General features: G+C 40.6%; 1 protein-coding gene across 4 annotated transcripts; it reads right to left on the bottom strand.

The window, feature by feature from the left end:
• Nucleotides 1-36469: 36469 nt before the first annotated feature.
• On the bottom strand, nt 36470-129497 carry LOC124113941 (protein rolling stone-like). 4 transcript variants are annotated; one of them, XM_048397080.1, is made up of 5 exons: nt 129048-129485; nt 126616-126847; nt 125465-125575; nt 124640-124650; nt 36470-37258 (listed from the first exon to the last, which is right to left on the bottom strand). In XM_048397080.1, exons 1-5 carry the CDS (start codon nt 129147-129149, stop codon nt 36863-36865), a joined length of 852 nt encoding a protein of 283 aa, XP_048253037.1. In that variant the 5' UTR covers nt 129150-129485; the 3' UTR covers nt 36470-36862. The 4 variants fall into 4 exon arrangements, with proteins under 4 accessions (XP_048253037.1, XP_046330399.2, XP_046330401.2 ...); XM_046474443.2 differs by lacking the exons at nt 124640-124650; nt 125465-125575; nt 126616-126847 and adding exons at nt 37700-37810; nt 38803-39034 and having other exon boundaries at nt 36470-37269; nt 129048-129477; XM_046474445.2 differs by lacking the exons at nt 124640-124650; nt 125465-125575; nt 126616-126847; nt 129048-129485 and adding exons at nt 37700-37810; nt 38803-39034; nt 42076-42606 and having other exon boundaries at nt 36470-37269.
• Nucleotides 129498-139067: the final 9570 nt, after the last annotated feature.

Genomic DNA, 139067 nt, shown 5'->3' with positions numbered 1-139067 from the left:
CGTGACGAACGAACGCTTTAACCACAAGGCTACACAGAGGGGGACACCATGGATGGGCTTCAATCATCATAAATATGGGGGGGGGGGGGGGGGGGGGAATCGAGCCAGAGTAATCAGCGTGACGAGCAAACTCTTTATAACTCTGCTACCACACCTCCCTTTTACAAATCAAAAACTACGACTAAGAAGGGGTTGACACATCCGTAGACCAACTATGAACATAATGTAATGTTGATTCAAAATAGATGATTTCAATTTTCCACAGAAAACTGTCCATAAAGAACCCATGACCATAACAACGACACAAGGGTCTGTACCATATGTTTAATATTGATAGGAAGTGGGCCAGAGCGTTTATCTAGATATGCATAAATTATAGATACATATAACTGATGGTGACAAACAAACAACAGACATTGTATAATTCATCTCATAGAAGTCAGAATCTACATGTGAGTGTGCCGAATGGTTACACACATAGAGTTGAAACCGTGGCATCCTGACAATGGTTTGAAAACCAAAAGGCGATGCACATTGATGCAAAACAGCCGTCCACGTATCTTCAATAAGGCTCAGGGATACGTATATCTTTCTTTCTCTGACCGGAGCGTCCCGTATTTTCTTTATCAGATGCACATATTCGATTCCCCAAGTTGCATTTTAGAATCGCCAGTTATGTATACTGTTCTTATAAGCGGATCAAATGTCTGCCATTAATGAGGAGATTGTGTTACTTTTTTACGGTCATGGCATGTTTAAACAGACACCCTATCTCTTTTATTCGCTGTTTGAGTGAAGTGGGACAACTGCATGGATGGGTTGTTGTTTACAAACGCCATCTTCTGTTTCAGAACAAGACACAATGAAAGGAAAAAATAAGTTAATTGCAAAAAAGGTCTCAGCTGTAGGTATTGGGTGGGTCTGAAGTCTGGTTTGCTGACGAGGTGTAAATACTGTCAGGAATTATATATGTCAATGCATCTTGCATTGACAATCAATAATTATTTACTTGAACTGGGTCGATGTTCCTGCTGGTGGAGTGAAGTCCCCGAGTTTCATCATTAGCTCAGTAGTATTTATCTATGCTGTGTTAACTACAAAAGAAATGTTTGGGTAGAGACATTAAAACTGCCACACCGTGTTGCAAAACGAAAATATTTCTGAAACCATTTATCTTATATACATAATCTGTGCACTTATACAACGGAGTTAATTCAAAACTAACATCGTTATCGGAATCGAACCCGGGTCGTCGGCGTGACGAGCCAACGCTTTAACCATTAGGCTGTCCCATCGCCCCTTTCGCATAAGTACATTTCATTTAGTATTAGTTGTAACCCTAGCTGTGCCATTCATACACGTGTCTCACTAGTTGTAGCCCTAGCTGTGCCATTCATACACGTGTCTCACTAGTTGTAACCATAGCTGTGCCGGTCACATACGTGTCTCACTAGTTGTAACCCTAGCTGTGCCGGTCATACACGTGTCTCACTAGTTGTAACCCTAGCTGTGCCATTCATACACGTGTCTCACTAGTTGTAACCCTAGCTGTGCCGGTCATACACGTGTCTCACTAGTTGTAACCCTAGCTGTGCCATTCATACACGTGTCTCACTAGTTGTAACCCTAGCTGTGCCATTCATACACGTGTCTCACTAGTTGTAATCCTAGCTGTGCCGGTCATACACGTGTCTCACTAGTTGTAACCCTAGCTGTGCCGGTAATACACGCGTCTCACTAGTTGTAACCATAGCTGTGCCGGTCACATACGTGTCTCACTAGTTGTAACCCTAGCTGTGCCGGTCATACAGGCGTCTCACTTGTTGAAACCCTTGCTATGCCGGTAATACACGTGTCTCACAAGTTGTAACCCTTGCTGTGCCGGTCACATACGTGTCTCACAAGTTGTAACCCTAGCTGTGCCGGTCATACAGGCGTCTCACTTGTTGAAACCCTTGCTGTGCCGGTCATACACGCGTCTCACTAGTTGTAACCCTAGCTTTGCCATTCATACACGTGTCTCACTATCTCTATCAAAATATGAGTGGTTTTTATAATCATGCGTTCCCCAACGTTTGGCTGTAAGCACTCCCTCACAGGCAAGAACACACCCTGGTAGTAGTAGTAGTAGTAGTAGTAGTAGTAGTAGCAGTAGTAGTAGTAGTAGTAGTAGTAGTAGTAGTAATAGTAGTAGCTGTAGTAGTGATAGTAGTGGTAGTAGTAGTAGTAGTAGTGATAGTAGTAGTTGTAATAGTGATAGTAGTGGTAGTGATAGTAGTAGTAGTTGATGTTGTAGTAATAGTAATGGTAGTGGTGGTGGTAGGGATAGTAGTAGTTGTAGTAGTAGTAGTAGTAGTAGTAGTAGTAGTAGTAGTAGTGGTAGTAGTGGTAGTAGTAGTGGTAGTGATAGTAGAAGTTGCAATAGTGATAGTAGTGGTAGTGATAGTAGTAGTAGTTGATGTTGTAGTAATAGTAATGGTAGTGGTGGTGGTGGTGGTGGTGGTAGTGATAGTAGTAGTGGTAGTAGTGGTAGTAGTAGTAGTAGTGGTAGTAGTAGTAGTAGTAGTAGTAGTAGTAGTGGTAGTAGTGGTAGTAGTAGTGGTAGTGATAGTAGTAGTTGTAATACTTATAGTAGTAGTAGTTGATGTTGTAGTAATAGTAATGGTAGTGGTGGTGGTGGTGGTGGTAGTTATAGTAGTAGTGGTAGTAGTGGTAGTAGTAGTAGTAGTGGTAGTGGTTGTGGTAGTGGTTGTGGTAGTAGTGGTAGCAGTGGTAGTAGTAGTAGTAGTAGTAGTAGTAGTGGGAGTGGTGGTAGTGGTTGTGGTAGTGGTAGTGGTAGTAGTGGTAGCAGTGGTAGTAGTAGTAGTAGTAGTAGTAGTAGTAGTAGTAGTAGTAGTAGTAGTAGTAGAAGTAGTAGTGGTAATTGTTGTGGTGTGTAAATGCATAAAACCAGTACAATATTATGTACGTAACTCGACTAATTAATCAAGAAACCTGCTGGCAACTTACCGATCATGCTAGCGTAATGATCACGGTTTCCTAAACAAGGTGTATTGGTAATATTAATTTGTATCAGAAATGAACTTGTATGTTTAAGAAATAAAATGAACATCCGCACACAAAGCAAGGTACGTATGCGTCATGTATGCTAACCAATAACATGTATATTTGCTGATCAATTCATTTCCATCCCATTCCTAAAAAAAGGAACTTCACGGTGCTTGTTCCAAGATATTTAGCTACAAGGTACACTTGTCTGTGACAGGTTGTAAGGTAATTAAACCGGCAGTGTGATTCCACACAACATGTTTAAGTATTGGCGCTAGGACACAGACACAAGACAACGCAGTAGGGTGTCCTCAAAGGGACATTCACAGTAGACGTAATGGACTTTCAAGAGTGACTGCTCTCTGCAGTGCAACTTTTTCATGTGATTGTTCATGGCTAAATTCGAAAATCATATTTTACATGTGGACTTTGATGAGGATGAAAAAAACTATGAAGGGAAGAAACATGACATTGAGATAATTTGTCATCCATTATTTTGTCCTTTTGATGTTTAAGAGCCTGCAGAATGTCGTTTGTTTCAGCGACATAAACAGACTTCATGCTGTGGACGTATGAAATTGGATTACGGTGACAAGGCAATAGGCCTTGAAATGTAGTTTTGATAACCTATATGTATTTGCATTTGGAGAGGAATTTTGTAATGCGAGCGCCAGTAAGGTTTGACGGACACTCTTAGGCCACTGACGATTGGGACACAAGATGGAGAGGCTTTTAGGTTGCGAGAGGTTTTATTTCCGAACAACACGAGGCGAGTACAAAATAATAAGCGCGAGAAGAGCGAAGACAAGGGAGGTAACTCGGGAGTCTTCCGTACCGCTAATAACCAGCCAACACTATTGGCGTAACTTCTTCTTTCCTTCTCCAGAAGGCCAGTAACAGAAACTGAGTAAAGAATTGGGCTTTCTGCCTGGGAATTAAGATGGACATAATGGTGGCACCATACACTAACCGTGGTGTGAACTAAATGTAACACAAACATTGCCTATAATGTACGAGAAAAGGTAACATTATGGGAATAGTGACAAACAAAATGTATGAAGCATAGGATAGACCGTCATAGGGTAGACCGCCCTCAAGTCTATGGGATTATTCTGCCCAACACACTGTGCGAGTCCACAATGACTCGCTTGAGAATAAACTCACAGATTGTCTATATCAGTCAAGGACATAGTCACGTAAACGGCTGGGTAGATGACGTGAGCGTGTAGGGTACCTCTGTGTCTGTACCTGACTAGTCACGGGTTCAGAGGTGTAGACGTGGCCGGGAATATCGCTGACTGTATCTTCTTGGTTTGTTTGGATAGTAGGGGGACTGCAGGCTGGTGCAGGCATCTCATGAGTCTGATACTCAGGTATAGGGTCATTCTCCGGAGGACTAGAAAGGATTAGAGGAATATGAGGGGGGTCTGGTGGTTGATGGCAGCTTGCCATTGACTTGTCTCCTTCAGTTTCGTCATCCTCATCGGCCCCTGCATGAGTGCGTACTGACGTCAGCGGCATGAAATTAGGTACTGTGAAGCACTCAGACTGTTTCACTCTGTATGAAGCACTCCTCAACTGCTTCCCGGCAAACTTTTGAATGTTGCACCAAGAACCATCTGAGTGGACCACAAGGTAGCGGTCTCTAGCTCGAGTCTTGTTACGGTCTGTGTGGAGATAAACCAGGTCACCAACCTGTACCTGGGCACTAGAGGGTAGAACTCCCTTCGGGGCTTTTGACTTCTGGCTGTGGCGGTGATTACTGGAACGCTGGGAATGTTGGTCATTTATCAACTGCCTGTCGCTGATAGGTAACTGACTGTTAGTGAATTGGTCCCGTTGTGTCCACATTTCTCTGGCCGATAGGCCCCGTCCCCGTATACGAGCGTTCAACCCGGCTAGGGTCACACAAAGCGTCAGAACTGTGACAGAGCCACCCAAAGGATCTTGGCATAGAAGTTCTTCTTCTAGCTCTTGGACGGCTCTTTCGGCAACAGGGTTTTTATTGACATTCTTCACTCTCCCTATCTCAAGATTTATTCTGTGCTTGTGAAGGAGCTTATCATTGATGATAGAGGCAAATCCGGTGGCAGGGTCTGTTCTGATCACAGCTACTGGACCGTCTAACGGTCTGAGTTCAACGCAAAGGCGTATGAGACCATCGCGTAGTGTATCTCCCCTCTCATTTTCGATGAGACATGCGCTGGTGTACGAGGTTACAGTTTCTCGCAAGACAAGAATGAGTTGTCGTGACCGTTTCAAGACATCTGCAGCAAACGACGTACCTATTGATTCTGGGGGGTCAGAGGTCGACTGTTCTATGATGGTATGGGTCATCTTCTGTAATGATGAGCATTGATGGCAACTCTTCGTTGTTTGATCTATAGCTCTATCCATGTCGAGAGCATAGAAGAAACGGTGCACTACCTGTTTAAGTTGGTGGGAGGAGGGATGGTCTAACTGGATATGTATGGATGTGAGTAAACCATCTAGGACTTTGCGGGGTACTGCTATGAGTTCACGAGTTGGGCCTAGAGGTTCAACTCTTGGCACAACCAACAATCCATCCTTAGCTATGGTGACTGAATGGAGATACCTCTTGACATCCTTGATGTTGGTGAGCTTCTTAGATGGCCTGGTACCCTGAAGCAGGTGAGCATGGGTCCTTCTCATATCTTGACAGTCAGATTGTATGTCGTGCCACGCAGCTCTGCTGGTGAAGGGTAACTTAGCATCTCCGGCGATGATTTCTTGAACTGACATTGTACGGACAACCGAGTCTTCAGTTTTCCGGACAAAGGAGCAAATTTGACAAGTTGGCTCAGTACAATCAGGGGCGTTCCGACTTGAGAAGTCTGAGGGTACATTTGCTGATCCAGCCAGGTGACGAATAGTAGCCTGATATCGACTGACTGTGGAAAGGAAAGTTGATACGCGTGGGCTCGCTGAGAATTCACCCCTGCACAATTTCTCAAATGCCTGAACACAAGGCTTGCTGTCAGTAAGAATGCATGTGTTGTGGTGAGATTGGATGATGAAGGGGCTGAAGTGTTTCGTGGCCGCAGCAACAGAAAGCGCTTCAATTTCACAGGGAAGCCATGAAACCTGGCGTCCACGAAGTTTGGCACTAAAGAAACCTGCAAGAAGTTGCCTACTGTCGCGTGTGACGTAAAGTGTTGCTCCGACACCACGAGACTTGACAGCACCATCGGTCACGATCCATAACTGATCCTCCGGACGTGGGAGCACAATAGTACGGTTGGAACTCAATGCAGCCTGGGCCTTAGCAAAGGCTGTTGACAAGTCGTCTGACCATATGATTTTGTCTTTGCTTTGTGAACCTGCTAAGGCTTCATCCAACGGTGAAATGAGGGTGGCACATCCATGAATGACACGGGCTAGTACTTTATAAGCTCCAATGAACGAACGAAGTCCCCGTGTTGTCTCTGGAGGAGCGCATGTCGAGAGGGTCGCTATTCGGTGGGGGCTAGCGTGAATGGTGCCTCGGTTCCATATCCAACCCAGAATCGTGACCGTAGAAGGACAGATAACAGTCTTAGCGGCTGACAGATGGAGACCATTCCGGTGTAGGGCCTGTAAGACACGCTTCCATGTATGTAAGAGCTCTTCATGGGTATCCCCACCACAGTACAAGTCATCAGCAAGTTAAGCAACTACTCCCTCTTCAAGTAATTCTCCTAGCACTCGGCACATGAGCTCTTCAAGAGCAGTTTCTGACCCCGGCATGCCCATGGCTGACCTGGCATAGACTCTCACTCCTCTGAAGGGGGTCGCTACACCACAGTACTTCATAGACTCACGTGAGAGTGGAATCTGGTAAAAGGCATTTGTGAGGTCTGTGCTAATGATGTGTCTCCATTGGGCTATTTGGCGTAACGTTGAGTCCACATCAGGCATCAGGGATGGTTGTGGCTTACTGTAACGTCCAACGTCTGCAAAGGCAGTGACCAACCGGAAGCCTCCGCTAGACTTCCTGACTAGGAAGGATGGGTTTAAGTACTCTACGCAGATATTGGCATCCTCAGGTCTGACGAAGACACCCAAGTCTTCGAGTTCATTGAACTTTGTCTGTAGTTCTAAAAGTCTGTCCCTGGAATATTGGGGAACACGTCCTTTGCGCTGCGGCGGTAGGACAGGTCCCATGTTCACAACAGCTTGGAATGGACCGGACTTCCCGTTATAACCCTGGAACCGGGGGTCAAAAACAGTGTCATACTCTTCAAGAAGCGACTTGAAACTGGCCACTACCAATGGGGGAATAGTAGAATCAGGATCTAACTTGACATGGCTAGAGTAGTTTGCGCCCTGGTGATGAACAGTTGAGGTTTTAAGACACGAATTTGGAGGGTCATGGGCTGTCGCATTGTTGTCCGGTAGGATAGCAACTGGTCTGACTTGACAAAAGTGTTCATGTCGTCTCACGGCCTGTGGACTATCAGTCAAATTTGGGATGCGGATCCTGCCTGAGACACTTGTTAAGAGGCTAGGTGGAGGCCACATGTAGTCGTCTTTTGTAGTCACTTGTCTAGAGTCGATACGTGGCTCAACTGCCACGGTTCCATCTTGAGAGTACATGTCGTCGGGAAGGCTGACCTCCAGATATTCACCAGGCCATACTGTAGCAACACGGGGAGCTCGTATAAGGCTTGCACGCCGCACAGTGTGACGAGTGGTCGGTTCGTCGGTAGAGCCATAAGTATATGTAGCATTGTCACCGACGTGCACTTGTCGTTTAGCTGGTCGAGTGTACACATCATTGCACTCAAGGAAGGGGGTTCCTGCAATGACATCGACATCGAGGTCCTTAACCACCAAGCCTTCGAACAAAAACTGTCTGTCATCGCGCGCAAATGTCATGCAGGTCTCTCCAACGACTTCTAGGGGAGAGGATCCATCTGCTTGATGGGCTGACTGTGATGACTTGGTAATCTTAGCATCTAGACGTATTGCGGCTGACAGGCGAATCATGTTGCCGGTTGCTCCAGAGTCGAGTGTGAGACGGACACCATGATGATGGTGGAAAACATCAATATATGGAGATTGGCGGACCTGGATCCTAAGTGCTGAGAGGTTAGACTTAGATGATGTTGGGGGCTCGATGGTGAAAACATCCTCTGTCTCCTCATTGTCATTGTCGTTTATGTCTAAAATGTGCGATATCTGTCTAGCCTTCGTCATGTATTTCTTGTCCCGTTCTGGCAGGTGTGGGCACACACTGAGGAAGTGGCGTATGTCAGAACGACCAGCTTGGCTGCACAGAGGGCACATCTTGTTTGGGCGTTGGGGGGAGGTCTTTGGAGGTCTGTTGGTAAATGGAGATCTTCGGTTGCCATCTGAGGACGCTGCAGCCCTCATAATCTTCACGTCATCCCCTGTCCGTATTTCATCTAGGAGAGATGAAAGCGCCTGTGAGACTTCCGGTTTGATGGAAGCTAAGGTCCGTGAGCGTAGTTCGGTTCCATATCTTTGCTTGACCAGTCTTGGCAATTCAGGGTGAATCAATCGTAGCCATGTGAGTATAACAAAGTTCTCTAAAGTGGGAGAAAGTTCCTCGTCCTCGTTGATTATCACTCCATGGTGCGTAATAGCACCCTCCCGACGCAAGAGATTGTCCTCAATAAAGGCCATGAGGCGCTGATATAAATCTTCTGGGCGTTCCTCAGGGTCAAGCTTAATGTCAGAAAAGTCTATGAAGTGAGCTCCGGTAGACTGAAATCCATAATGGAGTCTGATAACTTGCCAGATCTGACCAATGGATGTAGAATTCTTCACCATAGTGTTCCTTGAGATAACGGGGCAATAATTGGCTACTTGTCCAAGCATAAGTTCCAGGGCACTGACCTTTTGTAGAGCTGTTCGTCGCAACGCGACGGGAACCTCCTCATTATCATCCGTAAATCCACGCAAGGGAGCATGGGCGGTTTTCTTGAGCCATGTAGCACCTGTCGCTAGGAATGAAGCAAAGTTCCGATCTAGTGACAATGTATACAAAAGATTTTGACGCCAGTTCTCAAATGAATTAACTGTCTCGTGTTTGGTTAAACACCACTGTTTAGGTGCTCTCGCAGTACTAGCCATGATGAGGGTGTAACTTGTGCTATCCAGTAAAAGCAATACTGACCGATCGTCTGCTGTGAAGCGATTGTGATACTTTGAGTGTTTTGCACGATCCAACCGAATAACAGGTGTGGGAACTTGTCCGTAGCGCTGCCACCACGCCAGTAAGGTTTGACGGACACTCTTAGGCCACTGACGATTGGGACACAAGATGGAGAGGCTTTTAGGTTGCGAGAGGTTTTATTTCCGAACAACACGAGGCGAGTACAAAATAATAAGCGCGAGAAGAGCGAAGACAAGGGAGGTAACTCGGGAGTCTTCCGTACCGCTAATAACCAGCCAACACTATTGGCGGAGGAAACTACATTCTCACATTGTGTAACGTGAGAGTCGAGGGATGGAGATGTGTTGGAACACAAGAATATGAAAAATACATTTTGGTTCAAGGACGGTGAAAGCTCCATCAAATGACACGGTTGACTTCTGGCAGTAGACACTTTGGAAAACACATGTGATTGACATTTACTGCCCTAAATATATTCTGTTGTGATAAACATAAATCATATCATGTTCATCGCCGCTCTTGAGAAGTCGACCCGTGAAGATCCGGGGAAGAATAGGTCTTCAGCAACCCATGCTTGCTGTGAAAGGCGACCATACTTGTCGTAAGAGGCAACTAACGGGATCAGGTGGTCAGGCTCGCTGTCTTGGTTGATGCATATCATCGATCCCAATTGCGTGGATTAATGCTCAGGATGTCAATCACTGGATTGTCTGGTCCAGACTCGTTTATTTACAGACCGCCGTCATATAGCTGGAATAGTGCGGCGTTAAACAACAACAACAAAAGAAAACAAAGATTAACACGTTTACATGCTCGTCAGAAGAATTATTCAACAATCATTTTGCAACGCAATCCTCAAGCGTTTTAACAATAAATTAAAACGAAAGCCAAAAATACATAAAAGAGGAAGAATAATTCACTGTACAATAGTGAGCTAGTGAGTATAGTTTTACGCCGCTTTTAGCAATATTCTCGCAATATCACGGCGGGCCACACCAGGCAGGGCTTCACACATTGTACCCATGTGGGGACTCGAACCCAGGTCTGCGTGTGACGAGCGAACGCTTTAACCAATAGGGTACCGCATCGCCCCTCACTGTACAATAGAAGGGCGAGGATCGCTCAAATGTACCCTTGTGCAGCTATATGTACCCTTGAACAAACATGCATTGTGCATCCCACATTTAGCTTCCATTCGGTGAACTAACTGATACATCCTTCACTCACTCGCATCGTTGATCAAACCAAAAGAACGCCTCTGCCTCTTTCTGTTAATCGAATTCGTATTTCCTACCAACACACGTGGAACACTTTGTAGCTGAAGAAGTGCGTGACTGATTGTCAATGCCAACAAGCAATAATTTGTTTCAAATAAACCTTCAATATCATGTACGTCGACTTCTTTGGCAAACCATTTCCTGGAGTAGATACTGAGCGTGTCTGTCAAATAAACAAAGAACGCGATACCCAACAATGTTGTTGCTGTGTAGTTCCGTTGATGGCATCTGGATGAGGTTGACTTGATGTCTCAGAGTCATAGCAAGAACTTACGGAACGCAGCTTCTACTCCATCTCGTCATTTCCACTAGTTTATGGCACATAATCAAAGAAAACATAATACTTGCTGACGACTAGCCACATGTCATAATAACACTTAACATCTTTAGCTGGAATTGCTGTTTACACGGTAAAGGTCACAAAGAACCGTTATCTGGTGGGCCACTCAAGACGAAGAGGGAGAAACCACCTGTACGTAATCAGTGTAGTCGATAGGTTGTTGTGTGCCGTTCTCTGTAGTCGATGTTGCCGTCAGCAGAGATTGGTTTTAAAGAAGCATCTCAAAAGAACGGAACACTCACCAGGCATCGTAAAAAGATTACGTTATAAAACTCGATGGTCTTGGAGATCTGAAGAAGGTAATTGTGTTTAGTCTGCTAGGCCTAGAGTGGGATCATGGTACTGTGAGTTAGTTGTGATGATGTCGGGGTTGTGTGTAGCAATGATGTTAATGTCAGACAGTTACATCCAGGGTATGTAGCCGGGTTCGTGAGAAAGTTGATGACCCTTCAACGGGAAATACATTTACCAAAAATGAAATTTTCTACAAAGGGTTTAGAACATACTTGATTCTAATTGGTCAATCAGATGTTTCAAATCACAGTAACTACATCTGGCTGAAACAGGATATTTGACAGCCAAATCACCACGGAAGCTTATATTTATAATAAAGTATTGTACAATGTGCGCCGTTCGTTCGACTCGAAATTGAATTCGGCGGGTAACTTTGGTAACATAGCTCTATATTCATAACACAGGATGGGAATCTACTTTGCGTTAGTCACGGGTGGCCAAGGCGTCTGAGGCGCCGCATTCCACTGTGCAGAGTTGCCTCCCTTAGGTACACCAGGAACCCATGATCGTGGGTTCGAATCCCGGTTCGCCCCATTTATGTTTCTTATTTATCAGCACAATACCCGTGCTCCTGGGTTTCACCGAAGTGGTAGACGTCTGAGACCTGCCTCACTTCGGGCTTTCCTATCACATTAAGCTGACACACCGTGATATAACTGGAATATTATCCCAAACGGCGTTAAATCCAACTCACTCACTTACCTTTGTTATTGTGTATTTTGAAGTAAATGAAAACAAATCACTACCATTCTGTAAAAGTCGTCTATTTAAAAATGTGATGTTTACCCTTATCTCGTGATCTTTAACAATACTAGCAACTGATGCAACTTTTCATCAACAGTTTGGCAGTTCTTGAACTGACTTGGATCCTCTATCAGCTATTAATTCAACAGTGACAGGAGTGTCAGGAGTCCATGTTTCTAATGACTAACATGATGAAGTAGTATTCTTAAAAAATAAAAGAAGCTAACTTTAAACAACATGGAAAGGTGAGTTGGGTTTAACGCCGATTTTACAAGTATTCTAGTTATATCGCGGCGTGTCAGCTTAATGTTGGAGGAAAGCCCGAAGTGATGCAGGTCTCAGACGTTTACCACTTCGGTGAAACCCACAAGCACGGGTATGGTGCTGACAAACTTAGAAACATAATCGGGGCGAGCCGGGATTCGAACCCACAATCATAGGTTTCTGGCCCAAGGGACGCAACACAGCAACGCGGCGCCTTAGACGAGTGGGCCACCCGTGCCCCCAACATTGAAAGGACTAGTGCCCTCCTATTATTGACCAGTCATACTTCCCCCACTCCCCTATTCCTGAAAGAGGTATCTACAACTACCTGTAACACCACGCACTCATTAACCTCATTCAGTGCATCTTCATAGTGAAGCTTGTTACATGCAATGTCTGGCCATTACGCTGTTTCCGCAGAGAATTATGAGTATAATTTTTGTAGTTTCAAGTAAATGACTTCACGTTGTCTTCACACGTGTGACGTCTCATTATACTGTAATGTAAATATGTAGTAACATGCTAAAATACAGAGTGACCCCAGTTTAACCGAATGTGGAAGTAGATTGGATTTGCTTGTACACCCGTCAAAGCATTTCATCTCAACCCCCGGGATGAAATACTGGTGAAAACGGCGATAAAAGTAACATACTTATTCACTTGGTAGATGAAAGGGAGAATGACATGGTTGAGTTATGTTTGCAAAAGTGTATCAGTTCGTTTACTTTATGACAGACCCGTGAAGATCCGGGGTAGAATAGGACTTCAGCAACCCATGCTTGCCGTAAAAGGCGACTATGCTTGTCGTAAGAGGCGACTAACGGGATCAGGTGGTCAGACTCGCTGACTTATTGATGCATGTCACCCTATCCCAATTGTGTGGATCCATGCTCATGATGTCAATCACTGGATTGTCTGGTCCAGACTCGATTATTTACAGACCACAAAAGTGGTCGCTACATTCATTCAATGTTGTTTGTTGTTTGACGCCGCCTTCAGCAGTGTTCCAGCTTTATGACGGCTGTGAATAATCGAGTCTGGACCAGGCAATCCAGTGATTGATATTGTGAGCAACTACCCATGCTGTAGGGGTACGATGACACGCAATGACCCATGTCACCGAGGCTGACCAGGCCACGCCGGGTCGCCGTTTACGACCAGTATAGGCTGGTGACTTATACTAACCCGAAATCCCTGCGGAACCCTGTAAAGAACGAAAAGTCCCAAAGTTTATCACGAGGGAAACAATGTCGTAGACAAACAGTATCCAGAAATTCCATATCTCACATGTAACTCTTTCACGCATATTATATTTAAAAACTCATTCCACCATTAAATACTTTAGATTTCAGCATACACACAAGTGACCGCCATTAAAAGACGACAATGCTTACCTCAGTAACACAATATCTAGCGAAACCACATACAGGGTGATGGTTTGTTTCCACAAAGTAACGACAACACGCCCCAGCTGTCTACACGTGAGCTCTAACTGTAGTTTCCAGCGCCAGAGTGTTCATTCATTCATGAGCAGCTGACGTAACAGTACCCTCCCGACTCACACCGGGAAATGTGGCGGCCAATAAAGACTCCCCTAGAGTCGCAAGGAGGAAAGGGATGGTGACTAGATTTGTTTTTTTGTCTGTTTGTTTAACGCCGCACTCAGCAATATTCCAGCTATATGACGGCGGTCTGTAAATAATCGAGTCTGGATCAGACAATCCCGTGATTGACATCATGATCATCGATCCACGCAATTGGGATACGATGACATGCACCAACCAAGTCAGCGAGCCTCACCACCTGATCCCGTTAGTCGCCTCTTACGACAAGCATAGTCGCCTTTTACGCCAAGCGTGGCTTGAATTTAAACAAGGCCGTGAAGAGGACGTCTTTATTAAACAGTTAGATTAATAAGTGTACACATTAATGAGGGTGACATTTACGTTCTTTATCATTTAATTCTTATAATACGCTGAAGAAATTTAATAAGAAATCAACGCGAGTGTATTCGGGATTTGCTAAACTAAACAATAATTAAGAGGCGCTTCAAGTATTTCAGCGCGAACATATTTACACTAAATAATGATTTGACGCTTTTATTCATGCTAATACGTCCGTGTTTACTGAATCAAAAGTAAACTTTGATTCCATTTGAAGGGCAAACGAGGTGAGCTTTCAAAATTTCGTCGCGATTATTTGATGATTGGCCGCGTGCTTTTCATAATCCCTGAGTCTTATTTTAAATATTCAGCCTTTCGAATTTCATGCGATTTATTCCAAACTACAGAGATTCAACTGACACAGTTTGTATTACGTCGCTGTCAGTTTACTTCCCGTGGGAAATTCGAGGTAGAATCCTCAAGCTCATCATTCAAACATTATTCATATCCAAAGCCATAAAGGACTAAACTTGGGCTCCTATTTAATTCCTCAGTTGTGCTATTTTTTATATTATAATTACAGTTTTCAACAATCAACTGGCCTTTTAAAGCATGCACAAAGTGAGTGAGTGAGTGCGTTTGGTTTTACGCCGCTCATAGCTATATTCCAGCAATATCACGGCGGGGAACACCAGAAATGGGCTTCACACATTGTACCCATGCCGGGAATCGAACCCGGGTCTTCGGCGTGACGAGCGAACGCTTTGACCACTAGGCTACCCGACCGCCCCCATGCTCAAAGTACCACTGAGAACATCCAATGCCGGTTACAGTAAACTACGGTTATCACGAACACGCTTATAACGAACGGACGGATATAACTAATCTATTTTTTGATTCCGGCCATTTGTTGTATATATGCTGTATATATGCTTGTAACGAACTACGGTTATAACGAACTAAAATTACCTTTGAGTTCGTTTTAACCGTAGTTTACTGTGTATGACTTGATTAATATTAATTCCTGTAAAAACTCACGGAAACGTTTATCAACAGGAATGGTTCTAATTATGTCAGCTGTCCTTGGTCAGGTTAAGAATTGACATCAATATTTGTTTACGGTTATGGCGGTATAAAGGTAAATTTTGGTGTGCACACTGATTAAATCTGCGTAATGTGGAGGATTGACGCAGGGTGCACACGGGTATTTACGGTAATACCGCCATAAACGCAATAGCATTTCTTGTCAATAAAAAGGTCACCAATAATAACATTTCGAGACAACTTTTTATTTTATCATTAACACAAAAAACCCGAGTGAGCAATACGAGGTGAGGTGAAATGGGGTTTAACGTCGCGTCCAAGATTATTGCACTTATATAGCGACGTGCATGTACGTGTGTGTGTGTGTGACTCTTGTACTTGTCCCGACTGATGCCGATTTATAGTGCTAGCCCACTGAGATACCATGCCGCAGTTTAACATGAATACCCAACTCTGACTCCGAGCCGACCAGTTCTTGTTTTAGCCCCTTAATGCCGAACGCCAGACAGGGTAACAACAAGTACCATCTTTTAACGTCTTTTGGTATGACGCGGCCGGGGATCGAACCCCGGACTTACCGCTCTCCGGGCGGACGCTCTACCACTGGACCACGGAGGCGGTGTTTGCAAAGAAATCAGTAACATCGTTCAGCAGTATGGCAACACAAGTCAAGCCGAAACTATTATCGCCCAAGCAAGAAACAGTGGAGCGCTTGTAGGCGTGAACTAATGTATTTTCGATTTATGGAAACGCAAAATAATCTCATTGGCTAGTAAATAAAATGCCATTTATGTAGAGACAGATGAGAATAAATATCAATTAAGGAAGTTCACTGCCCTTGATCCACAAAGTAGGATGTATCATCATGCCGACATAAAGACTACATTATATGGGGGCTAATTATGTTACAACAGTCAATTTTGTGAAAGGGGGACACGGGTGGCCCAGTCGTCTAAGGCGCCGCGATTCGTGTGCAGAGTTGCGTCCCTTGGGCACGCCAGAAACCTATGATTGTGGGTTCGAGTCCCGGTTCGCCCCGACTATGTTTCTAGGTTTGTCAGCACCATACCCGTGCTCGTGGGTTTCACTGAAATGGTAAACGTCTGAGACCTGCATCACTTCGGGCTTTCCTCCCACATTAAGCTGACTGCTGAGATAACTGGAATACTGTTAAAAGCGGCGGTAAACCCAACACACCCACTTGCTTTGTGTGAAAGATGTTCATGATTGGGTGTCGTACATATTGTTACGAGAATATTTCTCTTTTCAAGAAAGATACTTGTCAACAACTGATATATATCGCAACAAACCAAATTCGAAGTATATAAATATAAATCGTTAACGCCAGAGAATATCTCCATTATTATTACGAAACAAACTCTGTAGGGAGTAACAGGCAAAATAGCGGTGAAACTCAAATGAATGGACCACTGAAAATCAGTGATGAACCGGGTGTTCGCAAGGGTAAGAAAGTCCTGCTCTTTCGGAGGCACCCGTACGCTAGATTCTTTTGAACACAAATTTCGAAAGTAACTGTTTCGTTTTGTAGGCCTTTAGGATGTACTCATACATGTTATCAGTTTCATGTACAAGCAGCTCACAGATTCCTTTCTACTTGGTATTAAATTATATTTAATGCATCTTAGCTAATTTGAAAACTGGAAACGAAAATTCGTCCACCGTTCTGGTCCACCACTGCCGCCTACACCCCACTAATGTCACATCTAGGCCGCTGCTTTATCTAAGGCTGTACATGTACTCAACATTACTTAACGTGACATTTTGACGGGGAACCAATTCACAGAGACAATATTATTATAGACAGTATCGCCATTATCTTCGGAAAGCGGAAACAAATTATAAAAGGTAACAATACAATTAAGGTTTGAAATGTCATTGCCGAATTAAACGCATGATTTGGGTTTAGTATATTTCGCAAACAATAACGGGATATGATACTGAAATTATATGCCCGCAATTAACACAATTGTATTGTACATGGGAACTTATGGCACAAGTCAAAATAGGAAATTGCATTTGTCAACGTTTTGGCAACTGATCGTCAAAGTTGAATGTGTTAGATAAAATCTTTTGAAGCGCTTACTAAGGTCTTGCATGAAACCTTGATCAAACAACTTTAGAGTCGTATTCCGCATTTTGAATTCCTTTGACCTGAGAGACAGACATAACTCACAAGGCACCACCGCCGCCTTGGGCAATTTTGTGGCTGCTGTGTCGATGAGTCGATGAGTCGATGAGTGTTGATATATTTGATTTCAAAAGACACAAGGGTGAGATTCTATTAATCATTCAACATCATTCTTCCAACTTTTTCAGTTTGTTGACAGTGTCTTCAGCAGTGTCTTAAGTGTAAAAAGCACTGCTAACAGCTTCAGTAGCAGAGCCATTAGAGATGTCATTTGACTGTGACGTCACGTAAGCAATGACGTCACAATGGTCTGCAAAGTAGTGTGATGCAATTTCAGAGCAGTGATATCTACAATGTAGATATCGCTTGATCTCACCCAAGCGATATCTCCTGTGGGAGCCAGCTTTGGAAGGTTAACTACAGTCGCCGTCTTTGACCTTTAGCGAAGCATCTTAGAAATCACGGTATGGAGATGGGATTCAGGTTTATTATCGTTGGCGAAAAGAGTGTTCCGTGTACGTTATGGGGTTATCTGTTGTGGGAAAGAGTCCTAAATGAAAAGCACTGCACAGAAAGAACACTGTCTGTTTTTAGACCGCCTCCGTGGCCTAGTGGATAGAGCTTCTGCCTGCAGAGCGGAAGATCGGTGGTTCGATCCTGAAGCATAATATCAGTATATGAAGAATGTTAGAATATTGAACTGCTTTGTAACTAATTTATTACTTTAATAAGTATTATTGCCATTTCAATGTCGAATATGGGTCATGTAACAAATATATGGCCTTAACTCGGAAAACAGTCTCATGCTGTCAAGTTTGTCGTTGATCGTGAAAAGCCTCGATTGTTGTGATATCCCTTCATACAGAGACTAAAGCTGCTCACTAGGGGAATATTATATTCTCATTAGTGATGTTTCTTAGTGTGCCAGGGGCGGTGGGGTAGCCTAGTGGTTAAAGCGTTCGCTCGTCACGCCGAAGACCAGGGATCGATTCCCGACATGGGTACAATGTGTGAAGCCCATTTCTGGTGTCCCTCGCAGTGATATTGCTGGAATATTGCTAAAAGCGGCGTAAAACCATACTCACTCACTCACTCAATCACTCTTAGTGTGCCAAGTAACGCTCATCTTTTGGTCCCCAATGTTTTCCTCCCAAAGTAAGCTGTCGTGGCGTGATATAAACGAAATACTGTTAAACGGAGCGTTAACAGTTCCCCCAACCCACTCATTGATATGATTAGTGCAGCTCAGTGAGTGAGTGAGTATGGTTTAACGCCGTTTGTTCACAATATTCCCGCAATAACACCGCGGGGGCACCAGAAAATGGCTTCACACATTGTATACATGTCGGAAATCGAATCCGGGTCTTCGGCGTGACGAGCGAATCGTCAACGAATCTGTCACGAAACCCACGAATACACGCCGAAGCAGGTACGAAGCTTACGATCCAATCACGAATCAGCTACGATTTCCGGCCAATTGGGTATATAAGGAAATTAACATTGATTTCAGGTCATTAGCTGCTTCTAGCTATCAGCAGCTGGTGTTGATACTCCAGTTCCAGGGCCAATAATACAGCTGCTCTGCGGTGGACATCCATTTTGAAGCTGATGCCCAAGCATTGGTGGGGGCCTTTTTATATCTTGATGGAAAACCCCAAAAATTGTCAAGAATAGTCACGAATTCATTTTTATTCGAACCTGATTCGTACATGCATTCGGCGTATTCTTAACTGATTCGTAACTGATTCCTAACTTTCGTGCAGTATTCGTAATAGCTTCTTGTAAATCGTAGTGAATTCTTGACAATATTGATGCGAATCCAGCCGAACCCCACGAATATTCGTAACTCTATCGCACCTGTATCGTAACTAGATCGTAGAGCGTCACGAATTGAACCGGAATATTTGCTAAATTCCATGAAACCACACGAATCCTAAAATTTACAAATCGTGGCGATTCGTGGGATTCGTGCTCTGGGTGGAATAGTAGCTTTACATGATTCGTAGTTGACTCGGAACATTCGTGGCTGTTTCGGGATGTTTTGGGGTTGAGGACAAGAAATTTTGTGAGCAACGAATCGCTAAGAATAGCCAAAAGTGCAAAAGAATCGGTTACGAAGCTGTTACGGAACATAAGAATTAATAACCAATGGATTACGATACAGCCACGAAATTGCAATTCGGGGACCCTTCCACGAAAGTTTTTGACAAACAAAAACTTTCCCGCCGATTCGACGAACTCCCGCGAACTGTACGAATGTTTGGGAATCAAATAACATTCATTTAAAAACTTCAAGAAATGATTGAGATTTATCTACGAACATGAACAATTTCCTATTCGTGGTGATGGTCAGCAGCAATAAGGACCAGGCCATATGACATAGGCGCTCAGGAATGTCCAGAATCTGTCACAGTTGAATATCTTGAATGAGGGACGTGCTGTTCAAATGTTGCTACAAATAATATGTCATCCACGAGAAGTTTCAGGTCTTTTTGAAGTGAAGGTCCAGCTCACATCTGGCAGGTATATATTATATTTTTAGTTCATAACTGACACACGATTTCAATAAACATATCACTAGCTATCAGGTGGGATATATGTGTGTCAGTTTCATTGGCACGAAAACCATAGACATAGATTTCCTATTTGTCATTTACAGTGAGTGAGTTGGGTTTAACGCCGTTTTTAACAGTATTACAGTTATATCACGGCGTGTCAGCTTAATGTGGGAGGAAAGCCCGAAGTGATGCAGGTCTCAGACGGTTACCACTTCGGTAAAACCCACGAGCACGGGTATGGTGCTGACAAACTTCGAAACATAATCGGGTCGAACCGGGATTCGAACCCACAATCATAGGTTTCTGGCGTGCCCAAGGGACGCAACCCTGCACAGCGAATCGCGGTCCCTTAGACGACTGGGCCACCCGTGCCCCCTTGTCATTTACAGTCTCTCCCTTCAGCAGAATGTTTTTTTAATTATAGGGTGTATTTGTTATTTAGGTATCGGAAAAATAAATTATATCTTTTTCTAACCTTCTCTCTCTCAACGGGTGAACATAAAGAATTACATATTTTGAAGGTTTTCCCTAACTGATGTCTTTACAGCGTTCACGGAAACTCTCCCATAGTTTTGTGCGGAAATGGCTGAGTCACTTCATGACATGGGTTTCATTCGTTACGTTGTTTTTGTGTAATTGAAGAAGCACATTCAGAGTGACAAGGCTTTTGCTCATTAAAGGTTAATGGTATGTTAACAAAACCGACAAAACCATTTCCATATTTATAACAAATCTTATGATATTACTGCTGTTCTAAGATCAGATTGATTTCAAAGCACTTCTGAGGACACACTGGTGCACATGAAATGAATGCTCCGATTACGTGTCCAATCCATAAAAACCCGCTAAAACAATTTCCATATTTCAATGTTGGATCCTTGATCAAACAACTTCTGAGCAAGAGTTGTATTACGCTCTTTGAAATCTTGGTGGTGCGAACATGTTTCCATTATAAAAAGTTGTTAAATGTAGACACAAAGCGTTGAAGCTGCAGGGATATTGTTCGACATAAAAAGAAAGTTGACTATTGGAAAAAGTAAGACGAGTTCTATGGATGAACAACTTCTTTATTACAATTGGTGCGACGTTTCGGTGTAGATCCTAACACCTTTATCAAGCAAGTGATGGATAGGGCTAAACAACATAGGTATATATACACTTATTGACATCTAAGTTGTTACAGTGACTAGTTGATGGGCACAGAGAGGTGATTAAGCTAATTGGAAGCCAGTGGATGACTGATGAACACAGAGTATACTAGCAGAGTAAACAAGCTAACTGATGGAGATGATGGAAGCCACTGTATTAATTGGATGGACAAAGGGATTGAGCAATTAGGTGATGGTAAGCAGGCGGGATGTAATAGCCTTGGTCTCTGTTCAATGCTGGCTGGATCCTTTTGATGTGGATGGCTTCTAGGAGTTTCCTGATTTTGTAGTCTGATTGGTTGTTGGCCAGGACCTTGATGTTGTTCCACTGGATGTTGTGATCGGGGTGGGTTTGGGTGTGGTCGGAGATGGCTGATTTTGAGTCATTTTTTTGTACTGAGGTCTTGTGTTCTTTTATTCTAATGGGTAGGGGCCTGGATGTTTCTCCTACACAGGAGTCGCCACAGTCACATTGTATGTGGTTTTATTCTAATTCTAAATGCCACTCAAAGAAGACTATTGGAAAGTTGAAGTCATCCCCCTTGTCATACAGTCTTGCGGAGAGTGTTTTTTCACCCTGAATCTTAATTCCTGGATCTAAATATGAAAAAGATGAGGAGGTTTCACTGGTCTCCTTTCTTTCTAGTTCAGGTGGGTAAATCAGTGGAACGGAATTGGCTATTTGGCGTTTACTGGATGATATCAGATCATCGTCATACCTGAAGATTAGGTTAAACTTCTTGGCCAAACTGCCTTGTTTTGACTTTGCCAATTCGAGCAGAAATTCCGATTCATATGCATAAAAACAGATCCGCAAGAAGGGGAGCACAATTGGTGACCATGGGATTACCTACTTCTAGCCTAAATGTCTCAACCCCAAAGTTTACATAGATGTTATCAAATAAACAACTAAACCATTCTCAAAAAGCAAAATATCTCCAGAAGTGTACTTAGATCTAGACTTGGTTACGTGATCAAAAGCAATAACTTACAGTTTCTGTGGCATCCAAAACATATCGACTAGTTGAATCCAAGCTACGAATACGAACATTGGTAGATAACAGTTAACAGCACATGAGATAGCATGTAACCCTTTGCTGTACAGGAGATATTGTCAAGATCAGACCATCTGCTTGTGTGACCACAGTCTTGCGCGGTGGGCTCATTAATGCTTTAGAACGTATGCATCTTCACAGACCACTCGAAGCTAAACTTGTCTCTCAGGGCCACCAGAATCTGGCAATATCTAATACGCGGCGTATACATGTGTCTTGAGCCAAACCCCACGGCATCCTTGAACTGTTACATGAACAGATTTGCTAAGTACAACATGGAGAACTGATAGTATATGAAAGTGACAAACAGTTTCTTGTCAGATATAAAAGGCGTATAAAGAGCTTTGGATATAGTAAAAGGAGAAAAAAAACAGTTTAAGAGTTTAAACCCTTTGTCGCTTGTATAACGTGAACGGAAGAAAACAAAATATAAGTCGAACCGACTTTTACTTTATTTATCAAGTGTAACTTAATTGCCTCCTTATCAAAGAACGCATCATCAAGCACCTAACATGTCATGTATTGACAATGTAAACTCACTTGAAATCTCTGCATTGCGTCACTTGGTTTATACAACTCCCCTTTTAATCAGTGACGTCTATCTGACATATATGCAGAACCAGCGGACCCGACTGTGCATATTACATCCAACCCACATTTCTCACGAATACAGATTTTTATCAATTAATTGGTGTGTGCGTAACTAGGTTGCGCTAGGATAAGCACATTTTGAGGCACCGAAAAAAAATCCCAAAACATGCATTCATAAATCTTGGACTGTACCGCTTTATGTAGCTGACGTGAAATTATGTCCAGTGCCTTTTCAGCGTCCACCCAAATAGCACGGCACCTGAAAAATATTTTCAAAATTATGGCGTATATCGATTAAATAAAGGTGTATTGTTTCTGGTGTTGGTGTTTCAAATGACGTTAATTTTGGAAATTCAAAATGGCTGTCACGGCGGCCATATTGGAAGAGAAATCTATGGAGTTGATATCTCACTCAACGTTTCAGTTCCATATCTGTCCTTGTTTCTGAGAAGACTTAGCCAATACTATGTGCCAGCTGAGCTTACACAAACACTATAGACGTAAATGATGTATTAACAGTTACTTAGCCCAAACTATGAGCCAGGTGAGCTGACACAAAATACATAGGTAACTGATCTATCAGCAGTTACTAAGCCCAAACTATGCGCCAGGTGAGCTAACACAAACAGTATTGAATTAAGTGATCAATAAGGGGTTACTTAGCCCAAACTATGCGCCAGATGAGTTGATACAAAATACATAAGTAACTGATCTATCAGCGGTTACGTAGCTCAAGCTTTGTTCAAGGTGAGCTAACACAAACAGTAAAGAAGCAACAGATCTATCAGCAGTTACTTAGCCCAAACTCTCTGCCAGGTGCGCTAACACAAACAGTACAGAAGTAACTAATCTATCAGCAGTTACAAAGCCCTTACTATGTGCTAGGTGAGCTAACACAAACAGTATAGACGTAACTGATCTATCAGCAGTCATCAAGCCCAAACGTTGTGCCAGGTGAGCTAACACAAACAGTATAGAAGTAACTGATCTATCAGCAACTTCTTTGAGTGGCATTTAGAAGTTGGAGTGATGAAGTAAGACGAGTTCTATGGATGAACAACTTCTTTATTACAATTAGTGCGACGTTTCGGTGTAGATCCTAACACCTTTATCAAGCAAGTGATGGATAGGGCTAAACAGCATAGGTATATATACACTTATTGACATCTAAGTTTTAGGATCTACACCGAAACGTCGCACTAATTGTAATAAAGAAGTTGTTCATCCATAGAACTCGTCTTACTTGATCTATCAGCAGTTAATTAGCACACACTCTGTGCCAGGTGAGCTAACACAAACCGTATAGCAGTAACTGATCCATCAGCAGTTAATTAGCACACACTCTGTGAGCTAACATAAAATACATAAGTAACTGATCTATCAGCAGTTAACAAGCCCTTTTCTGAAGGCTGCTTACAAGATTCGACTTTCTGTGAGGGTTAACCATTTACGAAGGTGGATGAGATGGTGATTACTAAGTTGAGCCCTGCGCCTACACCTTATAGATCATATGGCTCGAGTTCCCTTTCCTCGAGCTAAACAGGTATTTGAGAACAAACACAAAATGCGCAGTCAAACACAAAATGGTGAAATACGCAAGGTAATACATTCAGGTGAACCATATGATATTACTGCTGTTCTAAGATCAGATTGATTTCAAAGGCTTCTGAAGACACACTGGTGCACATGGGATGAGTGCTCTGATTACGTGTCCAATCCAAAGAAAACCGACAAAACCTTTCTATATTCATAAAAAAAATATGAAAATGCAAGTGCTCCTTCCATGGATTCTAGATAACGAAAAGTTCCTTTTATATTGTAAATTTCATTAGAAATCTTTGCCATAAGCAGCGTCCATTGTACGATTCCGACTATATCACGAGCATGTGTTTATCTATCACTATCAAATATTGATGATGCCATGTGTTCGTCAAACGATGAGCGTATCCTGCCCAACCGGTGTACCCGTCACAAACACACGCAAAGGCACGTCAATTGTTCATCTAAAAGAAACACGGGAACATATGGTATAAGTCAAAATAGGGTATAGCATCGGACGTCATTTTGGCATTGATGTGTCCAATTTAGAAATGTCCTCCACATAAAACGTTTTCAAACAAACACATCCACATGCAATTGTTCATTTAAAAACATCGGGAACAAACGTTATCAGTCAAAAAAGGAAATTGCATCGGACAATGTCATCACCAAAGTCGATCGGAATAACTCCAGCAAACTGAACTCATGATAGCTTGTGTTTGTGATGTTTTTTTCATGGGTAACGTAATCAGTTCTATCTCCCGAACGGAATGTCCAGTACACTGTTTACTTCACAAGGGATTGAAAGGCAGTCAGATATTTACAATATTTAGTACATTCATTGAAATACAACCGCAACTTTTACACAAAATTAAAATATGCTACTCAAAAAGTACAGCACACCCGATTTTTTCACTTGACTACAGTAAATCTGTCATGACATGAGTAGTGAGTATGGTTTTACGCCGCTTTTAGCAATATTCCAGCAATATCACGGCGGGGGACACCAGAAATGGGCTTCACACATTGTACCCATGTGGGAGATCGAACCCGGGTGTATGGCATGACGAGCAAACGCTTTAATCGCTGGGCTACCCCGTCCAGTATATAACGACCGCCGTGGTCGTGTGGTAGAGCGTCCACCCGGAGAGCGGGCACTTGTTACCTTGTCCTAAAACAAGGACTGGTTCGCTCGGAGTCAGTATACGGTGTCTGAGTGGGATATTGATGTTAAACTGCGGCATGGTATCTCAGTGGGCTAGCACTATAAATCGGACTAGTACAAGCAGCCACACAAACACACACACACACGTGCATGCACGTCGCTATAAAAGTGCAATAATCTTTGACGCGACGTTAAACCCCATTTCACCTCACCTTACCTAGTAAATAACATGTCTGTGACATCCGAAACGCCTCTTTTTTGCTGAATCCCTACGAAGTCGTTTACATCTGTCAATTATATTCGGATGTTGATGGTATTTCTCCTCAATATAGTTACAGTTGTCATGACTTAATTTGTTCAGACAACGTGTGGGTGAAATTACAATAAAGTAAAACTTCAAATTGTGACTGTGTCCTAAACAATTGACACTTTTCCCATCCAAAAACAATTTACACATCCATATCTTTACGTGTTTGAAAAAGAAATAACCTTCAAATAATCCATGAAACGAATATGAGGCACCGCGTGTTTGAGGGAACAGTAGAATTTAACCTAAGACCTTTTCAAGTACTTCATCCACCTTGTCGGTACCAGGCACATGGAGGGAGATCTTTTACACACGTGTGGATACCTCATCACGTACTGATTGGCTACATCATCATCTTATAGGCTCTAAATCCTGACGTTATTTGACCCTACCACATGTTGGGAGAGAAGCTCAAAGGCATATATCTTCAAAGAAACACTGGTCCTGCATAGATTATACAAGGACCAGTATAGCACGACGCTTGGATCCCCATAAATGAGAGTAAATACTTCCTTAAACATACTGGTCCCTTGACGTGCTCAGTGCACCTGAAGCTACGGTATGTTCTTATGAAGGGAACATTGCAGGTTTTAATAGGTGTTTATGTGTGTTTACGATTTGAGATGTAACATGTTGGTGTCGTATTCTTCAAAGCCTGCATGGCACTGTGTTTCGACAGGCTACGACACTGCGAGTTAAACGACGGCTACATCATGTTTACCACCTTCAGGGGATTGCCACACATTTAGTATGTCGTCATTCTTGTTTGCCTTGATCAGACATTGACTGATGTAGATTTCTATGTCCGAAAGATAGACGATGATGGCCCATGTACCAACACTTGACGAGTGTATAAGTGTGATTATGATAATGAGAATGAGAACTTCACATGGCTGTTGTATTACATACAGTGAAACTGTCTTTCTTATCAACATGGAATAGGATCTGTAAGCATCCTAGGACTTGCATGTGATGAAGCTAATGACTTATCATCATTCCTCTTTGGGTAACATACATGAGTCTGGCAATGGCTGGCAATGGCATCATGTGATGGAGCTGTTTTACTTATCAAGATAATAATAGAAAGTTTTATCTCAATTCAGCTCCAACTTTCTCAATCATTGTGGGAAGGCATTTGGTAAATGTTACATACAAAGTTATAGGATACAAAATGTGGATTTGCAGTTATTAAATCTTCAAAGTATGTTTGGCAATACATTCCAGGTGGAAAATGTGATAATAGTCATCCAAGAGAGTGTAATTCCAGATTCAGAGACAACCCAGAGTCCGAAATGTGTCCCTTTTTCAATATCCGATTTCAACCTTTTATATTTCGCACCATTTTGTGACGTCATGATAGTTACATGAGATGTAAAACCAAACTTTAACTTGCTCTAAGTTACGTTTCGTTGGGGTAGGCCACTTGGCCACTTTAAGTTGGCTATCGGCGAAGCTGTGCTCAATGTTTGTCTTAAATGCGACAATAGTATGATCTGAAACATAGTAGGGACTCTATACATACCATATTTATTTTATCGGTGATTAGAAAAGATCGATAATCGACCGATGTAATGAAACAATAAATAGTTGTAGGGTTTGACGTTAAGTAGTTGCATACAATTAATCAGAAGAAGATGTATGCCACTTGATCATTTATCAGAAAAAGGTAAACAATCTTATAGCATGTTCGAGATATTCTCTCACTCGAGTGCAGACAATTTGTTCAATGCGAATGTAACGCACAGAAGTGTACATGTGTTTAATACAATAAAAACGAGATTCTATGAAACAGAAATATGAGTGAGTAAAAGCTGCCTGATATTACTTCACCGGCAGCCGTTCCCTTGCTTGATTCAAATCAGTTACAGACCTGTTGACAGCATATGTTCTATAAGAATTGTTTTCTCTATGTCTTTAATAAATAGATGTCCCGTTACACAGTCATTGTGAATTGCAGAGCGCATCTTACCGTCGGGAGAAGAAAACTAAGCTAATTGTGCAATCTCAGACTCTGAGGAAAAAACAACATCGCGATCAAATTCTATGAAGAATTTAGTTCCATAAAAATATGATAAAAGCACTTATGTACTTCATAACGCAGTTGGAGGTGATAAAGACTGTTTATACTTTGATAGCAATTTCTTTTACAAATATTCTTACACAAACACACGACTGGGGTGGCAACGTTCCTTTCTGTGTGATGACATGGCAGCTGTTCACGTCTAATGACCCCATCCCATCGTGGACAGAAACAGAAGATGTTGAAGGCATTTTTATGTCGAACTGCTTTACAGTATAAAGAGCAGTACCGAATGTATAGGGCAGTATCCTACAGCAATGTAAAGAAAAACATTGTACCAAAGGGTGTCATTCGATTCTTTATGATAGACATGTGGAGAATTTTCAAATGTGACGCATCAGTCACAGAATATTGCAATTCCATATTTTGCTTGTACCATATGGCCCCGTTATTTTTCAGGTGAACAATTGACTTGCCTTAGCATGTGTTTTGGACGGGTGCCACCGGTGTGGCAGAAGAGGCTCACCTTTTCGAGAACACCTGGGACCATTACTATTTGATAGTGATTTATAAAGTCGAAATCGTACAATCGACTCTGCTTTTTGACAAAGATTTCTTATGAATTTTACAATATAAAAGGAACTTTTCGTTATCTAGAATCCATGGAAGGAGCACTTGCATACGTGTTTACAGGTAACAAGGACGAAAACTGTTTGTTTTAGTTTCAATTAGGTGAGCTTCCTACCAGTTGAATAGGGAAGATGTACAAGAAGAGATTATCTCTAGTAATCAATGCGTAAAGCTAACTTCATGGCGTAAAGATAAATGTATTAGAATAAGTAGATTCACTGTTTATCAGTTGAAACAATATTTGTTATATACTTCAGTGTGATATTTCGCTGCAGTGAACATAACACTTGATATTTCGCTGCAGTGAACATAACACTTTGACGGAAATATTGTCATACAAGAGTTACCTACCCACAAATTGTCTCCCTTTATCTTCTCTGGGTCGTACACAAACTGTTGACTTCCCTTTACGTTAGTTCTTCAGTGACAAGGTAAAATAATGACAGATGGTCATTTATGGAGTTAATGTCGCTCTTGCCTTTATCATTCTCTTGAAAATGGTTTGTGAAAAAACTGTGAATTTCTCATTTAACTCGTCAATCGAGACTGTTCGTTTCGCAAAGCACCATGTTTGTTACCTGACCAGCGTGTACTGCTTCGCTTCCAACAGCGACCTCGTAGCTTTCAACAAAATGTTTAGTTGAAGTTGATTTTGTATATAATCATATCCAAATGTATAAAAAAGAATTTGAGTTCTCAAATATTTTGTTATTACTGTGGTTACATTTGTAAAGATTTTACAAACTCAAACTCACTTTTAACTCGTACTTACGAGAGGTGGTGAAACGTCACTGCGTGTTATGTGGGGAGAATTACGTTTCAAGGTTTTTCATTTGTACTGAAAACAATTCGGTCGACAACCACACAAAAAACATATAATAAATAGGATAAACCATGTGTCTCGTGAAATATCACGTTTCTCTCATCTCATGACGGGGGAAAGGAGATATTTTCACTCGTGGCCACTTGCCCCCCCCCCCCCCCCCCCCCCCCCCCCCCCCTCACAGGATGAGAGAAACATGATATGTCACGAGACGCATGAAAAAAATAATAAATAAATAAATAATAATAAAGAAAATGATAAAAAAAATAAACAAATATATGCATTTGTATAGCGCAGCATTCACTGTGCATAAGTGCTCTGTGCGCACTTAATTTCTGCTCATGGCCTAAACTATTGTTGTAACGAACTTCCAGCTTCAAGCATCAAGAGTATAATCTGATTAAAGATCAACAACTCGTTCCTTATCAGCCTAATGTTCACAACTTTTTATTTTGAAATGAGTTGTGGACATTATGAGGATGACCCAAGAGCACAAATATTGCAATCAAAATAAAAAGGCGGGGAGGTGTTTACTTTTCAATCTAGATCTCTGTAATTTTAGGAGTTTGGTTCCTTTGAAGATAATCTAAAAGAGATGATTATGACATCATTCCTCACCGGTTTATGTTTCTGAGGTATATACAAAACAAGCTTGGAAGTAATTAGCCGTGTTTCGTTACGGGTTATTTCCCTTATCAATGATTTTATTAATGTTAGTTAAGCAAATATAATTATGTCTGAATTTCGCATATCTTTTTGGATATTACTTCTGATTTCTGTCTGAGTGTTCTCAAGTGGTGCATGTGTTTGCATGATGGATAAACTCCTCAAATCAAATTGAAAATGGAAATGTATACTTAGATAAGAAGCCACCTTCCACCCTATGTCAGTTCCACATGTACAAAGACAGGATGTTATTATAAAAGCGACATGGCATCGTGTATCTTACGAGAACTTTAATTTCTATGAACACATAAAACTTTAGTTTCTAAGTCATATGTTCTGATAGTTCATCATCGTACCGTCGGCTTGGATCAGAAACTGGTTTGCCTGACCAGGACTCGATAACATACATATCTCCGTGATATAGCTGGAGAAGTGAGGTGAGGTGAAATGAGGTTTAACGTCGCGTCCAAGGTTATTGCACTTATATAGCGACGTGCATGCACGTGTGTGTGTGTGTGTGTGTGTGTGTGTGTGGCTGCTTGTACTAGTCTTGACTGATGCCCATTTATAGTGCTTGCACACTGAGATACCATGCCGCAGTTTAACATGGATACATACCCCACTCAGACACAGTATACTGACTCCAAGCCGACCAGTCCTTGCTTTAGCCCCTTAATGCCGAGCGCCAGACAGGGTGACAACAAGTACCATCTTTTAACGTCTTTTGGTATGACGCGGCCGGGGATCTAACCCCGGACCTTCCGCTCTCCGGGCGGACGCTCTACCACTAGACCACGGAGGCGGTCTTAGCTGGAGTGCTCAATGCAACATGGATATATCTTTCAAACTTGTATATGTGTTTGAGTTGAAACAAACCTCTAGAGTCATGTGTATATTTAAGTTCAACACACCAAGAGCAACTGCGTGTTGTCAGCTTCAGAAGATATGAACGTCTAAATCGGTGTGCCGGTTTTAGACAGTGTTGAAATGGTACAGCGTATTTGTTGGTAATGTCCTGCAGCTGTGCCGACCATGCTGAATCACCCGGTGTGTTCCGTCCTTGTCTGGCATCCCCTCGTCGTCTCCAGCCCACATACCACCATGGGGCTGGTGTGGGTACGTTTGTAAAAGCTGACAACAAGCATATTGCCCAATGTGACGTTTCATCGTTCACACATAGCCACGCCGAGTGTGACATATTTATAGAATTGGTCTGACTGGTGTCTCCGCTTTCAGCACCATACCCGTGCTCGTGGGTTTCACCGAAGTGGTAAACGTCTTAGACCTGGATCACTTCGGGCTTTCGTCCCACATTAAGCTGACACGCCGTGATATAAATAGAATATTGTTAAAAGCGGCGTTAAACCCAAATCACTCACTCCTTCGATATCTGTCTTGAATACGCTTTCAAGGGCACAACCACCATGACGTGATGTTAACTTCAGATGTCTTCAGTGTCAGGTAATACCTTGTTGACAGATTGGGCGAAGCATCCCCATCCAACAGCAGGTTGTCAGAACACAAGCAATATCCGCAGTGCAGTGTATTCTGGAATAATGACACGTTGGGGCTATTGACATATACATGTACATGACATGGTCAAGTCTTAAGTTTATATTGACGTTTGAATACTGCAGTACAGATAACAGCCGCGTCAGGTCCATGGCCTTATCAGGATATGTTGTCTCGTGGCCTTTTGAGTGAGTGAGTTGGGTTTAACAGTATTCCAGTCATATCACCGCGTGTCAGCTTAATGTGGGAGGAAAGCCCGAAGTGATGCAGGTCTTAGACGTTTACCACTTCGGTGAAACCCACGAGCACGGGTATGGTGCTGACAAACCTAGAAACATAATCGGTGCCAACCGGGATTCGAACCCACAATCATAGGTTTCTGGTTATTTTATACTGTTTTGTAATTGTGTACTGCCTCTTACATTGCTGTGCAGTAATTTGTATTAATTTGTAGCCTAGTTTATTTTAGAATAGAATTGTTGATTGTTGATACCATTTCTTTATTGTTTGTTGATTTCACACTGAATTCATTTACGTGCAGATTTCTGGATTAACACGTAACACTATGGATTAGGATATCAGTATCATCTGTAAAACGTTAGTGTTTCAAGCTTCGGAAGATACATGTCATCGTATCCACATTTCGTGGATCGTTTATCACGATGTCAATCACTGGATGGTCTGGTCCAGACTCGATTATTTACAGACCACCGTCATATAGCTGGAATATTGCTGAGTGCAGCGTTAAACAACAAACAAACAAACCGAGCTTCGGAAGGCGTAGGCCAGACTTCGCCGATAGTTCCAGTAATATGGTAGTGTTTACGGTACCATGGCGCTTTGTCAGGGTAGAGCGAAGATAGGATATCATACGTTGTCACGTATATCACCGTAGCCAATCTGATATAAATATAATTGCAGATAAAGCTGATGATGTCTTTGTCGACAGAGTCTGATGATGTTCGTAAACCGAAGTCAAAGCCGACCTTTCTGACCGATAATATGTTGCAAGTGCAGAATGGATGACGAAACACATAGTCCACATACAATCACCGGATTAGTTCCACATACCGCTTTTATCTCGCTCCAATCACTGGACGACCACCAGTCCTACACCAGCAGGTACAGCATATCACATGCATCCTTCTACGTGTATCTAAGGCGCCGCGATTCGCAGTGCAGAGTTGCGTCCCTTGGGCACGCCAGAAACCTATGATTGTGGGTTCGAATCCCGGTTCGCCCCGATTATGTTTCGAGTTTTGTCAGCACCATAACCGTGCTCGTGGGTTTCACCGAAGTGGTAAACGTCTGGGACCTGCATCACTTCGGGCTTTCCTTCCACATGAAGGTGACACGCCGTGATATGACTGGAATACTGTTAAAATCGGCGTTAAACCCAACTCACTCACTCTATTTGTATAGTTTTATTAACACTGAATACTCGTTTACCCTTTATAATGTCCTGTCTGTTGATCCTGACGAACACCACGATGACTGCGTCCAGGACAGCACTGGTGGTCAGCAGGAGGTAGGTCCAGTTGGTGAGGTAGATGAGCCACACAGCGCCACCTAGCGGTGGTGACGTCACTTTGGTCGAATACAATCACCGGACCACCCTAAACCTACACCATGCTCAAAATCACGATATTATCATAGCTGTTTTCTCCTTACTCCCTCTACTTTCGGCAATGCATTATGGCCGACATTTACGGAATGTAACAGAACATATTTGAAAATACCTGTGTCTGACGAGTTGCGGAATAGCGTCGTCAGTATTTGCGCCCATTCTGTACATCACAGCGTTCAGTGAATATGGCATTGCGTGGAGCCCAATGTCACTAAATACCTTACTGTCAAAGAAAGAAACAGTAGGACCCATTCTTCAATGTAGTTGTGCTGATTGCCGAGCATATGTCTGGGTGTAAGGTTACGTTTGTCTGTATGAAGATTGAGCATTAACTTTCTCTATGTGCTGTAACACTGACACACTGGAATCTCCCAACTCAACGTTTCATGGGAGCGGTAAGAATTGTAATAATGGGCTTATGAGTGATTTATGCGTTTGTGTGTGCGTTTGAGAGGGGGGGGGGGGAGGCGGGGAGAGAGAGAGAGAGAGAGAGAGAGAGAGAGAGAGAGAGAGAGAGAGAGAGAGAGAGGGAGAGAGAGAGAGAGAGAGAGCATATGGTGAACACGTGTTGAACGTGCGATGAACGTACATGATGAACGTGTGATGAGCGAATGTTGACCGTGTGATGAGCGTGAGATGCGCGTGTGATAAGCATATGGTGACCGTATGATGAGCGTATGATGAACGTGTGATGAACGTATGATGAACGTGTGATGAACGTGTGATAAATGTACGATGAGCGTATGATGAACGTGTGATGAACGTGTGATGAACGTATGATGAGCGTATGATGAACGTGTGATGAACGTGTGATGAACATGTGATAAATGTACGATGAGCGTATGATGAACGTATGATGAACGTGTGATGAACATGTGGTAAATGTACGATGAGCGTATGATGAACGTATGATGAACGTGTGATGAACATGTGGTAAATGTACGATGAGCGTATGATGAACGTGTGATAAACGTGTGATGAGCGTATGATGAGCGTATGATGAACGTGTGATGAACGTGTGATGAACATGTGATAAATGTACGATGAGCGTATGATGAACGTGTGATAAATGTACGATGAGCGTATGATGAACGTATGATGAGCGTATGATGAACATGTGATGAACGTGTGATGAGCGTGTGATGAACGTATGATGAACGTATGATGAACGTACGATGAGCGTATGATGAACGTATGTTGAACGTATGATGAACGTACGATGAACGTGTGATGAACGTGTGATAAACGTATGATGAACGTATGATGAACGTACGATGAACGTGTGATGAACGTGTGATGAACGTGTGATGAGGTGGCAGGTGAAATGGGGTTTAACGTCGCGTCCAAGACTATTGCACTTATATAGCGACGTGAATGTACGTGTGTGTGTTTGTGTGGCTGCTTGTACTAGTCCGGACTGATGCCGATTTATAGTGCTAGCTCTCCGAGATACCATGCCGCAGTTTTAACATGAATACCCCACTCAGACACAGTATACTGACCAGTCCTTCTTGAAGCCCCTTAATGCCAGACAGGGTAACAACAAGTACCATCTTTTAACTTCTTTTGGTATGACGCGGCCGGGGATCGAACCCTGGACCTTCCGCTCTCCGGGCGGACGCTCTACCACTAGACCACTTATAAGTGTGTGATGAGCGCCATTGCACGATACACGTTTAAGTATTGCACAGCATGGCCATGTCGACATTGTTCTTCTCTGTCAATGTTTAAAGCATCCGAGATTCTGGCTGTTGTTTGTGCTTGAGATTAAATGGATACTTGTATGTCATAGGTGTTTGTTGTGGACTAAATGTGAGCGAGTGTTGACTTTGTAGCCTTGAAGTATTGGGGTATATGAAATACAATGAATAAGCACGGTAGATTCTGACAAGGAATTTTTCTACATTTCACGACGCGGACAGAAACCCGATATATCTGATGCTCTTCTTAGTTTGCTATCACAACGTGGATCGTGGAATACCGCTGTCAGTATACATTTGGGGCGATATCGCCCGGACGGATTATCTTAATCATCGCCCCTAAACTTGAGTGGCAGTCATGTGTTTCTTTTTACTAACCAGTGCATTTTACCTCGTATTGTGGAATATACGTCAAGTTGAAGAAAACCGACAGTTGAAAAGTGTTTTTTGTTCAAGGATGCGCTGACAACTAAAAGGTCAAAGGCGCCTAACATTTTGAGGTATGTCATAATGGGATGACGTAATGACGCTGTTCAAATTACCTCCTCCGTGATCTAACGTAGCCTTGGTAACATCGTTCTTTTTAATTATTGTCGAAATAGATGACACATCCACATCACTTATCGGTGAAACTGTTTCTTTAAACTTGTCGAATATTAGAATATTACATGGAAAGAAATACGGCAAGATGATGTCAACCATCTCGCATACCGCGGGGTTTTCCCCAACAAATTCAAACTGTGTCAGTGCCACAACACTCACAAAATTGCCCGAGCGGGCGTTGGTTCCCTACGTATAATGTATGTCTCTCGAGTCAAAGGAATGAGCAATCCTTGAACAGTTTCATAACCACATACATGTACACCTGTTGCTCAGCGTACGGCATTTCACAAAATACAGCAGTCAAACAAACCGGACCCTGTTGCTCTTTATCCGCCATGTTTGTTTGTTTGTTTGTTCTTTAACGCCGCACTCAGCAATATTTCAGCTATATGACAACCTTCTGTAAATAATCAACTCAGGACCAAACAATCCAGTGATTGACATCCTGAGCATCGATCTACGCAATTGGGATTGATGACATAGATCAACCAAGTCAACCACCCGATCCCGTTAGTCACCCCATACGACCAGCATGGGTTGCTGAAGACCTATTCCAACCCTGATCTTCACGGGTCTAATGCGCCATGTTCGTCCCATGGCGACGCCAAACGCATCACGCCCGAGGCCGTCGGTTCACGTCGGTTACAGTATCATGTAGCGCAACCATCTCGGTAAGTGAGGTGAGGTGAGGTGAGGTGAGGTGAGGTGAGGTGAAATGGGGTTTAACGTCGCGTCCAAGATTATTGCACTTATATAGAGACGTGCATGCACATGTGTGTGTATGTCTGCTTGTACTAGCCCGGACTGATGCCGATCTATAGTGCTAGCCCACTGAGATACCATGCGCAGTTTAACATGAATACCCCACTCAGACACAGTATACTGACACCGAGCCGACCAGTCCTTGTTTTAGCCCCTTAGTGCCGAGCGCCAGACAGGGTAACAACAAGTACCATCTTTTAACATCTTTTGGTATGACGCAGCCAGGGATCGAACCCCGGACCTTCCGCTCTCCGGGCAGACGCTCTACCACTAGACCACGGAGGCGGTCCTATCTCAGTAAGTACAGAAAACATCCTAACTCATAATAACCAGCGACACCGAACTTCGGCTCTGTTTCCATGTTAGTTCGGCCAAACAATGCACTTGGAATATTTCGTGTCACGTGATTACACTATACATGGGGGGTAGAGCAAACTTTATTTCTTAACGTAAAAACAGGACCGTATGTTTGTACAGTGGCAGTCTATTATCTGTAGAAGCAAACATTACGGCTTGAATAACTTTAACCCATCATATAATCCTCTTTTAACGAACAGGTGAAAAAAGTGACGACGATCTGTAGCACAACTTTTATTTGTAAAATTGAGAAGATTTCTTAAATTTACAAACTAAAATCTTAGAACAATCGAAATGTACCCGTCAGCCGAAGCTGTTTCTAAGAATAAAAGACGATTTGTTAGTTTGTTGTTTTAGGCCGCATTCGACAATAATTCAGCTATACTATGACAGTCCGTAAATACTGTGGTCCTGTGGACGATTACATGATTAATGTTCCATACTGTCTGTGTACGACGAACTCAACCTTAGAAAAAACGTCTTCGCGTGACAATGATGCGTTTTGATGTGAAGGTGAATTGTTTAAATAGTCACTGTTTAACTATCAAAGTATATAAGTGATTCTTGGAGGTATCACGGCTGCATACCTCACACATACATGTAGAGATGCTTGGTCAAACACGTGCACATTCACTGTCACTTCTTTCTGTCGATGAATCAAGAATTCTGGTATCCTCGTTATTTTTTAGACATTTTGAACGTACGTATATTCTCAGTATGTGAGTAAAATAAACGACCAAATACAAACACGGTAGAGCCACAAAGGTACTCAGAAACACAAGAGGTAGAGTCCGCTTCAATTTGGACCAATCAAGAATCTTGTAGATATACGGTTCTCCCTTTTCATTGGCTCCACCAAGTATGTGATAAACGACACTGAAAACTGTGTAGATGACGCCATAGATAACTGGGTAGATCACGTGATACACACGAACTGGCATGGCGGTGATGAGGAGGTTGGACAAGACGTAGATGGAGTTCATACCGTGGAGGATGAATCGCAGCAGTGTCAAACGTTGATCTGAAAGGCGACCAAAATAATGCTAAATGTTCAGAACAGAACAGTACTTTATTTCTCTCAGGCCCAATGTATCGACATATGAGGTACAAACAGTATTTTACATGGCGGTGGAAAGAGGTTACCCGGAAGTGTTTACAATTTTCATTATAAAATTAACAAATTTACATAGATTCTTTCGGACAGAGATCGTATGGCAGCTAAATACAAGTACAAGGTAAATCCTACGTTAAGACATTTTTTTCAATAACCATAAACTTCGTTTTATATACATAGAAACTAAAAAATGTCTAACGAATTTGATAGACCAGCATCACTTGTCCTTGTGGTCTACGGATGCCTGTTATACATGTACAGTTTAATGATGCGCTCTTTTATGTATAATTGCATCACGCGCGTGTATGTATTGTAAAGACAGCAATACTGTACACACCCTTGAAAATGAAGATCCAGTAGAGGGCGCTGATGTGTAAACTCCCTTCAGTGACGACACTGTTGAGGAGCCAGGATAGCTTCAGGTACCAAGGTAGACGTGACGTGAAACCTATAGCGGAAAATATTTTGACAGTGTAAATGTCGATTTTACCATAGCAGAGAAGTCAACTTGGGCCTTACGTACCATTGCATTGTTCATGTCCCCACTCCACTTCCGACCCTGATCATAATCATAATGCAATATGCTTTCTATAACGAAACGGAGCGGTCGGGTAGCCTAGTGGTAAAAGCGTTCGCTCGTCACGCCGAAGATCCGGGTTCGATTCCAGACATGGGTACATGTGTGAAGCCCATTTCTGGTGTCCTCCGCCGCGATATTGCTCTAAAAGCGGCGTAAAACCATACTCACTTACTCACTCTATAACGAAACGATCGTGAGGCGATCTTGTAGAAATATACAAGGGTCATATTATCGGACAGTTTGCTTATGCTATTTGCTATAGGGAAAACGGGTGGCCGAGTAGGCTAAGTCGCCGAAATGAGTGCAGCGTTATGTCCCTTAGTCGCTGCTTCGAATCCAATATTAAACCTGATTATCGTACTCGCCTAGTCCTATCTCCCACGTTTCTTGGTCACATATATCATTCTGTTTAGAATGTTTGTTGGTAGGTTATACAGATTCGTGGTATTGCTGCTACTATGGAAGGTTAGTCTAATTTCTCGATATAAATGGTCACTCAGCCGTGAAGATCCGGGGTAGAATAGGTCTTCAGCAACCCATACTTGCCGTAAAAGGCGACTATGCTTGTTATAAGAGGCGACTAACGGGATCGGGTGGTCAGGCTCGCTGATTTGGTTGATGCATGTCATTGATCCCAATTGAGTGGATCGATGTTCATGATGTCAACCACTGTCTGGTCCAGATTCGATTATTTACAGACCGCCGTCATTTAGACGGAATATTGCTGAGTGCGGCAGACAACAGACAAACAAATATCTCAGAGCGCAGTTTGCAATGACAAGGTCCATTCGGAATTGATCCAGTGAGTTCTACTTCTATTTGTATATCTTCAGTATTATTAACACTGAATACTCGTTTACCCTTTATAATGTCCTGTCTGTTGATCCTGACGAACACCACGATGACTGCGTCCAGGACAGCACTGGTGGTCAGCAGGAGGTAGGTCCAGTTGGTGAGGTAGATGAACCACACAGCGCCACCTAGTGGCGATGACGTCACTTTGGTCGCATACACCATGCTACTGACAAGCCAGGAAGTATGAAACAGAGCCCAGAATATCCTCCATGACAGGTAGAGACGAGGGTGGCCCCACTGAAACAGACGTTGTTTAATAATTCAAATGCAGTAGGTGTACTCGACCATCACCCACACGGACTGATGCAGGCCACTCGAACATCACGGACTGATACAGGTCACTCGACCATCACCCACACGGACTGATGCAGGCCACTCGACCATCACTGACTGATACAGGCCGCTCGACCATCACCCACACGGACTGATGCAGGCCACTCGACCATCACGGACTAATACAGGCCGCTCGACCATCACCCACACGGACTGATACAGGCCACTCGACCATCACGGACTGATACAGGCCGCTCGACCATCACCCACACGGACTGATGCAGGCCACTCGACCATCACGGACTGATACAGGCCGCTCGACCATCACCCACACGGACTGATACAGGCCACTCGACCATCACGGACTGATACAGGCCGCTCGATCATCACCCACACGGACTGATACAGGCCGCTTGGACATCACGCACACGGACTGATACAGGCCACTCGACCATCACGCACACGGACTGATACAGGCCACTTGACCATCACGCACAAGGACTGATACAGGCGACTCGATCATCACCCACGACTGATACAGGCTACTCGACCATCACGCACACGGACTGATACAGGCCACGCGACCATCACGCACACGGACTGTTACAGGCCACTTGACCAGCACGCACACGGACTGATACAGACGACTCGACCATCACCCACACGGACTGATACAGGTCACTCGACCATCACCCAAACGGACTGATACAGGCCACTCGACCATCACCCACACGGACTGTTACAGGCCACTTGACCATCACCCACACGGACTGATACAGGCCGCTTGAACATCACCCACACGGACTGATACAGGCCACTTGACCATCACCCACACGGACTGATACAGGCCACTTGACCATCACCCACACGGACTGATACAGGCCGCTTGAACATCACGCACACGGACTGATACAGGCCACTCTACCATCACCCACACGGACTGATACAGGCCACTTGACCATCACCCACACGGACTGATACAGGCCGCTTGAACATCACGCACACGGACTGATACAGGCCACTCGACCATCACGCACACCGACTGATACAGGCCACTCTACCATCACCCACACGGACTGATACAGGCGACTCGACCATCACCCACACGGACTGATACAGGTCATTCAGTGCTGGTTATTCATAGTACATATTACAATGAACATTCAAATATTCTTCACTTAAATAATCGTTCATGTTGGGACCAAACAGATCTAATCAATTTACTTCAAAATATAATCTTCAAGTTTGAATGAGAATAGTCAATGCATATCCGTTTATTATGTGGCTATAATCGACACTGATTGTTCCCTGGCGTTGATGTGTTGAATTTACAAAAAGTTGACACATTCCTGGACAATATCTAAGAATAGATTTACTGTTTAGGGATTGGTCGTCGGGAACAGCTGCAAGATTGCTGCTGCGGCATAAACAATAATCATACATTCATGTTACCATAATGGGGCGGTCGGGTAGCCTAGTGGTTAAAGCGTTAGTTCGTCACGCTGAAAACCCGGGTTCGATTCCCGACATGGGTACAATGTGTGAAGCCTATTTCTGGTGTCCCCCGCCGTGATATTGCTGGAATATTGCTAAAAGCGGCGTTAAACCAAACTCACTCACTCATTTAACTTTGGAGGCTTTAATTGCATTAGTGGTTAAATCGTGTGTGCTTGTCCATCTTGAAGCTGACATATGAGTAAAATACCAGAATATATTTTATACATACTTTCATTGATCAAATCTGGCACACAACATATTGACCGACAGAATAGGTACTTATTGAACTTGCATTTCCGTTCAGGTTAATTGGCGGATACCAGGAGGACTGCAGTCCACCATGAACTGATAGTAAATGGGGAGTACACACAAGGGCTCGAGTCGGAGAGTACATGCTGAATGTTAACACAGCGTTACACTGTACATGTTGTATCGTACGGCGATTACAGGTGTCAGTGATTACTTTACTCTACTCTCTATATTTGGGATAACTCTTTATTTAAGGACAGATTCCTTCTGGCGATAACATGTAGATGCCTCACTCTGGCAGTGTGGGTTCGAATCCCGGACGGTACTCAACCTAAAAAAGTATCAGAATCTGTACTTTCCTTATAAAGTGTTATCCCAAATATAACATTTGTTATATTTAACAATGTTGGAAGAGAAGAATATTTCCAAAAATGTAATGGAAAATATTTAGGTTTGTTTGTCTCAAGATTTTACTCGAGTAAACAGTGGTAATAATTAGCCTACACTACCTATGGACATACACTGTTCAACATGATACTGGCTGTTCCATATGGAGAACTTATTGAACGTTTCTGGGTCTCATATATCATTCTGTTTAGAACGTACGCCAGAAGGTAATACAGATTCGTGGTATTGCTGCTACTATAGTAGGGTTAGTCTAATTTCTCGATGTAGTCTTTAGTGAAGATCCGGGGTAGAATAGGTCTTCAGCAACCCATGCTTGCCGTAAAAGGCGACTATGCTTGTAAGAGGCAACTAACGGGAACGGGTGATCAGGCTCGCTGACTTGGTTGATGCATGTCATCGTATCCCAATTGCGTGGATCGATGCTCATGATGTCAGTCACTGGATTGTCTGATCCAGAATCGATTATTTACAGACCGCCGTCAAATAACTGGAATATTGCTGAGTGCGGCGTTAAACAACAAACAAACAAACAAACAAATAAACACTATGGTCAATGACCTAAACCAGTGAAACCCTTGTAGCGCAAACTACATGGTCCCGTGATGCATGTATTGCATAAGTTTTATATCAGTCGACGGTGTATGTGCAGTGCATGGTCTAAAAAAGACTTCGAATCAAACTAGGACTGACCCATGTGATTTTTCTATCTGTTAACATTGGCTATCATATAGTATAATGTACATAATGAACTGTGTAAAATATGTATTAGGGCATGGAATGGTAAACAAACTGTTTAAATATTTCAATATTAATTACTGAAATATGAATCGCCAATATTTATGAATACCTACCTGGGATGTGACAAATCTTTGAGGTTCATTGTGGCTCAGTCCAAAGTTGCAAATACGGAATTCGCTCCTAATACCCATGACAAACATCAATGTTTGTCACATTCGTTGACCATCTGAACACAGATTTGGAGAATAGCAGTGCAACAACACTTGACCAAACTGAAAACGTCTCTCTCTTTTGTCAGCTGCCTGATACGAATATGGAACATTTAACCCACACCTACAGGTAGAGGTTATTGAGCAACGTCCTCCGAGATGTATTTTAAAAAACACGATAAAGAAACCCTCGACAATGTCTAACTATTAATCCGGAGTCACAGAAACACTAACACCTCCAATATCCATACACACATTTCCACTACGAGTTGTACGCCTGAGTGCGCTATTTCATTCATGAGCGGCCAGTGTCACGTATACGTGGCTTCCCACCAACTGGCGCCGGGAGATGCTGGCATCAGTTATATACCCCCTGACTCAGTACCGGAGGAGGCGCTCACAGAAGCATCCATCAGCTGCATAGAAGCTGGGCTGTGGAGTAATTGGGGGAAAGTTTGAGAAACAGCGGTGATGATGCAAGGCAGTTGTGGGTATGAGAGCGAGCGTCACGGACCTCAGAGAAGCAGAGTATCTTGTACAACTGGTATCGTTATCAGATATAATGCACAACAAATCGTGCGCTTGTATTAAAGGCGTAATTATCATATAGATGCGAGTACTTCCTGTTAGAAGTCATGGATATTTATGTCAGGTTTGAACACAGTTTGTCGAGAGCGTTAATTAATATTTTATTCGTTATAAAACATTATTGATAATATAAATTTGTTCTCAGCACAAATGTTTTTTGTCGAACCATTTTTTTTTATGCATACAATGGACATCCGAACAATCAGATGATTTTAAAGATGGGGTTTCTCTGACGCCTTTTAAACCCCGCTGTACAATGATATTTTTGGACATGCTGTTTTTGATGCTAATTCAAACAAGTGCAATAACTTGGATTTTCTTTGTTTGTTGTTTAACGCCGCACTCAGCAATATTCCAGCTTTATGATGGCGGTCTGTAAATAATCGAGTCTGGACCAGGCAATCCAGTGATTGATATCAGCATCGATCTCCGCAGTTGGGATACAGTGACATGCATCAATCAAGTTAGCGAGCCTGACCACCCGATCCAATAGCTTCATAGTTTCCCGGGGGGCACGGGTGGCCCAGTCGTCTAAGGCGCCGCGATTCGCTGTGCAGAGTTGCGTCCCTTGGGCACGCCAGAAACCCATGATTGTGGGTTCAAATCCCGGTTCGCCCCGATTATGTTTCTAGGTTTGTCAGCACCATACCCGTGCTCGTGGGTTTCACCGAAGTGGTAAACGTCTGAGACCTGCATCACATCGGGCTCTCCTCCCACAATAAGCTGACACGTGGTGATATAACTGGAATACTGTGAAAAGCGGCGTTAAAATCAACTCACTCACTCACTCACTCACAGTTTCCCAACAACAGACCTTAGATAGTTATCAGCATCTCTGACACACAATCGTGTTGGACAGTCATTCAGCAGTCAAGTTTTTTGCTGTGCGATGAAAGAGGATTACATAATAACCGCCGGATGAATGTGTATCTATATTCATTTGGTATTCTTACTAGAAGATATTCCCTAACATTTAAAACATGCACGTATGTACTAATCAAGTGGTCTAATCATACTGGTGTTAACATACACATAAATAGGTGTTTTGATGGTTATATTTCTTATTATTTTGTACTAAAAATAGTCCGCCATTTGGTAACTTGCGATCTTAATATGCACATATAACGTTAAAATATGGTGTCCAACAAATTTGACAGTTCCTTGGCTGCTGGAATAAGAAAAGATGATGGTACAATGTAAGAAAAAAGCTTACAATGTTTTATTCGGATACTTTTATACATGTTTTAATGTACATACGATGTCTCATAAGCCTGTAAAGGCTGGGTGCAATACCGATGATAATTGTTTTGTTTTTGTTTTTATGCAGTATGTATATGTTATTTGCACGTGACATCTAAATAAAATATTCTCTCTCTCCCTCTCTCTCTCTCTCTCTCTCTCTCTCTCTCTCGCTCTCTCTCTCTCTATTTTGGATGTGTGAATGAGTGGATCAGTATCTTTGCTGTTCAGTGGACCACGTCATATAGAAATATTGCCAGAAATCATGTGTATAAGCAGGAAATATTCATAATTTTTATTAAATGACTGTCGGAAAAATGAATTTAATATCAGATAATACTGAGACATTAGTACATGCTAAACAATCCAAAAATCCACCCAATTGCCTGTAGAGCCTGCAAGCTTTTGGTACCCTGGATTCAATGGTCTATTTGGAGTTTATTCAGGACTCGGCTGAGGGTACGCGGGACGCAAATATAATCGTATTTGGAAGACAGATTCGACATTTGAAACAAATTAATGATGTGCGTATAAGTTTCCTTTAAATCAATATATTTTACTTTGTCAATATTGTTTTGGTAATTTAATCTTAAATCGCACCCTTTTCTTAATGATGTTAAGAATTTTGTTAATCAGTATTAGGGTTGAGGGGTGAGCAATGACAATCAGTGTGAAAAATTAGACAGTGTTAGGGATTTGAGGGTAGCCGAGGGGTTGGCTACCTTGTGTCATCTACATGCATATGTAGGTTTACGGTAAGTTTGTCGTAAAGAAACGAAGCGTCAAGTTATGGAGCTCTACAGTCTTGTCCCTGTGTTACACTAAACCATTCACAACACTCTTGACTCGTCGCAAGGACCACTTGTAAACTTCGCAATACATGTAGACTTTGTATAGTGAAACATATAATGATATCATTTAAAATCGTAACGAGGACAACAGTCAGGTGACCTCCACATGACTTTTAGGCGACGACTCCATTTGAAACCCATTGGTGACATCTTTGTCGGCGGCAGTGACATCGTTCAAGACTACGATTCTGTAAGAGTGGGAAACCCCAGACAATGAACTGGATGCCATAATTTCAGTGATACGTAATACCCTCGAGTCAATCATCACTTGGGTCTACATCACTACTTGTTTCGAGAAATAGATATCCTTTTCGTATTGAAGTAAAATTATAACGAGACAATGCGATCCCGTGGTCTCGAATCTGGATAGGTAGAACAATAACCTCGTACCCATGCCTAAAACCCCATGTTTGTACCCCATGTTTGTACCCTATGAGTGCATCCCAGGTTTGTATCCCGTGTTTGTATCCCATGTCTGTATCCCATGTTTGTATCCCATGTTTGTACCAAATGTGTGCATCCCATGTTTGTATCCCGTGTTTGCATACCATGTCTGTACCCCATGTTTGCATCCCATGTTTGTATCCCGTGTTTGCATCCCATGTCTGTATCCCAAGTGTACATCCCATGTTTGTACCCCATGCTTGTACCAAATGTGTGCATCCCATGTTTGTACCACATGTGTGTATTCCATGTTTGTATCCCATGTTTGCATCCATGCTTGTATCCCAAGTGTGCATCCAAAGTTTGTACCCCATGTTTATACGCCAAGATTGTACCCCATGTTTATACCCCATGTTTGTATCCCATGTTTTCATCCAATGTTTGTTTCCTATGATTGCGTTCAATGCTTGTACTCAATCCCTGTACTCCATGTTTGTATCATTGTTTGTACCCCATGTTTGTATCCCATGTTTGTATCCATGTTTGTACCCCATGTTTATACCCCATGTTTGCATCCCATGTTTGCATCCCATGTTTGTACCCCATGTTTGTACCCCATGTTTATACCCCATGTTTGTATCCCATGTTTGTACCCCATGTTTGTTTCAACTGATTGCGTTCCATGCTTGTACTCAATCCCTGTACCCCATGTTTGTATCCATGTTTGTACCCCATGTTTATACCCCCTGTTTATACCCCATGTTTGTACCCCATGTTTGTATCCATGTTTGTATCCCATGTTTGTACCCCATGTTTATACCCCCTGTTTATACCCCATGTTTGCATCCCATGTTTGTATCCATGTTTGTATCCCATGTTTGTACCCCTTGTTTATACCCCATGTTTGTATCCATGTTTATACCCCATGTTTGTACCCATGTTTGTACCCCATGTTTATACCCCATGTTTATACCCCATGTTTGTATCCCATGTTTGCATCCCATGTTTGTTTCCACTGATTGCGTTCCATGATTGTACTCAATCCCTGTACCCCATGTTTGTATCCATGTTTGTAACCCATGTTTATACCCCCTGTTTATACCCCATGTTTGTATCCATGTTTGTACCCCATGTTTGTACCCCATGTTTGTACCCATGTTTGTATCCCATGTTTGTATCCATGTTTGTATCCCATGTTTGTACCCCATGTTTATACCCCATGTTTGCATCCCATGTTTGTATCCATGTTTGTATCCCATGTTTGTACCCCATGTTTGTGTCCATGTTTATACCCCATATTTGTACCCATGTTTGTACCCCATGTTTGTACCCCATGTTTGTTACAGAATCTGATGAATAAGGGTCAGGCGTCATGGATGACTGAATGTGTTTCAGATCACCGCGCTGTAGCTGGTAAATTGCTAACTGCGGCGTACAACAACATCCGCTCACTCACGCAAAGAAAAACACATATTACCCTGTTCCCTAATAAACACATCTGGTTTTATACGTGCCCCACACGCACGGAAGTCAAGGAGTGACTTTGTTTGTTGTGACTCTGCGGGAGATTTTGCCGACACTACAAACCTGGAAACCCCTACACAAATAAGCCTTAAGGTTATCACACATTTAAATTTGTAATATAGTTAGGTCTAGAGGAACGCTGACATTTAGTGTTATCGGTTTCTTGTAACTTGCGATGAAAAAGTCAAATGAAACCGAAAAAAGAAGTCAGGGGTTATGTAAATCTTCAATGTGACGTTTTTATGGATGTCAACCTGCTTTAAAGTGAAACATGTGCAAATGTAATTACATCTATTACATTTTCTCCTTTTCTTTGAGAGAAGCGATTGTGAAAGCATTTTCGTGTGTGAAAAAGGGACTATACGCTGATATAAGCGAAAACCTATTGGATTTAATGCACCTGAGGTAGACTGAATGATATTGTCAGCTAGCTGTTGTACAGAAGTTTGACATAACTTTGCCGCCATCGTATAAGAATGACTTGCGCACTTCAAGAACGAACCCCTAGAGCATGCGTGTTTGGACAATCTGTCCCAGCGTCTAAAACCTCACGCATTTAGACAGACATGAGTCAATTCTTTCATACATTCATTCATTTTATACGCAATCAAAAGCCGCTTCTGATCTTCACAGTATTGTGGTACGGGTGACAACAACGTGTACCCCGACAGCCATGTGACAACCAGTAATATCCTCTATACGTCCATAGTACTTGACACCCATGAAGATCCGGGGTAGAATAGGTCTTCAGCACCCATGCATGACGTAAAAGGCGAGTATGCTTGTCGTAAGAGGCGACTAACGGGATCGGGTGGTCAGGCTCGCTGACTTGGTTGATGCATGTCATCGTATCCCAGTTAAAAACATGTAACCGTTTACCAGTTATATAAATGTAACCGCTTAACCAGTTATATACATGCAACCGTTTACCAGTTATATACATGTAACCGTTTACCAGTTATATACATGTTACCGTTGACAGTTATATACATGTAACCGCTTAACCAGTTATATACATGTAACCGTTTACCAGTTATATACATGTTACCGTTGACAGTTATATACATGTAACCGCTTAACCAGTTATAAACATGTAACCGTTTACCAGTTATATACATGTTACCGTTGACAGTTATATACATGTAACCGCTTAACCAGTTATAAACATGTAACCGTTTACCAGTTATATACATGTTACCGTTGACAGTTATATACATGTAACCGCTTAACCAGTTATATACATGTAACCGTTTACCAGTTATATACATGTAACCGTTTACCAGTTATATACATGTTACCGTTGACAGTTATATACATGTAACCGCTTAACCAGTTTTATACAAGTAACCGTTTACCAGTTAAATACATGTTACCGTTGACAGTTATATACATGTAACCGTTTACCAGTTATAAACATGTAACCGTTTACCAGTTATAAACATGTAACCGTTTACCAGTTATATACATGTAACCGTTTACCAGTTATATACATGTAACCGCTTAACCAGTTATAAACATGTAACCGTTTACCAGTTATATACATGTAACCGTTTACCAGTTATATACATGTAACCGCTTAACCAGTTATAAACATGTAACCGTTTACCAGTTATATACATGTAACCGTTTACCAGTTATATACATGTAACCGTTTACCAGTTATATACATGTAACCGTTTACAAGTTATATACATGTAACCGTTGACAGTTATATACATGTGACCGTTTACCAGTTATATACATGTAACCGTTTACCAGTTATAAACATGTAACCGTTTACCAGTTATAAACATGTAACCGTTTACCAGTTATATACATGTAACCGTTTACCAGTTATATACATGTAACCGTTTACCAGTTATATACATGTTACCGTTTACCAGTTATATACATGTTACCGTTTACCAGTTATAAACATGTAACCGTTTACCAGTTATATACATGTTACCGTTTACCAGTTATATACATGTTACCGTTTACCAGTTATATACATGTAACCGTTTACCAGTTTTTAAACATGTAACCGTTTACCAGTTATATACATGTAACCGTTTACCAGTTATAAACATGTAACCGTTTACCAGTTATATACATGTAACCGTTTACCAGTTATATACATGTTACCGTTGACAGTAATATACAAGTAACCGTTTACCAGTTATAAACATGTAACCGTTTACCAGTTATATACATGTAACCGTTTACCAGTTATATACATATAACCGTTTACCAGTTATAAACATGTAACCGTTTACCAGTTATATACATGGAACCGTTTACCAGTTATATACATGTAACCGTTTACCAGTTATATACATGTAACCGTTTACCAGTTATATACATGAAACCATTGACAGTTATATACATGTTACCGTTGACCACTCATATACATGTAATCGTTGAGGGTTATATAATGTAACCATTGACCAGTTATATACATATATATTGTAATTTTTGGAAGTCTGACGTATTCTCCGACTAATGTACAGTAGATTATGAATAAACACACCTCTCGACGTCATCAGATAGACAACTATACCGAATACAGACACACGTATGTTGGGCTACAGTCTCGTTCTGCGGGTACTTACACAATGTAGTGTCTTCTTTCATCTATTTCCCTTCTATTTCAACTAACATTTTCCCAGTGAGAAATATGTCATTATGTAGCAGCGAAATCGTCTCACATCACCGTAATGATGTGGAAACAGTTCTAGTGTGTGTATGTCCATGGCTGTTCAAGACATCTCTGTGACACACAAGAAGAAACTCTGCAGCAGGTCAATCAAACATATATCAGTGACTTCACGCTTGAAATACTGAGTCGTGTATGTTTCAATATGTTCGAGGGAGGCACGTTGGGGACTGTGAATGAAGGAGGGCCGGACCCCGACTGTGTCAAAGTAAAACTTGAAGTGAAACCCAGAGCAGGCATCTAGACGAACCTTGACGGACTCGATGACACCTTATATCTCTCTGAACCATAACAACGCAGCAGGATATACACACGGAGTGGACCCCACTCGTTGTTATGCGTTGATCACAACATCGATTTAGCCTATATAGTTAAACTTGTACAACTACGTTACGTTATGGTAGCATCCAACACATGTATAAGGACATATATAAAGTACGTACAAATAGTGAATATCCCTAAATAAAAATAGATTAATAATTAATAATTAAATAAAGCGACAAAACCATTTCAATATCCAATAGAAATATCTGCATAAAGCAGAGTCGATAGTACGATTCTATATCATGAGCATGTGTTTATGAATCACTATCAATTAGTGATAATACTAGAAGTTTGAGAAAAGGTGAGCGTATCCTGCCCGATCGGTGGCACCCGTAACAAATAGATGCAACGGCAAGTCAACTGTTCAAAACCTTGATCAAACCACATGCAAGAGTTGCATGACGCTTTTTGAAACCTTGGTAGAAAGAACATGCTCGATTATATCTCAAAAGTTGTGAAATGTAAACACCAAAGGCTGGAGCCACTGGAATATTGCTCGACATGAAGGGAAAGTTGATTATTGGACGTTTATAGAATCAGGAAATCAATAATAAATGATCTATGATATACGTTGAGAATAAAATGTTTTTAGAAGATATATATAACCGTCAGTTCGTTATAAGCGTGTTCGTTATAGACGTAGTTTACCGTTAGTTATCCACACCATAAAGGACCACGATACCATAAAATTCATAAACGGTTACAAATGCATGTTTTTTATAATGTAATGTATCTCTATCCACATTTAAGACAACCCCTGCAACTTTGTATTAAAATCGGATCAAGAGCAAAAGTGTCGACGGAATGTAACCATTGTAATAGACATTGTTATGATTGCCATATTATCTTGCACTGTGAAATGTTTATTTCCTGACAGAAATAATTTCTCCTCATGCCTGATTGATAAACTTGATATAGATGTATACGTGAAAATAGATATGCTTGACGATGATGATATGCCTTCATTCTTTCTCGGTGCAAATGTCCATGACTTGACTAACGAACTTGATTACGATACTTGGCAAAGCATCATAATGTCTTTCTGCCACTTCATATGGAATTTAAAGAAACACTTTATGTATATCTACTAGATACCTTACTGCTCTCAAAATGTACATTGTAAATTATTTATTCATAGCATTGTATAACATTGTATATACGAGGGGTGTACCATAAGTTTCCGGCCTCCATAAGTAATTTGCGATTTATATAAAAACTGTTTTACTTATTTTTCAACATAATCTCCCTTGACCTCAATGCACTGGTTCCTCCGTTTCTCAAGCATACTTAACCCGTCAGAAAACCACTGTTTGTCACGTGACCCTAAAAACTCCTCTACAGCAGCGATGACCTCCTCATTTGTCCCAAATCTTCGGCTCCTCAGTACAGATTTGAGTTGAGGGAAGAGGAAGAAGTCAGAGGGGGCAAGATCTGGAGAATAGGCAGGGTGAGGCAGGATCTTGAAGTCACATTCATGTGCAGCGCTCACTGCTACTTGGGCGGTGTGAACTGGTGCGTTGTCCTGGAGGAGCCAGACACCTCGGCTTAGTTTACCTCTGCGCTTTGCTTTGATTTCATTTCGCAATTTGCGCAATTCATCTGCATAATATGCACCGTTAATGGTGGAACCCTTCTGTAGATAATCTATCAGGATTACGCCCGCGGAGTCCCAGAAACGGAGGCCATGACCTTGCCACTGGAAGATGTGGTTTTGAACCTTTTGGGTGTTGGTGACGTCACATGCTTCCATTGCTTGCTCTGACTTTTTGTCTCTTGTACAAAATGATGAACTCAGGTTTCATCCTGAGTAGCAATATGAGCCATGAAAGCACGTGGATCTCTCCGAAAATCTTCCAGAAGCTGTTGACTAATCATGACCTTCTGACGTTTTTGTTCTTCAGTCAACATTCTGGGCAACCAACGGGCAGACACCTTGTTCATGTGTAAATGTTCATGGATTATTCGTTCCACTGATGTTTTACTCATGTTATGTGCAGTAGCTAACTGTCTAACAGTTACTCGTCTGTCCTGCATTGTTGTATCAAGAACAGCTGCAACTTCATCTTGGGTGGTCACTTCACAAGGGCGACCAGACCGTGGTTCGTCTTCAGTGCTGCGTCTGCCCCTTGTAAATTCAGCACACCACTGTTTGACCGTACTATACGAAGGAGCATTGTCACCTAATGTTTGTACCAGGTCATCATGAATTTGCTTTGGCGTTAACATTTTTAGATGTAGATACTTAATAACGACTCTACATTCGGTCTTCTCCATTTTTTCCAAATGTGAGGGGGTCATGCTGTTTGATAGCAATTTATAGGAACTTGTAGCACGTGGGATTCGTGTTTTGCATGTCATCCACGTGCAGAGATACTGTTCTAGCAACAGGTGCCGTTTGGTTGAGTTTGGGCTATCCGTTCATGTTGAGGCCGGAAACTTATGGGACACTCCTCGTAGTCAAGTAATTTCACTGATGTATTGTAAATAATGTATTTGCCCATGTAAAATCTTCGGATTCAACTCTGGAGGAAATAAAGAAATTCATTCATTCATTCATTTCAAAATCCAATAGAAATATCTGCATAACGCAGAGGCGATATAACGGGACCAATAAAGGACCAATTCCTTGAATAATATGAGTGAGTTAGTATAGTTTTACGCCGCTTTTAGCAATATTCAAGCAATATCACGGCGGGGGACTCCAGAAATGGGCTTCACACATCGTACCCATGTCGGGAATCGAACCCGGGTCTTCGGCGTGTCGAGCGAACGCTTTAACCAATAGGCTACTCGACCGCCCCTGGATAATATGATCCTTCCTATCCATGTGTACCGCCCACACTGCGTTGCCACGTTGGTTGTACATACGGAGATAAGGCAAGAGACATTCAAGTCTCGAATATCTTAAACCACTCACTCATTCATCCACTCACTCATTCACCCACTCACTCATTCATCCACTCACTCATTCACCCACTCATTCATTCATCTACTCACTCATTCACCCACTCACTCATTCACCCACTCACGCATTCACCAACTCACTCATTCATCCACTCATTCATTCACCCACTCACTCATTCACCCACTCACTCATTCACCCACTCACTCATTCATCCACTCACTCATTCACCCACTCACTCATTCACCCACGCACTCATTCACCCACTCACTCATTCATCCACTCACTCATCCACCCACTCACTCATTCATCCACTCACTCATTCATCCACTCACTCACTCATTCACCCATTGATATTTAAACTTTTTTAAATTCCATTAGAATGTACAACTCAAGCTGAAAAAAAACAATACTAGTATCAAATGCACTACAGCAAAAATATCACGATCACTCTTTATGCTGCTAGGAAGCTATATTTTTGGGAACAGGGGTCTAATGCGATTGTAAGAAAGTAGACGTTCGTCAGAACATAGAAATAGCTTTCCAAGGGCCACAGAAGGGGATGTCAAAGATCTATCAAATCTGCCGATGATATTTTCATGTTTACTATTTACAAGTATGTACTATCATAACAAGCCGGACCTGTTACACATTGATACCACTGAGACACGTCACACCATTTATTAATAATAGTTTTCAAGATCCAATTAAAATCCTGCTTGAAGAAGAATCAAGAACCCAGAGCGGCTAATTACCAGTTATCCCAGCCGATAGTGTATCGTATGCCATAGGAATGAAAACGACTAATTGTCGTCTTTGACATGACGATACTAGTATTACAGAAGTAATATAATTCAAAATTCTCCAACTAACCAAGTCTGACAGGGCTATTGCTGGAATGATTACGATTTAATCATAATTAGTTATATGTGATCCGCATCACTGAAAAGATAAAGAGAACAAAGAGCTTGCGTTGCAGCATCATTAACTCTGTCCCGCTTGGTGTCAACGCAGGTTTATTTGGTATTTTTCTTTAAGTATCTTAAGAACCTTGCTTGAAATTGGCGCCACTTGTAATGGGAATCTCATGTTCTGGTCTGGTACATTTGTGATTTAATCACAGTTTTATCTGTTGGTTTGAACGAGGAACTAACTCGTTATTAGTTCGTCTTGTCATCAACATGCCATAATATTAGCTTTGCATCAATATCAATACAAAGTTTAAATATAGAAAGCTAAATTAGGGATGTGTTTATTTAGTCGTTGTTGGTATTTCAACGTTACTGTTTAAGGGTCAATATCATATTCATTTGGAATACACACATGACATGGACAATATGTATCAACATGTGTACATGTACATATGTGTTGGCTCACGAGTGAAGTATAAGCGTTGTTTGTCGTACATGATTGCATACCTGATAGATGGACCAACATCATGTCATTACCCTCTGTAATTAATTACAATGTTTCAATATTTGTAATTCTCCTATTCTTTCTTTCTGTGGTGTTCATGAAACAAATATGGTTATCTAATTTTCTAATCGAGCAGTATTTCTATTTGCCTTGTACGACTACAGATAGATCGTGGTGCCTATGAACGCTATGTCTTTTCTCATGTTGACGGTGACCTTGCCCTTCGATTTTTTAAGCTGCCGCTGAAACACAATGCAAGCATACTCGAGTTTGTTGCATTGCACGTCTTCAGTATAAGGTCGTACAGTTAAGCCTAACATTTTGGGAGAGCACTCTAATTTATCTTTTCCGAATGATACCGATAGGATGTAAATTCAGCTGGGAGATCAAAGGAAACCGAACCATGTTGATTGCACAGTAATAAATAAAATACAAGACTCTCATTAGATACCGTTTTTATTAATATTGAGGCGTTATTAATTAATATTAATTAGGATATATCTTGTGCAGGTACGAAGCCCTTGTTAATGTTAAAAGGGTCTGGTATTAACATGCTGTTAATAATTATTCATAATTTGTTGTTTGGAGGAAACTGCAAACATATTTCAATTTGTGGTTCTCGTGAACGTTTTACTTAGAATGTACTGTGATTTGTTTGCCAATTACTAAATGAATTACTAAATGCCTGACGTGATAATACTAAATTATTAGCATATGCGAGAACAGCTTGCTGTTTAGAGAACTGCATAGTCGAATCATCAGTAACTCTCGGTTAATGAGTCAATTATCCAAGATATATCCTACGTTGTTTGACATCTCTCGTGTCATACCAACTTAATAACCCTCAAGCATTAAAACCTATGTTTTGTTCTCAAATCCGATAGGAACGCTACATTGTCAATAATACCTCGCTCCTAACCGAGTTGTCTCACATTTTCTGCAATCATAGAGTGTGACGAGCCTGTTTCGTTTGATCTGTACTGTTATGTGATGTATAACACTCCTATAACACACTCACTCACTGTCAAATATAACACTTTATAACACACTCACTCACTCACTGTGACATATTACGCTAACTCACCCAGTCATCTTGCCTCTTTATGTTTAGTAAAGCACGACTAGACGTGTCTTCATGTTGAATAGATATGGTGCGTTTTGCACGTTGATGTTTTAAATTTACCAATAGTCCAGCCACATCATGACCTAGAGTGGGCTCCACACATTGTAAAGGGAATAAAACCCGGGTCTTCGGCGTCATGAGCCAACACTTTAACCGCAAGGCTACTGAACTGAACATTAATGTTATAGCCCCTTCTGTTTCTGTGGATAGTTCGGAAGATGTATGATATTAGGTCATAAACAAGTCGTATTTCCCCTTCATCCTGTATTTGTTTGTTGTTTAACGCCGTACTCAACAATATTTTAGCTATGTGCTTAACAAACGAGTCTGGACTAGACAATCCAGTGATTGACATCATGACCATAGATCGCGCAATTGGGATACGAAGACATGAATTCAACAAAGTCACCACGCGGAACCACCCGATCAACTTGGCCGCCTGTTACGATAAACACAGGTTGTTGCGGAGGTATTCTAACCCGGAATCCCAACCAGTGTTAATTAATCCTATGGTCAGATTCTTCATAATGACGTGACGACACAATAATAATAATAATAATAATAATAATAATAATAATAATAACAACAACAACAACAACAACAACAACAACAACAACAATAATAATAATAATAATAGGCAATTGATATTGTACATATTTCCACACCACCCAGGGGCATGCTGAAAGCGCTATTATAACCCCGGTCACTGGATCAGTGTGCACTCAAGAATCATTCTCAGCTCCCTGGGTAGTATACAACCCAAGCTGCCTGTTAGGCGGAAGAACAGATCAGAACAGAACAGTTGTTGTAAACAATGAAATATCAGCTTTTTTCCCAAGCCTTTCCGGAGTTAGACAAGGGGAAAGTTTATCCCCATTACTATTTTCATTGTACATAAATGACCTCAAGCAATCTCTATTGGAACATAACTGTCACGGTATAAATGTTGATTATAATCTTGGTGATGACGCAAACGTATTATTACAATTTATAACTTTACTGTTTGCTGATGATACAGTTTTATTTAGTAGATTTCCCGCCGATTTACAGAAAACCCTTGACTCGTTTTGAATATACTTCACTACATGGAAACTAGATGTTAACATTTCAAAAACAAAAATTATTATTTTTGGCAGTGGCCCTGCTACACGAAGTAAACTCCAGTTCATGTTTGATGGAAACACCTCGAGATAGTAGATAGCTATGTTTTCCTTGGCATAACATTCCATAGAAATCGAAGGATGATAAGCGCAATCAAATATACCGCCTCTAATGCCAGGAAACCTATGTTCTGTCTCCTAAAGAGAACAAGAAATATTCATTTACCTCTCGATTGCCTTATCTCGGCTTTTGATTCTATGGTATCACCTATCTTGTTATACGGTACAGAAATATGGGGGTACGAACATTTTCAATTTATTGAGCATGTTCATTTAACATTTTTAAAATTTGCTACTGGATTAAGAGCATCAACTCCAAACTTTATGGTTTAAGGCGAATAAGGCGGGGAGCCCCTACGCATAATCTCAAAACGTGTAATTAAATTCTGGCATAACATCGCAACACCTATGTTTGATAAGAAACTTTCACAAATGATTTATCACTCTGTTGAAAGGAATCATGATGTAAGCAATCCCTGGCTAGAATGGATTAAAACTATGTTAAATAACTGTGGACTAACTCACATTTTCTATAACCCTAACACCTGTAATACCACATGGCTGGTTGCTTTGGTAGGCGAGGTACTACAGGATCGATTCCTACAAGAGGTGAGATGCAATTTGGCATTTGGCAGTAAAGGTAACTGTTATCAGAAAAGCCAAAATGTGAAAGATACCTTAATGACAAAAAATATGTATATTCCAATCTTAAAATTTAGAACATGCAACTATAATTTACCAATTTAAACCAGCCGTTGGAATAATGTAAAGAAAGAGGATCGTGTATGTGAACTGTGCAACACTCCTTCAGTTGCAGACGAATTTCATTATCTGTTAAGATGCCAGGCTCTGTCAAAACATAGAGTTGTATACTTACCAACTGCTTACCAGAATAAATGGTCTTATTTGTATACATTTAAGAGGTTATTGTCCAGACTAAACACTAGAGATCTTAAGAACCTATCGAGGTTTATTGATGAATATTTAAAGCAGTAAGAAAACACAAAACAGAAAAGATATAACATATCCATGCATGACATACTGTCATCCTGTCACATATTAATACTTTGTTTACATGCCTGCTCTTTTGTACTCTTTTGTACCACCGCCGATGGTTTGGAGAGAAATAAACTGTTCTGTTCTGTGCTACTTTGTCTGTTACGTCCAATGAAATCTGTCGGGCAGGTAATCAAGACCGAATTTTATCTGACGTTGGTGTTCTATATTGCAATACCAAGGTATTATTCATGGCATATTGGTGTTTTAAATGACAGCGAAGTTTGATGTTCACGGAAATTTGAGCTTGACACACTGACAGAGATAACATTGTTATACTCTAAGAGTGAGTGAGTGAGTGAGTGAGTTAGGTTTTAACGCTGCTTTTAACAGTATTCCAGTTATATCGCGGCGTGTCAGCTTATTGTGGGAGGAAAGCCCGAAGTGATGCAGGTCTCAGACGTTTACCACTTCGGTGAAACCCACGAGCACGGGTATGGTGCTGACAAACCTAGAAACATAACCGGGGCGAACCGGGATTCGAACCCATAATCATAGGTTTCTTGCGTGCCCAAGGGACGCAACTCTGCATAGCGAATCTCGGCGCCTTAGACGACTGGGCCACCCGTGCCCCCTTATACTCTAAGAGAATGTAACTTGACCTAACTTTGAATGTACCCAGTCATCCCTCTACAGGAAGGTTAGGTACATCTCCCCGGCGCCTTCGTATCCTGTTTAATAACCATTTACACGCGGAATTAATTAACATCAATAAGACAAGTACTTAATTCGGTAACAAAATGTTATCTAATCGCTTATGCTGATGCTTCAAACATGTGAAATTATGTTATGTTTCCGGTCTGAATTATTTAGATATTTGTCATGCATATAAAATTGAATGTACATATTTGTATGTAAATAAATTATCAACGACACGAACATGTCCATTTCAGATATATAGAGCTGAGACAGGGATACTCGCATGAATTTTCCCACACGTGTAAATAATAAAAGAGATATGTTTAATGTGTGATGAAATGGAAATCGTTAGCCTGGTATTTTCATAAAAGCTGTGGGGCAGTTACAAAATAAAATACATATCTACAGATTATGAAAAAAAATTACATGTTGGATTTTTTCTTGATATCATTATACATATATTTTATCTGACCTAGGGTATGTAAGATGTTGGTAAAAATGCGGCGGTTAGGAGATGCGTACAATATCAGTACAGGTATACATATGTACGATCATGTGTTGTTATTTGAATGTTCGGCATTTAAGAATTGATATTCTCCTATGAGCACGATGTTATGTTATGATAATCTTCACATCATTATCAAAATTACCTCCATACCATCGTAAAACGTGCACAGTATGCACGTGTGTGAAATGTCTACTCCATCAAACCCATTTCAAAAGCCTGTTCGTCTCTGTCAATCTATTTTGATATAATTGATGTATTGAATGGCAAGGTTGGAAATGCGTGTAATTTACAGGACTGAATTAAATCTAATCGAACAACTTATGCTGTCGAATGGAAAATTCAAACTAAACCTTCTACTCATTATAACACCTCAATGCCTAAAGTTTCTAAAGTCTCGTTATAATACGAAATACTTAACAGTTTCCCAACATAGGGTCAGAATAAGTTATACAGATAAAACGACATTACTGGATAAATGTGACGGAGTACTTATATACATATCATTATGACAAGTACCTAAATATTGTATCTTTTTCCTGGATAGATTTTGCAAAGATCAGATTGGAATCTGAAGACATCCTGCCAGTGAATATGGTAAATTCAAAATGAGAACATCTCTTTGAAGTTCTAGCACATATTAAGTTGTTGATTAGTGTTCAAAGCAAAGCAGCAATACATAAATTCATTTGCTGTATGAGGCAATGCTGATGATGGCGTGAAGATAGGACGGATGAAGATCTGGCATATGTATGTACTACAGGAATGGGGAGATACAATCTCACGCCGTCATGTTGGCGCCGTACGTGTGATGAGATTGAACAGAAATTGTGTCGCGTGCTTGTGTTTATGATATGAAATTAACATTATACGAGCAAAGTTGTTTTTATTGCAGGCTTTGACACGTCATATTACAGAACGTAAAAAAGACACTTAATAGGACACAGACATGTTCCAGTGATGTTGAGAACGCCGAGTTTATCTGATGGTTGTGCACCTGACCACACTTTTATTATTATAGTGACACTAATCACTGGTAATAGACACGACAATAGACATATATACAAGCACGCATCAAACTGTGTAACAATCTGTGTCCTTTACCATTGTGATCCCAATAAGCTTCACGTGTAATATCAATGTAGCATACAGCAACGCTAACGAAAAAAGCCCGCAATGGGCATGTAGTACATACATTACGGTAAATGTTGCCATTCCATGTCGTTATTTCTCACATATCGTGCATGTAAGATGATCATATGATTTTATTTGGTTTGTTTTTGTTTTTTTTAACGTCGCACTCAGTAATATGCAAGCAATGTGGCGGCGGCTTGTAAATAATCCTGTCTGGACTTGACAATCCAATGATTCATTGTCTGAACAACGACCCGCGCCAACCAAGTCACCGAAACCGAACAACCGATCGATTTGGTTGCCTCTTCCCACCGCCATAGAATCCCCACGGGAGAATATATACTCTCCAAATAAATAATGGATCAGGAAATATAAATGTTATGATCGATCCTCAGAAGAAAGATCAGCTTTGAAAGATGACTGACAGAGAGAGAACGGTTTCGGTACCAAAACCTAAAGTCCCAACACACCCAAAATATTTAGGTGAACCATGTAATTCTTCCGCGGACGTGGGTAGTGGGTCATTCTTGATTTTGGCTCGTCAGTGAAAGGTCGTCAAATCGCTCAGAGCCATAAGTATTGTTCATTTTGATTATTCACAGAAACACGTAAGCTCTCTACTTTTTCTTTAATGCAGTATTAGAGATCAGATTGAGAGTCATATTGTCTACAACGTGATGAGCGGCTAAGGCTGTTGACATGCCTGAAACTAGTAGAACTCAGTGAGAGGTGGCAAATATGTTCAAAGTGTCTCAGTCTGTGATTTGCAGACTTTGGAACAGGTCTCTGCAGACACAACATGATCCCCTATATCCAATTTAATTGTACTAAGATACTGACCAGACGATTAGAAATCGTCGGTAAATCAGCGACCACGTGTTCTACCATCGTAAAAAACGACACATTCTAAAACGATTCGTCTGTCATACAGACCCTGATACAAATATATCCAATACAGCCAAAGAAAGTCTATTATTTTGGCAAGTCTAGATCATTGCAGGCTGAAAATGAAAAGAGTACATGGGTTCCTTTTTATTATATTTTTATTAAGATAATTTAACAACTAGTTTTTTTCTGTAAGATATGTTCATTCCAAATAATAGATGTTAGTCTATAAAAAGACGTCAGTGGTGTTTGGAGCGTAGAAAATCGGGAGAATCGTCGATGATTTCGTGTAACGTTTACAAATGAGTCCAGATTGACTCTGAACCTTCTGAATAAGCATGGACGTGTCTGGAGGCGTCGGGCCGACGAACCTCACGCGAACGTCAACGTAAAGAACATGACAGTGGGGTGGGGGTGGGGTGTGAGATGGCATGGGGTGGGATCACTATGACTGCCAGGACACCACTGTACATTATCCATGGACAAGTCACTGTTAAGTACCACCGAGACAACAAACTGGCGCCAATAGTTGTGACGTTTGCTCGCCATGCTGGTTCAATCTTTAAAGACGACAACGCTAGTACCCATCGTGACTATCATAACTAACTACCTCCAACAGCAATGACCGTGTGCGAAATACGCATCAGTCGGAAAGCGCACGTTAAATCTCCAAAGTAAGTAAGTAAGTAAGTAAGCAATGAATCACCAGAATGCAATGGCCGGCCATCGGGCCTTACCTTTCACCTCACAAAGCACGTCTGGGACATGATCAGAAGACGTGTTCGCCAACGTCAGGGGCCACCAGCTACATTAGCCGAACCGGACCAGGCGCTGCAAGAGGTGTAGACAAGTCCCTCAAATTATCATTTGATTTCAATCAAAACAGAAGCAGGCCGTAGAAACAAGTGTTTGTCATCTGACCAATTGTAGGGATATGACTCATCATTGATCAAGTCATCTCATTAAAGCCCTACCTTTTTCTTATACATCCACGTTCATCACCAGATATTCTTTGTATTTAAGTAATCATCTGTCACTTTCGAATATTCCCTACATTTTGTGGAGACCATGTGATCAAAAACTAGCTGGGAATATCCATATACAATCATTTGTGGTGTTTCATATATATCTTTAAGTGTGCAGGACATGAGGTCATTAAATGTCCTAAATCACACTGTCTCTATGACTGTGCTGAGCCGTTTCAGCAGGTAAACGCAGCAACAGTTATGTTGTCGCATCATGTGCTATATATAGGCAACATGATATGCAAGGACTCGTTATTATGAATTCGATATTTTACATAAAAGTATTGAATAGGTCATCAGATACAGCGAATACTCGTTTCCTTAAAATATTGTCTTTGATACTAATAATGTGGACAACTGAGTTTTTTTAATATGTCATGTTTGATGCCTTTGCAGAATGCCATTCGTATCTCTCTAAGTGGCCCACCACGGGTGGTCCGACATATCTAGCTGCCACACGTGTCATGTACAATGCTTGGAGAAAAAACGTCTTGGAGAAAACAAAATTAAAGTTTGTCATCAGTAAAAGGTGCTAGATCAATGCCTGTAATCGATACCAAGAAGATTATCCATCTAATGTTCCTGATAAACACATTGTCCACGAAATCCTCACGTGTAATAATTTGACAAACATCACAACAACGGTCAATAATCAAATAACAGGAACATTATACATTTAGACAGCTAGGCTTAGATATGATCAACTGTATTTTGTTCTGTTTCTGAAGTACAGAATCAGTTTATGATCCCCGCCTTTGTGATTTCAAAAACAGATTAACTATATTTTGAAGCGTTCTTTCTAATTTTAATGTTTGCTGGAGAACATCTCAGCGTCAAACAGTCAACGTAGAGAGGAACCACAACGATTATTTTAATCTGAACGCACCTAGAATCCTGCCCACCCATATATCTTTAAGTGACATGTATAATAATCTTTACAATTTGTTGATACACAAACCTGCATCTTGAAGTCCGGGCCACGTAACATGTAAACATATCTCATCTGTCTCCTTTCATCTGGAGTAGAACCGTGATAAAATACACTTTGCCGTCTCTTGCTGTACATGCAGCTATCGTGGGTCGAAGATATGCACCGCAGCATACTCGAGATGATTTATGCATGTGGAGTCCTAACTATCATATTTGATGCGCAAAAATAATATACGTGAATGTAAACTCATGACAATGTAAACTTTTATAATTACGATAATAGATGTTCATAGATGCACAGCTGGGTGAACGAGTTACCTGGCGTCAGGTGACTACAACACATGTCTACGCAGTATTTGTTCATCGTTTAATGCCGCACTCCGTAATATTCTAGCAATAAGACCGCCTCCGAGGTCTAGTGGTAGAGCGGAAGGTCCGGGGATCGATCCCCGGCCGCGTCATACCAAAAGACTTTAAAAGATGGTACTTGTTGTTACCCGGCCTGGCGCTCGGCTATTAGGGGTTAAAACAAGGAATGGTCGGCTCGGTGTCAGTATACTGAGTCTGAGTGGGGTATTCATGTTAAACTGCGGTATGGTATCTCAGTGTGCTAGCACTATAAATCGGCATCAGTCCGGACTAGTACAAGCAGTCACACACACACACACACACACACACACACACACACACACACACACACACACACACACACACACACACACACACACACGCTATATAAGGGCAACAATCTTTGACGCGACGTTAAACCCAATTTCACCTCACCTTTCCTTCTAGTGAGTGAGATTTAAAAAACTAGCCGAATAAAATCTTGATCAGGGTGGTAAATTTCAACATCATAAGTAATACTGTTTGTTTGTTGTTATATGCGCACTCAACAATATTCCAGCTATATGACGGCGGCCTGTAAATAATCGAGTCTTGACCAGACACTCCAGTGATTGACATCATGAGCATCGATCCACGCATTTGGGATACGACGCCATGCATCAACAAAGCCAGCTAGCCTGACCATCCGATCCCGTTAGTCGCCTCTTACCACAAGCATAGTCGCCTTTTACGGCAAGCATGGGTTACTGAAGACCTATTTTATCCCGGATCTTGCGGGACCAGTGATAATGAGTAATATGAATTGACAAAGGAAAATGTGAACTTTACAAAGTTAATCCACAGAAGTCGTTTGCTCTGATAATGCAATATCTCCACTCAATTAAGCATGCTTCTTGTTTTCATGACGCATTGTCTCAACAGCGCTGAAACAAGACGTCATATTACTTCAACTGACCAAAAACATCGGAAATACGTTTTGATCCCCGATATCAAGGAATTATTAATTTTGGCTCAACTACTAGCTTCCACGCCGCACGTGAATTGTTGTAATGGCGCTGTATGATAGTGATGAATCCTAAAATTCCCCTCCCCGGTACTCGCAAGCTGACCATTCACCAACCTGATTGTTACTACGCGTAATACCAGGTATAGTACATATTGTCGGGGTCCTCGGAGCCTGTTAATATGAGTTTTTAATGTTTAAACATTTGTCCTCTGTTGCTGAAAACGGAATGTACACATGCAATAATTACATTCATGAGCATCTAATTGTTTTCATGATATAACCAAAGTGTTTAACAAATGCTACAGTTTTAGCGAAGAGTAATTCGGGGTTAATGGCTTTAGTGTAAAATCAACACAATCTTAAGATAGGAAACCTATTTTAGCATTCCCTTTAATTATAGACGTCAGTCAAAGGACAAGGAAGTGAAACAGCCACGCGCTTCCATTCCCCAGTCTTCTTTTCCATGTCTCAGTTTAAAGAAATAAACTAATTTCTCTCTTAATTGCACAAACAAATTTAACTCATTTGAGGACATTGATTGAGTGCGTTTGGCGAAGAGTCCAAAACATCAAGTAAATACACTCGATTACGTTTCCTTTTTTTATTTTAAGAACATACCAGTGCATATAGATGGAAATAGGAATGAACTTTGTAAGTATTAACTAGGCCCATGCTTTGATGGCGGAGGGCGTAGGGTGGCCCAGTCGTCTAAGTCGTCGCGATTTGCTGCGCAGAGTTACGTCCCTTGGGCACGCCAGAAACCTATGATTGTGGGTTTGAATCCCGGTTCGCCCCGATTATGTTTCTAGGATTGTCAGCACCATACCCGTGCTCGTGGGTTTCTCGGTGGTAAACGTCTGAGACCTGCATCACTTCGGGCTTTCCTATCACATTAAGCTGACACGCCGTGATATAACTGGAATAGTTCCTTACTGATGTTCCTGACTGATGTTCCTAACTGGTGTTCCTGACTGGTGTTCCTGACTGATGTTCTCCTGACTGATGTTCCTGACTGATGTTCCTGACTGATGTTCTCCTGACTGATGTTCCTGACTGATGTTCCTTGACTGATGTTCTTGACTGGTGTTCTCCTGACTGATGTTCCTGACTGTTGTTCCTGACTGACTGATGTTCCTGACTGATATTCCTGACTGATGATACTGACTGGTGTTCCTGACTGGTGTTCCTGACTGATGTTCCTGACTGATGTTCCCGACTGATGTTCCTGACTGATGTTCCTAACTATTGTACGTACAAATGTAGTCGTACCATAAATTTCTATAATATTTCACCATGTTTCTGTGTGAGACGGAATATCGGTTCGTTCTGACGTTTTTCATATATTGTGTTTTTGATAGTAATAGTGTTAAACAGGATCATTAATCTCGACCGGACGTACTTATGAATCCCCGTCCTTCGCGACGGCGCATGATGGACGTGCTCACAGACCTGAATATATAAACTGATTATATAGCATTTGCTAAATCCATAAAGTATTTCACCCCGGTTAATCATGTTTAGTTGTTACAACCAGAATAATCCCGAACCAAAACGTGTACAGACGCACAAAGTGTCACGTGGGTAATTGAAGCCGTTACTGGCACAGGGTTATCATGTGTCCACGTTCCTGTCTGTTTGAGCCGAAATGTCCCGAGCGCTGAATTAGCAAACAGCCATGTTCCACAGAGATCACGCCACATTTCACGGAGTTCTCACACTTTCTCTAACTGCGTGCACGAGTTGGAATAGCAGGATATGTGAAGGCTGTAGGCATAAATAGAAATTAGAAAATTAAATAATATTCCTAACTTTCTTTGTGTTTTGTTTGCTTGTTTGTTGTTTAACGCCGCACTCAATAATATTCCAGCTATATGACGGCGGTCTCAAAATAATCGAGTCTGGACCAGACAATCCAGTGATTGACATCATGAGCATCGATCCATGCAAGTGGGATCGATGACATGCATTAACCAAGTCAGCGGGCCTGACCATCCGATCCCGTTAGTCGCCTCTTACGACTTTCTTTGTGTATTAAAATAATTATTCATTCCTGGCGTTGACGTTTTTTATATGTAAATTGCGGACGAACAAGATTTGTGGCAAGAGAGATGTTTGTTTGTTGTTTAACGCCGCACGCAGCAATATTACAGCTATATGACGGCTATCTGTACACCACTGAGTCTGGATTAGACAATCCAGTGATTCATATCATGTCGGCGTACGGCGAAATCGCTCTCACCAGTTCACCGAGCTTGACCACCCGTCACCCATGCCACTCTTCTGACCAACATGTTGTGGGGATTAGTTCTAACCCGGATTAGGGGAGACTAATCATAACGGTACACCTCATACGAGTTCATTGCGACATAAGTTGCATGTATCCATTCGTAGGAACACTTGAAAACAGAATCCGAGTGTTTAACTAACGCAAAGACACATTTACAAGTACAAATATTGGCTATGTGAGCGTGTTTGTTTCATGTTAATTACAAGCTCCCTACATTGTTTTAATTTCTTCCTTACAAAGTGCAGTTTTACTTGAATTTAATTTAATAAAATATATTTAAAATGACACATTCCATTTGTCATAGAACACAAAAAGGAAGAGGGAGACTGAGGGTTAGTTGAATACACAATCAGGTGTTCCAGGTCCGAGTCTTCTAGTATCACACTGCCTCAAACCTATGCCCATGTATATCCGTGTATGTCCGATTGCAAGTCTCCAACACAACGGGCCATGACGTCGTTCTGTGCCGACGACGAAACACTAAGAACATTGTCTGCAGTACACTGAAAGTGGCCAGCAAGTTTATCTTAAGCTCCAGGTTAATCGATGAGCTGAGATAACCATCAAATAACCAATTCCCTTCCACTGATTTACCCACCTGAACTAGAAATTAAGGAGACCAGTGAGACCTCCTCATCTGTTTCATATTTAGATCTATGGGTAAAGACTCAGAGTGACAAATCACTCTCCACAAGACTGTATGACAAGAGGGATGACTTCAACTTTCCAATAGTCAACTTTCCCTTTACGTCTAGCAACATTCCAACAGCTCCAGCCTTTTGTGTCTACATTTTCACAACTTTTGAGATACAATCGAGCATGCTCTTTCTACCGAGATTTCAAAGAGCATCATTGCACAGAAGTTGTTTGATCAAGGTTTCAAAGTTCAAGGCCTCAGTAAAGCTTTCAAAATTTTGTTATGGTAGACATTAAGAGGACATTTCCAAATTTGACGCAGCAGTGACAAAAATGATGTCCGATGCAATTCCCTGATGTGACTTGTACCACATGTTTTTTTCAGGTGAACAATTGACTTGCCTTTGCATGTGTTTGTGACGGTGCCACCGGTGGGACAGGATACGCTCACCTTTTCGCGAACACCTGGTATCATTACTCTTTGATAGTAATTCATAAACCGATGCTCATGATATAGTCGGAATCGTATAATCGAGTCTGCTTTATGCAGAGATTTCTATTGGACATGGAAAGAATTTTGTCGCTTTATTTACCGCCAATGAACTCCATATCTCTTAAGTTATTTAAAAGCAGAATATTCATATCAAAATAATCATTTGGGTTTTAACGTTGCTTTGTACATTAATGTAATTCCATCGCTGTGTGATAGGCCCATGTTGGAGGAAACCCGAAGAGATACATGTCACAACCTACATCCACGGTTATGGCACCTGGTCCTGTGCTCAGGGCACAGGTCACAAATCAAATGAAGTTAAGCAACGTCGGTCTCGGAGAGTAGTTGGATGGGTGACCACGTTAAGCAGATTGGCTCCTGAGAGTTTCTAGGGCTTCGGTCCTGCCCCACACTGAAGCACATGAACCACATGTGGTGTCTCCTTGGGCAAGTGACTTTGTTCGACATGTGCCTCTGTTCACCCAGCAGGGAATGGGTACCCGAAGAAAATTATATGAATGGATCACTGAAAATCAGTGATAACACCAGGTGTTCGCGAAAAAATATAACTGGCGCGGTATGCGGATTTGAATATTCCGTCATTAGAAAGTGACTTTAAAATGTACAACAGTTTCTATTCTTACGTATCGATTCCCAAATTGAAACAATATGCTAACCTAGAAAACTGTACTTTAAAGAACTAAGAGTGAAACCAACAAACACCATACAAGCGGTATACAATCCACAAATGTTTTACAAAATTAAAAAAGTTTACAAATCAACACAGATTACTCAACAGCAATTACAAAGACAGTACACAATAGAGTGGTAGTACAATATTCAATGACAGTATATTTAATATGATGGCAGTGGTCAGTATCAAATACGAAAATACATTTGTGATAGCAAAAGTCAGTGATAATAATGTATTCACCCAGCCGTGACAGTGGTCAAGCTTCCGAGATGGGCCTAGACAGGGAATCCGGGTTGATGAGTGATCTTCACACGAAAGCTGGTCTTGGTGTATTCTCAGTAGATGAACATAAGTGTTCCCTTATATAAGTCTTGCTTCTGGAAACTTCTACAAAGCGTCATTACATCACAGAATATTCCACATGTTTGTATAATGCTCAGTCTCAGTCCACAGTATTCCGGAAGTTTACATATCACACTAGCATCTAAATATAGTAACTTCCTCACCAATGCTTACATTAAAGAGTACTACAATCCTGATAACTAATAATTGTCAAAATACAATGCTATGAACGTCTACCGAATCACAACAGAAGCAAAGTAATACAGTTACAATAATTGTTTAACAATAGATTACACTGCCATGTAACACTATTAGTGTCACTACTTATTAGTGTGGATCGACCAACTTCAGGAGACAGGCGTGCCGTGAAATGTACTCAGATGATGAAGAGATTACAAAGGAAACGGGTAAGTCTGACCTACTCTACCGGTAGCACCCGCCACTAACACAATTGTCGTAAAAACAGTACGTTTGTAAGAAAAAATGTTCTTTGCATTGTGAGATCGTTTACTGTCTTTTAGAATGTACTGAAACAATCGTCATATGAACTGCATATAAGCTATATTCAATAAGGGTTACTTTTAAAGGATGTACATACAGGATGTAGATAACAAGCGACAAAAAAACATTTCCATAATCGTACAACATCTCTACTGAAAGCAGACTCCTTGTGTTTATGAAATACTGACGACAACAGATGTTCGTGGAACGATGAGCGTATCATTCCCCACAGGTAACAGCAGTCATAAACACATGCATAGGCAAGACATTTGCTTACCTAACAAAACACGGGAACACCAATAACCTGTTCTTAGCATGCATCTTTGCGACATTGTTTACTGCCATTTAAATTGTTCGAAAATAAAACCATATTCATTTATAAAATATATAGAGGTTATCACGTGAGTGTGTTTGGGGTGGTAAATCTTTTATATTAGGAATAAACATTGTATTTAGCGAGCCATGCCTAAACAAATTGTTTCTATTTGCCTTTCGCGGCAATCCATCTGTCGGGTAGAGTAACTGCCCTTTATCAAAGGAAATCTATTCTAACCTCTTCTCTATAAGACGTCGCGTTTGTTAAGTCTGTCTGTCCTGCCATAACGTTATGAAGTTCAGTCAGATGTATGGTCAGCGACAAAGCGAAACAAGGTAACCATTCGGACATATGTCGGCCAAATCCAAGGCACAGATATGGAAACAGATCCCGCTGGGCTAGTGTCCTCGCTAAATTGTTCCGCAATTTATATTTCCAAAATTTGTAAAACTGGACCAAAGCTATAATAATGCCTTAAGCCCCATTCACATGGACACTTTAACTTACGTGAGTATATATATTTACATAAGTAAATCTACTTATGGTGGCATGTGAACGCATTTGCTTACGTGAGTAAATATACTCCAGGAGTAAAGAGACATGAGTAAAAGTATATTTGCTACACCTGATGAGGTCTAGTAAAAGTATATTTACTCATAAGTATAAATGCTCCTGGAGTATTTCTGGTCATGTGAACAGATTCTCTATTTGCTAACGTAGGCATATTAAATCCAAGATACTGATAATCAGGAAAATACGTCTGTAGTTCCTTGCAAAGAACATAACATGTTCATACAATGTTTCGCGTGTCATGCGAAAGTTATCGATCCACAGTTTATCATCAAATGATCGTTTGACGACATTGTTCCACCAGTGTTGGAACGTTCTCTCTTCCAAAGTTCTCTTTCCTGGCATAATCCTAAGACTAATCCCATACTAAGAAAGTATGGAAAGTCTCTCTTTCGCCTGTTGTTGACTATCTTCGACAGCGACATGGCCTCAAGTGATAAAAGTCCCCAATTTATTTTATGAAATGATGTTTACTTCTGCCTTGCATAAACTTCATGTGAACGCAATGTAAATATACTTTTGCTTACATGAGTAAATATACTCCATGAGTAAATATGCTTACATGAGTAAATTTTGTCCATGTGAATGGGGCTTTAGCTGCGTCTCAGTTATACACTGATTCTGTTATTAGATTAGACTATTTTTTTCATTATGACAGCAATTATCTCAGTAGTTTCTCCAGGTAACCGATGGTTAATTCTGACACGATCGCCGAATAACAAGGGCGACGCCATGTCTGTTTGTAAACACTAAAAGTAGTCCCTACTTGACCTTTGTGATTTGCGTCTCTATCCGCATATGACCCAAACGGATACCGTTTTTATATCTGTTGGCTTTATCCTGCCGAGAAACCTACCCATTTTTGATAAATTATATTCTCGGAACAATGACTGTTCCGATATTGTCTTTAATCTGCCCACTTACCTTGTATTAGTTACGCACAGCGTTAACTTCTGCTCATCCACCTGCTCACTTTCTTATATTGTAAGCAAAACACATGTAAACATGCCACTGTGTCTTTTGTGGCCATGGAGTTCACACATTTTCCTCAAAGCTTATTTAAGTTACAGTAATAAGCGTTATGTTTGGCATATAAAGAAGGCTCTATTCAACAGTGTTTTGGCAGTTGTCGTGTGCACACCGCCGTGTTGGTTTAACCTCCTTGGCAGGAATCCTCCAGTGGAACCTAAATACACTTGCACAAGACGCTAAGCGCATCTATGCTCAGCATTGGTTGAGCTTTCCTCATCATTTTATTCATTCCCTTAAGTCTGAAATAATGAAACTAATAATTATTCTATTGTGCATTTTTGAACATTTAGCATTTGGTAGCAGTAACGGGTCATTTCAAAAGAATCTACTATGTCTGTCTGTCTGTCTGTCTGTCTGTCTGTCTGTCTGTCCGTCCGTCCGTCCGTCCGTCCGTCCGTCCGTCCGTATGTATGTATGTATGTATGTATGGATGGATGGATGGATGGATGGATGGATGGATGGAAACAAGCTGAAGGTAACATATATGTCAACTATCAATTTAAAGACGTGAAGTGTTTTGGACATCGTCAGGCATCATATTCTATTTCCCTCTACTTGTTTTGCTAACACATCTTGTGTTAACACAAGAGGCTTTCATTAACACAAGAGAAACGTACATATCGGTCACACGTGAATGTGAACTAGCCTCAAACTGAAATGACATTCACACATGCGCAATCGCTGACACTATAACCACATATCCATACATATCTGTACATGGCAATATCATAGGTGGCACCGGGTCTCAGCGAAATGTCTTTAAATCGTTTGCATCGTACAACGTACTTTTATCTACCATTTTAAAAATGGTTCATAGACCTTGAAATACTCCAGGGTACGTTAGTGTTTTGGTATAATTAGAAAACTAGTAATATTTATATAACACAGATATCATAAGACTCAGGAAATTACCTTCACTTGAAAACACGATGTGGGGTATATTTTGAGAAAATCGATACGGTAACTGTGATAGCACCCTTCCTGTAATTAAATAAAGCGACAAAACCCTTTCCATATCCAATAGAAATCTCTGCATAAAGCAGAGTCGATATTACGATTGAGACTATATCGAAAGCATGTGTTTATGAATCACTATCAAATAGTGATGATACAAGGTGTTCGCGTAAAGGTGGGCGTATCCTGCGCACCGGTGGCATTTGTCACAAACACATGCAAAGGAAAGGCATTCCACTAAACCCAGCCTGAATGTCTGAAAGTGTCCTATATTCATCCTATGATAAAAAGTGTATACACCTAAAGGATTAGTGTGTCACACACATGGGGCTCACAGCCTCAATGTAGCACACATATAACACCAGTGGGAGTAACATTTATCACCACACTGTCGTAAGAGCCGACTAACGGGATCGGCGGTCAGGCTCGCTGACTTGGTTGATGCATGTCATCGTATCCCAAATTCGTGGATCGATGAACATGATGTCAATCACTGGATTGTCTGGTCCAAACTCGATTATTTACAGACCGCCGTCACATAGCTGGAATATTGCTGAGTGCGGCGTTAAACAACAAACAAACAAACAAACAAACAAACAAACAAACCATCATCTTTTCTGTTTGCAAATCTGGAACATTGGACATTTTAGAAAGCTTCTTACAAAAGGGGTTGCAGTTATACTAGCTTTGTCCTTGGTCAGGTCTCAAGATGCAATATGCTTGCTGACCGGTGCCCCTCAAGTGCTGACCATGACATTACAATAAATACATAAAAAACACTGGGTTTATCACTATGCCCTAAACGCGAGCCCGTAAGTGTGTGGCTGCTTGTACTAGTCCGGACTGATGCCGATTTTTAGTGCTAGCATGAGATACCATGCCTCAGTTTAACATGAATACCCCACTCAGACACAGTATACTGACTCCGAGCTGACCAGTCCTTGTTCTAGCCCCTTAATGCCGAACGCCAAACAGGGTAACAACAAGTACCATCTTTTAACGTCTTTTGTATGACGCGGCGGGGATCGAACCGCGGACCTTCCGCTCTCGGGCGGACGCTCTACCTCTAGACCACGGAGGTGGTCGCACTGTGCATCACCATCAGTGTATACTAGTAATACCCAGTTAACTTGTGTCACATCTCAAGAAATCATCTCGAGTCTGCCCCTGTTTTCACGTCAACACGCTATGGAGAAAATGTACATCTCATTTACAGTAATTGTAATCAAAATCTGCCCTGTATATTCTACGTTTAAAGCAGTTCTCGAGACTCAAGCCCATCTTATTAAACGTTCCAGTGTGCACTTCGAGCATGTCACAGTGAATGAAGATGAGCGCGTTATAAACGAATTATTAATAATATTTATACTATTAATACCTATCGTTTCAGATCATAGCTAACAACTAAACTCTAGGCTCATCCATTCGATCAACACGTTATATATTTTTATGTCCCTCTTTTCTTTAGCCTGATGGTGTACAGTAAACTACGGTTATAACGAACTCAAAGGGACTACTAATTTTAGTTCGTTATAACCGTAGTTCGTTATAAGTACATATACAGCATGACCACAGCAAGTAGTTGGGACCAGAAAGTAAGTTCGTTATATCCATCAGTTCGTTATAAGCGTGTTCGTTATAACCGTAGTTTACTTTAATTGAATCTATCCTTACCTACATCCAGAACAAGAGGAAATGCTCATCGCTAAATATAAACTTTGATTAAACCGATTTCTGTCTGTTCTGATATTTCTGTATTTGGTCGATTGGTGTTGGTTTGGAAAGAGCCCACTGTCTATGAATGTAGTTTCGGAGTGAGTGGCTGTATTTTACAATGATAATACATTCAGACTGTTTTCAACTAGTCAAGAAAGGGCCGTACAATAACCTTAACTACACTATGACAGATTATTATCTTAAACCAGTATGTAACCATAAAAAAATATCACTATACATAACAATACTTCAAAGAAAACGGGCTATAACTCGCCAGCAACCGATAGTTTTGGAGTGTAAAAGATAATGCCAATGGCAAATACAGCTATAGCTTATATGAGGAATTGACGAGCGGATGTTTATTGCTGACTAGTTCTGTGGGTATTACACAGCTCATCCAGCACACGTGTTATTCGAATCAGGTTTCATTAATGACTCATGACACACACCACGCCTTACTGCATATTTATACAATCCTGCTCCATCCGAAACTGACGCGAACGTTCCATGGTTCTGGTTATGTCTTGTTCACTTAAAACTCAAAGAAAACTTAAACGAGGAAGCTCATGAACCCGTATACAGACTCCCGTTATGTTTTATGCTCATTTATCTTCCAACCTGCTGTTACTGCTTCTGTGGCCCTATATCCTACTGCATTGCGCATACAGCACGCCGGTGACATCCATATCGTTTTCTTGATATATCATCTTTGACTCAACTTCAAGAGTAGTGCTTATATGCAATACAAATATAAAAAGATTCGTAGGTTTGTGATCAAAAGAGATATTAATAACGACGTTGATAACATGGTTTCTTATGTAAGTTAGGTATCTCCATAACGTTATGGACCCGTGAAGATCCGGGGATAGGTCTTCAGCAACCCATGCTTGCAATAAGAGGCGACTATGCTTGTCGTAAGAGGCGACTAACGGGATCGGGTGGTCAGGCCCGCTAACTTGGCTGATGCATGTCATCGATCCCAATTGCGTGGTTCGATGCTCATGATATTAATCACTGGATTGTCTGGTCAAGACTCGACAACCAACAACCAACCAGAACGTTATGTAGCAGTACGTAGTATTTCCTAGTCTTCTTTAGCATTTCTTTCTAGACGCTAGTACTCAACGCAAACATGTTCTCTATGTGAATGGTACTGTCATTCCTATCACGGGGCACGGGTGGCCCAGTCGTCTAAGGCGCCGCGATTCGCTGTGCAGAGTTGCGTCCCTAGGGCACGCCAGAAACCTATGATTGTGGGTTCGAATCCCGGTTCGCCCCGATTATGTTTCTAGGTTTGTCAGCACAATACCCGTGCTCGTGGGTTTCACCGAGGTGGTAAACGTCTGAGACCTGCATCACTTCGGGCTTTCCTCACACATTAAGCTGACACGCCGTGATATGACTTGAATACTGTTAAAATAGGCGTTAAACCCAACACACTCCCTCTATTTGTATAGTTTTATTAACACTGAATACTCATGTACCCTTTATAATGTCCTGTCTGTTGATACTGACGAACACCACGATGACTGCACTGGTGGTCAGCAGGAGGTAGGTCCAGTTGGTGAGGTAGATGAACCACACAGCGCCCAACTCACTCACTCACTCACTCATTCCTATCATCTGCTGCTAGCGACGAGTATTTTGTTTTTTGTTGTCTATACAGTGATCTGAAAGGATAATTCTGAATCTTATGTATTAGAGGCCTTCTTCCTTTTCATTTTAAATATAACATGGTGCTCTCATCTGAAATGACAACGCGAACCTGCGATGACACTTTCTTGCAAATCATATAATCGGTAGAGCAAAATGTAAAAAAACCATATGTTTCATCTTCACATCCTTTCAGGCCCATCAGTCATGTTTGAAGCCTAGTAAAATCTAAAATAGAAGGAATAACTGAACAGTTCCTGGTGCATTATCATATTGCGGAAATGTAGTTAATAATCCATTCATCAACTGTATATCACGGTTGGGTGGCTGCACTTGTCATGCAAACACTCCTAGCGACATGCTATTAATTACTAGACTACGTCAACTTGAAACAATACATTGCAATAAATATGCTTTCATCTTTCTGGTGATGCCGTCAAGTGCACTACTGTACGGGAAACAATTAAATAGCATTTAAATTTTGACAATAAAATCTGTATCACTGATGCACCTGACGCACCTGCAGAATATGCTCAAACAATTAACTCATGATAATCAACCTTATACGGAGCCTATGAGTGGCGACACTTTTTACAGTGAATGGAATTTTGTTACTCGAATAATCCATAAATATTATGGATCTTTGTATAATGTATAGTGTGATTGTAGTAAAACGCTGTTTTGATTATATAGTAGCAAACCAAACTGGTGTCTTGATAATATGTTTCAAAATAAATAACCATTTTGACGTTTTCTCAATGTCGCCGGGTGCCAGGAATTTTCAGATAATCAGGTTCCGCACTAAGGAGGTGTAACTGTACATAATTAATAGGCAATTAAAACTGTAACTGAAAACATGACACGTGAAGAAGGTGTATTTCTCACCGACGCCGTGGTTGCAACCTCCACATTATGCTAAAAGCTTGTGACGTTATTGAATATGTAAGACTTTCCCCAAGGTGTATTCGGTGCAACGTTTGTGTCTCGTAAACAATGTTGGTATCTCCATTGTAACGCAACATACCATCTGGCCTGTCAGAACCACTTAAACATGTGATTGAAAACCTTTCCTTAATGTTGAATAGATTGACAAAAACAACAATGCAATGAACTATACGATTGATAAAAAGCGACTTGGCAATTATGACACATAAAAAAGTGTGTTCTTATAATCCTCATCAATCACTAATTAACTCGCCCATGGCAAAGTCAGAAAAAAAACTTTTTTGGGAAAGGAAAGATTTCGAAAACTCTTTATTTGCATTGCGGATCGTATTGTCACACGATCTGCACTGTAGAGCATCTCGTGTTCAGGAGGAAGCCAATTCATGTAATATCTATAACAAAATAAAACACATAGAAGGATACAACAGTCTGTGTAATCTATAACAGATAAACCACGTAGAAGAATACACCATTCTATGTACTCTATAACATATAAGCACGTGGAAGTATAGACGTGTATATGTAATCTATAACAGATAAAACACGTAGAAGCATAGAAGAGTCTATGTAATCTATAACAGATAAAACACGTGGAAGCATAGAAGAGTCTATGTAATCTATAACAGATAAAACACGTGGAAGGATACACCAGTCTATGTACTCTATAACAGATAAAACACGAAGAAGCATACACCAATCTGTGTAATCTATAACAGATAAAACACGAAGAAGCATACACCAGTCTATTTACTCTATAACAGATAAAACTCGTGGAAGGATACACCAGTCTGTGTAATCTATAACAGATAAAACACGTAGAAGGATACACCAGTCTGTGTAATCTATAACAGATAAAACACGTGGAAGGATACACCAGTCTGTGTAATCTATAACAGATAAAACACGTAGAAGGATACACCAATCTGTTTAATCTATAACAGATAAAACACGTGGAAGGATACACCAGTCTGTGTAATCTATAACAGATAAAACACGTTGAAGCATACACCAGTCTGTGTAATCTATAACAGATAAAACACGAAGAAGCATACACCAATCTGTGTAATCTATAAGAGATAAAACACGAAGAAGCATACACCAGTCTATTTACTCTATAACAGATAAAACACGTGGAAGGATACACCAGTCTGTGTAATCTATAACAGATAAAACACGTGGAAGGATACACCAGTCTGTGTAATCTATAACAGATAAAACACGTTAAGGATACACCAGTCTGTGTAATCTATAACAGATAAAACACGTTGAAGCATACACCAGTCTGTGTAATCTATAACATATAAAACACGAAGAAGCATACACCAATCTGTGTAATCTATAACAGATAAAACACGAAGAAGCATACAACAGTCTATTTACTCTATAACAGATAAAACACGTGGAAGGATACACGAGTCTGTGTAATCTATAACAGATAAAACACGTGGAAGGATACACCAGTCTGTGTAATCTATAACAGATAAAACACGTAGAAGGATACACCAGTCTGTGTAATCTATAACAGATAAAACACGTGGAAGGATACACCAGTCTGTGTAATCTATAACAGATAAAACACGTTGAAGGATACACCAGTCTGTGTAATCTATAACAGATAAAACACGTTGAAGCATACACCAGTCTGTGTAATCTATAACAGATAAAACACGAAGAAGCATACACCAATCTGTGTAATCTATAACAGATAAAACACGAAGAAGCATACACCAGTCTATTTACTCTATAACAGATAAAACACGTGGAAGGATACACCAGTCTGTGTAATCTATAACAGATAAAACACGTGGAAGGATACACCAGTCTGTGTAATCTATAACAGATAAAACACGTAGAAGGATACAACAGTCTGTGTAATCTATAACAGATAAAACACGTGGAAGGATACACCAGTCTGTGTTATCTATAACAGATAAAACACGTGGAAGGATACACCAGTCTGTGTAATCTATAACAGATAAAACACGTGGAAGGATACACCAGTCTGTGTAATCTATAACAGATAAAACACGTAGAAGGATACACCAGTCTGTGTAATCTATAACAGATAAAACACGAAGAAGCATACACCAATCTTTGTAATCTATAACAGATAAAACACGTGGAAGGATACACCAGTCTGTGTAATCTATAACAGATAAAACACGTGGAAGGATACACCAGTCTGTGTAATCTATAACAGATAAAACACGTGGAAGGATACACCAGTCTGTGTAATCTATAACAGATAAAACACGTAGAAGGATACACCAGTCTGTGTAATCTATAACAGATAAAACACGTTGAAGGATACACCAGTATGTGTAATCTATAACAGATACAACACGTGGAAGGATACACCAATCTGTTTAATCTATAACAGATAAAACACGAAGAAGCATACACCAATCTGTGTAATCTATAACAGATAAAACACGAAGAAGCATACACCAGTCTATTTACTCTATAACAGATAAAACACGTGGAAGGATACACCAGTCTGTGTAATCTATAACAGATAAAACACGTAGAAGGATACACCAATCTGTGTAATCTATAAGAGATAAAACACGTGGAAGGATACACCAGTCTGTGTAATCTATAACAGATAAAACACGTAGAAGGATACACCAATCTGTGTAATCTATAACAGATAAAACACGTTGAAGGATACACCAGTCTGTGCAATCTATAACAGATAAAACACGTAGAAGTATACACCAGTCTGTGTAATCTATAACAGATAAACCACGTAGAAGGATACACCAGTCTGTGTAATCTATAACAGATAAACCACATATAAGGATACACCATTCTGTGTAATCTATAACAGATAAACCACATAGAAGTATACACCAGTCTGTGTAATCTATAACATATAAAACACGTAGAAGGATACACCAGTCTGTGTAATCTATAACAGATAAAACACGTAGAAGGATACACCAGTCTGTGTAATCTATAACAGATAAAACACGTAGAAGTATACACCAGTCTGTGTAATCTATAACAGATAAAACACATAGCAGGATACATCACAGTGTGTAATGTATGACAGGTAATACGTACACGCATATTAGACGAACATGAAATAAGCCAAACTTGAAATGGAGGTCGTTAGATCAAGTGTCTTTAAAATGGTATTCAGTACTTTCAGTGAATTGCGACTCACTCACTCACTCACTCAAGCTGTGAGTCTCGTTGTTCATCATTAGCAATGCTCGTTACTGATATCGCGGTCGTGCGTGTTCAAGAATGCAAGAAAAATATATAATTTTTATAAAATGCTAAGATTTTTAATTTTGAATCAGTAACATATTTTTACGAAAACCTGTAGATGCCGGTGAACGACCACTCAGTCATAGTTTGTTCTTTGTTATCTTTATACATGTATTTGAATAAGTGTGTTTATTTGGGGACATTATTAGTGTTTTGTTCGTTTTTTTCTTCGTTATTGTTCTGGAAATAGTCGCAGACTGCCGACTTATCACTGTCTGTTCTGTAAAATAAATGTCTGGTATGTAATTATATATGTGGGTTGCGTCCAGGAAAATAAACGTTGCGCAGAAGGATAGGCTAACGAGGTGATGATAGCCACTGTGTATGCCTGAGCTTGTACTTAGTCACTGATAACGCTAAATATATGATTTACGATTTCACAGCTCTTTATCGAAATTATAAAACTTCTCTCATTTTTTTCCAAGGAATTTGCTCTCTTAGACAACACTTTTTCTGTCCTCATTTTTCATTCCAAAACTGGGGCACAGGTGGCCAGTCGTCTAAAGCTGAGCAGTGTCGCACCCCTTCAACGTGGGGTCGAATTCTAGATTCTCGGATCAAGACGGTTGGTTTGTCAGCACAATACCACAATAGACTTGCATCAGGCTCTTGTTTTCCTCCTATATAAGCTGACGTGCTCTGATACAACTGAAATATGTTCAAAGTGGCTTTAACGCAAATCTTAATTTATAGAGTGTGTCCCACTTTTGCGCAAATAGAATGATATGAGATGATTAAGGTTACACACAACCAAATGTTTTCCCATAGACTTCTATAGTAACGTTATAATTTTTTTTAACTATTACCTGCACGTGTGTACACAGTTTGGCCTTAGAGCAGCAATAAAAACATAAAAAATGACAAGCTTAGCAAGCTCCTTTTCCGAGTACAGGAAGCTAAACACACCACCCCCAGTTTCGCACCAAATGTCACCTACTTGAAAATAGCTGTGGTCACATTCAGCATAAGTCATAATGTTGAAAAATACAGTACTAAATATAGAAAAACATGGTCAGTTTTAATAACTGGATGGATGTACATTTAAAAGACATAAAAATCTTACAGAATATCCTCCAATCACAGCCTGCAGATATCTCTCGATCTGCACTGAAGGCTCCATACGAAAACCGCACTGACCCAACTGGTTCTGATTTGGTGTAGTAGAACCTTAGTGTTTCCTTTAGGTTCTGTCCCATTTTAGGACTGTCCACCAAACCAACTAGATGGTGACGATGTTCCTTGACTTTGCTCACGGTTGTTGTTGAATTTCTAGAGGATTTGAATACAGTAAACATTTGACTTACCAGCACTGCATTTAGAATGAATGAATGCTGTGTTGCATCAGCAACTGTCCAGCTATTCGCGGCGCTGCATTTTGAGATGCTGCCGCAAATGCTTCAATGAACAACGCATCAAAACTACAAGCATCTATTTCCTCACACAATACCGGAGGTACACTATGTGCAGTGGCATTTCAGAAGTAAGATAAACTTAAGTAAAGGGCCTAGCAACACTACAGATGGGGAAAATATATAAATGGTTTCTTGAGCGCAACCCTTACAGATGTTTGTGTGCAGTTTCAAAGGTATACGTTCTGTGTACGTGTGTCTGTGCGATCTGTTGTGTACATGCTGAATGCTGTAGTTTGTATTGGGTAACACAGTACACGCCTAGGGTCGTGTGTGAAGCCATCTTCTGTTCTCTGACAGACAGCGCTGTTACTTTTTTAAAAGAGAAACGAGAACAATGCCCTTAGATGTACATTATGATCATTTTGTCTATATATTTTTTATTCGCGAATGCGTAATATGCATAAGGACTGAAAATTAATTGTGCGTTGGACGACAAACTATTGTTTCATTTTGACTCAAAATTCAGAATAAGTGAAAACTTTAAAATTATAATGAAACTGAGCGAAAATATCTGCTGACATCATCACGAGCATGTTTCCTTCCACAGTATTGTGCATCTAATACATGTAAAAAGATATGTGTTGGTAAATGTGTATCGCCGACAAATGTTTCGGGAATGTTGTGAAAATAAATGAATGGATCGCTGAAAATCAGTGATGACGCCAGTTGTTCGCGAAACGAGAAAGCATGACTTGCTCTGGTAGTGACACCCGTCACTCATAATTTGCATGACATAGTAGGTGTTGGCGTTAAGTACACCTGGATAGTTATTTTCGTTGACAATTTCTTAATATCGCCCTTATATAACGCTTTAACGTTTTCGCGACACGGTCTCCTTTCAATGTTAACTGACATTATATTGTATCATTGTTCCTAGTCGCTTAGATACTTAGCGACTACTGTTGGTTGGTTGGTTGGTTTGTTGTTTTACGCCGCACTCAGCAATATTCCAGCAATATGACGGCGGTTTGTAAATAATTGAGTCTGGACCAGACAATCCAGTGATTAATATCATGAGCATCGATCCACGCAATTGGGATCGGTGACATGCATAGACCAAGTCAGCGAGCCTGACCACCCGATCCCGTTAGTCGCCAAGCAAGTACGACAAGCATAGTCGCCTTTTACGGCAAGCATGGGTTGCTGAAGACCTATTCTAACCCGGTTCTTTACGGGTCAGCGACTACTGTATCTGTATGGCGGCGGTCTGTAAATAATCATGTCCAGACCAGACAATCCAGTAACTGATACAATGACCATCGATCCATGCAATTAGGAGACGATGACCGAGTCAGGGAGCCTGAACACCCGATCCCGTTAGTCGCCTCTAACGGGTTGCTGAAGACCAATTGAGATCCAGATCTTCGCAGTAGGGACAGGTGTTTCTGGAAGGGCAATACATGCTTACCCGTTCCGCGAACACATGGTGTCATCACTAAATTGCAGTGACTCATTCATAGAATTGTCACAACCATGACGCTATTTATGCGAAATGGAATCTGTTTCGGTAGATAATCATTACGGATGATTTTTGACGCATTGAATTTAGCCGGAGTACAATGAACTCGCTTATCGCAATGGAAATAGTTGTGTCTTTAACCAACATGATATTATGAGGAACAAGGGGCGGTCGGGTAGCCTAGTGGTTAAAGCGTTCCGTCACGCCGAAGACCCGGGTTCGATTCCAGACATGGGTACAATGTGTGAAGCCCATTTCTGGTGTCCCCCGCCGTGATATTGCTGGAATATTGATAAAAGCGGCGTAAAACCATACTCACTCACTCACTCATGAGGAAGAAATTAACTATTCCTTAAATAAATTTAATAAAGAAACGTTACAAGTTCCATTCCAGTTTAGAAAAAAACCGTGTAGTAATCTGTATCATTGCCGGCTAGCCTTATCTCCATCCAATCTATGAAAAATAATTACATATTTAGTTTTAAGTAATCAAGTTGGAATCCAGTTGATTTTTTGATAATAATTTACTATAGAAGACACGTTAGATTTAATTATCATTTTAAATCAACATTAACGTGGAGCCGAACAGATACAGACTGCATATGTAAAGCTCGCCCTGTGCAGCGAAGATGTGATGCTCGCGTTACCAAAACATGATTGCACATGTATGTTGTAGAGACAAGTATAAAGATGCGAGCCCAAAATACAAGCAAACAAATTGCGAAGTTAAACATTTTCAGTTAGATGTATGCAAGATATTCGTTTATCAGGTAGACTTTAACACTTGCAAATGTACTTTTGTGATTAGTACCCGCTTACTTAGCCTGTATCATTATTTTCCTAACGGAAAAATACCATGTGTGCTTCCATCTGGGATACCACTGACATAAAACATGACCCTCTGATAAAACATCAACATCGCATCTTGAAAAGTTAAATGTTTTCATGATCAGAATAATATATTCATATTATCTATATAAGCTGTTACGGTGATGTTAAACGCGAGGCATATGTACATGGATATTGTACACACTTGGAATATGGCCTCTATGGGAATATGGTGTTATTTAAGACAATCCCTGGTTATGACGTCCTCAAATAAATCGTATTTCACTGTCCATGGGTGGACGATAAACTGCATTTACAAATTCACACCAATTATCAAAGGACGAGCTAGGAATAGGAAACTACAATGAAGTTGGATCGGTGTATACGCGGGATATTGTCGATTTCAAATGACATGCATAATAAGACAGTTTAGAATTCGAAACTAAATGGTCATTTTTAAGTATGACATAAATTATGTCCGATGCAATCCAATATTTTAACATGCGTTTTGTGCGAACACTTTATCGTGAAAGATATGTACATTCAAAATTGTCATTTTTCCGTATCAGTATCTAAGAAACTATCAAGTTATTCCCTCTTTAAACACAGTTTCTGTGGAGAGCAATATTTATTAGATGTGACACTAAAAACATTTCGAATTGCACTTGCAAGATTCAGATGTGGTTCACACGAACTCTTTATCGAGACGGGAAGATATATGGGGATCGTCAGAGAACACAGAATTTTTCAGTTTTACTGTAGAAAGTGAAAACCTTTTCTTGGTATTTTGTCCATTGTATGCTGAACTCAGAACACAGTTCCTGGATAAATATTATATCCGTTATTCAAGTTTACAGAAATTTGTTACATTAATGTCAAGTAAGAATGCAGTATTAACGAAAAAAAGTTCCAAATGTGTTACCTTATAAATATATATATTTATATATACACCCATTACTATATAATATGTACTATAGGCTTATGGCCTCTCAGTATTATGAATAAACACACACAGATATATATATATATATATGCATGTATGTATGTGTGTATGTATGTATGTATGTATGTATGTATGTATGTATGTATGTATGTATGTATGTATGTATGTATGTTTGTATGTATGTATGTATGTATGTATGTATGTATGTATGTGTGTCTATATATATATTGGATATGTATGTATGTATGTATGTATGTATGTATGTATGTATGTATGTATGTATGTTTGTATGTATGTATGTATGTATGTATGTATGTATGTATGTATGTATGTATGTATGTATGTATGTATGTGTGTCTATATATATATTGGATATATATATATGTATGTATGTATGTATGTATGTATGTATGTATGTATGTATGTATGTATGTATGTATGTATGTATGTATGTATGTATGTATGTATGTATGTATGTATGTATGTATGTCTATATATATATTGGATATATATGTATGTATGTATGTATGTATGTATGTATGTATGTATGTATGTATGTATGTATGTATGTATGTATGTATGTATGTATGTATGTGTGTCTATATATATATTGGATATATATATATGTATGTATGTATGTATGTATGTATGTATGTATGTATGTATGTATGTATGTATGTATGTATGTATGTATGTATGTTGGATATATATATATGTATGTATGTATGTATGTATGTATGTATGTATGTATGTATGTATGTATGTATGTATGTATGTATGTATGTATGTATGTATATTGGATATATATATATATGTATGTATGTATGTATGTATGTATGTATGTATGTATGTATGTATGTATGTATGTATGTATGTATGTATGTATGTATGTATGTATATTGGATATGTATGTATGTATGTATGTATGTATGTATGTATGTATGTATGTATGTATGTATGTATGTATGTATGTATGTATGTATGTTTGTATGTATGTATGTATGTATGTATGTATGTATGTATGTATGTATGTATGTATGTATGTATGTATGTATGTATGTATGTATGTGTGTCTATATATATATTGGATATATATATATGTATGTATGTATGTATGTATGTGTGTCTATATATATATTGGATATGTATGTATGTATGTATGTATGTATGTATGTATGTATGTATGTATGTATGTATGTATGTATGTATGTATGTATGTATGTATGTATGTATGTATGTATGTATGTATGTATAATCCCTGTGGCTTACCTTATTACCATAATGGGTGGGGTGAGCATGCTCAGTGGCTTGGTTGATACGCCGGAGTGGTTCCTTGCTAATGATATAGATGTGTGGGTTGACTGGTCCAGACTCGCTTGTTTACGAGCCGCCCTACATGGCTGGGGATTTGCCTTGTGCGACGTTAAGAATGAAACAAACAGTGTTTTTGAATGAAAATTGTGCGAGTGGCGGTACTTTGGGTACACTAGGACATGCTTGCCTTTTTTGCGAACACTTTATATCATTGCAGATTCGGTGCTCATCTATCGGCACAGCAAAAACACATTCCAGCGATAGGGTGCGTCTACACCAGTTAATCTATCATACGCTTTCTTTGGGTACATGAAGCTTTCGTTTGTGTAGGGCGATGCTTCCACTGACAGCTATTCATAACGCACATGCACGTTTTCTTTCGTTAATGCAGCTGTTATATATCAATTTACGTTTCCAAGGTAGCACGTGGCTCAATCGGGAGAAGAATGTCAGTGACCTTGGTAACATAAGGAGAACAATGCATGTAATGCAGCTCACTAACTCACCAACTCATCTTAGGAGACTCATTTCCACTTATTAATATGACACAATGATGCATCCATTATTACCGTAATACACTCATGTATACGCCGGTGTGTATGTACAAGCCAGGTGTTCAGAACTCATGGTACAAGAGTGTTTCAACCCATTCACTATGGCTACCAGTAAGGCACTGACGTTCCACACATTCACTTTGGCTACCACTGAGGCACTGACGTTTTATCCAGTCACTATGGCTACCAGTAAGGCACTGACGTCCCACACATTCACTATGGCTACCACTGAGGCACTGACGTTCTATCCAGTCACTATGGCTATCACTAAGGCACTGACGTTCCACACATTCACTATGGCTACCAGTAAGGCGATGACGTTCTATCCAGTCACTATGGCTACCACTGAGGCACTGACGTTCCATCCAGTCACTATGGCTACCACTAAGGCACTGACGTTCCACACATTCACCATGGCTACCACTAAGGCACTGACGTTCTATCCAGTCACTATGGCTACCACTGAGGCACTGACGTTCCACACATTCACTATGGCTACCACTGAGGCACTGACGTTCTATCCAGTAACTATGGCTACCAATAAGGCACTGACGTTCCACACATTCACTATGGCTACCACTGAGGCACTGACGTTCTATCCAGTCACTATGGCTACCACTGAGGCACTGACGTTCCACACATTCACTATGGCTACCACTAAGGCACCGACGTTCCACACATTCACTATGGCTACCAGTAAGGCACTGACATTCTATCCTGTCACTATGGCTACTACTGAGGCACTGACGTTCCACACATTCACTATGGCTACCACTAAGGCACTGACGTTTCACTCATTCACCATGGCTACCACTGAGGCACTGACGTTCTATCCAGTCAGTATGGCTACCACTGAGGCACTGACGTTCCACACATTCACTATGGCTACCACTGAGGCACTGACGTTCCACACATTCACTATGGCTACCACTAAGGCACTGACGTTCCACACATTCACTATGGCTACCACTAAGGCACTGACGTTCCACACATTCACTATGGCTACCACTAAGGCACTGACGTTCTATCCAGTCACTATGGCTACCACTGAAGCACTGACGTTTCACTAACTATGTAACTAACTGATGTTATGAGCACCTCAAATGGTGGACGTTGTTCATTGTCTGTCTTCCTCACAGTTGAAGTTTTTCAAGAAGAAAAAACAGAAACCTTACCAGCGTAAACTCTGAATGCACCAAATATACTCATGGTGAAGGACAATAAACTGATTCAGCAGGTATCACGTGGTAACGTACTTCAATATGTGTTTGTAAATGTCCTCCTGTTAGATAGAATCACGTCCTGCCATTGCTCGTGGGAACACGATGAAATAAAAGAGATCCATCTACTGAAACAACACTATAGACAGAAAGGGGTATTTTGTGCCTTTTAATTATATGACGATAACCCATATCATGCAGTGTTCTTGAAATGACGTAAACACTGACGGACTACTTCCACATTTCTGGGGAAACCCCTGGGAATTCCCCAAACACGAAAACATACATAAGCGTTCTTTCTGATCATTTAGAACCTTTATTCTTGGTCTCAGCGTTTCAATATACATTGAGAAATGTAAGAGAGCGTGACTGTATGATTGTTCACGAATATCCTCGCCGCGGCCTATCCTAATGAGTGAGTGAGTGAGTTAGGTTTAACGCCGCTTTTAACAGTATTTCAGTTATATCGCGGCGTGTCAGCTTAATGTGGGAGGAAAGCCCGAAGTGATGCAGGTCTCAGACGTTTACCACTTCGGTGAAATCACGAGCACGGGTATGGTGCTGACAAACCTAAAAACATTATCGGGGCGAACCGGGATTCGAACCCACAATCATAGGTTTCTGGCGTTCCCAAGGGACGCAACTCTGCACAGCGAATCGCGGCGCCTTAGACGACTGGGTCACCCGTGCCCCCCTATCCTAATGAACAAACAATGAAATGTATAACGACGCGCTGTTATTGTGACTGACTTACTGAGGTAGTTCTTTACAGACCTTGCTCATATAATGAGCATTTGATTTGAACACATGTGCTGCGTAAGATGTTTCTGAAGAGCAAGTTGTGCATCCATACGCCCATGTCACCTCTCTTTTTGAGGAACTATTTTACTCCGCGATACAGCTGGTTGTTGTATGGCTGTCAGTGTAAACATGAAGTCACACTGCTAAATAAAATTGTGTCTAGATCTTGGCCTACATCCTTTGAGGTAAGAAATTGTGATAAATAACTATAAGAATTGACTTTCAAGCTCCGACGTTCATACAGTTTGGCCCTCACTCTATGAAGGTTCATTCTCCAATGAACTCACACAAAGTGAAGGTCAATTCTTAAATAAATGTCCAAAATGTTAAATTTACTCATTATTTCCAGTGTCAGGTAAATTACATATAGCCGTGTCAGCGCAAAGGTTTTCCAAATAATTTTTATATCTATTTGCATATAAATAAATGCATTGAGGCTCTACAAATTATTCATATCTCATATAAGAAATAATCGACTTGTGGTCGTTGTTTATTCTCCCTACAGTGTTTTATGGTACGATAAACAAGTCCCACTCGTCGTTTGTTTCTAAAAAAAATAGGTGAAAATACCAACAAGCCAGTTTCAATACCCAAACATGCAACGTTCTGCTCACACGTGCTAATGCAATCAGGTTCTTCTTGACACCAGAGAGCAACAAAAAAGGAACTGACATTTTGTTACACATGCACATTCAATTTATAATTATTTGGACCCGGTTATAATTTGATAGAAAATGAGTTGTTTTCTTGGGAGTATTTTTAGAAAATGAAGCTAAGCTGTGATTAGGCCATTGTAGTAACACTGCTATGTATGTTTTTATTGTATACCTACTGAAAAACAACGTAACCTAGGCTATGAACTTTTACCCTGTGAGATGGGCGTACTAAATATTAATAACGTCGAAACGTCAAAATAATATAAACATGGTTATGATTTATTGTTTGTAAATATTACAGGAAACCCCTTAAGTCACAAAACTCTTTACAAGATGGATTGAATCAGGATAAACATAAAACATACTTCATCGACTCCATATCACTGGTGTATGAGATGAATACGTTTACAATGATGTACTGGGCCTTCTCTCCCAGTGTCTAAGATAAACACTTCTAACTGTTGGTTACTGTGACATATAGGCAATTGCTCCTAAGCATAGCTTTTACAGCTGCTGTGTCGATGTGAGTAGAGACTACACGTGTTTCCCTTTACGGCCATTGAAGTAACCAGTTGTTGTTCATCAAGGTGAGGAGGTAATATAAAGCTTATGGAAAGTTTCTTGCTATCAGCGATGGTCAAATCGAGTTTGAAACTCGCGTTTAGTGAAACAAAGAAATGGTCCCTGTGACAATTCCGTCCAGGGTTGTGTTCAGTGTCGAGACGTTTGTTCTGTTAGCACAATTTTATGATGTACATACGGAGTAAAGCAGGTATTTATACGGTACAAAGTAAAATGACTCATGATTGTCTCATTAGCTGATTGTTTGCAACGTAGATGCAATCAATTCATCACGCTTGTGTTCCTTTCACAGGATCATGTTGGGTGTCCAAAACGGTGAAGGACATGACTTATGATATCTTGTTATTATGAATCAATATAATGACACTACAGACACCAGGTGGTTGACAGAGGGGCGGTCGGGTAGCCTAGTGGTTAAAGCGTTCGCTCGTCGCGCAGAAGACCCGGGTTCGATTCCCGATATGGGTACAATGTGTGAAGCCCATTTCGCTGTAATATTACTGGAATATTGCTAAAAGCGGCGTAAAACCATACTCACTCACTCATGGTTGACAGAGATCGACGTCAGTCGATCATGTTCGAATGAAAAACAAACCCAATTCAATAGGCATCTCAGCTGTAAAGAATGTCTGTAGATTGTTCTGTTTGTATCAATGTAGTACCAGACACTTAATATATGATGATTACACAGGTTCATTGTGAAGCAGGAATGACACAATAGTGTCTGCCGTTAGCAGATATTTCTTATGATTATGAATATAATTGTGTCTTCAATATTTACAATACGACTATTGTAACACATATCAGAATCAGACTTGAGAGGGTATTCTGTACAGTTGACAACAAACGGAGTTTGCAGTTAACTCACCATCACACACCGTTGTACATAATGTCCTATTTCATCTACATTAAACGTGTACATATATTAACATATCTATAGTATATTATGCAACAACCATGAAGTGGAAAACAGATAACCTGGACTGCCACTAGTAAAGATACATGTCATCGCTATCAATTCTAGTATTACCAGGATATAACAGATCACAAAATAGGCATGAACGTGAAAACGTTGGCCATTCTTGGCCATCAGAACACGCTCATGCTATTATCAGTTCGGTCTACTCTACGAAGTGCGTGTGAGATGATAAGAAGACGTTATGCATAGTTAAGTCCACACTGGAGTTGTCCCTTATCCATAGACAGTACCTTACTCGCTGTTCTAGTAAGTATACTGAAGTTAACATCATGATGCCTTCAGTAATGCTTCATTCACGTTGTATGGAGGAATACACCTCAACGAATATATACAAGGTACAGAAACTACACGAAATAACAAATTATAAAACAACATGAATCTTTAGGTATGTGTGGTCCGTAAATTCATCTTTTATTGTTTGTTGTTTCATCGTGGCATTACACAGATAACAATTATGATTTCCATTTTAACAACATGTTCTGTGGATTAATTTATGAAATTTATGAACTTTAATAGAAATCGGAGTGTTAATGCTTAATAAAAATACACCAGTTCATTTGCGCAATGTGAAAGAAGCAGAGCTTTGAAACTTAGCACTCACAAACCATGAGAAATGTTTGGTTATGAATTCTGCTGGAAATGAAAAGGAAACCCTTAGGGAAATATTTATCGACCGCTATCAGGAAGGAAAAATATTTAGTTTCCTGCTCTATTCGCGGATACATGATAAAATAATTGCAAAATGCCAATGACATCTTTGAGGAAGAAAATGTTTCTTCTGATGTTCTATTTTAGGATTAAGATTTGAGGAATTATAAATACTTAGTGTGGCATTTTTTAGTTTGTTTACCTCGTTGTGATTGATTGAAAAGTATTACTGATAAAATTTTGACATAACAGCACCTGCTACTGGTTCATTAAAAAAAGCATTTTTGGATGTACATTTTGGCGAACGCATGCATACGTGTATGAATTACTTATATTCTTGCAAAGAACGATTTTCACCGCTTTGCAAATAATCCAAGCTGCAACATTGTAATTGTAGCATTTATGTGTAGTTTGTTTTTTTACGTTTATTCAAGTCCTTCTATACAGGTATAAGACCAATATTTCGAATTTTAATTTTAATCATCATAGACGTATTGCAATAAACGTGAAATTAAAGAAGAAAATTAAAATATTTCAAGCACGGATTAGTCCCTGGTTTTACTAGGCCATTACCCAAACAGAAATTGGGGCCATACGTTTGGATACCAAGATACATGGAGCGCGTGTTTTTTTACCCGGAATAAACAAAAGTAAACATAAATGTTGTTACGACGTGATTTCCAAATTGAAACGCAATGCTTAAACTAGAAATCGGAACGTACATTATGAGTTTGTTAAATCAGTAAATGACAACAGAAAATCAGTGGATAAACAATATAATTATATTTAAAAAACACAGGTTTAGATTTACAATAAACAGATAATAAATCGATTACTGCTGTGTTGAATCTGTCAACAAAGAAGCGCTTAACTTTTATATGGAAATTTTGTGAGTGCGGGTGCTCGGGCAAGGACTGCTTACCCTTTGTTTGCGAACACCTGGTGCCATCAATTATTTTCAGTGCTCTATTCATATAGTTTTCACCGCCGGTTCGCCTTTCGGAGGATAATTGTGACTGATTATCATCTCGCGTCGATGCCTTGTATATATTTAAGTACATTTAAGTGGGTTTCACCGAAGCGGTAAACGTCTGGGACCTGCATCACTTTGAGCTTTCCTCCCACATCAAGCTGATATAACTGGAATACTGTTCAAAGCGGCGTTATACCAACCTCACTCACTGACTCACACACTCACTGACTCACTCACTGACTCACTGACTCACTGACTCACTCACTGACTCACTCACTCACTCGTTGTCAGAGCGCCAGGAAAGTGGAAGGTCGATGGTTTAATCCCGGCCACGCGATACCACAAAACGTGAAGAGATGGCACTTGTTGTTACCCTGCCTGGCTCGGCTTTAAGGAAATGAAAAGAGTCGTCAGCTCCGAGTCAGCATACTGTGTCTGAGTGGGGTATTCATATTAAAATGCGGTAAGCTATCTCAGTGGGATGGTACAAGGAAACCCCTTCACCTAAAATAAACACATCTTCTACTCATAACATTATCAACGACAATGTATCAGGCAGGGTTACATGTGAAATAGTGAGACACGAATGGTTAAGTGTATACGGCACTTGACTGAACGGACTTTGTACAACCCGGCTACATTAACTACGTTCATACAGAGCTAATAGTTTGTACTTTGTAACCTTTGTGTTGGTTAACGTATGTCTAAAACTAATCACAAATAGTTATTTCGTCTTTTGCCGTAGACAAATTTCTTTTGGCTGATATGTGGGCTGCAGAAAAGTTGATTGGCGTAACTAAACGTCAGTGTACGTCTTCTTAAATGTATACGACAAACAGAACCTTCTGTTCGATCATATTGTGATCAACATTGTAGGTCTGAAAGCTAAGTTTACAGACATGACGATATTATACGTATATGTTTGATATCTTTACATTCTTGAAAAAAACCCTTTGTACTCACGAAAAAGTAAACTAAAAGTAATTAAAAGTAAGAATTAATGCTCATGTATATATATATTCATATATTACGTGTGAAGATCTACGTGCACCTGAAATTTGTTATCTTATCATCTTGAAATTTGTGAACTGATATTATCATCTTGAAATTTGAGTATTTATCTTATCATCTTCAAATTCGTGTATTTATCTCATCATCTTGAAATTCGTGTATATATCTTATCATCTTGAAATTTGTGAACTGATCTTATCATCTTGAAATTCGTGTATTTGTCTTATCATCTTGAAATTCGTGTATATATCTTATCATCTTGAAATTCGTGTATATATCTTATCATCTTGAAATTTGTGAACTGATATTATCATCTTGAAATTTGAGTATTTATCTTATCATCTTCAAATTCGTGTATTTATCTCATCATCTTGAAATTCGTGTATATATCTTATCATCTTGAAATTTGTGAACTGATCTTATCATCTTGAAATTCGTGTATTTGTCTTATCATCTTGAAATTCGTGTATATATCTTATCATCTTGAAATTCGTGTATATATCTTATCATCTTGAAAATTGAGTATTTATCTTATCATCTTGAAATTTGAGTATTTATCTTATCATCTTGAAATTTGTGAACTGATATTATCATCTTGAAATTTGAGTATTTATCTAATCATCTTGAAATTTGAGTATTTATCTTATCATCTTCAAATTCGTGTATTTATCTCATCATCTTGAAATTCGTGTATATATCTTATCATCTTGAAATTTGTGAACTGATCTTATCATCTTGAAATTTGAGTATTTATCTAATCATCTTGAAATTTGTGAACTGATATTATCATCTTGAAATTTGAGTATTTATCTTATCATCTTGAAATTTGAGTATTTATCTTATCATCTTCAAATTCGTGTATTTATCTCATCATCTTGACATTCGTGTATATATCTTATCATCTTGAAATTTGTGAACTGATCTTATCATCTTGAAATTCGTGTATTTGTCTTATCATCTTGAAATTCGTGTATATATCTTATCATCTTGAAAATTGAGTATTTATCTTATCATCTTGAAATTCGCGTATTTATCTTATCATCTTGAAATTTGAGTATTTATCTTATTATGTTGACATTTGTGAACTGATCTATCATCTTGAATTTTGAGTATTTATCTTATCATCTTGAAATTTGTAAACTAATCTTATCATCTTGAAATTCGTGTGTTTGTCTTATCATCTTGAAATTCGTGTATATATCTTATCATCTTGAAATTCGTGTATTTATCTTATTATCTTGAAATTTGAGTATATATCTTATCATCTTGAAATTCGCGTATTTATCTTATCATCTTGAAATTTGAGTATTTATCTTATCATCTTCAAATTCGTGTACTTATCTATCTCTGTTCACCGAGAGTTTCTTGACTGTATTGTTTAGACTTTGGCTGTGAACAATCACCACCTTAGATCAAGGGGTCCCACAATTTTGCTATCCCGTCAACCGTTAGGTCCAGATGTATATGTGCTTTTAAGGTGTTATCTTATATCCAATCTGTTTTTATCCAAAAGGCACATAACAATAGATCGATCGCCCCGGGATGAACCCATGGTGCCTCGTCTCCAGGATAAGTTAAACAGATAGGTAGGTATTTACCATAAAACTGCAGTTCTATCAATAGATGCTAAATGTGACCAAGGCATTAGTGTAGACGCAAGAAGGGTACTTTTTGTATCATATAGGGTAGTAAATTTGCTAAAATGTCAAGATTTAAAGATTATGGTGTGTTTGTAGTTTTCCGTTTATTTTTCAACTGTATCTGGTGGACGATTTGAGATTATGAGATAGGCTAGATGTGGTAAACAGGCTAGCAGCGCAGTAAGAGACTAGAAGGAAATGAAGCCATGTCTCTTCGGAACATAGATGGACCAATTCGAATAACATTTATGGCTGCTGTGTATGTTCTATCATGTCTCATGGGGGACAGTTTCCATACATATATAATCAAACATCGGAATGACGTTTCCCTCGAACACTTGGTACCATCACTATTTGATCTTTATTCATTAACGGATACTCATGATATAGTCGGAGTCGTACAGTGGACTCTTATGATTTCTTATGAATATGGAAAGGGTTTTGTAGCTTTAATTCCATGTCAGAAGAAATATATAAAAAAATGCCAAAGAAGAAAATAAGCAAGATATTATTATTTTTTTAAGAAACGATCGCAAATGTGATTGCAGGACAGAAGACGTTCCCAACCGGCTAAAATGGATGAAAATAAAGTGTGAACCTGTGACATCTTACCGCGTTCATTGCTGATATTGTCAACCACCTTTCAATAATAAGTGCATTTATAATGCGCAAGATTCCATTCACCAAGTGGATGTTCATAGTGCTACACTATTATTCCCCCGGTCAATGGATCAGTGAGCACTCGTTTTCATTCTTAGCTCCGTGGGGAGTATACAACCCAAGCTGCCTGTGAGGCGCTAGAAGGTTAACAGGCATATTACCATCTCATCCTACCGGGTACCCACTCACTGCTGGGTGAACAGAGGCACATTTCGAAGAAAGTCACTTGCCTAAGGAGACAACACATATGGTACATGTGCTTCAGTGTGGGGCAGGACTCAAAGCCCTAAAAGCTCTCAGGAGTCAAGCTACTGAACGTGGTCACCCATGCAACTACTCTCCGAGACCGACGTTGCTTAACTTCACCTGATTAGTGATCTGTGCGCTGTGCACAGGACCACGTGCCACCACGTCCTGGACCTGGCTTTCTGCAGCCATGCTATGTTTTTTACCTATCCCCGACTGCGCCCACATAATTCACTTATTCCCTATTCCGTGGGGATTCCGGGTTGGAATTGGTACCCAGCAATTTATGATTGTCAGTAGAGGTAACAAACTGATCAGGAGGTCAGACGAGGTGACTTTGTTGATGGTGTGTCATTGTGCACCGACGGCATGGATGATTGGAAACAATTTCAATCACCAGATTGTCTGGTCCAGACTCGATTTTGTTACAGTTCGCCGACATATTGCTGAGTCCGGCGTTAAACAATAGACACACACATATTCGCTGTATCTACGTGCACTGACTCATGAAACCCGCATAAGAAGTAGAATCAAAATACAGTTACACAAGCGTAAGGGATGGCCCTTATATTCTTTTTCATCTTCTCGCCCAGGTCATCGCAAACACAATTCTACTGGAGAACTTAAATGTACGTCTTCCATTATAATCATATGTGCGAATTTGCCGACGTAATTCAAAATGAATATATCGTTTTTATTAGCTTCAACAAAATCATTAATGGTACTCTCGTGTTTCTGGATTTTCTAGGTTCACCGATCACTTGATTGTCTGGTTTGTTTACAGGGTGCATCGCAGGGCAGGTGAGGTGAGGTGAAATTGGGATTAACGTTGCGTCCAAGATTATTGCACTTATATAGCGTGTATGTGTGTGTGTGTGTGTGTGTGTGTGTGTGTGTGTGTGTGTGTGTGTGTGTGTGTGTGTGTGTGTGTGTGTGTGTGTGTGTGTGTGTGTGTGTGTGTGTGTGTGGCTGCTTGTACTAGTCCGGACTGATGCCGAGTTATAGTGCTAGCACACTGAGATACCATGCCGCAGTTTAACATGAATACCCCACTCAGACACAGTATAATGACTCCGAGCCGACCAGTCCTTGTTTTAGCCCTTTAATGCCGAGCGCCAGACAGGGCAACAACAAGTACCATCTTTTAACGTCTTTTGGTATGACGCGGCCGGGGATCGAATCCCGGACCTTCCGCTCGCCGGGCGGACGCTCTACCACTAGACTACATTTAATACATACATTGACGTTCAGCTTTAACGCACACCTGGTGTAATCAGTGGTCAAATATCGTCGTTGCATATTCTTCCAGGAAAAGAAAAACTGACAATTACACCTGATGCAACTATCTGAAAATCATGAAGACGTTTGTCGACTAAGTTGCATGTTTCCGCGGTTGTAAAAATGCGTTGTCATCAACTTTTCAAGAACGTTACGATATAATTTTTTTCTCAGATAGAAGTGAAATAAATGCATGTAAAGAATTTACTAATATATCATATTGTTTGAATATAGTATATACATATCACTGGTTTCTTAGGGTCAGCCTCAATAATAACATAACTGAAATTAGTGATCTCTTACATATATTCATTTAGACTGCAGCATATAGTCTATGAAATCGTGTATTACACAATGCATTTCTCTCCTCTAAAATTTAAACAAATAATTTTCCTGAAGCTGATTTCATAATGTGTAATAGTGCTAGCTAGAGCTGGCTAGGACTCGTGAAGATCCGGGGTAGAATAGGTCTTTAGCAACCTATGCTTGCCGTAAGAGGCGACTATGCTTGTAAAATGCGACTAACGGGATCGGGTGGTCAGGCTCGCTGACTTGGTTGATGTCATCGTATCCCAATTGGATCGATGCTCATGATGTCAATCACTCGATTGTCTGGTCCAGACTCGATTATTTACAAACCGCCGTCATATAGCTGGAATATTGCTGAGTGCGGCGTTAAACAACAAACAAACCAAACCAAAACCTAGAGCTGGCCAGACTTGCTTTTGTATATATATCAAGATGGTTTTGATTTAAAAAAATACATATATTCCACAGTCATGGTGCAGGACTAAGATTCGTGATGCATGTTTAATGCACGTGTTGTGTGTTTCCTTCGTGAAACAAGTGGTATGATATTCAATCATGATCTGGTATACGGTGTGCAACACGTGTGAGAGATCACAGTAGGTACATACATGTCAGTCGGTGTTATTGTGATGCAGTAGAGGATCAGTGTGAGCATCCCGAGTCAGGACAACCTGACCCAGACTGTGCAACAGCATCATCAAATAGATGTGTATAACACATACAGATTTATTTTCTTTACAAACATGTCAGAAACACACGTCAGATAACCAAAAATACATCGTTACACTATTTTACGAGTTTGTTTCTCTAGTTTTTCGTATAAATACTGTACAATGTCCATTTTGAATTTTACGAAGAAAGGTTGCATAAATTCAAAGAAAAACACACCATACCCTTTTATTATCTATTTAGTGATGAGATACTGTATTTATTTGAGGGGGGCACGGTGTGTGTGTGTGTGTGTGTGTGTCGTCTAAGGCGCCGCAATTCGCTGTGCAGAGTTGCGTCCCTTGGGAACGCCAGAAACCTATGATTGTGGGTTCGAATCCCGGTTCTCCCGATTATGTTTCTAGGTTTGTCAGCACCATACCCGTGCTCCTGGGTTTCACCGAAGTGGTAAACGTCCGAGACTTGCGTTACTTTCCTCCCACATTAAGCTGACACGCCGCGATAACCTGGAATACTGTTTATAGCGGCGTTAAACTCGTTCACTCACTCACTCACAATTTATCTTAAACAAGTAAAATTTATATCTCATTTGAGTGAATTACCATGTTTATCTCATCTCGTGACATGTTAACTCGCGGGTGCCCAACTTTGTCAGGTAACTCTAACATATGAAATGAATATCCTATTGTTACCATGCAGTCATTAAAAACTTCGCTGTTAATATTAAGGTAAGGTATTAGCGCTCAAATAGAATGTAGAAAACATCAATTGGAAACAACCCTCGTAAGCAAAGGCAGCGAATGACACAAGAAAGTTTAAATGTCATCTTTGTTTTGGTAAATATAATTTTTTTTTTGCACAACACTTGTCGTACAGAAGAGTAACGGAATCCTTTCCATAATCATAAGATAGTTCTGATTACAGTAGAGACCATTGTACGATCCCGACTATATCATAAGCATGTGATTATGATTATGATTATCAATTAGTGATGATATCAGGTGTTCTCGAAAGAGTAACCTGCCCCACCGGTGGCACTCGTCACAAACACATGCAAAGGCAAGTGAATTGTTCACATGAAAAAACAACAACACCAGAACACATGGTACACTTAAAAATAGAGAACTGCATGTGACATATTTTTGTCATTGATCGTTTGTGAGTGAGTGAGTTGTGTTTAACGCCGCTTTTAACAGTATTCCAGTTATATCACGGCGTGTCAGCTTAATGTGGGAGGAAAGCCCGAAGTGATGCAGGTCTCAGACGTTTACCACTTCGGTGAAACCCACGAGCACGGGTATGGTGCTGACAAACCTAGAAACATAATCGGGGCGAACCGGGATTCGAACCCACAATCATAAGTTTCTGGCGTACCCAAGGGACGCAACTCTGCACAGCGAATCGCGGCGCCTTAGACGACTGGGCCACCCGTGCCCCCTGATCGTTTGTGAAAACCGTGCCATGGGATTCCCAAATATTAAAAGGAACAGACAAATTGGAAGCGAAAATTCAACTCTTACACTTAGGAATAATTGTAACTTTAAAGTCAATCAATAAACCAGGTGTATACATAACACTTTTAATGGATAGCAACTTCTCTATTCTTTGTCACAACGTTTCATAGCTATTTCTTGCTCCTTCATGATTCGTGATAACGAATAAAGGAAGCTGCTATCCATAAAACTGTCATGTATTCATGTTCTTTCCAACTTCTAAATGCCTATCAAAGACTTTGATACACCAGGTATCAGGGTACATAATGAATAGTGATACCCCCAGCCGAGCTCCTTCCTTGAACCGCTAAACGCAGAATCACATTATACCAAAAACCTTCTTGCATTTTAATCTCATGTTTCACAGTGCACAGCGTTTTTGCTCTCCCAATACACATAAAATGCCTTCTCAAATGTAGATAGGATATTAAAGTTCTATTTCATGGCCTAAAGCGGTGTTATTTCAATTCTGCTTTTATTTATCACAGCAGGTCAGGACGAATTATTAAAAACAAATAAGTTTCCTCATATTCTTAAAACGTGCAAAAGAAAAAGTAATGAAGGAAAAGGGATCTGATGTGATGTTTCTTATAATTCGCTTTTTACATTCTCTTCCAAAACCATCTGTGAAACATGATTTCCACATTCAGCCGCCATACATACACATGGCAAGATCCCAACTGCACACAGCATACTGTAAAGTCATGATAGTGTATTTGTCCGCTGTAACCATCATATTCAAGGTATCCTACTGTGCAGCCTCCTGAGTAAGCTCCAGTCCAGATACATGCTCATTACTTGATGGAGCATGGTGAGATGTAAATCGATTTACAAAATGTTACATATTTCTTAAAATGTTTTTTGAGAATAATGCTGGGGTATATTACAATAATTATAGTATTATGAAGTATGAAAAACGCACCAATACATACAAAGGAGATTTTTACTTTTTGACATTCACAAGTGTTTATCCATAAGTGGCAGATGGTGTGGTGCTGCTGGGGTTGTCCTCTACCCTATATGTCAAAAGACCAAAGACCAACCAAGAATGAATGGTAACTGGAAGTATTGTTACTTGGACAGACCATCATGGTAAAAGATGTGCAAGGATGTTGTCCACAAGACCTGTTGAGGTAAGTCCTTTCTGCGTGGATACTGTTTCTTTTTTTTAGTTATCCTAATGTATTGACAGTCTTTTCTATTTCTGCTCACACAAGACATGGTGTGTCATATATTTCTATATCTACACAGTAACATTCTCTTTAACAAGCGGCACCATTCGCTGTGCGTCCATTAGGTGTGTGAGAACCGGGAAGAATCACAAGGGAAGAAACTCTTCTAAATCTAGTTTATCAGTAACATTAGGGTAAAACTAAGATAAGGCGACTCAGCGTTCACAAAAAAGCCAGCGCATTACCCCAGTTACCTCTTTCATGCCTGCACTAATCTAGTTGATGAACTTGTACATTTGTTGGACTTCAATAAATTCAACAAAACTGAACATATTATCACTCTTACCCGCGTGAGTCTTCATCAGATGTACACATTGTGTGAATAAAATACATGAATTCTTAACAAACTAAACGCTGCTCACATCACACTTTTTCATGAGAAGCATATTTACCTGATATCATATGGTGCTTGGTTTCTCTCAATCTCAAAATGAAAAAAATAAAACATATCTTTAAAAAATCTCACATTGGAAGATAATCGTCCTGGAATTACACATGATGTACATGTCAACTGCAATACGAGATTCCTATCGGTTAATATTTTGGTGAAATAGACAAGCAGGAATGAGGGATTAACAGATTTCGGATCATAATCTGCATGCATGTGGCATTCAAACCTAAATGCATCTGATCCTGATATACCTAACTGGCTTAACTTTACGCCTTGGAACTTAATGATTTATGTAAAGGGGCCTCACAATTGGTCTTTAATGACCTTAATGAACCCTTTAGCATTGCCATTCTCATCCTCTCACAATCAGTCATATATCCCTACAGATGGTTATGTGTCATGAATATTGCTTCCTTCCCTTCCAATAACGCCGCTTTTAACAGTATTCCAGTTATATCGCGGCGTGTCAGCTTAATGTGGGAGGAAAGCCCGAAGTGATGCAGGTCTCAGGCGTTTACCACTCCGATGAAACCCACGAGCACTGGTATGGTGCTGACAAACCAAGAAACATTATCGGGGCGAACTGGGATTCGTACCCACAATCATAGATTTCTGGTGTTCCCAAGGGACGCAACTATGCACAGCGAAACGCGGCGCCTTAGACGACTGGGCCACCCATGCCCCCTGCACGTCAATGAGGAACAGTCAGTAAGTTACTTCCTAATTTACCCGCTGCAGGCGTAAGCCGGACTGTGCTCCATTGACTGGCGTTCATTGGCGTAATAAGTGCCCCATGTGAAATGGGGTAGACACAATAACAGTTGACGCCTACAACACAGTTATGTTTGTATCATGCCAACAAAGAAACTTATGATTGTGGGTTCGAATCCCGGTTCGCCCCGATTATGTTTCTATGTTTGTCAGCACCATACCCGTGCTCGTGGGTTTCTCCGAAGTAGTAAACGTCTGAGACCTGCATCACTTCGGGCTTTCCTCCCACAGTAAGCTGACACGCCGTGTTATAACTGGAATATGGTTAAAAGCGACGTTAAACCCAACTCTCTCACACACTCACTCACTCACTCACTCATGCCAACAATCTATTTTCATGTGGGACGAATTCAAGCTACAAATTCCTTTCTTATTCATCTCCGCCAAAATCAGAGTTGAACAGATTATGTGTATCAGCTTTGGCACTTATTGTGACACGTCTGAAATGAAGAAGGCATCATCGTCGAGCTATAGAGTCGAGGTGTCCATTCATTTGTACAGGACATTTGTCTGAGACCACACATGGATTACTGACTTGCAGCATGGCAAGTGCAATGTAGTGACAGGCATTGGGCGTTATACAATAGTTGTGACACTGAGTTACTGTGAAGGTACCGCATGTTGCACATTTATCATTCCTCGAAGAGACCACACATGTGTATGAACAATACCCGAGTCATATTTCGCAAACATTACACAACAGAAACACTTACAAAGTACGTATACCCTCAACGAAACGTATTTCCCCCAGACGAAACCCTAAAGTACAAAAACAACACTATATACAATTATCTGTGACGGGTCAGTTTTGTAGTCTCATCGCCATATTTCATCCATTACGTGGCACTGAGGCTGGACGTTTTCTGTGAATAAACAAAACCGGTATGAGATTATTTATTGTGTCTCGGTCATGAGAAAAAAGTTCTGCAGCTCACCTCACCAGAAAGGACGTAAGAGGAAAGAAGAGCAATCAAACGAAATAACAGAGATTTCAACACTCAAGACATCCTTACAGTATCTTGGGACACGGGTGGCCCAGTCGTCTAAGGCGCCGCGATTCGCTGTGCAGAGTTGCGTCCCTTGGGCACGCCAGAAACCCATGATTGTGGGTTCGAATCCCGGTTCGCCCTGATTGTGTTTCTAGGTTTGTCAGCACTGGATATGTGGAAGATAAAACGGACATTTTTTACCCTGATTGCCATGGCAGACTTGGCAACCACAGTGACACAAGACGGTCAAAGATTGAAGAAAATTGACATTGAATACAACTTGTACAATTTACAAAACGTTATCAATACGTATTAATTATGCGGAAAGTATGTGCCGTCACAAAATGCTGCATATGACGTGTAATACTGATACGTACAGAAATGTTGACCAAATTTGACGTTTTGTGAGATGTAAGAGTCACTTTCGAATTTGAATGTATTTCTTCTATAACATCTGTTGGACATTTAAAAAAAATTCAACGTACTCTCTTATGAGTACCACACCGACACTAGCAGCTTCATCCTCGATTGTCAAGTGTCTTATATTATATCTCCATTCTATTATAATACATATCCACGACCCATTCGTCACATGGGCTTCGTTTAGAAAGTTCGTCTCCACCCATGATTTCTCTTGCAGATGACTATTATAAGGGCTTTTTTTTCAGGGCATTATCATTTGCAGAAGGCCGAGGTCTTCTATTAACTGCCCGACGAAGGAGGGTAGTTGAAAAGACCGAGTGGCCCGCTCATTTCTGATAACATGCGGGCTGTTTAATGATAATTCTATCCATTTTAGCTATAATACTTCATATGAGGGCTATGTTTAACGTTTAGCCATTGCGTTGACAGTGTCCGGGGTAATTATCATAGCTGACCGGAGACATATCAGGTAAGGGGGTAGGAGCTTGGCCTCAAGGCAATCAGAACAAATAATAAGATCTAGATCAATCCAGCCCAAACAATAATCAGCCTAATTACATTGAATCAAAGTCTCAGATTCCCCTGTGGCATTAATAACATCGTGAAACCTAGTCTTATTTAACAATCTCATTGTTGACTAGCTTTTAATTGGTATCAGTTGTTGTCCCCAATGGAAACATTAGAGTTAAGGTGTAGGCATCGAAGGTTCGTAACGTTATACGTTGACATCTGTTTGCAAGACGCTAGTGTCGGTCGTTACATCAGTTGTTCAAGACACAATTAGTTGGCCAAGGCATTACAGCTACCGTGTAGAGAACACGATCCCACAGCTTCATAGGGACCAGCCAATCAGCGTGTAATCATATCCCTTTTGCACTGTTATTTGTTTGTTGAACTAATTTACGAAAATTATAAGATAAACAGATCTGGAAGGAAATCCAGGGTAGGCGTATGAAGGTCACGTTAAGAGGTCACGATGGTCACGTGTGTGTAACATATGACGTCCAGATAACGTTGAAACACCAAGGAAACATCTGCAGATCGTTTGACGCCAAACCCGGTATTTTATTGCGTAACAAATCAAATGCGATTTTACAGAAGATAGTGTATTTTGCTCAACAAAATTATTTGACCAGTATCATTAAACTAGACATTGTATTTAGAATCAACGTTTCATTGTGATCTCTTTGAGATGAACTACAGACGGTGTAACATTGATGTTTATCAACGTACACTTTACCCTGATTTAGTGCTTGTTGTATAACGTCATTGTTCAGTTTTTGTATGTGTAACTGACGTTTTTTACCCTCGGGCTATTACTGTTAATAGACACCATGTTGGGTGTCGTTGTATTAGCTCAAGAAACATTGAAAATCCTATCTAAGTTGTGTAAAATAATCATGATAAAGTTTAAACCTTTAAAGAATATTTCATAAATGTTTTTACATATTTCAGTTGTGTTCTGGACTGGATCCATCTGCTCGGAAAAGCTGTTTATCCGATTGTTATATCGTTTTTAGTTTTAGTCGGGACTACTTACCTTGACTTGTGTCGGAGCCGTTACTGGTCCCGCGAGCGCCAAATACCATGTCAATGAACTGTGTCGGAGCCGTTACTGGTCCCGCGAGCGCCAAATACCGTGTCAATGAACTGTGTCTGAGCCGTTATTGGTCCCGCGAGCGCCAAATACGGTGTCAATGAACTGTGTCTGAGCCGTTACTAGTCCCGCGAGCGCCAAATCCAATGTCAATGAACTGTGTCTGAGCCGTTACTGGTCCCGCGAGCGCCAAATACCGTGTCAATGAACCGTGTCTGAGCCGTTACTGGTCCCGCGAGCGCCAAATACCGTGTCAATGAACTGTGTCTGAGCCGTTATTGGTCCCGGGAGCGCTGAATACCGTGTCAATGAACTGTGTCTGAGCCGTTACTGGTCCCGCGAGCGCCAAATACCGTGTCAATGAACCGTGTCGGAGCCGTTACTGGTCCCGCGAGCGCCAAATACCGTGTCAATGAACTGTGTCTGAGCCCTCAATGGTCCCGGGAGCGCCAAATACCATGTCAATGAACTGTGTCTGAGCCGTTATTGGTCCCGGGAGCGCCAAATACCGTGTCAATGAACTGTGTCTGAGCCGTTACTGGTCCCGCGAGCGCCAAATACCGTGTCAATGAACCGTGTCGGAGCCGTTATTTGTCCCGCGAGCGCCAAATACCGTGTCAATGAACCGTGTCGGAGCCGTTACTCGTCCCGCGAGCGCCAAATACCGTGTCAATGAACTGTGTCTGAGCCGTTATTGGTCCCGGGAGCGCCAAATACCGTGTCAATGAACTGTGTCTGAGCCCTCAATGGTCCCGGGAGCGCCAAATACCGTGTCAATAAACCGTGTCGGAGCCGTTACTGGTCCCGCGAGCGCCAAATACCGTGTCAATGAACTGTGTCTGAGCCCTCAATGGTCCCGCGAGCGCCAAATACCGTGAGAATGAACCGTGTCTGAACCCTCAATGGTCCCGGGAGCGCTGAATACCGTGTCAATGAACTGTGTCTGAGCCGTTACTGGTCCCGCGAGCGCCAAATACCGTGTCAATGAACTGTGTCTGAACCCTCAATGGTCCCGCGAGCGCTGAATACCGTGTCAATGAACTGTGTCTGAGCAGTAACTGGTCCCGCGAGCGCCAAATACCGTGTCAATGAACCGTGTCTGAGCCGTTACTGGTCCCGCGAGCGCCAAATACAGTGTCAATGAACTGTGTCTGAGCCGTTACTGGTCCCGCGAGCGCCAAATACCGTGTCAAGAAACCGTGTCTGAACCCTCAATGGTCCCGGGAGCGCCAAATACCGTGTCAATGAACTGTGTCTAAGCCGTTACTGGTCCCGCGAGCGCCAAATACCGTGTCAATGAACTGTGTCTCAGCCGTTACTGGTCCCGCGAGCGCCAAATACCGTGTCAATGAACCGTGTCTGAGCCGTTACTGGTCCCGGGAGCGCCAAATACCGTGTCAATGAACTGTGTCTGAGCCCTCAATGGTCCCGGGAGCGCCAAATACCGTGTCAATAAACCGTGTCGGAGCCGTTACTGGTCCCGCGAGCGCCAAATACCGTGTCAATGAACTGTGTCTGAGCCCTCAATGGTCCCGCGAGCGCCAAATACCGTGACAATGAACCGTGTCTGAACCCTCAATGGTCCCGGGAGCGCTGAATACCGTGTCAATGAACTGTGTCTGAGCCCTCAATGGTCCCGCGAGCGCCAAATACCGTGTCAATGAACTGTGTCTGAACCCTCAATGGTCCCGCGAGCGCTGAATACCGTGTCAATGAACTGTGTCTGAGCAGTTACTGGTCCCGCGAGCGCCAAATACCGTGTCAATGAACCGTGTCTGAGCCGTTACTGGTCCCGCGAGCGCCAAATACCGTGTCAATGAACTGTGTCTGAGCCGTTACTGGTCCCGCGAGCGCCAAATACCGTGTCAAGAAACCGTGTCTGAACCCTCAATGGTCCCGGGAGCGCCAAATACCGTGTCAATGAACTGTGTCTGAGCCGTTACTGGTCCCGCGAGCGCCAAATACCGTGTCAAGAAACCGTGTCTTTGCCCTCACTGGTCCCGCGAGCGCCAAATCCCGTGTCAATGAACTGTGTCTGAGCCCTTACTGGTCCCGCGAGCGCCAAATACCGTGTCAAGAAACCGTGTCTGAACCCTCAATGGTCCCGGGAGCGCCAAATACCGTGTCAATGAACTGTGTCTGAGCCGTTACTGGTCCCGCGAGCGCCAAATACCGTGTCAAGAAACCGTGTCTGAACCCTCAATGGTCCCGGGAGCGCCAAATCCCGTGTCAATGAACTGTGTCTGAGCCCTTACTGGTCCCGGGAGCGCCAAATCCCGTGTCAGGAAACAATGTCTGAGTCCTTACTTGTCCCGACTAGCGCCATATCACCAGAATTACAACAATCAAGACGCTATTCTGACCAATTCCTCCCGAAAAAACTCCCAATCCTACATTGTGCATGTGGCCGATAATTTGATCAATAAACAGATCCCTAATAACATATAAACCGAATCTTCAAGGAACATATTCAAGAAATTTTAAACAGATCGGTTCAAATTAATGATCAGACCTGATTAGGACAGACAATATTCCTGGTAATAGAAAAGAAATATATATCCCTTACCTACATCTCAGTACGAACAATGTATACGGGGAAGAAAGCTGTATTGTGTAACGTACATATGGCTTCTCGTGATTAGTTCAAGAAATGGACTTCCTAAAAAGTGTTTATTCCCCATCTGTTTCATCTTGTACCCACATATCAACAATAAAGTCAAACTTGAAATGTGCATCGACCAGTAAAAGACAAAACTGCCTTTGTAAAAAAAGAAATAATTTTATGAAGCAATAATGAATACCACATTTGGCATTGCACTTTACTTTGTGCACAGAAAACACTACCACACATGTAATGAACCTTCAAGGGACATTTTCTGATGAAGACACCTGCAGAGATGGTGCGTGTTCTCCAACTCAGTCATGGAAACCATCGCTGTCTGTTAATAAATGAGTAATTGTCGACATAAACAAATAAAGATCAAACCTTTTGATGCCTTTATCCATAACGAAGTATGCACACAGATGTGCATCTGTATATCATGATTATTAACATTGACCAGTCGGAGTCATTCTTTGTAATGGCCTACAGTGGTTTTTCAAATAAAAGGCCCTTCTGAATGCGTCGGTTTAGCATTCCCTTGTTTGTTCTTCAATAAGATCAAAGTGATTTATCTGACATTATGGAAGGAGGACCACGTCATTTGGATCAATCAGATTAAGTCATGTGTGGGAGACATTGGAAAAGATTTCGATGCAGGGCTATGGTTCATAGTTGTCCATTTCCGCCCCAGATCAAGACGTGTTATTTTCCACCATGTGGACAGCTAAAACATTATCTTTGTGTAAGTAAACATTAAATGTGAACTGTAAGCAATCTTTTCAGAGTGAGAAAAACATTTTGTTCCACATTAGTCCTATCCCGTATGATTACGTTTTGAACTGCACAATATCTAGGATTATAATCCTTTAGCAATAAACTCGTAAAAAATCAACTCGTGTATAATGAAATTTAATAATTAAAGATTTGATGCATAACGTTACTGTCTACGTAAATGAGTGAATGAATATGGTTTTACCCGCCTTTAGAAATATTCCAAAAATATCACGGCGGGGGACACCAGAAATGGGCTTCACACATTGTACCCATATGGGGAATCGAACCCGGGTCTTCGGCGTGACGAGCGAACGTTTAATAACCACTAGGCTATGTAATGATCTAATTATAGATCATTATGAGGGTCACTTAAGGAACGGTGGTCAGGCTTAAAGGGGATATAAACATTAATTTGAAAGATAAGCACAGCACGGAGCTCAGTGTGGGGAACGCGTTAACCACTCGGCTACCCTCAAATGTAAATGAAGTACCTTACATAACACAACCTGCAGGTCACTTGCCGTTATGTTCTGAGTTGGTTGAACCTTGCACTCGCCACACACTGCTACGTGATACAACCCAGTCGAGATCTACAATACACGTAGAGCATGCAACGAATAGATGTCGAGTTCTACAATACACGTACATGCAACGAATATAAGGTCAAGTCTGTACCGTGGGCTTTAGAAATCTCGACATTTTTGCTGTTCTGGACGTGATAAGATGATTTGTTCATATCAAGAATGTCCCAATACGCAGCTACATCTAATACCACAGGTCACAAGTAAGAGGCAGACCAGGTTAAGGATTCTTAGACACAAATAGCAGAATACAGTAGTCCACAGGGATACTATTATCGGCGTAGAAATCTGTACGCTCATAAAAGAATAGACGTCAAAGAATTTCGTGCGCAGCAAAATTATCGCGATTCGACCTTCATTTGTAAGTATGACATTAGACACAATGTGATAATATATCATGGAAAGTGATTTTATTTGTTTCTTGTTTTAAGCCGCACTCAGCAATGTTCCAGCTGTATGACGGCGGTCTGTAAATAATCGAGTCGTGAACAGACAATCTGGTGATTGACATAATGAGCATCGATGTACCCAATTGGGATCGATGACATGCATCAACCAAGTCAGCGAGTCTGACCACCCGATCCCGTTAGTTGCCTCTTGACAAGCATAGTCATCTATTACGGCAAGCATTGGTTGCTGAAGACCTATTGTAACCCGGATCTTCGTGGATAGATAGTGATTTCAACGAGTGTTCAAATCAACATGTATATATTTTGTGACATATGCTGTCAAATAGCATGTACATTTGTGTACTGTCATGGATGTGAATAAAGGCGACAAAGCGCTTTCCCTAGGTTACAACATTCAAGGCCCCAGTACAGCTTTCAAACGTTTTATGGTAGACATGTGGAGGGCTTTTCCAAATTTGACGCATCAGTGACAAAAATGATGTCCGATGCAATTCACTATTTTGACTTGTACCATATGTTCCCGTGTTTTTTAGATGAACACTTTACTTGCCTTTGCATGTGTTTGTGACGGGTGCCACCGGTGGGGTAGGATACGCTGACCTTGTCGCGAACACCTGGTATCATCACTATATGATAGTGATTCATAAACACATGCTCATGATGTGGTCGGAATCGTACTATCGACTCTGCTTTATGCAGAGATTTCTATTGGATTTCTATTGGATATTGAAAGGGTTTCGTCGCTTTAAGTACCATGAATGTTCTATTGCCATTCACTTCACGCCTTAGAATATAGATGGACAAGTTAGCTATTCTTTAGAAGAAACCTACCGTTTTATTATCAGCAAGTTTCATCTCTCATATACGTATCTCTGTCACAACGAACGTTATACCCTTTTATTCTAGTAACCTTCTATGTATTTATGTATATGCCTCTTCTTTGTAAAACGCATTACAAATTAAATGTCGAGCACCCTCGTCTCTCTGTATCACGCTGCTCACTTTCCATATGCGTAAAGACGTCACAAAAAGAGGGATTAGGTATACAAGTGGTCTCCGTTGTGTAAAATGAATGCCATATGTTAAGGGTTGAAATCAAACATGATTCATACACACAGATGATTTTCATTGGACGTACTTATTGAACAATATGTTCTGTTTATAATCATTAAAACTGTGGAATGGTATCATTACAAGTGTACCAGTGAAGTATAAACCGGGGCCCCCTTGTTCTCGCGGGTAGCTCTTGTATTCGACGTGGATGTAGAATAAGTGTGTGAATGCGATGTTTTATTGAACATTATACTTTAAACAGTATTGCAGTTATATCACGAAGTGTAATTTTTCATAATATATTTAGGTAGTGGTCATGTTCAAACGAAATATAGAATTTCAGTCCTCCGTGGCGGCCATATTGGATTTGGCGGCCATATTGGATTTCTCTGCCAAGTTTCATGCTTTTATCACGAAACGGCTCCACTATCAGCTCGATGTAGGCTGAAGCCCGGCGTGATGTGGGACATTAGTGGAGCCCACGGGTAGGGGTGCTGAGCTGACAAACACAGAAATATGTCTTCAAAAAGGATTCGAACCCACAGTGTCGGGCACGCCTAAGGGACACGTGTCCCCATGTCGAGAACAAAGGCACGTTTCCTACGTGTAGATACACTCAGAGGACTTACAGCCTGCCTCGCGAGCAGATGTTCACTTGGATTACTCGCATAGATTCAGATTCAATCTAATATAATTTTCACAAACACAACAACGGTTGTATACATTAGCAAATAAGAAAATATAAAAAATGTTGATGCACATGAAGCTGAAAGATGAGACGGTCACCACGTGTCAAGCATTATAAGTCGAATAACTGAAAAATGAAGCGTTAAAGAAGCGTTTGTTGCTTTAAAACTTTATTATACTGAAAGTGACCATATATATTCGGTACACACATTAAGCTATGTTGGAGAAAAGATACACATCTGATAATATTCAACTATTACATATCTACACAATCGGTCTTATTAGCATCTGATCCTAACACCGCCCACATACATCTGTCTGTACACACGTTATAACCACATTCACAGATGTCCAGACACAAAATGACTTCAACACCGCGATTTACCGGATACGATTAGCGTCACGTCTTGTTTTTGCACAACACTTGCCAATGATAACTAAAATGATTCTATCATTTCTTTTCTATTTCTGCTTCAAATTATGCAATAGTATCTGGCACCTCCTAGACGGGAGTTAGTCTGGAACCAGCGAGAAGACGTTGCCAGGTGTTACTGCAGCTGTTTAAAGAGTCCGTGGAGAACGGAGCTGAAGGTTAAAATGACGCGGTCTCACACTGTGCGTGTTTCCATGATCTGTAGAGCAAAACAATGTTACATACAGTTGTCTAAGTGTAAAACCGGATCTCCTATTGAACGCGGGTCCCGTGACGGTAATACACTGACTACCGATATGAAAACCCAGGGATGCCTTGAACTGTTACATAACTGTTGACTTTGTGTGCATTGTTGCTAAATATACCTGCTTTGTCTATATGTCATATATTATAGACCCTTACAATGCTAAACGAGAGTTTGTATATTTTCAGTTATTTCTTATGTTCATGTGTTATACATGTTGACCAATGGTGAAACCGTGACGAAATACGCGTCACGACAGCGCACTTAACCCTATGACCCGTTGTGTATTTCGCTATCATGTTGTATCTGATATTTAGATGAAAAAATGTATAATTAATATCGTTATCAAATCAGCGTATCTACGCGTGATTACATGCATCCATGTATGTGCACAAAATGTGTGGGGCGGTCGGGTAGCCTAGTGGTTAAAGCGTTCGCTCGTCACGCCGAAAACCCGGGTTCGATTCCCAACATGGGTACAATGTGTGAAGCCCATTTCTGGTGTTCCCCGCCGCCGTTAGAATATTGCAATTCTAGTAGAATTCTAGTAGAAAAACAGGCGTGAATCGCTTTACAGTAAGAACTTAGAATTCAGTGAAGTGTATTGCAACACGTATTGTTAAAGCATGTTATGTATAAACATTGCCAACACAGTACATGTTCATCATCAAAGAGAAATGTAAGAAATATTGGTAAACGGTTTCCAAAAGAAAAACATTTATGACCATAAAGTATTCAGGAGAAATCTGATCAAGAATAATAATAACGAGGTGAGAAGGGAGAAATTGGCAGACATTTGCAGTGAAAATGCAAAATAAAACCCCAGGTATTTCTATTCATATCCATGCCAAACAAAACGAGCTTGTTTTAAACCTCTTGACGTAATTGACACGAACAAAAAAGCTACACGCGCAGAGTCAGATAGCCATCGTAGTTTATGACACAGTCATTGAATCCGATGGAGCATCAGTTTAATGGTAAACTTGTAAATAATGGCTCATTCTGCCCCCCAAAAAGGGTTCGAAGACATTGCCCGATTATTATTTTAGCATTATAAAACAGGTCGACATGTATGTGTAATCATACACATATGTATTTTGCATGCATATCGCCCGTTACATTGTAACGGCTGGGTTGGGTTGAGCTTTATCCTCGAAAGCTGGCAGCAAATCTCGTTCTATCGCTAACAGGTGTACAAAAAGAGAAAAGTTATAATTTTTGGAATGTTTTCGCTAATTGCTCTCCATATAACCTACCTGTAACACTTCCTGTGTTAGGGCGGAAATGTCTGCCACAATAACTGCTAGCGTCCCTGTAGGTATTGGGACTTACTCAATTTTACCTTAACACATTCCACGCGTCTGTGTATCTTTCGGAATATCTGCTAATGCCGTTAACTCAGTTTGATACATGTCCAAGATACCATCGACACCCCTGGACAGTAGGTTCCTGAACACCATGTGTTCCTCCATCCTCATCCTACTTACCTCGGGTTTGCCTGGACCAGACTCCATCACTGACAGGGTGCTGTGATATCATAGCTGAGCTATTCCTCACTGCGGTGTAAATATATCCACACAACATACTCAACCTGTTTGAACAGATACTATTTGAAAATTTGACACGTCATCTGTGTTTGCTATTGGAGGATGGTGTGGACGATGAAGTAAAGATTGTGACACTGCTTGGGGGCATTACACTACTTCTACACTACTACTACTACTACTACTACTTCTTCTACACTACTACTACTACTACTTCTTCTACACTACTACAACTACTACTACTACTACTTCTTCTACACTACTACTACTACTACCACTTCTTCTACACTACTACTACTACTACTACTACTTCTTCTACACTACTACAACTGCTACTACTACTACTTCTTCTACACTACTACTACTACAACTGCTACTACTACTACTTCTTCTACACTACTACTACTACAACTACTACTACTTCTTCTACACTACTACTACTACTACTTCTTCTACACTACTACTACTACTGCTACTACTACTTCTTCTACACTACTACTACTACTGCTACTACTACTTCTTCTACACTACTACTACTACTGCTACTACTACTTCTTCTACACTACTACTACAACTGCTACTACTACTACTTCTTCTACACTACTACTACTACAACTACTACTACTTCTTCTACACTACTACTACTACTACTTCTTCTACACTACTACTACTACAACTACTACTACTTCTTCTACACTACTACTACTACTACTTCTTCTACACTACTACTACTACTGCTACTACTACTTCTTCTACACTACTACTACTGCTACTTCTTCTACACTACTACTACTACTGCTACTACTACTTCTTCTACACTACTACTACTACTACTACTTCTTCTACACTACTACTACTACTGCTACTACTACTTCTTCTACACTACTACTACTACTGCTACTACTACTTCTTCTACACTACTACTACAACTGCTACTACTACTTCTTCTACACTACTACTACAACTGCTACTACTACTACTTCTTCTACACTACTACTACTACTACTACTACTTCTTCTACACTACTACTACTACTACTACTACTTCTTCTACACTACTACTACTGCTACTACTACTACTACTACTACTGCTACTACTGCTACTAAAGCTACTACTACTTCTATACTACTACTTCTACACTACTACTACTACTACTACTACTTCTTCTACACTCCTACAACTGCTACTACTACTACTACTGCTACTACTACGTCTACTACTACTACTTCTTCTACACTACTACTACTACTACAACTGCTACTACTACTTCTCCTGCTACTACTACTACTACTACTACTTCTACTACTTCTTCTACTTCTTCTACACTACTACAACTGCTGCTACTACTACTACTACTACTACTACTGCTTCTACTACTACTACTACTACTACTACTACAACTTCTACTACTACTACTACTTCTATTACTACTACTACTACTACTACTACTACTTCTACACTACTACTGCTACTACTATTACTACTACTACTACTATTACTACTACTACTACTTCTACTACTGCTATTACTACTACTACTACTACTACTAATAATAATAGGTAAATCAATTCCTGGAAACTACTGTCCATGCTGTGCCTGTAGAATAGACATTGCAGTGTGTAAATAATCTCTCAGAGATAATATGAAATGGCTGTATCTAGCACAACAAATTGATTTATGTAAAATATGTTTCTAATTTTCTTTCATTTTCTGTGATATAATGTCTAATTTTGATATGTATTTTTACTCTCCGAAACCATTTGTGAAAATAAAAATCATTCATCCATCTATCATATTCGACTACTGGAAAATGTAGTTTATAATTATGAATACACAATGCCATTTAGAAATGCTGAAACGCAACAAATGTTATATTTGGGATAACACTTTCTTCGTAAAGTACAGATTCTAGTACTTATTGGGGTCGAGTCCCATCTAGGATTCGAACCCACACTGCCAGAGTGAAGCACCTAATCGCCAGCACACAACGTCAGCGATCTTGCCCACTCAGCCACCGATGCTTAAAAAATGAAAGTCCGACAACCGGTAGTCTGGATCACGTACTTCTCGGCTATAATTGTTGATATAAATTACATGATAAATCCACCGACTATATGAATATAACTTGAAGAGAAATATTGGCGGAAAGTATATTCCCGACATTCTTATCCGAAAATGCATGATTTTATACAAAACAACGCCTAGCACTCCTTGTGTTGAAAGAAATGTAAATTTAATTAACATGCGAAGAATTTCACCACTTGATTATTGTTTATGTTACACCCTTCCTCAGCAACAGCTTCAAACAAGCATCCCGATGATGAATGAATAGCGACCAGACAGGTGCATCTCACGATACACGCGCTGCTGGCGCACAGCTCTGTGCCAGACAAACACACACTGGATGAGGAGGAGGAACAGGTGGATGTGCAGCGAAGCCGTGAGGAAAATAAATAAAACAGACAAAGGATGAGAAAAGATCACTAAAGAGCGTTCATTTTACCTTAATTTGAGTTGATCATATGTTTGACTGTTTTTGACATCGTCCTTTAACGGATACAGTAAACTACGGTTATAGCGAACACGCTTATAACGAACTGACGGATATAACGAACTTACTTTTTTGGTCCCGACTATTTGCTGTAGTGATGCTGTATATATGCTTATAACGAACTACGGTTATAACGAACTAAAATTAGTAGTCCCTTTGAGTTCGTTACAACCGTACTTTACTGTATTTATATAATGCAAAAAGAAGAAACAAACTTTTTATTTGACTTGCATTATATTGTATACAGAAATGCCTTAGGTTATAACAAACATGTACGACATGTGTATATACATAAGCCTATACACTCACAAATCCCCTAGATTAAGAAACACTTTCAAGTTGTGTCAGTTTCTAAAATGTATTAACCTTTAAAGCGGTGAGATCAACCCGAGGTTTTGATTCATAAATGTCTATTAGTGGGAGATCAGATTTCAAACATTTGTCTTTTGAAGTTCAAGTAGAATGACTCGGTCGAGAATTTAGGAGCGGTTACATATACACTGCAGTAATTACGGAAGACAAATTCATCTGCTTATATTTACTGATGGTGCGAAGATAAATCTGAAATATGAGCGATGAATGAGGTTATGGAGGCACATATATAACTTGTCTTGTGATGGAAGATATATGGACTGCCGCCCGTTCCTACATGTATTTTCCCTTTATTAAAGTGCACTCACAAGTTTCATGCAATGTTCACCGCATCTTTATGTGATAAAATGTGTTCAGTTAACATGTTCATCTTGTTAAAGGGGGCACGGGTGCCCCAGTCGTCTAAGGCGCCGCGATTCCCTTGGGCATGCCAGAAACCTATGATTGTGGGTTCGAATCCCGGTTCGCCCCGATTATGTTTCTAGGTTTGTCAGCACCATACCCGTGCTCGTGGGTTTCACCGAAGTGGTAAACGAGACCTGCATCACTTCGGGCTTTCCTCCCACATTAAGCTGACACGCCGTGATATAACTGGAATACTGTTAAAAGCAACTCACTCACTCATCTAGGTACACGCTCATTAGTTCATTATTTTATTTTGAGTACATTTAGATTTATTCATACAGTTTACTGTTTAACGGGTTTTGAATTGCACCAAATCAAGTTTACGTTAGAGATACATTTTCAAATTTATACCATGAGTGACAAAAGAATAATGTCCAATGCAATTTTATATTTTGACTTGTGTTATTTTTTCATACCCATGTACGTGGTTTTGAAAGCAAACGGGATGATACGATCACCCTTTCGCGAACACTGTTTGATAGTGGGTAATAAACACAAACAAGTCATGCTTATTATATATATTGTAGTCAGAATTGTACCCTGTACTTTTGCCGCTTTTATTTTGTAAAACGGCAAATACAGATTTGTTTCACCGAAGTGGTAAACGTCTGAGACCTGCATCACTTCAGGCTTTCCTCCCACATTAAGCTGACACGCCGCGATATAACTGGAATACTGTTAAAAGCGGCGTTAAACACAACTCACTCACTCATTCACTCACTCATCTTGTTAAAAATTCTCTGCATGTCTCGGTGCAATAGTGTGTGTCTGTTCTCAATGTCTTCGTCTTTGGAAATAGCGTATATGTCAGTGCACGCAACTTAAATAATATACATACTTTGTCAGGTACTTCCAAACTTGTTTTCATTGAACAGTGTGTTTTGAGTGAGTGAGTGAGTTGGGTTTAACGCCACTTTTAACAGTATTCCAGTTATATCGCGTCGTGTCAGCTTAATGTTGGAGGAAAGCCTGAAGTGATGCAGGTCTCAGACGTTTACCACTTCGGTGAAACCCACGAGCATGGTGCTGACAAACCTAGAAAAAATCGGGGCGAACCGGAATTCGAACCCGCAATCATAGGTTTCTAGCGTTCCCAAGGGACGGAACTCTGCACAGCGAATTGCGGCGCCTTTGACCACTGGGCCACCCGTGCCCCCTCATATCCATGAAAGCAAAGACAATGAGTTGATGTGGAATTATTCTGACAACGGGATACGACTAGAGCGTAAAGACAAAAGGATGGTATAGATTTTTCCGTTAGACTTCCACTTTCATATCGAATATTTTATAATCAACTCCAGCTTATCGCGTCTGCATTTCTCAAATTGATACTTCCGTGCATGTACCCTAAAATATACATCGAAAATGACGGCCAAAAAATAGATAACAATTGTTTTAAATCACTCTAGTTTTAAAACCACAAAAGATAGATGCATGAAGTAAAACGCATTGAAAAGATCAAAATCTCAACGAAATCAACATTTAAAATGACAGCCATAACATCCGATATTGGCATGACAGTTGCCCGAATTGAGGTGGGGTAGCAGAAACAAGCTTTCAGCCTAATAGACAAAGGGCACATACATCTAAAATCGCTCGAGTTCAATGACAGGTCACATTAATAGCGTGTATGCTATATGGCAGTTATTTTTATTGTTAAACAATGATTATGACAGAGTTACATTGTTTCTGTTGAGATTCGGTAGACACTCATTGCATTGTGTTTTGACAGTGATTAGTGTTTTGCACTTTTTCGTATTTTCTACTGAAAAAACACGTGCAGTGGAAGTGTATCACTTTCTGAACAGAGCATTGTTGTGTTTGGACAATGTGTGTTGCATTGATTTAGTTTGAACTTGTGTTATTAATTTTTCAATTTCATTTTCAATGTTGTAAATTTCTTTTGGCCGTTAATTTATATACATACGATCTTTACATGGAGTTTTCACACTTATTTTGGCGGACACTTACTTGTTCGATCGGGTGGTCAAGCTCGGATAATTGGTTGATTGCATGACGTCTCACTCACTCACTCACTCACTCACTCACTCACTCACTCACTCACCCACCCACCCACCCACCCACCCACCCACCCACCCACTCACTCACTCACTCACTCACTCACTCACTCATCACTCACTCACTCACTCACTCACTCACTCACTCACTCACTCACTCACTCACTCACTCACTCACTCACGGAGTCAACTACGAGTGAGCCGTGACATTATAACTGCTGTTATTCTCTGGCGTTGATGCGTATAGGACTGTATTGATCAGCGATACTGAATCGTGTACCATCAAATCAGCAGCATGTTCTCACAAGATTTATAATAATAGATAAGGTTTCGTCTCATTTATTTTATATTTGAATATGTTTCCTTTGAAGGAAGAGCGTAGTGTACCTCCTTATTGGATAATGATTTTTAACGCATATTCTTGACAAATATGAAGGCACTTACAGATATTTGTTTAGGGGGAGTTTGTTTAATCATCTGTGTTATATGTTATTGAAATAAATAGCACGATGTGTCGAACTTACACAAATATTTGTGCTGTATCACATATGAGTTCACGCAAAGGGCTTTCATAATGATGCACCTGCTTCAGTGTATTGCATTGCTGCAACTGATATCAAAACGTAATTCAAAATTAACATATCGTTTACATAAGTTTCAATAAAATCAGTAAATTCACTGTCGGTCACTAAATGTTTTGGTTCATCGATCACTTGATCACCAGATGATTTTAACTCCTGCCCTACGACGGAAGCCCGTAGACAATCGAGTCCTTGTCAGACACGCCCGTGCTTGTGACTCGATAGCGCGTGTACTGATTTTGTTGCAACTTAAAACGATTTGACAATAGAGGTATCACTCTTAGATGACACTCATTTCTTTACCGTCCAGCAGTACAGAACCATCAACAAAATCAACACCGACTTTGAGATTATGTCCCACATCCTTGGCTCGTTTTGGAAAACTGTGGAATGCCTTGTTTTTAGTCTTGACATGCTTCACAAGAGAATCATCAGACAAATAAATGTGTGCAAAAGTGCACAAAACAATTATATCATGAAGAGCCCCACCGTTAATCAAACCACGTCCCCCCATCATAATTGGTAAATATAAGCGATTGAGGGAAGAGCGAGGGTGGTGGGATCCATTGTCTGACATGATTCTTCCTGTGAGGATGTCAATACCCTGAATTTATTGTTTCGTCCAATCAACAACACCAAACGAATACAAAAGGACGGTCACATCCACAGTATTTGTGGCTTTTACTATGTTGCGAGCGTTCAGCTCTGAACTCCAGATTTTCTTAGGTCTACATTTGAACTCTGCCCGAAGTTTTCCCTTGATATGGGCATTCTGGAGTTTGTCCCTAATCTGCATCCCTAAGTCTGACCTTCCACGAGATGGTCAATAACTCCTCCTCCAAGTAAACTGACTGATCCTCCCTCTTCTACCTTGCCACGTTTCAGATGAAGAATGTTGCATTTGTCGAGTCCAAAGGACATGCCGATATCATTAGAAAAGGATCCGACAAGGAGAATCTGTTTTTTTAGTGTGGATCATCCATTGGCAATAAGTTCAAGATCATCCATGTAAAGGAGGTGAGTAAGGGGTGTTGGGGATCTGTGCTGAGGAGGTCCCGGGTGATAACCTTCCTCTTTGCTAAGTAAAAAGCTTAAAGGATTTAATGACAAACAGAAAAGCAAAGGACTGAAAGAATCGCCATGAAATATTCCTCTTCTAATAGAAATGGGTCCCAAATCACCACCTGCCCCCGCGAATACATCTCAAGTTGAGTTGACCAGCAATTCATTAAAAACTAGAGTTAAACAAATAGTCGCTCGGGGAGGTTAATACATTCCAGTGACTTCAAAATCCATTCGTGAGGTACAGAATCTGTAGTCTATCCAACACATAAAGAGGTTACGGTGGTAAGTTTTAGCCTCTTCAATGATCATTTTCTGAACCAGCAATTTGACCCTTACAACCCCAACATCCCTTTCTGGCTCCTTTCTGCTCCATGTAGATAATGTCATTCGAAGCGCAGTACGATGACACGAGATCTGTAAGACACCCTGTCTTCTTCTTCTTCTTCTTCTTCTTCTTCTTCTTATTTGTTCTGTACACTCATACATGTAGAGACGTTATGTTGCTGCTGGCCCGAGAAATACATTCCGTATTAAACCTATAAAGCTTGTGTGGAATTTTCCACAGAGTCGGTGTTGGTGTGTTACAGCTGTGTGTGAATAAATATTGTTTCAAGGATAAATCAAGGATATAACTCTTACTGGCGATTAGCCTCCTCGTTCGGAGATTCATAAGTTATTTTGTATGTATTATATCTGAGAACAGCTGCCATATTAAAGTGTTTCACGTGTGTTGGAGTATGAGGCGATAATCACTAGAACGGGGTATTTCAGAAACAGGGCATGTGGAAAAATGAGCAAAGGTATTTTAAAAAAGTATTCTGATGTTATATACAGGCGGTTGAGGCATCCAGTTGTATAAGAAACACGTGGTTTGCTTGTAATTGTTATTAGACAGGAAATACAAACTACGGGCTCTTAACATTAACTCAATTAAAGGCAAGTCACTCCCAAGTAAAGTACTCTCGATGCTTGTAACTAATTATATAAGTGATGCATAAAATGTGAATACAGATGCTACACAAGGTGATGATTGCACAGCTGACAAAAGTTTCGTCCAGGATATATTGTTTTGAGTATCAGCAAAACATAAACTTTAAAATGGAAAGTAAAGAATGTTACAAGTTTTACTGATAAACTGAATGATTATGTTCAGTAAAATGAGAACACTAGAACTTTATGATTATGGAGTAAAGTATAAGCTGTCTTCTTATACTTTTCATATATTTAACATGCTAATCTGTTTTTAAGTAGCAAAAAGGAAAGCGACAAAACCCTTCCACATTCATAATAAGTCTCTGCCAACAGCAGTGTCGATTGTTCGATTACGACTATATCATGAGCATATGTTAATGAATTACTATCACATTACAAAACGTAAGCCACCCTTGGCACCCGTCACAAACACATGCAAAGGCAAGTCAATTGTTCATCTAAGAAAATACGGGAACGTAATGGTTATGATACAAGTCCAAATAGGGAATTACATCGTTCATCATTCTTGTCATTGACGCGTCACATTTGGAAATGTCCTATGTTTGAAAGCTTTACTGACTGAGGCCTTGAATGTTGTAACTTTGATCGAACAACTTCTGAGCAAGAGTCGTATGACACTTTGAAATCGTGGTAGAAAGAACATGCTCGATTCTACCAAAGGTCGTAGCTGCAGGAATATTGCTCGGCATAAAGGGTAAGTTGACTATTGGAACGTTGACGTCACGCCGAAGACCCGGGTTCGATTCCCGACATGGGTACAATGTGTGAAGCCCATTTCTGGTGTCCCCGTCGTGATATTGCTGGAATATTGCTAAAAGCGGCGTAAAACCATACTCACTCACTCACTATTGGAACGTTGAAGTCATCCCTCTTATCATACAATCTGCCTACATCCCTGCCTAATATTAGGGTTCTCCAAATGTTCCTATGTGTTCTATGACATCGTGGATAATTTAATAACCTACTGCCAACTCACTCACTCACTCATAGTTTGGATCAGTTTCTTATTTGGCTATATTAGATTTAACTAAGGAACAAAGTTTATTGACCCACACTTCAAGAAAGCTTACAGTCAATTGGTCAAACAGCTACATATCCCTGCAACAATGATTGTTTTGAAAATTGGATGAATTACTGAAAAACAAATACAGCTAATGATATCGATTGCGCAATTAATAATGCATTACAAACACGTCTATGTAGACAACATTGTTATTAAGAAAGGATAAGATCTATGGATGAACAACTTTTTTATTACAATTAGGAGCGACGTTTCGGTGTAGGTTCTAACACCGTTATCAAGCAAGTGATGTACAGAGTATGGTTGACATGTATATATACAAGTAGGAGGCAATGTTTATACAGTTGGGTAGATATCAGATGTAGTTACCCTGGAGTTGAGAAGTCTGTAATGTACACAAAAAAGTAGTTAACATATTGACCGTTGAAGTCAGTGATATAACAAAAGGATTATGACTGATTGGGGTCTTTGATGAGTTGATGGTACACCATACTCTGCACATCATTGCTTGATAACGGGGTTAGGACGTCGCTCCACTGAAAAGTATCAGTGTGATTTTTGAAGTGAACAGAGCCCTAATATTTTTGTAGACTGGATGAAAATCCATTTCTGTCACATGACGGAGGGAGATGGCCAATGGAGTTTATTTCGGAGTATTCTCTAGCTTTGACGTTATATAATGTCTTCAATGTTATATTGCTGTGTTGGTTCTAACACCGTTATCTTGCTTGATAACGGTGTTAGAACCTACACCAAAACGTCGCTCTTAATTGTAACAAAGAAGCTGTTCGTTCATAAATCTTATCCTTACTTAGTACTCCAACTTCTTAATGCCTCTCAAAGAAGTTAAACAGTGTAATTATAACACCGCTGACCACTTCGGATCTATTTTCATTCCGAATCATATCTGGGTGTTCATCACGTTTTAGACATCGAGCTGCAACCCCGACCTCAGGTCGCGCTCTGTTATCAATGCAAGGAGAAACCCCAGCTGACCTGGATCTGATAAACGGTGATATGTATGCCTCTAACCTGCTTTTAATCGACTCCGATTTGAGAAAGTGCCAGGTCCTTATCGTGTTATATGTACCGCCTGGGTCGGATGTTGGCACAAGTGATTTCCCCTTCTTCATAAAAGCATCTTTTATCAGTCGTTAAGATTGTTTATTAACAATTTGTACATTAAGGATCAAGCAGCATCGTAAAAACATGTCAGAGCTAGGCATCGCCTATCAGACGGTGCCGTACAACATTTGGGTAGCGTCGTAAAGTAACTATTACTGTTATGTTGTCATATGTAAAGCTAATTGCTTGGATGTTTACAGTGTGTTTATTTTTCACATATTAAAGACACAGGGTATGTTCTTAATGACTTGATCCCAGAATTATCCAGCAGTGAAAACTTGTTAACTGTCTTTGCCTCCGTGTGGATTCGGGGTAAGACTAAGTCCCAAGCAACCTGGGTTGGTTGTAAGAAGGCGGCCAGATGTATCGGAAGGCCAGGCTCAGTGACTTGGTTTATAGGGTGTCATTGTACATCTACGGCGTGGTTCGTTGCTCACAATATCAATCTCTGGTTTATATGAACGATTATTTACAAGCGGCCGTCATATAGCTGTAATATTGCAGACTGCGGCGTAAAAAACAAAGAGTAAATAAGAACTCAATATGCGTGATGCCATCTGCATGACAAGGAAGCAACCGTACCGGTAAGGGTTCTGATTGGTCAATAAACCTCTTTAATTGAACGATATATAGAATTAATCAGTTCCAGTTAGCGAGATACCATTGTTAGTAGATCAAAAGAGCGATAGTAATGGAACAGTATGACAATGCGAAGGTTAACATACTGTATGTTGATTCTGTCATGACTCGAAACATATTTGTGTACTTGTAATTGCGTTGTAGTCAGTATGGTCCATTCTTGGAATCCCCGTTTATCATCATTAAATGAAGACAATGAAACAATGTAACAAGAGTTAATGGTTTGTATTGTATAACGTAAAGACCTAATTGGCTTACCAATGAATGAAAGAGTATCAACCGTCTACATGACCAGAGTCTGACAACCGTTCTGATGAATACACAATACTATGTGTGCTGGCGATTAGGTGCTTTACTCTGGCAGTGTGGGTTCGAGTCCCGGGCGGGACACAACCCAAAACAAGTACTAGAATCTGTACTTTACTTAGAAAGTGTTGTCCCAAATATAACATTTGTTACAGTCGTTCACATGACTGAGTACATATAAGTATTGATGCTTTATTTTATTATCTTAGTCCTTCTGTTGAAACAGGGCACAGTTTAGTGTCCAGTGTTCCAGTGTACAAATGAGGTGAAAATGGTGGTTCCAGTCATGTGTTCTTTTAGAAGCTACTTGACCTCAAGTCATTGCTTGGAATCCTTCCGCCAAGACACATTAAAATTATTCCTGTAAATATGTCCATCTTGAGATGACTTTTCACATAATTCTATTTTCTGTCTTTTAAAAGGATGAAACATGATCACCTGTCAAACACGAACACACTCACTATCTGTTCTTTCATTTGATGAGTCCAAGATCCTCGCATCATTGTTGTCATGGCAAAATTTCGAGCGCAGATATATTCTCCCTTTATATATAAAGAAAACGACGAAATACAAAAACGGTAGAGCCACAAAGGTACTCAGAAACACAAGAGGTAGAGTCCGCTTCAATTTGGACCAATCAAGAATCTTGTAGATATAGGGATCTCCCTTTCTATTGGTCCCGCCAAGTATGTGATAAACGATGCTGAAAAGCGTGTAGATGAAGCCACAGATAATTGGGTAGATCACGTGATACAAACGAACTGGCATGGCGGTGATGAGGAGGTTGGACAAGACGTAGATAGAGTTCATGCCGTGGAGGATGAATCGCAGAAGTGTAAGATCTTGATCTGAAAATGTCAACGTGAAAACAGCATGCATGACTGACAGTCCTTCAGACATTATGATCAAACATTTCAACAGATAGCACATCAGCGCCTCCATCTGCCATGGAGTGAGACCGCCTCCGTGGTCTAGTGGTAGAGCGTCCGCCCGGAGAGCGGAAGGTCCGGGTTTGATCCCCGGCCTCGTCATACCAAAAGACGTTAAAAGATGGTACTTGTTGTTACCCTGCCTGGCGCTCGCCATTAAGGGGCTAAAACAAGGACTGGTCGGCTCGGAGTCAGTATACTGTGTCTGAGTGTGGTATTCATGTTTACCTGCGGCATGGTATCTCAGTGGGCTAGCACTATAACCTCACCTCATGTGTCAATACACTGCCGAGCAAAAGAAAGTATACCCCCATGTTTGATGGTAACCAACAATGAAACAAACAAGAAATGATTATTCTATGGTGATGTATTTGATACGAGTATCATAGTTGCGTTTTGGAATTTGCGTTCGCCGTGTTTCGGCGACTGTTTTAAATTTTCGGTCTAGTAACGATTTGATAACGTTTGTAATTTTTTGGGCCAACATCTTATCAGGGCTGACATTAAGAATGTGGTTCTATAGGTTACTTACTGCAGGTAACACTTTGTTAGGATACTGTAGCAACATACCACATGATATGCCTCATGGTAGCGGTGTTTGTTTGTTAAGAATGGTTTAATCAATTATATCTTTTAAGTGTTACTTATATCAATTGAGGTGCATTTTGGATACACATCTCGATGTATGGATGTGGCTGAACCCAAATACAGACATATTCAACAAACGACGCACCTTTGAAAATAAAGATCCAGTAGAGGGCGCTGATGTGTAAACTCCCTTCAGTGACGACACTGTAGAGGAGCCAGGACACCTTCAGGTACCAAGGTAGATATGAGGTGAAGCCTGAAAAAGTAATTCAGCAATATTCAGTACTGTAAAAAGTAACATTCATCACTTGAGTGCAGACACAAGAAAACGTTGGTACTGTATATCCAAGAGCTACCTCGACTCCAAATTTGGAAATAACTTGCTTACATGATTCCTATAGTAAAATATGTGTGGTATAATAAATGTGACAAAAACCGTAACCATTATCATAAGAAAGACCTGCATCACTTTGGGCTTTCATCCCACACTAAGGAAGCTGACACGCCGTGGTATAACTGGAATAATTAAAAGCGGCGTTAAATCCCAACTCACTCACTCACTCCGACTTATCACTCCATTGGTCCCCATTCAGAGCCTTTACTGGTCGTCAGAGGCGACTAAATGTCTCGGCTGGTCAGGCTCGGGTGACTGTGTGTCATCGTACCCCGACAACGTGGATCGATGATTATAATATTACAGAGCTACAGATAAGCAGCGTATTTGCGTAAAATACCCCCCCCCCCCCCCCTCAAATATTTAAAACCCAATTACTTTCAATTAATTTGCATACAGAAACGCATGAATTGAATGAAAATCTTAAATGTATTAAAAAGCTCGCGTAAATATCCAAAGAAGCTTTTTTAGCATGCGTACATACATGTAGGAGCTAATTTCGGAAACACAATAACGAGCTAATTTACTTTCCGAGTCAAGCCTATATATTTATAAAAAAAATTATATACATCTAAAACATCATTTCATTTTTTTTAAATCCTAAAATATTTTCACTAATTTTGAGAAAAAAACAATAGAGTGATGAATAGATCAGTGAAAAAATATTGGTTACTTAATGAAAAATGTAATAACCCAAATAAAGTAGAAACCCTAGAGTAAAAACTCAATTGCTCAAAAGTTACCTGGAGCTCTGTAATACCAAACACCTGAATGCTGGACCAGATTTGAATATTACAGGCCGTGCTCAGATAGTTGAAATATTGTAGACTGCGGCGTTTAAAATTAAACAAACATGAAACATCGTTTTCGAAATTGTCTCCTTTTTGCATTTTAATACTGACCATTTTGAATGTCCTGTCTGTTGATCCTGACGAACACCACGATGACTGCGTCCAGGACAGCACTGGTGGTCAGCAGGAGGTAGGTCCAGTTGGTGAGGTAGATGAACCACAAAGCGCCACCTAGCGGTGATGACGTCACGTTGGTTGACGACACCATGCTCCCGACCAACCATGATGTATGGAATAGAGCCCAGAATATCCTCCAGGATAGGTAGAGACGAGGGTGGCCCCACTGAAATAGAAACAATTAGAAACTTTAGAAACAATTATCCATTAATTTAGCTGTGTCACAACTGTTATAAGGAAACGTAATTTAACGTTAAACAATGATTGGAACTGTATTAGATTGTTTATGTGAGATTCAGTAGAAGTTCATTGCATTGTATTTGGACAATGATTAGTTGTTAGGAATGTATGACTATTTACTTTAAGCAATGGTGAGGAAGTTATAATATTAAAATGCTCGAATTATCTGTAAACCTCCGGAATAACATGAATGGGTGTCAAGTGTTATAGAAACGTGGAATATTTTGTGATGTTCTATTGACACTTGATTAGGGAGCTAGATTATATAATTGGAGCGGGCACGTGCCTGTCTCATCTCACATTTCATCTGACATTACACCAAGACCTGCTTGTGAAGATCACTTTTCACCCTTGCGTTCGGCCAAGGCCTATCTCGGAAGCTTGACCACTGTTGCTGCGGTGTGATAATTATTCTTTTTTCATTGTCATTTCCATTGCTCTCGCATGTCATACTGTCATTGAATATTGCATGGGCGGATACAGAGGGGTGTGTGTGTTGGGGGTTGGGTGTGTGTGTGTGTGTGTGTGTGTGTGTGCTGGACCCCCCCTTTTTATTTCGGAAAAAATCTTTATTTCTGTATAAATTACCACCAAAGACAATAAATAGATCTTAATTGTGCACCCCCCTTTTAAAAAAAGCTGTATCCGCCCACAACTCTATTGTGTACTGCCACTGTAATTGCTGTGTAGTACTTGGTATTGATTTGTAAACCAAGTTCAGTTTATAATACAATTGTTATGTGTTGGTTGTTTGTTAGTTTCACACAAAGTTCTATTTCGTACAGATTTCTGGGTTAACATATTGTTTTAATTTGGGAATCGGTACGTAACACAAGTTAATATTTTACAGCTTCTTTCAACACCCTAAGCGCGATAAGCTACCAGAACAACAAAAAGCTCTAACTAGGAGCTACCTTTAATATCACCAGCTGTTTGCATGATCCCCTTTTTGGGTGTGATGGTAATGGATATAAAGCATTAATCGTGATCGGTTTTCTGGCTTCGAGTGAGTGAGTAGGGTTTTACGCCGCTTTTAGCAATATTCCAGCAATATCACGGCGGGGGACACCAGAAATGGGCTTCACACATGTACCCATGTCGGGAATCGAACCCGGGTCTTCGGCGTGACGAGCGAACGCTTTAACCACTAGGCTACCCGACCGCCTGTATACTGGCTTCTATAACCAATGTCACGCTAACATGCATCGTTATACAATAGTATCGAAACATCACTGAGACTACGAGTAACGACGGATGAGACTAGTGAGTGAGTGAGTTGGGTTTAACGCCGCTTTTAACAGTATTCCAGTTATATCGCGGCGTGTCAGCTTAATGTGGGAGGAAAGCCCGAAGTGATGCAGGTCTAAGACGTTTACCACTTCGGTGAAACCCACGAGCACGGGTATGGTGCTGACAAACCTAGAAACATAATCGGGGCGAACCGGGATTCGAACCCACAATCATAGGTTTCTGGCGCACCCAAGGGACGCAACTCTGCACAGCGAATCGCGGCGCCTTAGACGACTAGGCCACCCGTGCCCCCGGATGAGACCAGACTGTAACGGCTACACGAAGCAGGTCTAATTCTGGTGTGTATCCATTGCTGTCATTTGATAAATAGGGAAGCCACGAAATGAGCCCTGGCTGATTTTCAAACTGCGTTTCTTCCCAACTTAAACTACTCCATCACGTACACTAGGGTCGACTGTCATCTCCAGCGTATCATATTGTGAGTTCGAATCCAAGTTCACCCGATGTTATTTCTAGGTTTGTTAGCACCCGTGCTCGTGGGTTTTACCAAAGTGGTAAACGTTTGAAACTTGCATCATTTCGGACTTTCATCCCACATCCAGCTGACACGCCGTGATAAACTGAATACTGTTCAAAGCGGTGTTAAAGTAAATTCACTCACCCACTCACTCAACCGTGACGTTGCCACAGTTTATCAACCACCTGTTAGAAAGTGTTACTTTGGTCGCTCTATGCAGTAGTAATTTCAGTAAAATCCTAATGTCGAAAAAAGTATGTACACATACCATACCCCTACCATACCGTTTCACTACAAATTGTTAATACATTCCGTTCAGAAATATATATACATGAAAAATATTAAATCGAAAACTTACCTGAGATGAAACGAAAAGATGAGGTTCACTGTGGTTTAATCCAAAGTTACAAGTACGGAATTCGCTTTTAATGCCCATTCTTTCTACGAATTGAAGACACATGTTCACAAACTCTAAATACAGTTGGATGGACCCTTTAGTACACTCCCTGAGAGCAGTCTCTTGACATCAGCATTGAACGTTTCCTCAAAACCACCAAAAATACTTCCCCGTAGATGTATTTCAATAAAAGGTAAAGAAGCACTTGACTTTGTCATTCAGAGTTCATGAAAACACATCCGGTATCCGTAAACACATGTGTACTGCCCACACTCTGCCGAGCTTCATTCATGAGCAGTGGATGTCACACAAACGTTGCTTCTACCTCGCTGACGCGGGGATGCTGGCGCTGGTGATATAGCCCCGGCCTGTGCAGGAGGCAGGGGGCGCTAAACGGAAGCCAGGAGTGTGGAGGGGACTGTCTCGTGCTTGCAGCGGGCTGATGCAGTTTGTGATGAACGCAGAAATCGGTGCACCACATGATGACGAAATACGGCGGAGGGAATGAGAGCGAGGGTATGAGAGCGAGCGCGTTAAACTGTTAAGGATAAAACACATGCAGTGTAAAAATACGTCTTCATACATAATACATATGTTGGTTGGTTGGTTTGTTGTTTAACGCCACATTCAAATATTTCAGCTATATGACGGCGGTCTGTAAATAATCAAATCTGGACCAGATGATCCAGTGATTGACAGCATGATCATCTATCTTTGTTTGTTTGCTTGTTGTTTAACGCCGCGCTCAGCAATATTCCAGCTATATGACGGCGGTCTGTAGATAATCGAGTCTGGACCAGACAATCCAGTGATTGATATCATGAACATCGATCCACGCAATTGGGATCGATGACATGCATCAACCAAGTCAGCGAGTCTGACCACCCGATCCCGTCAGTCGCCTCTTACGACAAGCATAGTCGCCTTTTAGGACAAGAATGGGTTGCTGAAGACCCATTCTACCCCGGATCTTCACGGATCTCATACAGATGTAATGGTATTCAGTCTCATGTGAGTGGTCGTATATTTTGTTCTGTGTTTGTTTGTTTATTGTTTAACGCTGCTCTCGGTGGTCTGTCAATAATCGAAGCTTCGACCAGACAATCCAGTGATTGACATCAAGATCATCGATCTTTGTTTATTTGTTCGTTGTTTAACGCCGCACTCAGCCATATTGAGCTATTAACGGCGGTCTGTAAATAATCAAATCTGGACCAGATGGTCCAGTGATTGACATTATGATAATCTATCTTTGTTTGTTTGTTGTTTTACGCCGCACTCAGCAATATTCCTGCTATGTGACGACTGTCTGTAAATAATCGAATCTGGACCAGACACTCCAGTGATTGACATCATGATCGATCTATGCAAATCGGGATATGATGACATGCATCAACCAAGTCAGAGAGCCTGACCACCCGATCCCGTTAATCGCCTCTTACGACAAGCATAGTCGCCTTTTAAGACAAGCATGGGTTGCTGAAGACCCATTCTACCCCGGATCTTCACGGATCTCATACAGATGTAATGGTATTCAGTCTCATGTGAGTGGTCGTATATTTAGTTCTGTGTTTGTTTGTTTATTGTTTAACGCCGCTCTCGGTGGTCTGTCAATAATCGAAGCTTCGACCAGACAATCCAGTGATTGACATCAAGATCATCGATCTTTGTTTATTTGTTCGTTGTTTAACGCCGCACTCAGCCATATTGAGCTATTAACGGCGGTCTGTAAATAATCAAATCTGGACCAGATGGTCCAGTGATTGACATTATGATAATCTATCTTTGTTTGTTTGTTGTTTTACGCCGCACTCAGCAATATTCCTGCTATGTGACGACTGTCTGTAAATAATCGAATCTGGACCAGGCACTCCAGTGATTGACATCATGAGCATCGATCTATGCAAATCGGGATACGATGATATGCATCAACCAAGTCAGCGAGCCTGACCACCCGATCCCGTTAGTCGCCTCTTACAACAAGCATAGTCGTCTTTTAGGGCAAGCATGGGTTGCTGAAGAACTACTCTACCCCGGATCTTCACGGGTCAGGACAATTGACTATTGGAACGTCAACTCAATTTTCCGATCCCGTTAGTCGCCTCTTATGACAATCATTGGCTGTTGAAGACCAATTTTAACACAGAATCTTTACGGAATCATGCATATGTAATTGTATTCAATCTCATGTGAGTGGTCCTATATTTTGTACGTATACTACGTCACTAAATAAGTGCACCATCTTGAACGCGACGTTACACCACAGTTCCCCATACCTCCTGATACTCTACATAGTAGTGGTCGGTATATCAAGTTAAATCCCACACACATGTACAGTCAGTTGTATTAGTGACCATGTGAAGCCATCTTCCCGAGGCAAGGGAGTTAACTGACTATAAAAGTCCTGTTTCCACCCTTGCCGAACAAGGCTGGGATTATGGAGTTTTGGCTGGACTAACGAGTCTATGCATAGTCCAATCAAAATCGCGCACCGAAATCGAAATCCGGTTCGTAAACTGTCGTGCAGATTTTGGTCGATTGCAGGAATTCCCAAACAAGAGCAGCGCCAATTCATTGTCAGCAGATATTTTGCAAATCTTTTCATGTTTTTAGTTAAGGTGCTCACGTGATTTGATGCATTTCGTGATATAAGACCCGTATAGATCACAATATAGATCTTGATTATCGATCAGATCGCCCTGACTGGGTCCCACCATTTTGTGTGAAGCGAAAGCAAATGATACGAGAGGTGGAATCTGATTGGTCCATAGGAGAGGCTTAGAAGGGACATAACTGGTAATATCCACTGGTGGCGCTACAATCGAGCCCAGTAATTCCAGCGTTGTTCGGCAAGGGTGGAAACTGGACTATTAAAGTCAGTTAACTCTCTTACCTCGGGAAGATGTGTGAAGCATCTTCACGAAACGTTTATTACATACGCGGTGTCATTTGCTGGGGGCAGTTTTATAAATGTACATGCATGAAAGCACATCATTATACAAACCAGGTTAGTTTTCAGCAACTCATGCTTGCCTTAAAAGGCGACTATGCTTGTCGTAAGATGGTCAGACTCGCTGACTTGGTTGACGCATGTCATCGTATCCCAAATGAGTGGATAGATGCTCATGATGTCAATCACTGGATTGTGTGGTCCAGACTCGATTACTTACCGACCGTCGTCATATAGCTGGAATATTGCTGAGCGCCGTTTTGAACAACAAATAAACAAAGTGTCGTCGAGGGCTTCATGTTGTTGTATATTCGCCACAATTAACTGCTATCCGTCATGTTTAAAATGAATTTAATAAAGAAAACCTTCAGGTGAAGTAATTTATTAATTTACCGATTTTGATCTATAGACTTCCATAATTTCTTATAAATGAATGTTATTCCTCTCCAGTTCGGTCTTTCCACACACATCAACCAGGTGCAAGAAGCATTTTGCTTTTAATTAATATTATCTTAATATTATCTTTTAAAAATATCATCGTATGCATGATCATAGAAAGGGTATTGTCACTTAAACGTTGCCTGCATACTAACCAGTATTTGGATGTTGTTCCTTATTATTACAAGTTTTATTTAATGGAACGTAGCTTAAAATAGCTTTGAAATATTCTTATATATTCTGGCCTGAACCTCTACCAGCATTTGCATGGATCTGGAAAAGAACCGTGCATCATTGGCTCCCTACAACCGCTTTGACACTGCAGAACATGCAAATATAATTAGGACACCATTTACCAAAGACATGAGTCGTCTCTCTCCCAGCTCCTAGTGAATAAAATTGACAAAGGAGTCAAACTCAGGTCTAGAATGATTTGGCAAGTCTCGATTGCCTCAGCTCTGAAATTAGGGATTGTTATGGGCTCCATTTGGATCATATATTTTATATTTTGTATATATAAATTATAATAAATTTATATATATTTGAATAGGATAAAAAGGATAACTTTATTTCATGGACTAAGTGTCTGTTTATGACATGAGGTACTGCAAGAGCTCCTGTTGGATCAGGGGGCACGGGTGGCCCAGTCGTCTAAGGCGCCGCGATTCGCTGAGTTGCGTCCCTTGGGCACACCAGAAACCTATGATTGTGGGTTCGAATCCCGATTTGCCCCTATTATGTTTCTAGGTTTGTCAGCACCATACCCGTGCTCGTGATTTCACCGAAGTGGTAAACGTCTTTGACCTGCATCACTTCGGGCTTTCCTCCCACATTAAGCTGACACGCCGTGATATGACTGGAATACTGTTATAAGCAGCGTTAAACCCAACTCACTCACTCACTCCTGTTAGATCATGGTTCGATCTATGTTAGCAATAAAACTCAGGTTGGTCTGGGTAATAGATGATTTCGTGGTATATTGTTATATGTTATATGTTATATTTTGGCTTGTAAATCCTATAACTTACCATAGTGAACACTCCTCTCGAAGGTTTCCGCGACATTAATACTCCTTGGTAGAAACTTCCTATTGTTGTAAAGCCAAGCGACCATCGGGGACTAATACAAGTGTAAGTTTAAGTACATTGTAGTAAGCACAAACGGGACCATGATCACTGTACGTTTGAATGTAGGATGGTTCAAGATCAGTTTAGGAAAGAAGGAGATTCGCATGTTTAATGTCAGTCTGCAAGATTTCTCATCATATAACCTGAGCTTAGCTTATTCCTCTGCGATTTTCACCACCAAATAACCCATATATATATGTATATATATTTGGTACTTATCGAATATTGATTGGTTTGCCTAGTGCTTATAGATGTGAAATATTAAACTTGAATTCATTTACAAAGTCAACTTACAGACAGAAGCAGGTACGTAATGAACACTCTTTGACATCGAGGGTTGTGGGCATTTGCAATAGCAGATGAATGCCATTACCTCCCCAGAGAGTCGAATAAACTCCGATCATGTATTTGTGATAAAAACGAATGGTAAAGTATTTAACACAGGTATTAATTGTCAATGTTTCCATATGTCATACCCTCGTTTCATAGACCACCTATCAATTTGTGTTTATTGTTGTTGTTTTCGTATGTCATGCCATCATTCGATAGTCCGACTCACCACATGTGTTTATTGTTGTTGTTTTCGTATGTCATGCCATCATTCGGCAGTCCAACTCACCACATGTGTTTATTGTTACTGTTTCACATGTAACTCCATCTCGTCACACTACTGCAAGGCCAGCGCTGTATCCATGTCAATAATTGCTCTCTTAACGAAAGCCGATTGTTCATCAGAGGAGGAACCCTAAGGGTGTGTTGTATTTTCTAATTACTTTACAGAGCATGCATTATACAGCTCCTAACGTCTGTAATTGCGAACTGTTTTAATCATTGAATATACATATATTATTACTCACCACATATAACTGTTTCCAAAATGTATGTAACATGATTTGACGGACAGGCCCATATCACATATACATTGAATGGGAATTCAATTCATGTTTAAAGCTTGCGTTTATCTATTAAACAAAAGAAGCTCAATTTGCAATATGAACCTTCTTCTGGGTAGTCACACTGATCTAGGATAATAAACACATCTGCGTTTATCATAAACGATGATGAACCCCACTGGCAACCACACGCAAGGAACCTAAAAAGCGGGTTTGTTTGTTGTTACTCTGAGGGAGATTTTGCCGCCAGTCTAAACCTCGAAAACTCTTCACAAATAAGCCTAAAGGTTATGACACGGTTGCAATGCGTTTAAAATCTATTTCCGATTTAGTGCTGACTTTTATACAAATTGAGATTACATAATTTGCACTTACAGAGCTCACGTCGGTAGGTGAAGGAAAGAGATGCTCGGCCCTTACCCCGTGATCTCCTTGCATGACATAGGTTCATTGCTTAATGTGGCAGATACCTACCAGAATATCAACTTTCATCAGTTAACTGCCCCTACTATATTGCAAAATGAACATATATATGTTTTTCTTTACTTGTAAGCAGCAGAATATGGGAATTCGTACGCAACAAAAGTAATTCATAATATAATAAAATTAGTAAACGCGTATTGCTGTGGTGGTTTAGCAAGAAACAAACGGTTACTTTATAAATGCAAATTGTAGTACTGACGGGTAGAGCAGGACATGCTTACCCCTTTCGCGAACACTGGGTGTCATCACTGATTGTCAGTGATCCATTATATATTTTATGATTATTTTTTTAAGACGTTAAATATTTACATGTATTTATTACATGTATTACATGTATTTTTTAATACGTGAACTACGATAGAATAATTTTACACTCAGATATACCACACCATACTCGTTACAGTGAGTGAGTGAGTGAGTATGGTTTTACGCCGCTTTTAGCAATATTCCAGCAATATCACGGCGGGGGACACCAGAAATGGGCTTCATACATTGTACCCATGTCGGGACTCGAACTCGGGTCTTCGGCGTGACGCATACTCGTTACATCTTGGATTCTTCGAACCGCAATCAGCAAATCCAGGATAACTGAGTAGATGAATACACTGCGACAGCTTAGGCTATTGGGCCACCATATTGGAGACACAGACGTTCTTCTGTTCATGGGGGCGGTCGGGTAGCCTCGTTGTCAAAGCGTTCGCTCGTCACGCCGAAGACCCGGGTTCGGTTCCCGACATGGGTACAATGTGTGAAGCCCATTTCTGGTGTCCTCCGCCGTGATATTGCTGGAATATAGCTAAAAAGCGGCGTAAAACCATCCCCACTCACTCGTCTGTTCATACACAACATATGTTCCGTGGGGGTTTCAGCTTATCACTTGGCACACGCTGTGGGGAGCCGTCTTGTATCGTCCTCGGAGGCTTGATCGTGCTTCACCTTACAGACCAGACCGTTATTGCAGGTAACATGTTACACCTGGTTGACAATCAAGCCTCCAGTGATGCTCCTATCTACAGAAATGTTAACGCATCACTTAGTCATCTGACAGGTTGCTTGTTTGTGAATGTTGACATCTCTTAAAAGCTTTATCACAGCGACCAGTATATGTGTTGAGTATGTGTTTCCATACTTACAAGATTCAGTGCGAAACAAAGAACACGGTACCTGTACATAACAAGGTAATTGATCACATTTCTGACAATCTGTAGCTGTCAACATTTGCAAGTTTGGAGTGTACGTTTCCCCCACTGCGTACCTTAAACATGTTGATTGAGAAAGGAGAGTACACCGATAACATTTCGCATGTTAGCTGTGTTTGAAAAAAGCATAAGCTTGCTTGTGAAATGTGATTATTTAAAACGGAATGAGAATATCATCTGGTCATAGACCGTAAGTAAATTATAGGAGTGGTACAATTCTGTATTGTTGGCATTTGTTCTTAACACTGGCTGCGTACAAAAATGTCAACTCAAAGACTCTTTCTTGGTAGCATATTCGGTCCAAATGTTCGCTGTCGACTGATTGCTGCTAATGGTAAGACATCTGTAGTCCTTGAAACAAGATTTATTTTATCATATCAAGTCAGGCAGAACTAAAGACCTAAAGGAACAAAAAATAACAGAAATATAAATGACAGAAATGGGATTTTATCTCTGTACAATAATCTCATTGAGACATTTTTTATATTAATTTGTAAGGAGACAGCCGAACTGGAGATCTACGACTTCAATGCGAGGGTAAGAAAAATCTTTTCAATTTGTCAACATCCCGCATCCATCGTCACCTCAATACACCATCACATGATTAGAAACAGAGCATATATTTAAACTAACTAGGCGTGTATTGTCTGAATCTTCTGATGCTATAATATTAGCACACCCATTGTAAGCTCCATGTACGCTTCTTGGAAAATGGCACATTGAGTTTCTTCGGTTCAGAAATATGTTTAATGATACCTTTATTAACTTCAATTAGATATACACGAACGCAAAAGAGAACGCGAAGCTATAGGTGTTTCAAAAAGGGAATAGGTTCGTTCATATGATCAACAAGTGGTTTGCGAGTAACGATCACAACGACATTAACAAAGAGAACTGCTTTCAACGGTCGCTTCCGAAACTCTATTTACATAATGATTTATTCAATTATGATAAATAACCAAATTAGTCTCCCGATATACGACTTGAAACGTCGTCAGGTACTTAAGCATTGAAACACAATTTTACCCCGTTGACGACCACTAACAGGTAAAAGCATTTAAATATTAATCATAAGAACTTTTTCATAAATACGTATTTATGAATCACTATCAATGATGATGCTAGGTATTCTCAAAAATGTGAGGGTAATCTACCCCATCCCCACCGGGGGCACCCGTCACATCCCTAAACCATGCTGACTGCGACTGCAAAGGTACGTCAAGCGTTCACTGATCCGTCAAAATTGCAATGTCCTCCACATGTTTACTATAAAACTTATGAAAGTCTTACTAAGGCCTCGAATACTCTAACCTAGATCAGTTCAAAGTCAATCTTAAAGCTTTGCTACTTCACGCTTGACATTGTGAGTCGTGTATGTGTCAATATGTTCCAGGGAGGCATGTTGGGGACTGTGCATGAAGGAGGGTCGGACCCCGACTGTGTCAAAGTAAAACTTGAACTGAAACCCAGTGCAGACATCTAAAACCTGTTGGACTCCATGACACCTTATATCTCTCTGAACCATAACAACGCAGCAGGATATACACACGGAGTAGACCCCACTAGCAGTTATATGCCAGAGCATACCGCAATCTGTTTGGCAAACGTTTTATGACGAGGGCTGGTATTGTGTTTCTACATTGCTTGGTGAATACATTTATCATAACGCCAATGAGCAACGTACATCTGTCTACGCGAGTTTTAAAAACCAGTTGAAATATACACTAGGATGATTCATTATGATTTACGCAGAATGAAAGTTATGAGTGTGGATGATTGAATATGTGTGTTAACAAGAACGATTATGTTAACGTCTTCATCAGATGCCGTCAGTGCTACCGCTGGGGCAAGATACACTCACATATTCGTGAACACCTGGTGTCATCACTATTTGATAGTGATTCGTGAACACATGCTTATGATAATTCGGTTTCGTACAATGAACTCAGCTTTAAGCAGAGATTTCTGATGATGATGGAAAGGATTTTGTTACATTTTCATTGTCGTTGATACAGTATACTACGGTTATAACGAACTCAAAGGGACCACTTATTTTAGTTTGTTATAACCGTAGTTCGTTATAAACATATATACAGCATATATACAACAAATGGCCGGGACTAAAAAATAAGTTCGTTATATCAGTCAGTTCGTTATAAGCGTGTTCGTTATAACAGTAGTTTACTGTATGTATAAACTTCTTAGTTATGGGCGTCGAATGTTTGAATATATTCACAAGAAAAATAGTATCAACTTTATCACCAGATGTTGTAAATTGAAAAGGATTAAAAACTTAAGGTTGTAATGTATTTAGGGCTCCAAGCCGAAAGGCTGTAGAGCCCTATTGTAATCGTTCGATTTATTATTATTAGGGCTCCAAGCCGAAAGGCTGTAGAGCCCTATTGTAATCGTTCGATTTATTATTATTATTATTATTTATTATTATTATTATTATTTATTATTCCGCCGATTTTTGTACCTGCCCTAGCAAAATAACCACTGGCTCGATTTTGTTCAAATTTTGTGAGTGTTTGTAGACCGTTGGGTACTAGTGCCCGCCAAAAACCCAAGGCCGTAGGCCCAAAGGCCAAGGGCAGATTACTGAAAAACAAGTATTTTTTGAAGATATATTTTGCCCTGTTGCTCCACAACCGTTTATCCGTTTACTTTGAAACCTTGCATGTATCTGATGCTTGAGCTGCTTGACAATTTTTGTTCTTTGACTTTGGTCATTGGTCACGTGGTTTGGCAGCCATATTGGATTCAAGGTTTTCACAGGGTGTTTTGGGTACCTGTCTTCAAATACTATCTTCTCTGAATCCACTGCATGAAAAGCTTTCAAACTTTCTGAGAATTGTCTCCATACAGAACACAACAAATAGCCATAGCCG

Source organism: Haliotis rufescens, unplaced genomic scaffold, assembly GCF_023055435.1.
Source record: "Haliotis rufescens isolate VD_foot unplaced genomic scaffold, xgHalRufe1.0.p SCAF_16, whole genome shotgun sequence".
NCBI classification, from domain to species: Eukaryota; Metazoa; Mollusca; class Gastropoda; order Lepetellida; family Haliotidae; genus Haliotis; species Haliotis rufescens.
The sequence above is the reverse complement of the archived record's forward strand: the minus strand, read 5'-3'. Positions and strand labels throughout refer to the sequence as shown.

Coding starts and splice junctions, on each gene's coding strand:
- LOC124113941 (XM_046474444.2), bottom strand. CDS start 129,149: ATGTGTCTTCAATTCGTAGAAAGAATGGGCATTAAAAGCGAATTCCGT. Junction 125,576..126,615: donor CAGACAGGACATTCAAAATG/GTCAGTATTAAA, acceptor TTACTTTTTCAG/GCTTCACCTCATATCTACCT. Junction 124,651..125,464: donor CTGGATCTTTATTTTCAAAG/GTGCGTCGTTTG, acceptor TGACATTTTCAG/ATCAAGATCTTACACTTCTG.